At 54.5% G+C, this 114,829-nt stretch overlaps 28 protein-coding genes across 28 annotated transcripts; 11 read left to right on the top strand and 17 right to left on the bottom strand.

Moving 5' to 3' along the window:
* Positions 1-3,293: 3,293 nt before the first annotated feature.
* On the top strand, positions 3,294-4,862 carry GCG54_00005953 (Sphingosine N-acyltransferase-like protein FUM17; the record flags this gene model as incomplete). Its single annotated transcript, XM_045405968.1, has 3 exons — positions 3,294-3,488; positions 3,678-4,331; positions 4,419-4,862. 3 exons carry the CDS (start codon positions 3,294-3,296, stop codon positions 4,860-4,862), a joined length of 1,293 nt encoding a protein of 430 aa, XP_045265351.1.
* A 2,265-nt stretch (positions 4,863-7,127) lies between these two features.
* GCG54_00005952 (ABC transporter aclQ) lies at positions 7,128-10,378 on the bottom strand (the record flags this gene model as incomplete). The annotated part of the gene is made up of 3 exons (XM_045405967.1): positions 7,128-7,617; positions 7,683-9,838; positions 9,893-10,378. Coding segments are annotated over 3 exons (3,132 nt in total), but the record flags the coding sequence as incomplete, so codon positions are not given.
* A 14,090-nt stretch (positions 10,379-24,468) lies between these two features.
* On the top strand, positions 24,469-25,063 carry GCG54_00005951 (uncharacterized protein; the record flags this gene model as incomplete). Its single annotated transcript, XM_045405966.1, has 2 exons — positions 24,469-24,596; positions 24,661-25,063. The coding sequence occupies 2 exons, from the start codon at positions 24,469-24,471 to the stop codon at positions 25,061-25,063; spliced, it is 531 nt and encodes a 176-aa protein (XP_045265349.1).
* A 689-nt stretch (positions 25,064-25,752) lies between these two features.
* GCG54_00005950 (Cell division control protein 48) lies at positions 25,753-28,525 on the bottom strand (the record flags this gene model as incomplete). The annotated part of the gene is made up of 5 exons (XM_045405965.1): positions 25,753-26,333; positions 26,391-27,882; positions 27,939-28,188; positions 28,244-28,399; positions 28,476-28,525. The coding sequence occupies 5 exons, from the start codon at positions 28,523-28,525 to the stop codon at positions 25,753-25,755; spliced, it is 2,529 nt and encodes an 842-aa protein (XP_045265348.1).
* Positions 28,526-29,744: 1,219 nt separating this feature from the next.
* On the bottom strand, positions 29,745-30,217 carry GCG54_00005949 (uncharacterized protein; the record flags this gene model as incomplete). The annotated part of the gene is made up of 2 exons (XM_045405964.1): positions 29,745-30,084; positions 30,162-30,217. The coding sequence occupies 2 exons, from the start codon at positions 30,215-30,217 to the stop codon at positions 29,745-29,747; spliced, it is 396 nt and encodes a 131-aa protein (XP_045265347.1).
* Positions 30,218-32,854: 2,637 nt separating this feature from the next.
* GCG54_00005948 (NAD(P)H-hydrate epimerase) lies at positions 32,855-35,166 on the bottom strand (the record flags this gene model as incomplete). The annotated part of the gene is made up of 3 exons (XM_045405963.1): positions 32,855-33,799; positions 33,878-34,989; positions 35,067-35,166. Coding segments are annotated over 3 exons (2,157 nt in total), but the record flags the coding sequence as incomplete, so codon positions are not given.
* A 993-nt stretch (positions 35,167-36,159) lies between these two features.
* On the bottom strand, positions 36,160-38,920 carry GCG54_00005947 (ATP-dependent DNA helicase PIF1; the record flags this gene model as incomplete). Its single annotated transcript, XM_045405962.1, has 2 exons — positions 36,160-37,166; positions 37,213-38,920. Coding segments are annotated over 2 exons (2,715 nt in total), but the record flags the coding sequence as incomplete, so codon positions are not given.
* Positions 38,921-40,012: 1,092 nt separating this feature from the next.
* On the top strand, positions 40,013-40,255 carry GCG54_00005946 (uncharacterized protein; the record flags this gene model as incomplete). Its single annotated transcript, XM_045405961.1, has 1 exon — positions 40,013-40,255. The coding sequence occupies one exon, from the start codon at positions 40,013-40,015 to the stop codon at positions 40,253-40,255; it is 243 nt and encodes an 80-aa protein (XP_045265344.1).
* Positions 40,256-40,293: 38 nt separating this feature from the next.
* Positions 40,294-41,809, bottom strand: GCG54_00005945 (uncharacterized protein; the record flags this gene model as incomplete). Its single annotated transcript, XM_045405960.1, has 2 exons — positions 40,294-40,544; positions 40,606-41,809. 2 exons carry the CDS (start codon positions 41,807-41,809, stop codon positions 40,294-40,296), a joined length of 1,455 nt encoding a protein of 484 aa, XP_045265343.1.
* A 4,837-nt stretch (positions 41,810-46,646) lies between these two features.
* On the bottom strand, positions 46,647-48,899 carry GCG54_00005944 (uncharacterized protein; the record flags this gene model as incomplete). Its single annotated transcript, XM_045405959.1, has 4 exons — positions 46,647-47,727; positions 47,787-47,863; positions 47,924-48,422; positions 48,478-48,899. 4 exons carry the CDS (start codon positions 48,897-48,899, stop codon positions 46,647-46,649), a joined length of 2,079 nt encoding a protein of 692 aa, XP_045265342.1.
* Positions 48,900-49,450: 551 nt separating this feature from the next.
* Positions 49,451-51,539, bottom strand: GCG54_00005943 (Bile salt-activated lipase; the record flags this gene model as incomplete). Its single annotated transcript, XM_045405958.1, has 2 exons — positions 49,451-51,363; positions 51,428-51,539. The coding sequence occupies 2 exons, from the start codon at positions 51,537-51,539 to the stop codon at positions 49,451-49,453; spliced, it is 2,025 nt and encodes a 674-aa protein (XP_045265341.1).
* Positions 51,540-53,011: 1,472 nt separating this feature from the next.
* Positions 53,012-53,938, bottom strand: GCG54_00005942 (uncharacterized protein; the record flags this gene model as incomplete). The annotated part of the gene is made up of 2 exons (XM_045405957.1): positions 53,012-53,338; positions 53,537-53,938. 2 exons carry the CDS (start codon positions 53,936-53,938, stop codon positions 53,012-53,014), a joined length of 729 nt encoding a protein of 242 aa, XP_045265340.1.
* A 679-nt stretch (positions 53,939-54,617) lies between these two features.
* GCG54_00005941 (uncharacterized protein) lies at positions 54,618-55,286 on the bottom strand (the record flags this gene model as incomplete). Its single annotated transcript, XM_045405956.1, has 1 exon — positions 54,618-55,286. One exon carries the CDS (start codon positions 55,284-55,286, stop codon positions 54,618-54,620), a length of 669 nt encoding a protein of 222 aa, XP_045265339.1.
* Positions 55,287-56,126: 840 nt separating this feature from the next.
* GCG54_00005940 (uncharacterized protein) lies at positions 56,127-58,136 on the bottom strand (the record flags this gene model as incomplete). The annotated part of the gene is made up of 2 exons (XM_045405955.1): positions 56,127-57,915; positions 57,970-58,136. The coding sequence occupies 2 exons, from the start codon at positions 58,134-58,136 to the stop codon at positions 56,127-56,129; spliced, it is 1,956 nt and encodes a 651-aa protein (XP_045265338.1).
* Positions 58,137-58,931: 795 nt separating this feature from the next.
* On the top strand, positions 58,932-59,621 carry GCG54_00005939 (NADH-ubiquinone oxidoreductase assembly factor N7BML; the record flags this gene model as incomplete). The annotated part of the gene is made up of 2 exons (XM_045405954.1): positions 58,932-59,019; positions 59,107-59,621. 2 exons carry the CDS (start codon positions 58,932-58,934, stop codon positions 59,619-59,621), a joined length of 603 nt encoding a protein of 200 aa, XP_045265337.1.
* A 268-nt stretch (positions 59,622-59,889) lies between these two features.
* On the bottom strand, positions 59,890-60,470 carry GCG54_00005938 (Pre-mRNA-splicing factor CWC21; the record flags this gene model as incomplete). The annotated part of the gene is made up of 2 exons (XM_045405953.1): positions 59,890-60,172; positions 60,238-60,470. The coding sequence occupies 2 exons, from the start codon at positions 60,468-60,470 to the stop codon at positions 59,890-59,892; spliced, it is 516 nt and encodes a 171-aa protein (XP_045265336.1).
* Positions 60,471-60,989: 519 nt separating this feature from the next.
* On the top strand, positions 60,990-62,297 carry GCG54_00005937 (Cell division cycle protein; the record flags this gene model as incomplete). The annotated part of the gene is made up of 1 exon (XM_045405952.1): positions 60,990-62,297. The coding sequence occupies one exon, from the start codon at positions 60,990-60,992 to the stop codon at positions 62,295-62,297; it is 1,308 nt and encodes a 435-aa protein (XP_045265335.1).
* A 1,526-nt stretch (positions 62,298-63,823) lies between these two features.
* GCG54_00005936 (Smr domain-containing protein C11H11.03c) lies at positions 63,824-64,790 on the bottom strand (the record flags this gene model as incomplete). Its single annotated transcript, XM_045405951.1, has 3 exons — positions 63,824-64,417; positions 64,492-64,684; positions 64,738-64,790. 3 exons carry the CDS (start codon positions 64,788-64,790, stop codon positions 63,824-63,826), a joined length of 840 nt encoding a protein of 279 aa, XP_045265334.1.
* An 8,100-nt stretch (positions 64,791-72,890) lies between these two features.
* Positions 72,891-74,177, top strand: GCG54_00005935 (Guanine nucleotide-binding protein subunit alpha; the record flags this gene model as incomplete). The annotated part of the gene is made up of 4 exons (XM_045405950.1): positions 72,891-73,008; positions 73,108-73,450; positions 73,501-74,057; positions 74,134-74,177. 4 exons carry the CDS (start codon positions 72,891-72,893, stop codon positions 74,175-74,177), a joined length of 1,062 nt encoding a protein of 353 aa, XP_045265333.1.
* Positions 74,178-78,247: 4,070 nt separating this feature from the next.
* On the bottom strand, positions 78,248-79,474 carry GCG54_00005934 (uncharacterized protein; the record flags this gene model as incomplete). The annotated part of the gene is made up of 2 exons (XM_045405949.1): positions 78,248-78,630; positions 78,706-79,474. 2 exons carry the CDS (start codon positions 79,472-79,474, stop codon positions 78,248-78,250), a joined length of 1,152 nt encoding a protein of 383 aa, XP_045265332.1.
* An 822-nt stretch (positions 79,475-80,296) lies between these two features.
* Positions 80,297-80,755, top strand: GCG54_00005933 (uncharacterized protein; the record flags this gene model as incomplete). Its single annotated transcript, XM_045405948.1, has 3 exons — positions 80,297-80,304; positions 80,388-80,457; positions 80,564-80,755. The coding sequence occupies 3 exons, from the start codon at positions 80,297-80,299 to the stop codon at positions 80,753-80,755; spliced, it is 270 nt and encodes an 89-aa protein (XP_045265331.1).
* Positions 80,756-81,361: 606 nt separating this feature from the next.
* GCG54_00005932 (Nucleoporin) lies at positions 81,362-86,979 on the bottom strand (the record flags this gene model as incomplete). The annotated part of the gene is made up of 3 exons (XM_045405947.1): positions 81,362-82,720; positions 82,767-86,850; positions 86,909-86,979. 3 exons carry the CDS (start codon positions 86,977-86,979, stop codon positions 81,362-81,364), a joined length of 5,514 nt encoding a protein of 1,837 aa, XP_045265330.1.
* A 771-nt stretch (positions 86,980-87,750) lies between these two features.
* On the top strand, positions 87,751-90,039 carry GCG54_00005931 (Multifunctional tryptophan biosynthesis protein; the record flags this gene model as incomplete). The annotated part of the gene is made up of 1 exon (XM_045405946.1): positions 87,751-90,039. One exon carries the CDS (start codon positions 87,751-87,753, stop codon positions 90,037-90,039), a length of 2,289 nt encoding a protein of 762 aa, XP_045265329.1.
* Positions 90,040-90,402: 363 nt separating this feature from the next.
* Positions 90,403-91,980, top strand: GCG54_00005930 (uncharacterized protein; the record flags this gene model as incomplete). Its single annotated transcript, XM_045405945.1, has 5 exons — positions 90,403-90,586; positions 90,716-90,940; positions 91,005-91,111; positions 91,179-91,418; positions 91,501-91,980. The coding sequence occupies 5 exons, from the start codon at positions 90,403-90,405 to the stop codon at positions 91,978-91,980; spliced, it is 1,236 nt and encodes a 411-aa protein (XP_045265328.1).
* Positions 91,981-92,324: 344 nt separating this feature from the next.
* GCG54_00005929 (uncharacterized protein) lies at positions 92,325-93,463 on the bottom strand (the record flags this gene model as incomplete). Its single annotated transcript, XM_045405944.1, has 2 exons — positions 92,325-93,215; positions 93,299-93,463. 2 exons carry the CDS (start codon positions 93,461-93,463, stop codon positions 92,325-92,327), a joined length of 1,056 nt encoding a protein of 351 aa, XP_045265327.1.
* Positions 93,464-101,589: 8,126 nt separating this feature from the next.
* Positions 101,590-104,435, top strand: GCG54_00005928 (Rho-GTPase-activating protein 5; the record flags this gene model as incomplete). Its single annotated transcript, XM_045405943.1, has 2 exons — positions 101,590-102,235; positions 102,289-104,435. The coding sequence occupies 2 exons, from the start codon at positions 101,590-101,592 to the stop codon at positions 104,433-104,435; spliced, it is 2,793 nt and encodes a 930-aa protein (XP_045265326.1).
* Positions 104,436-105,170: 735 nt separating this feature from the next.
* Positions 105,171-107,275, bottom strand: GCG54_00005927 (GPI mannosyltransferase 3; the record flags this gene model as incomplete). Its single annotated transcript, XM_045405942.1, has 3 exons — positions 105,171-106,595; positions 106,668-106,892; positions 107,063-107,275. The coding sequence occupies 3 exons, from the start codon at positions 107,273-107,275 to the stop codon at positions 105,171-105,173; spliced, it is 1,863 nt and encodes a 620-aa protein (XP_045265325.1).
* A 2,278-nt stretch (positions 107,276-109,553) lies between these two features.
* Positions 109,554-111,025, top strand: GCG54_00005926 (Ornithine aminotransferase; the record flags this gene model as incomplete). Its single annotated transcript, XM_045405941.1, has 3 exons — positions 109,554-110,048; positions 110,119-110,820; positions 110,888-111,025. The coding sequence occupies 3 exons, from the start codon at positions 109,554-109,556 to the stop codon at positions 111,023-111,025; spliced, it is 1,335 nt and encodes a 444-aa protein (XP_045265324.1).
* Positions 111,026-114,829: the final 3,804 nt, after the last annotated feature.

Here is a 114,829-nt window from a genome sequence, read left to right as displayed (position 1 = left end):
ACTGACCACAACGCTCAAAGTGCTAGCTGGCTGGCTTGCGAGAATATCACCGGCTTGGCAAGCACCGCAGCCAAGATGCGCGGCCGTTTTAAACATTGAAGAAAAGAATGAGACTTGGATCACCTTTATTTTTGCTACATAGCTTGAAGGGGGGGAAACGCTTGGCGCCGAGGAGGGGTTTGTGTGTCTTTGTGGAGCATCGGGTCGTTTTGACGGCTGGATCTCTCACACACACTTTAGGAGACAAAGTTGCCAAGTTCACGGGTGGCAGTCCCGAAAGTGACACTTTCCCGGGGATGCATCTTTCTGATGGGCTGGGTGGCTGCGGTAAATAGGCGAGAGAAAAGGGCAGTATGTCCTATCCGGCGACGACGACGAGGGTCGCAGTGATGATGATCACAGGAGGCTGAGGCGAATTGGGTATTTCGCATGCCTGGCTTGGCTCTTGGCAACCGCTTCATTGCGCCTCGTCGCGGCTGACCTGAAGTTTGTTCAGTTAGATGAGCGTGTTGGGCCCCCTTTTCCCCTTTTGCGAAGTCATTCGCCTTTCTGGTGGTGGCTCATGATCTTCAACACGTAAGCTTGCGGCGCCACTCCTGTTAGCCCGGGAGATACGGAGGTGGCCGCGGGAGTCAGTAATCAACAGACGGCGCCGGGGGCAGAACGCGCAATGAAGCCCCCGTTGCATCCGGGAGGCCAACTTCACCGACTATTTGCACAATTTTTGCGACAAGCGAGATGGTTCTGCGGGATGACTATTGACAATGGTAGTGGCGGTGTGTCAGCGACTGGCGAGGGCAAACCCGAACTCGTGTGCGATATTGAAACAGACTGGTGGGATGACCAGCTTGCTTACTGTGCGGGCGAAATTTCCAAGAAAAAGTGCGATGCTTGCATCTCTCCATATGACACTGAATTCGATTCGTTGCATTATCACGAGCTGAAGTTCTTGGCCTTCATTGGGCGTGATTCTTCGTAAGGGTTGGAAGGAGAGCGCGCAGTTATGCTGACTTGACGCTGGCGCTGGAAAGCGGACCCTGATCTTCAGTGACGACACTTTTTTGGGGAGGGGTACCGGGGCGTCGGGTCTTTACAGCGATAACGGTATCCGTATGGGCTGGGGCGGCTCGGGTGGCGGGCGTGAAAACGGCTCGTGGTGGGCGGGGAATTGTGTTAGCCGTGTTGGTTCGGTAGTGGGGGTGATAACTGACATCCGGGGACTGGATATGGAGGATGCAAGGTACCTTGCAGTGCTTACTTTGTCTGCATCTCATTTTCCCACCAGCAGGAGGCGAGTATTCCCAGGACAGGCGCTGGATTCTCGACTCCATATAAACATTGAACAGAGGATTCACCGCGGTGGAAATCGCGCATCTAGTAAGTCGAGAACAGATGACGGTGGGGTGGCGGAAGCGTTGCCAAAGTGGTAACGCGAGTTGGGTGTGTTGATGCAACCTGGTTCATGCAGGTCGGTCAAAAGAACGACTCCCGCTGATGGAAAGAAATACTTTTCAGATGGTGCAGTCATGGATAATCGGCGCTTGCAAGAGTAGTATGTCGTAGCAGGGCGGGAAAGGTGAGGCGCCGGAGCTGACCCCGAATTCCAATCGGCATCATCGGCCAATGGAACAAAGTGGCTGCTAGATTTCTCGAGCGAGTCTAGCGATTTAGAAACCTTTGATCGGTCCATCGCCTCACATTATATAGACATATGAGGCTGCAATCACGAGGGCGCCCTCTTCCGCTCATGTTCAAATTATCTAGACAGCCTCGTTATGGCCATCTGGTAGGAAAGGTGGCCGTAGTGTGCAGTCTTCAGGAGTCTTCTCAAGCAACAGCGAGATGGGGATTCTGATTTCGATCTCGATCTCGATCCCGAGCGCACAGCGGGCTTGACTCGCCCGCCGAGCCTGCCAGCTCAGCTTCAGGTGGACACTGTCGCACCTTTCTCGTAGTTGACTGGGGACATGTCTTTTTGCATGTCGTCAGGCTTCAATGTGGACGAGGGATGCAGTGCCATGCTGGCGTTGCAAGAGGGATGGTCCCGGTAGAGTGGTTGACGTTGTGCCCGCGTGCCAATGCACATGCAAGTTGAAGGTGGAGTTGAAGAATGCGGGACGCATCTCAATAGTGTTGGCGTCGATATTGACTACAACGCTTGTTCACATGGCACGGCTTCCAATGTTCCAGAACCATGCCGTCGTCGAAAAAAGCCTGTGTCCCGTCAGAAGTAGTGGCCCGGGTCTTTCTTTGCCTGACGTGCCTTACTCAGAAAGCCCCCTTTGCGTTTTCTTGGAGTTGCTCCCCGAGGGTCGGTACTGCGTAGTGTCACCAGCACAGCACGCAGGTACGGTGCATCGCTCTCGTGCAGGTGGGGACCATGGAGGTTTGCCATGCAAGATGAGGTAAGTCGGCCAGGGTGCGCGGGTGTGGAGCGTTGATGGGGGCGCCCCGACGAGGTCCCGGCAGATGGAACCCCGGCTTCGTGCAATTTGGTTGGCCAATAGCTCTCGACAGCTCCCCTTCTTGGCATATTTTTTTCTTTCTTCCTTCCTTCTTCTCCGTTGCGCGATCTTTGATTCCTAATACTCCTTATGTTTGCTTAATTTCACGTTGTCACTGTCTGTCTGTTTTCTCCTTTTCAACCATCTCGACGCCCTGCCTGCCTTGCACCTCCTGATTGCCCGTTCTCCCGGGCTTTCTTCCCGCTCTGACCCCGTTGGCAGGGCCTGGAAAGAGAAGCAAAAACAGACGACTGACTGGTCGCCGGTCAGACGAATTCGACGACGAAACAAAGCAGGGCCAGGGAACACCCTTGAGACGGTCTTGGACCTCGTTGTACGGCTCCCGAGTAAGGCACCACCTCACTTTGACTGTCGCAGCTGTTGCCTCTGCCTCTGCCTCTGCCTCACACTGCTCCTGCTTTGCTCCACAGACCCGCCAAACGGTGCAGCGTTCGCCTTACCTTTTTTTTACCCGCACTTCCATGATCGACAACGTGCCCCCCTGACCATCTCGACGTCTAATAACCAACAACCTCCTTTTCACCCACCTCTTGCCCTGTCCGGCTGTCCTCCTCCGCACCCGCAAGAAAGTGCTCTAGAACTCAAACCCTGACATCCTTTCCTCCCTTCCTATCTTTGCCGAATCGTCCTGCCTCGTCTATCCATCCCTCCCTTCCACGTCTCTCCCTCGAGATCCCAAATCAGTCAGCTTTCCGCCGTCCCCGTCCCGCGCCTCCAACTGCTTTAAACGAACCGAGACACCGTCCCAAGAGGACCTCTTTTGCGACAATGGCCGACTCCGAACCTTTTCCTCTACTCAACACCTCCGTCGACCAATTGCACTCCGTCATTGACCACCATTCCTCAAATTCCTCCCGCACCACACGACGTCGGAAGTCTAGTGCCCTCGGCCAGGACATTCGAGCTGGCGACACAGGCCCTGCACTCGCAAGCTACACTGCTGGAGACAGCCCCATCCCGCCAGTAAGTGCTCCTCCTCCCCTGCTATCCTCATCTTGAAGAAGCTTGTAGCTGGATATTCCAGTTCATCATCCCTCCTTTCTCCATGTTGACTCAACTGACAATCGGGCTTTCTCACCTCAGTCAAGTCCTACAACCAAAAGAGTTTCAAAACGCCGGCGTGCACGCGGCGTCCTCTCTCGTTTTCGTCAGGCCATGATCAGATACACCTACCTCGTTCCCGCCGTCGTCATCGCCATCTTCGGCGGCGCATACGCCGTAGACCCCTCCGACTCGAACCCCGCCTCTCGCTTCATCTTCCTCTCGTACCGTCTGCCTCCGGACCCGGCCAAGCCCGATGCACCAATTCAATATGGCAAAGGGCTATGGGACATAGCCTTCGTGGGTTTCTGGACAATCGTCCTCACTTTTACCCGCGAGTTCATCATGCAAGAATTCTTGCGTCCGCTAGCTCGTGCCGCTGGTCTTCGGTCTCGCGGAAAGCAGGCTCGGTTCATGGAGCAGATGTATACAGCTATATACTTTGCTTGTCTGGGTCCTGCCGGCTTGTACGTCATGAGCAAGACGCCTGTCTGGTACTTTAGTACACGAGGCATGTACGAGGACTTCCCGCATGTGTCCCACGAGGCCGGGTTCAAGTTCTATTACCTATTCCAGGCCGCCTACTGGGCACAGCAAGCTCTCGTCCTGTTACTTGGCCTTGAGAAGCCTCGCAAGGACTTCAAGGAGTTGGTCGGGCACCACATTGTTAGCCTTGCTCTGATCGCCCTGAGTTACCGTTTCCACTTCACCTACATGGGCCTAGCTGTTTATACCACACACGACATTAGCGACTTCTTCCTCGCAGTAAGTCTCCGAAACTCGCATTAACACACCTTGTAAAACCCGGATGGACAAGCGGCAAAGGAAACCACTTACTAATGTGTGCCATAGACCTCGAAGGTGCTCAACTACATCGACTCGCCGATTGTTGCACCATACTTCTTCTTCTTCGTCAGCGTTTGGATTTACCTGCGTCATTACATCAACCTCAAGATCATCTTGTCACTTTTCACCGAGTATACCACTGTCGGCCCTTTCGAGCTGAACTGGGCCACCCAGCAGTACAAGTGCACCCTGTCTCAGTACATCACCCTCGGCCTCCTGGGTTCTCTCCAAGCCCTGAACCTCTTCTGGCTTTTCCACATCTTCCGCATTGCCTATCGCTTTCTTGCCTATGACATAGCCGAGGATGACCGGAGCGAGGCGGAGGGCACGGATGCCGAGGACGAAACCCAGCAGAAAGCTTTGCCTGCAGAGACGTCCAACGGCCACACGACGGGCGCGAGTACCAGTGCGGCGGCAAAGGCCAGGGCTGTCAACGGCCGCACGAGATAAACAATTCTGCCAAGGAATTGAAACGATGCATGATATTTGGTGTTTTTAATTGATGAAGTCATTCGCTTGCATAACAGAATTGTCGCGCATTGCAGCTGGTTACGGGTCAGCCTAAGAAGAAAGAAGTGGAAGATGTAGCACATAAAAACCCATCAGGCGACCGTTGGACTCCACAAACATCGCCGGCTCAACGCCGCCAACGATGGAAAGGTTCATCAGATCACGATACGCAACACGAGGTGGGATGGCGCCGTTGTTAGCCGCAATCCGCTGATGAACTCGGAAAGGCCTGCGGACTCATTCGGTGCCGTAGGTGTTCATCGTACATCGTAAGCCCACCGTCGGCGAGGGGCATGATGAGAGCTTTGGTCTCCCGAAACGAACGGAAAATTCGAGGTCGGCCAGCAGACGACTGAACAGAACATGGCGGCTATCTGCGGCGAAGAGTAGCCGGGATTAGCTGGCTGAACGAGAAGCATGACTGTGGCTGAGGAGGAGGGTGCCAAGACATACAAGGTGTCGTCGGTTCGTGTTGGGTGGGTTGTGCGGAGGTGGATGAAGTGAGACAGGTGTGCGTCTGTGGACGATGACGGCGCACCCTCCTCGCGCGCGATTCGACCACCCCCTTCACCGCTTGCGCCCACGCATGTGCACCAATCGATGCACCCACTCGCTTCTCATGCTCATAGCATCTGAATCTGAATCTCACACAATACAACCTCATGACAGCGCGCGCGACTTTGGGTACCGGAACGGGACTTGCGAGCAAAAGGCGGTGGACGTGTGCGTGGTGACCTTGGAGTGAGACAACAATCGACCCCGTTCCTCGGAAATGTTGCCTTGAGGAATGCAACAGAGAAACCCAGGATGATTCATTCGGCATAGACAGCACCTGATGCTGGTTGCGGGACGGACGGAGAGGGAGACGAAAAACAGAATCCATGGCAAAAAAAAACCCCGGAGGACCGAAACTTAGAGACGCTTTGCTTTTCCTACGATACCAAGTAGTCCGTAACGACGAGAGTTTAACGTTTGACCTCAATATATCTACACTCAAGGAGATGCGTGTTCGCTGTCGACCATCCTAGCGCGGTCGCCTATAGGATTGTATCATGACTTGGACACGACATCATGTTACGGAGCTGCACCTTGAACAAACCTGCCTATTTTCGGCAGCAAGCAATTCTCGTCTTTGGCGTTTCTCTGCCTGACGACATGTCTATGGACCGTAGCTGTGAAGCTGGCATTTGTAGCCACCCACCCCAAAAAACAACAAGAAAACATGAAAAAAAAGTAGTCGAGAAATCCCGTCCTCCGTCTTTGTTTCTCGTGGTCCATCCATCCCTAATCGGGAGCCAAAAATGCAAGCAAAAGTAAGCTGAACGACAGCTGGTCCTCCTCGGAAAACGAGGTGGTCCTGCAGTCATTCGCCCACACCCTCCGCAAGTCGTGCGAGAAGGGATTTCAAAATGCCAATGCCAAAACCTTCCGTTCCTGCACTACCCTCCCCCGAAAGGCTCACCCAAGCCTTTTGCCGAAATCCAACCCCCCGACTGCCGGATCGTAAGAAAGGACCAAATCCTGGTATGTAAGACTGTGGTATCTGCGTCGCGATGTCGAACAGCCTGCCCATGGTAGCAGGTGATGCCCCTGTAATAATCGGAGAAAGCAATTCTTGATGTAGAGGTCCCATGATTAAAGGAAGAACGTTCCCCTCCCTGTGTGATGATGATGATGATGCCGAACCACTAATGCACTATCCGGTCGAAAGACGATTTGCACTGATCGGTCGTGAAAAGACATATTATGAATCGAAGGCTGAGTGTGGTGCAGCTGAGAGAGAAAGTCGTGTGTTTTGAGTATTGATTTGAGAAAGATGCCCCCTGCCAACCAACCAACCGAGTCGGGCTGAGATTCCGTTCTCGAAGCCGCGTTTTTGTACCACTCGTGAAAGTCCATTTATGTTTTCGGGGTCCCAATGATGAGAGAGAGATGAAAGAGAACGATGTATATGAACTCCAAACTCCGAGTCGCCGGTTTGATGCAATCTTAAAGCCGTTAATCCGTAGTAACTGATTCGTAAAAAGGCGCGTGCCTCATTGTATTCATGAAAGTATTGTGTGGTACCAGGTGAGCGGCAATCACAAATTAGGGGTGAGGATGAGTAATGGTGTTGGGTGGTGTCGTCGAGGGCATCTTCAAGTTTGTTGGCCCTCGTGAGTTATGCCGTGTTGCATGTGTGACGCTAGATTTTCGATGTTGGGTCTAGCGATGCCGTGGACGATCAGAATGATCAGAATGATCAGAGTGTTCTGAATGATCGGAGTGATCAGAGTGCTCCGAATGATCGGAATGCTCCGAATGATCCGAGTCATGGTGGTGGTCACTATGAATGGATTCCGTATCAGAGCTGTTGCTAGAAGCGCTGGATGAATCCTCGCCGGTCGTATTGGCCTTGGAGTTGATTCCTGAGCTTCCGGGCAGGATTGTCGACGAGTCAAGGCTAGTGTATCCGTCCGAGTGCCCATCCGATTGCTTCTTAGGACCGAAGTTGGCCTTCTTGAGGAGTTTCTGTGCCTTCCTATTGGCAGCGCGAGCCTTCTCTGCAGCGCGTTCGGCCTGCACTTGCTTCTCCCACATTGACGCGTACCGACCATTGGCGTTAACAAGCTCCTCGTGAGTACCCTTCTCAGCGATGGTACCGTTGTTAAGGACAATGATTTGATCGGCGTGCGTGATTGTGGATAAGCGGTGCCTTTGTCACATGTTAGCACATTCGCCTATATAAAAAGCCAGCAATCACACAAAGGGAAAACTCACGCAATGACTAGCAATGTGCGACCCTGGCCCAAGTGCCCCAGCTTGTCCTGGATCAGCTGCTCGGTGTGGGCATCAAGAGCTGAGGTGGCCTCATCCAGCATAATGATCTTGGGGTTCTTGATGATTGTTCGGGCAATCGCAACCCGCTGGCGTTCACCACCACTCAACTTCAATCCTCGCTCGCCGACCTTAGTGTTGTACTGGTCTGGGAATGACATGATGCGGTCATGAATGCTGGCTGCGCGGCAAGCTTCAAAGACCTCTTCATCTGTGACACCCTCCCTGGCATACTTGAGGTTGTACATGAGTGTCTCGTTGAAGAGTGTGGTGTCCTGGGGGACAACTCCAATGAATCTTCTGACCGAATCAATAGTAAGGTCCTTGACATCCCTGCCGTCAATCTCGATGCTTCCTGATGTTGTGTTGTAGTAGCGGAACATAAGGCGGAAGACTGTCGATTTACCACCTCCAGACTCGCCGACAAATGCGGTTGTGGTTCCAGGCTTGCATTCGAAGTTGAGATCCTTAAGCGCCTTGTTCTTCGAGTCGTAATTGAATGCCACATTGTTCCAGCGGATGTTGCCGTTGCACTCTGTCAAAGGCACGGCACCTGGCGCATCAACAACTGTAGCCTTGACCTTGAACAGCTCCAGAAGGCGCTCGCCTGCGATGAGAGACTGTTGAATGGTGCGGTAGAAAGACGCGAAGATATTGAGTGGCGACTGCAGCTGGTTGAGATACGTCAGAAGAGTGACGAATCTGCCCACATCTGTGGTACCACTGGTAACCTGGTATGCTCCAAAGACTAATACGACACTGAATCCGAGGATAAATATGCAGGCCTGGATGACGTTCATCCGGTTGACACCCCACGCAACCTTCTTTTCGGCGTCTTGGTAGGCGGCAATAGCGTCTCTGTAGCGACCGAATTCCTTCTGTTCAGCGTTGAAGTATTTGACCGTCTCGTAGCTCATAATTGAGTCGTTCTTCACAGCTTCTTCCTCTCTGTCGGCGTTTGACATGATTCTCCTCTGGTCGGCCCGAGTCTGCGCCATTCTTATTGTGAGAAACAGGTACCAGAATGTCAAGCAGCTGACGATTGCGGCGTAGGTCGGGTCGAAAACGTAGGCGAAGACGGAGATTGCGAATATCAAATCGATAGTCATGGGGAGGACGGAGAATGTCGCCTGCTCGAGGAAGGTGTTGATCGAAGCGCCTTTGTTGAGAGCAGACAGAACCTCGCCAGTTCGTTTTCCCAGATGGAAATCCAGGCTAAGAGAGTGTACGTGCTCAAAGGCCGCCGTCGTCAAGGCCCTGTAGGAGTTCTGCGAAATCGGCACCCACATTATGGCGCGGAACGCATCCAGAAGCATTCCCTGGCCTTGCATGAGCCGCAGGACGACGAAAAGAGCCAAAACACCCCACGGGGATTCGCCTTTGCTAAGCTTCGTTGTGAGCAAACCCACAATCAATGGAACGAAGACATTGATAGCTCTCTGCGCGGCGAGATTAACGCAGCAAAGACAGTAGTACAGCTTCAGGCGAGGGTTGTCTCGAGGCCACTGGTACTGAATAAAAATCTTGTAGCTGCGTACGTATTCCCACCAAGTCTTGTGGGGGGCCTTGTCGGGTCGATAAAAGCCGGGCTCTCGAACGTCCTTGACGGCGGCGGCCTCTGCAGCACCGTTAGTGTTGCCAACAAGGCTTCCGTTCCGAGAGCTGCGCAGCGATCGACCATTAGCATCACGGCCAGTTTGACTGCTGTACGATGTTCTGGAACCGTTCATGAGAGGCGTGGTCTCGTCAGCCCGCGCAGAAGAGCTCAACTCCTCGACCTTGTCGTCGGCCTGCTGTCGGGGCTTCTTGATCCAGGCAGCAGTGTAAATGCCGACGAGAGTCATCATGAGAACCAGGCGAACGACATAAATGATGAGGTCAACCAAGTCCCACTTGGAAGCCGGAATCTCTTCGACACCATGGGACGTCTTCAGGTATTGAGGCTCCATGATCCAAAGAAATGTGCATACGCAGATCGTGAATTCGCCGATTAAACCAAGTGCCCAGGTAATGAAGTGTGATATCGTCGGGCTCGTGCGCCATTCGAGAAGGGTGATGAATACGTAGAGGTACAGGTTCGGCGAGCCTATGAGATAGACCTATGTCCAATTAGCTGTGTGCCATGAGGGTGGAAAGCGCGGGAATTGGCATACGGCCATGCTCTGCGATTCCTCCCACCTCTTCACTCCGTGCTTGGGCAGTCCGGCCTGTTCCAATTCCTCAACAACATGGCTGATGTGCGCTATGCCATTGGCGATGAAGGAGAAGAATACGGCAAGAGTGATCCATTTCAGCCAGGCTTTTGAAGTCGGGGACGGGTCGGGACCGATTCGTACGCGTTGGTTTTCGTCGTCGTCGCGTCGCTTCTTCTTCTTGGTCACAGGCAGCCTCTTACCGCCAGGACCCAAGATGTCCGTCTCCACCTTGGACTCCTCCTCGTCTTTTTTTGCCGTGAGAACTGTGTAGGTCGCGGCTGATCCGATAAAGATGATCAACAAGACCATAGGATATAGAATAAGGATACTCTGAAGTATGCATGCGGGCCAGGAGCCATCGCGGCAGGCATTTGCCAACTCGTCGTGGCTGTCGCTGTTGTGCCGAAACAGCAGCGGCGGCTTCTCGACACCATCCATGGTGTGGACTATTTGGGGGCGATGAGGTCAGATGTCAGAAATAACAATACAAGGGAAGAGCTTCCCCCCTGTGCGGGATAGAGGGAAGGAAGGAAGGAGAGAGGAAAAGGAAAGGAAAGGAAAGGAAGGAGTAGCCAGACAAAACGAAAGCAAAAGAAAAAGGCGAGGTAAAGTTGCGGTGCGTGTCCGTACGTAGGTACGTGGGTAGTCGAGTACTCACCAATTCGTGATCCGGGGATGTATGTAAGTGGTTGACCTCACACCATTGCCTCTTGAGGTATCCAGTGAGGTATCCAGAGCTGCAGGACACTGCACCGGCGTGGTCCCCGTGGCAAGTTGCAGCCGGAGCGTCGTAAGGGAAGTGGGAGCCCACAGAGACAAGAACCAGACACGAGATCTCGTTTCGGGACCAAGATGTTGGAGCAGAAGGCCAGTGACTGGAGACCCGACTGGCCTGGCGGGCGATTACCCGCCAGTCTAAAAGGTTCTGGGTCCTAAATGGTACCGGGGTGCAGGTAGGGGTCGATGGGCGCTGAGAGCAGGGGGGTGTCGTGCAAGCGTGTGTTCCCAAAGGCTCGTGGTGCCGGGGGTGCAGGTCGAACCCACAGGACCACAGGGCAGTACAGAAGGGCCCTGTTCAGTTGGAGTAGTGGTGGGGTCTGCTGACTTGCTCAGTGGCGAAAAGCCACCCGAAGTCCCTGGCAGTCGAGTCAAGACTTGTCAGATACTCGGCGGCCGAGGACTGTAGTGGGGCCTTGTTTCTTGGTGGGCTTTTAAATGCAAAGCAGAAGCGGCTGTGCTTCGATCTGAGGCAAGAGACGGGACAGGCGGCGCAGGAGAGGCAATGGCGAACTGGACAAGTCCTGCTGAAAACTTGAAGCTTCGTTGTAGGCCTCCCAAGGCAGGACCAACTTTGGTAACCAGAGTGACAACGGGAGGGAACCCGGGCGGCGCAAGGAAACACGCCTGAAAGCTTGTGACTGGGGCGGTTTTGGCTGAGGTGCGAGTGTGAGGTTGGAGAAGGACCTCGGGTTCGGAGATGGATGGAGCGCGCCAGCGGTGGAAAAGCAGGCTCAGCTACCGAAAGCCGGGGTTGGTACCGGGTTAGTCGTATGTGTGGTTGGAGAGATGGGAGATTTTCAAGGTTGAGGTCGGGTAAAGTAGCTGATATTTCTTCCGCTGAGGTGGGTAAGTAGCTGTCGCTGTTTGCGCTGGAGTTTGAAACGAGCGAAGGTCAGCGCTTCAGCACATGCGACGATGAAAAGACGCCCGTCGACGGACGGCTCGGTGTCGGGAAAGGCAGGAAATGTGAGAATCGTAGAAGTGGGAAAGGGCTGAAGGAAGGAAAAAAAAAATCAAGTTGAACCAAACGGCCCAGAGGCGGTTTGGCAGGATGGTGGTGACGATGATGATTATTGGAGGGGAGGGCGAGTGGGTGGGATGGAGGAAGGATAGGTCAAGTACAAAAGCAGGTACCGAATAGAGTACGGATACAGCACACTGTGAGGCACACCTGGGGCTGCCACACTTCGAAGGGGAGGCACGGATCGACAAAAAGAGTAAGAGCTGCCCAGGCCTGCTGCCATATAGAGCTGTAGCGCGTGCAGGAACGTAAAGGCGAGGTCGGTTCGTGGGCGGGTGTAAGAGGTAGGGCAGCGGATGGAAGGAAGAAGGTTGGGTGGTAGCGGCTAACGCAGACAGGAGGAAGGCGTGAACGGCTTGGAGCGATTGCCTTTTGCAGCGCTGACCGGGTCAGGTAGGTACCTACCTAAGGCTAGGTAGATAGGGAGGTAACGCAGGCAGGAGTGAGTGGCAGGAAGGCACTGGAGGTGCGGATATGAGGTGTAAAGGTGGAAGGAAGGTGCTGGCTGGTTTTGTTTGGTTTGGTAAGGCATGTAGGTGCATGCTTCTCCCTCCTCACCTCACCTCACCTTACACGCAGGAAGGAAGGAGCGGTCCAACTTACAAGTTTGCTTTGGAATCGAAAAAATAAAATAAACCAGATGCCCGTTAGGACGGGTGAAGCCTGTGATGGCAGAAGCCACTGAGACGGGCACACAGAGGATCGGGCAAGTAGCGCAGTTGTAGCGGGCAGTAGTGAGCTACGCCTTGCCGATGTGGTGTCGTTTAGTGAAAAGCAGCAGCAAGTTGTTCACCCCGGTCTAAGTTCGTCGTTGCGCGAGGGGAGGTATGGTTCAGGTGAGGAGCAACGAACGACGGCCTGGCTGGCGAGGATTCAAGCCCACCTTCAAACCTCAACACCTTAGTGGACGTGGACCGCCGTCGACTCGCTCACTCACACAACCCAAGGCAGGCAGGCCCAAGGCAAGCAACAAGCTACACAACACCTCGAACCCCACAGAGTCCCGGTTGATTTGCGTGAGTGGGGAGTGGCCTGGCCGCTGGACACCTGCACACTCCAGTCGTTGCTAATCGTTGCTTCCTCCGGGTGTTGTAGAATTTGGCCAAGGTCCCTTTGAGTTGGCAGACACCGGGGATCTCAGTCGTTTTAGTCCAAGGGTCCGGGTCCGTAAACTGCAACGCCAGCCGTCCTCGAATGCTGCTGTATCTGGGATGTAGGGTCCAGGCCGGCAGTACCTCAAACTACGGGCCGTGGTTCTGACTTCGGTACGGATACCTGACCTTGGGGACGCCCTGGATACTCGGCAAGGTATTGGCCGAAGCTCCTCTCCTGGGACGTCAAAGCAGCAGTGGTGGCAGAAGCAGGAGCAGGAGCAGGAGCAGGAGCACACGCCAGACAGACGAGGACAGTGGCGGAGACGGAGACAGGAGGGTCTGGACTCGGTTGTTGGAGGACAGCTCTCGAGCCAGGGTCCTGATGTGCGCCCTTGTTAGTGCCGGAGCCACTCGTGCTTATGATATTGTTCGTAGGCAGGTAGGATATGGAGATGGGCATGGAGATGGAGACGATTGGAGACTGATGGGGATGGAGACGACGAATTGGGCCCCCAAGTGCCAGCCGAAGCCGACGCAGGAAAACAATAAACGGAAACACGTACACGGAGACACGCAAGGAGAGGAGAGAAGGTTAATTGTGGAGGGTGGACAGCGGACATGAGCCGTATGAGCCGTGGCCTGTTCAGAGCAGCCAGAGTTACATAGACCATAAAAAATAGGTGGGCAAGAGGCAGTACCACCTCGAGCTGGCCTGACAGGCTAAAAAAAACAACAACACAGCCCAGGGGCCCGGTGACGATGCCAATAACTGAGCCGCGAGAAAAGAGGGGAGGGAAAACGACAACGACGATGCTTGTGAAGTCGTCAAGAATCCACACACAGTGACAGTTTAGGTAAAAAGTTCTAGGCCTCGGGAGTAACATGAGATGGAGATGACGATCGATGGGGTCCTTGTTTGATGGACATGCCTGTGTCTGGTGGTGTCTGGTGTCTGTTGTCTGGTGTCTGTTGTCTGGTGTCTGCCCGTGAGTGGTATCTAAAAACCTCGCCGTTGTTGCAGCTACCGTCTGTTTTGGCGTGCAAGTGACAGCCACAAGCAGTCTCCATCAGGTGCTGCGAAACCGTGAATTAGGTATCCGTAGCGGCGCAGACGGCCATGTCACTGACAGCCGTGGTGCTAAGATGACCAGAATAGCGCATCTCATCTCCTCTCCATGCCGCTACCATTCTGTCACAGGCCAAGCGGGGCGGGGCGGGACAGCGTGTTGGGACGAGGGATCTGTGTGAGTCCCGAGATCACACCCTCACAAACACGCGAACGAACGCACACACACACCCACACCAATCTTTAGTCTCACAGTCTTTTAGACGTAGTCCCTAAAAAAACGGAACGAACACCCGGCCACCACCACCACCACCGCCATCACCTCGGGTGTTGGTTAAACTGGCCCTTGGTGTCGCAGCTGACGGGGGAACGAGTGTGAGCTAGTACGATCTTCCGAGGTCATCCCAAGAACGTGGACACGGTGGGAGCAGAGCTGGCATGGTTCACCGTTGACGGGCATATGGGGCCGGGGAGGGAAGGACGGGAATGGCAGCCCCCAACGGAAATTTGAATTTGGAGAAGAAAAAAAGAGCAACGATTTGTCGGAGTCGGTAATAACGCAGATGAGGCATATTGAGAAACAGGTGTGAAGCTTAAAGAGGGGACGACGTACCAATGCAATAAAACCGGGAGGAGTAGAACAAAAATCGAGGTGCAAAAACGCAATATCCCGTCGACCCTTGTTGCTTGCAAGTCTGAATAGAGGCAAGTGTCGTTGCGGATGCGGATGAGGATGCAGACGCAAAACAAAAGGCAAGGTCCAGGACCCCAAGCCTTTGTAAAAATGCAAGTACCCTTTTTTTCCCCCTACATAATACAACGGCAACTTAAAGGGACTTGCCTTAATACAATTCCTTGACATGTCGGAGCAGGAACAGGAGCAGGAGCAGGAGCTTCAGGTACGACCGTTACGATCAGGTCGGATCAGTAAGAGGTAGGGTCAAGGTTTGGAGCCAAGGTGTCCGTGGCCTGGCCGGGCAGGGAGACAAGGTGCGGAATGGATTGCTGCTTTCTGTTTTCTGTCTCCTGCGTCAGGTCAGGTCAGGTTGGGTTCCTGCCAGTCGTTTTCGGAGTGCTTCCGATGCGTTCGTTCGTGAGGCAGGAGGGACGTAGTGCTGATTGCTGCAGCGCCTTCCTGCTGCGTGAGATGTGTGGCCGTTACCGTGCAGCAGTAGCAGCAGCATCAGCAGCAGGTGCCGGTGCTGGTGCTGGTGCTGCTTACCTCCCGGTCTCATTCCCATTTTCAATCATATGAAGCTCCCATCGTCGTCCCCTTGGCCGGAGGAGGTACCTTGGCAGAAGTGGGAAGGGGATGCTGGAAACGGGGTAATAGCAATCCCGACTCTTCTCTTCTTGCCGGCTTTACTTTCTTTCTCGGTATGATTCAATCCCCTGACCTCTTCTTGCCGACCTGACGTACCTTCCAACGGAGCAGGGCTCTGCTCAACGAAACGAACGCGGGCGTCGTCTTCCCCGTCCTTACCAGCAGATGCTAACAGAGCCCAGCAAAGACTTTCTGTACGGACCACTTGGACCCGTCCGTGATGGTCGAGCTGCCTCCGGCGAAGAAGGGCTTGGAGCCAACCAGCAGACGGACTGCCGCCTCGCCTCGACTAACTTTCTCGCTAGCCCAAGAGTCGTTCGCTTGGCTGACTGGCTGTCTGGCCGACCTCCGCGTTCCTTTGTACAGGAATGCTTGCTATCACTTGGAGCCTCTTGTTGCTGTCGACGCGGTTGATCCACCAAGGACGTCCTTGAATAGGCTCTTGGATTGTCCAATCCAAATGCTAGCAACAAGGGACCATTCAAACGTTTCAAAGACGTCGCTCTACGATTGTATATCAGCCGCCCAAACGGTGGTGTTGAATACAACAACAACGGGCGGAGGGCCAAAAGCGCCCTTCGTTCAGCCGGGATACGCACCAACAACTCGACCGAAACCGCCCGCTTATCAGCCACTGTGGCCAGCGATATCACTGCAGCTTCATGAACCAGGCGGCATGCAGCCTCCGATCCACCGCCGGCTTTTCTGCGCTGCTACGTGTGCAACCACTTGCCTTTACATTTCTTTTGGCATGCCGGCCGGCTCGCGGCTTCAGGTCCGTACCCGACGTCAGCGAAACTCGAAGGACATGCAAACAAGATCGAATAATCGCCGGGCCCGTTGCCATTCGGATTCCAAGACCACTTACCGTGTGTACAATGCCTGCTGTCACCAACTACAGAGTCAATGTGGTTGATATCAGCGAGCGCTTGTTGGTGTGTGGTCAGCACTTCAGCCAAACGGCTCGCACCCAGCCCCTTCCACACCGCTCGACGTCGAGCTCCAGCTGAGTCTAGAAAACGAGGGCAAAGTGACGGCAGCCGCAGCTTGCATGCATGGCCTGCATACACCACGACAGCAAGCGGCAGCACTGTGTCTAGGATCTCGTTCAGGAGCACAGATTTCAAGCAACCAGAAGCTCTCAGACAGGCCGGTATACCCCTGCAGGTCCTCGGCTTGGATCGTTCTGGACGCCTGCTCTTTGGCTGAAGTTTGGGAATACTTTACGGTAATAGATAGACGTGCGGCACACCCACCCTTGAGGGATTGGCCGATGCTCTGCAGCAACGACTGGCTGGGAGAAAGCCCGCGGGTGGATGTGGTGTGGGATGTGACAGGAATGTACTGCTCGCCGCCCACCAACGACGAGTTGAGAGCCAATTCGAGCTGTCCTATTAGCGGCGAGAGACACAAAGTGGCCCAGCTGTTGCGGAGAAGTCGTCAAGGGCTTTCGACTTTCCAAGAGTCTCTTTGGTCTCTTTGGTCCGAGGGATCCAGCTGCCTTGCACGTCAAGACTCTAGAGTCAAGACGTCCTAGGCGCGGTCTGCGGGTTTGGGTTTGACGATCAACAAATGTTCGCGGATGGCGCTGCTCGTAGCTCGATGCTCGTGCCACATAGGTACGCTGATTGTAGCACCTGGCCCCTCCATCGCCTTTCCCGCCGCGCTAGCGGCTTCCGATGGCAGGGCCGCTGAGTATTGGCGATCTTGGTCCTCTCTTTGGGCCCTTGAACATGAAAATCACTATGGCAAAAATGCGAGTTATCACAAGTCGTCTACCGAGAAACGCGACAAATACCCGTGAGGTACGATACGGGGCAAACAGCCAAGCCACGGGAGCAGCAATGGCATACGTTCCTGATCCTAGCTCAATACACACAGGACGGCCAACTCCCAACTACCTAGGTGTGCTAAGTATCCAGCACTCAGAGAGAAGGCGTTGATAACATGTCGAGGTATCGGTGAGTTTGGTCGCCTAGACCGTCTTAGTTTACCATCGAGTGAGAGGTTGGTGACGGATCTGCAACACCAGCATCGAGTCACGCCCGTCGCTGTGGATGGACAATTGTCGCAGACCAGCCGGTTGGTCGACGGCCGACGCTTTTAATAGCCGTTTCACCTCCACCATCCGACGTCCGCAGCAGTCCGATCTTGTCTAGGACGCGCAACATAATGTCTAGCAACACCTGCTGCGCCATTGCTCGCTCAATACATTCGTGAGCCACGCTCTCACTTCGTCCACCACCGCAACTGCGTCTGCTTTCCTCATCGAGATTCCCAATGGGGGGCCCCCAAAGCGCCAAAATGCGCCCCGCGCATGTCGGTGAGAACGGTGCAGTTTGCCGAGCTGCGGCCGGATGCCGTCGACAACCAGTATTCGTCTGTACGATTTCAACTGTCTACATCTGTCTCATCTTTTCTTTCCCGCTTCATGCGTGCGGGTGCTCCGTGGACGAACGATGGCACGAATTGGGCTTTGGCCTCTTCATCAGATGCAACACACGAAATTCGGCACGATGCCACCCTGACATTTCTCGCTTGTTCCTGGCACCGCACATTCCCATTCTTTGGTCGCTTGTCATCATCGCCCATTGATCTCTCACATCGTGTCCTACGTGGACCGAGTGGCCTTGTGTACGGCGTTGCAAGCCGTCACGTTTGTTCGAATCCGAACTGCTGCATTGCGCCCGTTCGGCCAATTTGCGCTGCGAAGCGGCGGAGGTCAGCATTCCGACGTCCGCCTGCGCGCATTCAACGGGCCAAGGAGGGCCGAGTTGGGTACGGATGCAGCCAGCCCTCTCGCCGTGCGGCCTGCTTTGACTACCGCTTTACCGCGAAACGGGAACCCCGTCCGAATCACCACCGGCGTTGTGTGCAGGTGTCTAGACCATCTATTGTCGACTCCGACGACAAGGGTCTCTTCTCTATTCCGCCAATGACGGCAAGCCCCAGCCCATCATCAATGTCTTGCTTGGCCGTGATGCTTCTCCGGCCCACTGTCTTCCTCCACGTTGCTAATTCAGCCGGCTTGTCACCCGCTGGCGAGGCCTAGATCTTTCTCTTGGTGTCGTACTGCAACAGAATGCGTGTGTCACACTGCAAGCTCATGACGTTGAATTGAAGCATGGCCCCCCAATAAAGACGTGGTGTCACAAGGCTGAGACGTCATTTCAACGAACAACATATGCACCATGTATGCAAAGCCGCCCTGTTTGAGGGGTTGGTCTGGGGAAGCATGGCTCGTGGGGGACCGCAACCTGAAGTGGGACTTTTCCAGCACACCCAGAAGCGCCGTTGATCCCCCACATCGTGACATGCCTCTTTCTTGAGCCTCAAATGTGACACGGCGCTCTGCACTCTTCCAAGGGCCGTTCGTCCAACCCCGGGCATCCCATGTCATACGATATTTCAATGACTTGTAGACTCGAGTTTCCGTGCCCCGTTCCCAGTTTCAGGATGACAGATATCCTGTCATGTCCCCCGAGCAAGCGAATAACAAAAATATAATTAATAATCGCGAAGATTTGACCAACCATCCCATCTCGGCGTTCACATGAAATCGTATCGGGCGACCTGCGTCGCGGGGAAACCGGCTGATGCAGCCGCCAGCCATCTGAGGTGAGATCGACGCGACGCTGTCATAAGCTCGACGGTCCAGACCTTTTGGAAAAAAAGACCTGAACTCAATGGGCGCAGCTCTGCTGATTACACCGCCCAATGTTGTGGTGGTGGTAATGGAGAGCCCCTGGACTGGCACGGCGCGACCCCTTGTGGTTGGTGGTTTCGTCATCGAAAGCTCGCCCGTCTGACAAGGACAATGGCAAGGAAAGGCGAGTAAGGTTTATCTCGCAGCAGCAGAAAAACATGAGCGGGCGAGGCTGGAGGCATAATGACTTCCTGTTTCAGCGGTCGAGCTTCCGTTTGCTGATTTACAGTTTCTTTGGCGTATCGAAACGCGTGGCCCTGCCCGTTCGTTTCTCTTGTCGATACGAGGTCAAATCCATGGAGCCCTTGATTTTCTTTGGATTTGGATTTCAATTTTTTTCAATGTTTCCATTTTCTCGGGTACTACGAATCGGAAGGACGGGAACCCTTATGTGTCGCACTGCAGCCGTTCCCGACCTTGTAGAGGGGACATTCGGCCCTTCGAGATGGTTTTGACCTGTCCACCTCAACCTCGTACCTCATGTTAATGGACAGGGGGTTCGGTCGGGTCGGGTGTGTCTAACATCAAAAATAAAAAAATAAAAAAAATAAACGGGTACACGGCATGAGACGAACCGAGTTCGTGGCGTTTCCCAGCGCGAGAAAGGCGGAGGTGGCTTGCAAGCCAAGTCACGGCGTGTCGTTACATGTCTGGCGATGGGCGCGGCGCCCGAGTCATACGTATTGTCAAATGCTTGACCATATTACAACTTTAAACGTTGGGCGGTGGCTTGATGACTCTTGCGTGCGCCGCTGGCGAGAACTGGCCCAATTGAATGTACGACATCACTCGTGGACGAGGATAGATCATGATACAAAGTGTTACATGGCAAAATAGTCCTGGGGCACGGTCCGGAGCGCCGAAGCTCAGCGCGAACTGTTGGTGTATCGTAGATGTATGTGTATGTTTGTCAATGACATCCACATCCGCCACCAGCTGAGCACACGAAATCAAACATTGTCTCACGGGGAATCTGGAGGGGGTTCGCGTTCATTCTCATTTTTTGGAAAAAAATATCTTGTTCTGCGTCCCTAATGCAGAACATCAGGGTTGGCGCATGAAACCGTACGCCTAGATGTCTTAGATTTCATGTCATATCGCCGAGCTTTGCCGGCGGTCGTGTAAGCCCAGGCGTGGCATGTAGAGAGTTCTGATAATACGGAGCCGTCCGTGTAAATGCGAAGAGTTGCAGCAAGAAGATCACCCACCGCCTGGCAATAGTATACTGCGTTCGTAGCATGCGCCGCGAAATGGTATTACAATGTCTTTGAGCACAACCGCTTCTCCCTTCCCTCTTTCATCGCTACGATGTTCAGAAAGACAGAAAGAAAGGTACGAGGTCGTCATTACTCGGGGGTTGTATCACAACCCTCAGCTTTCGTCGACAAAACACCCCTGTCACAAATGTCACAGCAAAGAAACCAGCAGCAACTCACCCGCACCCCTCCACCGCTTAGAGGCGGCCGCGGCCGAGTATGCCGTGCGACTCGGGCGGCTGATGCCAAGTAACGTGTCAGTAGACGAGGCTCGCCCCGAAGTGGTAACTGGGCATTGGCTGGAAATGCTGTGCTTCTCTTCCTTTCTGGTAGTGGTGGTGGTGGTGGTAGACGGGGAGGTCAGACGACAGATACTGAGTACCCAACGACCAACTCGAGATGGAGCAGTTACTCCAACTGTTGACCTCCATCGGAGATGCTAGCATCATCTTACTGCTTCCAGACTTTGCTTCCGGTGACAGTCATGCGGAGAAGCGGAGAGGTGCCATATCTCTGATCACATCGCTATTGTTTCTTCTTCTTCTTTGCCGTGTTGGAACGGTTGGTCGATTGCCTTAGCCCGGGGGGTTAGGAGTGCCAAATGTCGGTATAACATGCCGCCTTAAACCTTGATAGGGACCAACCACCCCCGAACCAGCCATTCCGACCGGACTGCCAAGAATGGGCTTCTTGTCGAGAATTGAGATATGTGACGGCGGAGAAATGGGGTTCAGGGGGAATCGACAAATGACATGTAAGGAAGCGGTACCCGGAACAAATGACGGCAGAGGCCCGGTTGGAAGGATTCGAGAAAGGTACGGTTGCAACGGAGGCGCCTGTTACATCGTGAGATTTTCGAACCGAGTCTGTGTTTGGCGTGCTGTGCTACTACCCGCGGGGGGCATTCCGACGGGAAACTCAGTTCTGACGAAGCGATATTACGGTGCTTACAAGCTGACCTTTCTTCTGCTCCTCCCCCCAGTCACAGGATCGCCCTTTCGCAGGGCGGGAGGAGGGGAGGAGATGATCTTCGAACGTCGTCGCACACGCACACGCATCGTGTACCGGCAAAAGTTAGCTTACACGCACGCGCAGAGCGGACCGCGCTTGCGATTGCTCTAGTTTTGCCTGATTCATGGGCTTTTCTGGCGGTAGATGGATCTCAAATCTCGGTCCCTCTCGCGCTCTTTCTTTTCCCCCAGGGTACCACAAGCCTCGCACTCGAGCAAAACTGATGCGGCCAAGATAGACGTTGAACAAGCAGGGATTCTTGGAGGCACACACTCTCGGGGAGCACGACAGTCCAGTCACGAAATCCCACGAGACCCTGCAGGAGATGGCTTGGACGCAGTGCTTATCCTTCCTATCCCTTCCCGCGCCTCGCGGTAAGCACGCCCGTTTAGCAGGTTGAGATGGATGGGACGGGACGGGATGGAAGTCATGGTGCAAGAAAGCCGTGCAAGCAAATCATGCCAGATGTTGTACGTACATACATACCCAAGAGACGCGACAGGAGGAAAAAAGAAACGACGGATATAACAAAAAGCCACCGCGTGGAACCCCCGATGTATCTCCCGCCCGCATCGAGCTAGAGCTGCCCAAGAAAAGGTCCCGCGGTACGGTGTACCGGGAGGCTGCCGGGGGTTGCGTTCGTCGGGTGGCATTCCATCAACCTGCATACATGCAGCATGTATACATGGCTGCCGGGGATAGTAGCGGTGAAGGGGTCGGTGTATTACAGGTTTAAAATTTTCGGGCTGGGGTGCGAGAAAATGGATCCCCCGCCTTCTTATCGCAGACCGTGAACTTACACGGTCAGCGAGCGCGAAATTCAGTTGGACTCCTGGTATTGAGGCCTTCTTCTCCCGCCCTTGAGGCAATGATGGGACGTTCATTGGAAGTAGTGTGTGCTGGATGTGACTGACACTGCAAAGTAGGACATGGGCCTCGGAACCGATCCAAAGAAGCATTGGCTCGGTGTCTTGTGACCCCGTCCGTTTGCCATGGATTTTTGGTACCTGAAAGGAGGTGAAGCTGAGATCCGGCCGAATGGGAATACACCACATGTACGCCACTTGGGAATCCTCATCCGCCTCGATGCATCTGGGATAGTCAGATAGCTGAGAGACATGATGTTTTGCTTCCTTTTTTTTTTTTTTTGTGACGCCCAGCCTGCGCGTGCCGCCCGAAGCAATGCAATAGAAGGAAGTTTAATTCTTGATTTTCTTTCCTTCTTCCGTCGGGCATGTACAATCGCATCGGTGAGCTGGGCAGGGCTGTCGGCGACCTGACCGACAAGTGGACTTCCACATGAGGTGTTTCCGACACAGCGAAAAGGACGCAGCCCAAGCAACGCACTCGCGCCTTGCTCCGCGTTCTTGCATTACCCCCAAGTTTTCCTCACCTCTCAAATCCCGGATGAGGAGAATACGTGAGCGTTCCCGACACGTTCCCAGCAGGCGGGATTCCAGACCCCCGGTCCCCGGCATGTCGGTGGGTGGGGCACGAGCATGGCCATGCTGCTTGAGTATAGGCAATGTGACCGGTTGATCTGCCCGCTTGGTAGGGTGTTACAACATCGGGCTCGGTTACGGGAGGCTGGGTTGGTTGGTCAAGATTCGTGCCGTCCTCGCTGCCATCCAATCCGCGATGAGCGTCTGAACCGTTGTTGCATGCGAGGGGCCCGGGACTGACAGCGGCAGCTCGAGATGAAGCGAACGACATGCTCGTCTACTTCGGCGAGGCACATGTTCAGACCGGAATCTTCCTTCTCGGAAGGGATTGACGCTGCGGGAGGGCCCGTTTCTCATGAGTCGTTGATGAGTGCTGCCCCGTGAGTATATTTTGATTAGCTCCATGCGCGGTGCGGTCATGCCCCTCCGGGAACGGGCCGGAGGATGTCGGCGCGGCGAGTTGGACTCTTTTTGATGGGGACGTCGTGTTTCCGAGAGTAGCATCGCCGCCTGTCGCAACCACGGCGAGGGGCGGGGCCACGCTGCAGTGACATGCGCAGCGAACGACGAGTGTTGGTCTGGAACCCATGCTTCACCCGTGCATGGCAAAGTCTGGGAGCTGCATGGGAAGCGTGTGAACAGTACTTTCGATGAAATTGCGGTGGACGCTGCTGAGGGTTAGATTCTCCTGGCGGGGGGGGAAAAAAAAAAAAAAGGACCGCAGGCGGTCGGATCGATGAAGAGCTTTTTCAAAATCGATGACGGAGAGGACGCAGAAGCCAGTCTCCTCTTTCCACCCTCCTGTTCCACTTTGGTGGGATCCAAGGCGACATGTGAGCTGTCACCTGTCGATGAGAGACAGCTCCGATGACAGGCCCATGGCTCGCTCGGTGGTCGCAGTAGGCTTGAGCTGACGCAAAGATGGCAGAAGCTGAGAGAAGCCGCGAGCGGGAACGGGGCAAATCTTTGTCATCTGCATTGCGTGTTCCGTGAATCGCCGCGAGTTGTGAGAGTTAAGATGGAAAGCAGAGTCTCGACTGCGTCGATCTCTGCTGAGGCGAAGTTGAAGCTGAAGTCGAAGTATGTATGCGGACGACGCAGTCTAGCCCGATGATCCATCCCCAACTGCCGGAAGAAGTTGTAGCAAAGCTCGATAGTTCGGACGAGATGGAGTTGGCAGGTCTTGACACCAATGAGGTTCAATTGAGGCTCGGTGGGTGGTTGCATTACTTTGGGTCCAGCGGAGGGAAGACCGGCCGTGGCCGACTTTGAGGAACACTGAAACCACCTTTTTGTTCGTGCGAGTAAGCCAAGAGTGGGGTCGAGGTGCCTGCCGATGGCGTGGTGATGGTCGTCGCAAGTTCTAACCCCACGTGCCCACCGCCTGCCTAAACAAGACACCCCTGCATAACTCAGCCTTGCGCGAACTTGCGAGAGCTGCTAAGCTTCCATGCCCCGAAAAGTCAGCCTTGCCACTAGAATCACCATCTAGCCTGCTGAAGGAGACCCAATTCGTGCAGACACTCAGTTGAGGAGAAGGCAAAGTAATTCTCAAGGTACGAACTCCATTCAGGGCGAGCTCTGTCCAAAGCGAAGACTGTTCTACCACCTACTAACAACGGCGCCTTCAGAGTCGCAAAGAGCATTCTAACTTCGTCTGTCGCCGTTGTCTTGTGGACCGACGGCGCCTCCCCAACGATTCGTGTGTCCTTGCGATAGGACAATTTGAGGTCAAAGGTCTCGCGAAGCATCAACTGCTTCGACGACATCAGTGAAGCCTTTCAGGCGCGTCCCTCGAGACCACTTTACACACACCAATTCTCAGACCATCGCCATGTCGGGCGCATCCTCAACCCCGGTCAAGGTCCCCCCTTCGGCCGCAAACCACTCAGCAGCAACTCTCGACCCCGAGCTCCGATCGCAAATCAACACATTATTACTCAAGGAGGGTCATGTCACGAAGTAAGCCTCTGCCTGTCCGACGTGTTCTCTTGCACAGCACTAACGCTTATGTCTCTCCCCTCAGAATCCAAGAGCACCTACTCCACAGCCTCAACGCGAACCAAGCAAACTGGCCAACCCTCATCCAAAACCATGCGCTCAACCTCCTGCGCAACGGCGAGGTCACGACCTTCCCAGCCCTCCTCCGCCGCGTCCTCGACGACGTCCGACAGGACACCCTCAACCCCCCGGGCCCGTCGACCGCGTCTCCGTCAACATCCAAGACTAACGGCACAACGGACAAGGACAAGAAGACTAACGGCGCGTCCTCCACTCCGACACCCGCCGCTGGCACGGCAGCGTCCGCTTCGGACCCCAACAACCCGCCCAGCCTTGCCATCCCGGCCGCTGTCGTCGAGGAAGCTATCAAGGTGACACGCGATAGTCTAGAGGCAGTATGCGAGATCGATAACGCGGGCGGGAGCTAGAGGACGCGAAGCGATGAAGAGCAAGCGGCGATACGGGCGGCGCGCGAAAAGAGTAGCGGGAGTGAAGCTTCCAAGAAATAATGAAATGAACGACCTACCATGGTGTTATGGGCGGCCGTGCTACAGGAGACGAGACCAGGCCGACTTTGAGCGAAAGACTCGGTTATTTAACGAAAAGCCTTTCATATCAACTTCAAGTCGATGCTGGGGGGCGGCATCGCATACGTGTATAAAATTGGATTCGGATAGTTCATTGGGGTTCGACTTCTACCTTACGAGGAGGTAGGAGCGCATACGATATCAAGTTTTTAGACAGCCAGCCAAGCAATGATCAACCGTAGGCTGAAATAGCTTTTATTCAGACTATACCTTGCGAATTCGTCGTCTGAGCTTTTTACCGCCATGTGGTTTCCCAATTGCATGGCTTGTTCCAACTGGACTGTATCACGCTTTACTACACTACACACATCGGTAACGCGAGAGTCTGTGGTCCACGCGTAATTTATCAACTTTGTATGAGACTACCTGTCTACCAACTCCATCCGCCTCCAGATCTCCACCTTCGTTGGATTTCTGTGACCCGGTTCATCATCTGGTCATTCGATGATGTAGATGTATCGGAGAGCGCAATAAAAAACTAAAATACAAGGCCGGCCAGCATTAAGTGGCAATCTATCCTAGCCCACCCTTTAGTCATAGAGGTCATCATCGTTACCAGCATCGCCGAAGTTGTTGGCAGCCTGGTTGGCAGCCGCATCACCCTCGGGGAACTTGAAGTACGCGCCAGGGCCAGCGTTCTTCATCTGCTGGGCGAAAGCCTCGTACCGGCGGATCTCAACGTCGCTGACAGAGCGACGAGCCATCTGCATAGCCTCCTCGAAGTGACGCTTGGTAAGCTCGGGAACGGGGTCCTCCTCGTCCTCATCCATGGCCTCCTCGCCAGCAGCCTCGCGGGCCTTGGTCTTCTGGATGTCGGCGGTGATAGCCTCCTTGATGGCAAGCTTGACAGCACGCTGGGTGATGAAGCCCAAATCAGCACCGGAGAAGCCGTGGGTCTTGGAGGCGATGAAGTCGAGGTCGACATCGCCGGCGACAGGGGTCTTGCGAAGCTGGGCCTTCAGGATACCGGCACGGGCGGGCTGGTCGGGCAGAGGGACGTAAATAAGGGAGTCCAAACGGCCGGGACGGCATAGAGCAGGGTCAAGCTGCTCAGGTCTGTTGGTAGCACCAATGACGAAGACGTTCTTCTTCGAGGTCATACCATCCATCTCTGTGAGGAAGTTAGCAAACAATTCAGTCACACTAAATATTTGTTTTCAGCACTTACCAGTCAGAAGCTGGTTGACGACACGGTCGGAAGCACCGCCAGCGTCACCAACGGATCCGCCACGAGCCTTGGCAATGGAATCCAACTCATCGAGGAAGACGATGCAGGGCGCAGCGGCACGGGCCTTGTCGAAGATGTCGCGGATGTTGCTCTCAGACTCACCGAACCACATGCTGAGAAGCTCGGGTCCCTTGACGGAGATGAAGTTGGCAGCGCACTCGTTGGCGACGGCCTTGGCCAACATCGTCTTACCAGTACCGGGGGGTCCGTAGAACAGGACACCACGAGACGGGGAGAGACCGAACTTGAGGAACTTCTCGGGGTGGTCGACAGGGTACTGAACGCTCTCCTGCAACTCGGCCTTGACGGTCTCGAGACCACCAATGTCCTCCCAGCGAACGTTGGGAACCTCGACAACAGCGACCTCGCGCAGGGCAGAGGGGTTGGAGACGCCGAGGGCGAAGCGGAAGTTCTCCATGGTAACACCGAGAGAGTCAAGGACCTCGGCGTCGATGGTGTCCTCGTCGAGATCGATGAGGTCCATCTTCTCACGAATCTGCTGCATGGCGGCCTCAGAGCAGAGGGCAGCAACATCAGAACCGACGTAACCGTGGGTCTCGGCGGCAATCTGCTCCAGGTCGACATCGTCGCCGAGCTTCATATTCTTGGTGTGAATCTGAAGAATCTCGAGACGGCCAGTAGGGTCGGGGATGCCAATGTCGACCTCACGGTCGAAACGGCCGAAACGACGCAGAGCGGGATCGATAGAGTTGGGACGGTTGGTGGCAGCCATAACGACAACGTTGGAGCGAGCCTTCATGCCGTCCATGAGGGTGAGCAGCTGAGAAACGACACGACGCTCGACCTCACCGTTGGTCTTCTCGCGCTTGGGCGCGATGGAGTCGATTTCGTCGATGAAGATGATAGCGGGAGAATTCTTCTCGGCCTCCTCGAACGCCTTGCGAAGGTTGGACTCGGACTCACCGGCCATCTTGGACATGATCTCGGGACCGTTGATCAGGAAGAAGAAAGCACCAGTCTCGTTGGCAACAGCTCTCGCCATCAGAGTCTTACCGGTACCAGGGGGTCCGTAGAGAAGCACACCGCGGGGAGGCTTAATACCGATAGACTTGAAGAGCTGAGGATGGCGCAGGGGAAGTTCGACCATCTCACGGATCTGGGCCATCTGCTTTCTGCAACCACCAATGTCGTCGTAGCCGACCTCGTTCAGGTTGTTCTCCTCCTCATCGCGCTGGATGGGCTCGCCCTCGCAGTGAATAACCGTATCCTGGGCCACAATGCCGTATTCGGGGGGGTCGACCTCGACGACCTTGAACTCTACTTGCCTCATACCACCACGGACGATGAAGAGATCGCCCTGGCGGACTGGTCTGTAGGCCTCGCGGAAGTAGGGGGCGAGGAAAACGTCGAAGAGGGATCCGGTAATACCCTCGACAGTGTCAGCGATGGGCAGGACGGCAATGCGCTTGGCCTGTGAAAGAGTCAGTATTTCGCTCCAATGCGACGGTGTGTACAAGTAGGACGTACATATTTGATGTCAGGGCAAGGGTGGATCGTAATCATGTCACCGTGCTTCACGCGCAGGTTGTGGCGAACGACACGGTTGATGCGGGCACTGCCGTCATCGAGCTCATCGTCAGCGAGGACGATGAGAACGGTGTCCTTCCTCTTCTTGCCGCGCACAAGCACGGTGTCACCACGGAAGAGCTGGAGAGCCTCCATGGTGTTCTCGGACAGAGCGATGATGGAGTTGTCATCGTTCACAGCATCGGTAACCCTGCTCCACAGTCAGTGCTCTGAACGTTACCCCACGCCACCAAGAGCTCACGTACATCAACTGGTTGGGCTTCTTCTTCTTCTTCAGAATAGCGGTCGCGGTATCATCTTGCTGTTTTTGGTAGTCAGTATCGCCGCAGCTTGCGGAATGGATCGTAGGTAGCTGGGAGGCGGGGAGACAAACATCCTTGACCTCGGCACCGGAGGCATCCCTGGTGATCATAGTCAGCATCGTTCCTTCCGAGTTCGAGTATGCCACCGAGGCAGAGAAAACCAGATTCTACTCACATAAGGTTGACCTTCTTGTGCTCGGCGGGCTGTTCCGACGGAGGAGCCATCGTGACGGTTTGTGTGTTTGACGGATTCGGATCGTATGCGGCTGTTGAGGTGAAGGTGGGAAGGTGGGATCGTCAGCGGTGTGGGGGAGGAGCTGTCAATACGTGTGTTGTCCGCAAATGGGTTCAACACAGGAAGGAAGGGACTGATGGGAATGGTTTATATCCCCTTGCGTGTGTGGTAATGGAGAAAGGGTAGTCGTGGATCACGGAGATAAAGGTGGGAGGTAGATGGAAGCTTTGGTTTCGGAGAACCAGGTGCACGTAAAGGCCAGCAGCAGAGGTGACGGGAGGCGGCAATCGCTAGGAAGTGGTCCCTGGCGACCAATGAAATCATAGAGTGGGGCGGATTAAGTGGTCTCCGGTGGCTTCGGCGGCTTAGATAATGGAGGTATCCAGGTTCTGTATCTGGCCCAAGCTCTATGATTCAGGTGTCGTCAGGGCAGTGGAAAGTGTTGGAAGCTTCCACTCTTGCTTGGTTGCTGACCTTGAGGGACCCGTAGGCAGACAGGCACTCACGCACTCAGGTGTCCAAGCACAGCAGACACCACGGCCACGACGCCAGCCTGCAGCCTAGGCAGGTAGATACATGCCAATCATGCCTACCCATCCGGCATGGATGCCCCACATCGACTCTCTGCTTTCCCGTACCTTGCGCTTATCGTCTTTTTGCATTAGTGAGCTTTATCGATATGGCAATTTGCACACCTTTGCCTCACCGAGATCACATCAGCTTCGAAGGGTCCCTCCAACATAGTAACCCTCTGGGCGTCATGCCTAAGTCGCCTCTGCTCCAAAACCTCAGACTTTTCGTTCCTTACCTTGATACTACGGCATAGTTTTAGCGCGGCGACGAAGAAAGAGAGCAGAATGCGGACAGAAGTAGCGAGCGACTTCTTTGTTTATTCTGCGACAAATCGACCAAAGGAGCGGCGGATCCGACAAGACGCCGCAGTCTCATCCCAGCTCAGACGAAGAAAAAAATTTCAAGCCATACACCTTCACCAGCAACTTAATGGAGGCGACTGTTGGTTGATGCGTGCGGCGGCAAACGAGCGACAACCGGCTTATTGCCTGCTGCAAACAAAACGGACCATTACACCCACCATACCTGTTCCAGCCCCAGAACGAACGGGTCCCCCCTGGAGGCGAGTCATCGCCGGTTGCTCACTCCCCGAAATTCCTGAGCAACCACACCCATCGCCGCCGTCGCTGCCCCAATTTAAACAGACAACTTACGATCGTTTATTCTCTTCGGTGGGCTAGCTGCAGGCCACGTCGCCACTTTTTGCCGCCAGCCTAGGTATCTCGGGGCTGTTGGCGCAGAAGCGTGGTCGAATGCCGGAAGAGCGTCGCATGCCGAGTGCATGGTCGGCGTACGGTTGATGTGGGTATCCAGCAGTCCGATCCCGAAAATGCCCACTCCGGGGCGGGGGCCGCCGGCGGCAATCCGCTCCGCGTTATTGACGGTCTGCAGGAACGATTCCTGCAGCCAGGTGTTGGTCGGGCAATTGTTGCTGCGGCGGGCTAGGCTGTGGTCGTGGCTGGACGTATCCGTCTGTCTATTTGTCATTGTCAGCACCGTATGTTTGTGGCATACTCCTGTGGTGGGAGCTCTTGGATAAGAAGTCGTACTTACCCGTGAGACTGCGCGGCATCGGAGCCCACCTCGACCACGTCAGACCTGAAGCTCATCTGAAGTTGGCTGGCCGCCGGTCTCGTGACTTGGCGGGCCGGTCCGAGATGCTTTTCGACAACCGTGGCGGCTACGGTCGTTCGTCTGTTCGTTGTTCTAGAAGAATGCGACTACTAATGGCTGCAGGTGATGTGTGCGTGGAAGCGTTTGGGAAAGACTGGTAAAGAGCTATGCTCGCGCTTGAGCCTACAAGAAAGAATGCCATGCCGGTGCTGCATCCCGCCTCGGACATGCGACGGCCACGATCTCTTATACGCCTCTCATAATACGACATGGGAATCGATTCTCTGCAGCGGTCCGGAGCCCTGCCCGTTGGCCTCCCGCCAATGCCTCTCTTCCGGTGTCCAAACCGCCGGTACGGACTAGCTAAGACACGGCTGGGGAGAGAAGCACGCTGCCTGCAAGATCGCTCGCGTGTGGTTCACCAGCCCACTGCATGTTTGGGGGCCATGTATTGGCTGTGCATGCTGTAGCACTGCAATGTGACACACCCCCCACACACCATCTCGTCTCAGCAGCCCAGCCTTATGATGATGAGAAAGAAGCTTGTCTACCCGCTGAGCCAGTCATTGAATCGAGTACTGCTTTTGCTTCTTTCTGATGACGTTCTCTCGCTCGTCGCCTGTTTCCTCGAGACGAGCTTGACACTGCTTTACACTCCTGTGTAAGTGGCTTAAGAGACCCCAGACTGAACAGACTCAAACACACGATCAAAGTCTCAGGCTTCCAATTGACACAGCAAACCATGCCAGAAATTCGTTTCGAAACTTGGGCCTGAATCTGGTAAGCTAGCAGGGGCACTCGCACCATAGTGATGATATGGCACATATCTCCCCAGCAGGCTGGCGCACCCACAGCCTCCACCAGCATCGTCCGACTTACACCACGAACCTCCCACCTCCAGCGCTTAACGCTGCTATCTTGACCAGAGATGAGCTTCTGCCCTTTTACTCAGCCACTTCCTTCCCATCTTCCAGACGTTCTAGCGAGCGGCCCCCCGTCATCGCACCTGCTGCCCACACCTCTCCGCCTCCAGGCCGCAGCGGTTTCGCCGAGATCTTGAAGCCTCTGCCGACTGCCGAGCACACATATCCCATGCCAGACAAGAAGGAAAAAAAAAGATACAGAAAACAGATAGACTCGACCTCCAGACCTTTCCAGAAAAGTTTACTTTAAAAGTGGGCCTTGTACATGTACAAGTTGAAGGTGAGAATATTTTGGCCAAACATCGCTGGTCATACTAGATTACATAGGCAAAAATGAAAAGAACAATGAGCAGCTCGAGGAATTATGTAGCATCACCAATTGAAATCCGACCGAACCCAGGCCACCCACCCCTAGACGATCTTCACAGCAAGCTTGCTCATTGTTGGGGATATTCCAGACACAAACGGGGGTATAAACCTTTCCCGCCAGGAGATCTGAGGATTTGGGCCGCGCCTTTGATTTCATCGCCATGGGACGCTCCCCACCCTCCCACCAAGCCTCAAGTGTGAACACTCGCGTCTTGAATTGATGCAGCCTTACCTTGGCAACCTCCCATACGAACGCCGTCACAACTCCGCCAACCCGGAAACGGCACCGGACCGTGAGACGCCCATCATGACAGCATACCGCCAAACCCATGTTCCTCTGTCATCGCCAGCCTGATCACATTACCCTCGGTAAAAAAAAAATTTAAAAAAAATAGGCCGCCCCAGAAAATAATCATGATCCATCCCCCCTTCTCCTCCCGCACAGCAACACAGCCTGATATCACCCAGGGATTGTCCAGATAAGCCCCACGTTCTCTCACGCCTCCGGCCGGCCCCCCACCCCGCCAATGTCCAAAGCAAGCAAGCAGAGCTCGCTCAGCTCTGTGAGCCGTCAGCACTAACCCACCCACTATCGATGCTATGCCCTGCAACCCTTTTCGGCCCCCAAAATAGCTGCCCTGCACTAATGTCGCCTTACGCTTATTACCTCGACAACATAGGAAACATCTATCTGGAGGGAGGGAGGGTAACGTGACGATGGGAGAATCCATGTCCCAGGCTAGGAAAGCTGGCTGCTCTCAGCCCCCAGGTTACCTCTGCTTGAATCCCAATGGGCATGCAGTATTCAACGTTGCGTCTGAATTGCGGGCCCTGCCTGGAAGTTTGACCACTTGTCGTCCGGGATCACCAAGGCTGCCATTCTTGGATATGGCGGAGACCAAGGTGCGTCCAGAAAGAGACGCCCAGCACTAAGATGTGCAGGTTAAATAGTGATGCGCCATAAGCCAGTTCACAGAATCACTTAGCATCACATACATTGCAAAGCAGGCTGATGCATGTTGTCAGGGCACCAACAAGAGATGAGATGTAGAGATGTAGTAATAGTGTGATGGTGTGATTGAAAGAAACCGGTTAATGTCGGTATCACGCGCTGCTAAGATATCATGCAAGGTCATTGTCGCCTTCAGGGATGCATGATTGATGAGCCCCAACTCCTTTTCCTTCATGTATGATGTCCTCCAAACCAAGGGCGGACGAAAACGCCCTAATAATGCAGTAACTTGAATAAGGAGGTGTCGCTTTTGTAATTCCGTTCCTGAGGTAAACCGGCTTAACCTCTGCTCCTTTTTGTTCCCATGTTCGTCGAAGAGACCTGGTCGCTCACTCCTGCGCCAAAATTGGCTGGTACCGCATTTGGAGCACCCATTTGTTGTCAAAGTCGATGCCTCTACGGATCTTAGTCCCAGCTTTCTTCCAGACGGCAGCACCAAGACCCATGTCAGCAATGAACAGCTTCCAGTCGTTGTCCTCTGCCACGGCCCCTCCTACTTGGGTACTGATGGGATCCGATTCAACCGGGGCCATCGCCTCGAGCAACCCCTTCTTCGGTGCGCCCATAGCGACAACATATCGGGGTTTGACATATAGACGGCCACCATCGATAATGCTGACCTTTCCAGTCGACGGGTCGATACCAGTTGGCACATCCACCGCAAGAACAAACGCCTCGTTGCGGTTGGCCCATTCAATCAGCTCGTAGACGGTGGCTTGGTCGCCAGTTCGCAATTCCTCAAACGAGATCGCCAAACCCAAGAGGGCATCGATGATGAGGGTTACTGAGGCTGCCGGGTTCGAAGATGTCTTTCGGAGCTGCTCAAACAACTCCAGCTTGGTGTGCACGCGACCTCCAAAGTTCTTGAAGATTCGGATTTGCTGCCGCATATCTTCCAGCAAGTCCCGCTCGCGCTCGATGCCAACAACACAAACGAGGATATTAAGCCCCTTGTTTCTAAGATGCCGAGCCGCGGCAATCGCCCGGATACCCGATTTGTTGTTACCGGCGAGCATAACAACAGTGGCAGTTGCCACTGGATTCTCGGTCGGTGCATTAGCACCGCCTGTGCCGAGTCGTACCTGGATGGCTGGGTCTTCGAGCGCAGTCAAGGTGACTTCTGCTATGCCTCGCCCCGCATTCTCGGTCATCATGTCTTCTGTCAGCCCAATCTCATTTGCGGCTATGTTCTCAAGATTGAGCATCTGTAGAGCGGAAACGGTTTCCAGACGTCGGTTTGATGGCAAGAGGTAGAAGCCGGGCTGGGTCCCATGCTGCAGAGTGTTAGTACTAAGAATGCTTTGTGAACTATTCTGACGAAGCAACGCTTGGGGTTGTCTGTTCAGACGTACGCTGGAGTTCACGCGATTCAAGGGCTGGCTGGTAAGCTGCGCGCTCGCCTTGCGAGATTGCGACCTCCTTGCAGCCCCTGGCTTGCTCTCTGCCCTCCGACTACCCTGAGCGCTTCGGACCTCGCGCCCGCTCAACCGGTCGCCTCCGTTGACGGCATCGTCAGCCTCGCTGTTCCAGAAATCCTGGTTCGCTTTTGAGCTTGAGGAAGGCATGTCGAGCACGTTTTCTGTGTAGTGGAGATTCTTGCCGCCTGCAGTTCCGGGCTTAGGTTTGCGATTGTGCGAAACCAGTCTGTCGGCCTCGTCCACTTGATCCTCCTTTCGCATCTGATCGAAAATGGTGCGTTTGTCGAACTTGGCCAGACTGCCCTCGAAGTCGAATTCCGCCATTTCCTCGGTGACGTCTTCAGATGCCCAGCCATTTTCGGGGAGGTCCTTCTTGCCTTTGATTCCGCGCTTGAGTGAATTGAAGGGTTGGAATGAGGGCGAGCTCTGCAGGATGGGCGTCTGTCTCCAGCCCTTGCCACGATTGGCGGGATTGCCACGGGATGGCGTGCTTTCATGCGCATTCTCCTCGGCAGTGCCGTTCCTTGGGGCCTTTGCCTTCTCACGGCGCCTATTCTTCTTCTTTGGTTGCGACGGACCCGATGCCTCATGCGCATCCTGCGCGACAGAAGCTCCAGCGGCGTAATGTCTTGCAGCAGTGGGTGTCGGCTCATCTACGTCCAACTCCTGCAGAGACTCGCTGAGGCCGATATTCACCTCATCTTTTCTCGATGCCATCGCCAGATGGACGGGAGGCAGAACCCCAGGTTGTCCTGGCTGAGGGTCCCTTGCAATGCCCACGTTTGGTTGGGGTATCACCTCAGGAAGGACTTGACTATCGCTGCCGCTTATAACACCAGAGCCGGGCCGCTTCCCCATACTAAGGATCGCGGGATCAGCGAAGGCCGGTTGCGCAGGCTGGGTGACGACAGGGGCGGGAACAGGACTTATGCCCGGCGCGGTGAAGGTGTTGGGCGCAATTTCTTCCTTGTACTCGGACAGCTCGAGAATGTTGGCCGCATCGATCATAACTCTGGGGATCCAATGGTTTGTGCCCATGGTGAAGACTGCGAAGGCGGGTGTTAGCATGATGGCTCTTCGGGAGTGAAGAGGGTTGACAGCTTGCCGTTAGCCAGAGTCAGACTGGCGCCAGGTTCAATCTCGCTGACTGTGCCCTTAAGCATGGTGCCTCCGGGCTGGCGAAGAGTCACCAGCATCTGTAGGCCTATGAACTCCATCGTGACAACTGCGTCACAGCGCCCAAATGCTCCGAGTCGTGGGTTGTAACAGAGTGCACCGCACTGGGTCCGCCTCGGGCTCTGTGGCAGACGATATTGGCGGGGATTAGAACGGTATGATGGCTTTGCGTAGTTCGCGCGTCGTATGGGGAGGCGGTTGGGTGGTTTTGGTCGCAAGATTCTGTCGGCGGGTTGTTGAGATTGGGAGACAATTGTGCGTCGTGATGAGGGACCAGATAGCTCTTTTCCCCAAATTCCCCCTCGGACACATTCACTGACTGGGTTTAGGTTACCTTCACTTTTTCCCTAGCCCAATTCTTATCGATAAAAGGCAGGTAGGCGACCGGGGCAGGTGCAGGTGCAAGTTCCAGGCCACACTGCAAAGTCACGGGGGGTAGGTAGGTCCAGCTGTGATTGATCGATTGGCGGTGGCGGGTAGCTACTGCCGCCGTAAGAACAGACGGGACGAACGTCATGGGCGCAAGCTTCCCGTGGCAAGGTACTTTTTTAGTGTATTGGGGTCAGTGCTCATCAGGTACCTCAGTGGAGCAAGATCCCTTGGCAGAGCCGAGCATCTGCTGTACTACCACGTCCCTTGAATTCGTCAACCTGGACAGCCAGCAAGATCCCAATACCTGTCAATCTTCAGCCACAAACACGGGCACTCCCTTTTCTGCACTTTGACCCTGGCGATCGGCGTGCTCCTCCTTGCCTTAGTTCACCACCTTGGAAGTTTCCGAGTCAACCAATGATCGCGTCCCTCAAGTTGCACAAAAGATCATCATGTCCTAGAATCGCCTTCAAAATAGGAGCAGAGTATTTCCCTGCCTCCAAAGACTACCAACACCGAGGCGTCTCCAAGTTTTACTCTAGGTATCTATGTCCAGACCATCATCCCGACCTACCATTCCACAACGGGACTATTCGGGACATGCGCAGCCTGCAAGACCCTGCCTGAACGCCGACCAATGCTTTAAAAATATGCTCCCAATCCGCGGCCTAGTATCCGTAGCTCGCCATTGCCTCCTCTTCATCATCAAGATCGATCACCTCAACGCCTTTTCTCACGAATGACTGAGATCTCGAGTTAGGTCCTTGGCTCTTGTTCTTCTCTTTTGCGTCATCTTCTTTGTGTAAAAAGTCGGCCATACTCGGTGGTTTCTTGGCAACGGCCACCTCGGCGCTGTACAGCTTGTTGTAGAATTGTATGACCCTAGGGTGAGCCATAACCTTGTCCTTCTGGAAACGCAGCACCTGTAGACCGTCTTGGCAGGTTGCTCGACTGAGCGCAACGTACGCCTGGCCCTTCTCGAAGACCTTGCCGAGGTCGACTTTGACGCGTTCCAAGGTTTGGCCTTGCGCTTTGTGAATCGAAAGTGCCCAAGCAAGGATCAGAGGTAGCTGACTACGGCTGGCTTGCACCTCTCCCGTTGGTGTTTCAACCTTCCAGTCTTCGGGGACACAAAGAATAGTGCGCGTTGTTCCGTCAACCGCAGCAAACTCAACGACTGGGAATTCGGTCGTGCCGCTGGTCGCTTCCTCAACCTCCCTACTGAAGGCTTTGATCTTCTTCTTTGCCTTGTCTTCCGAGTCCACGTCAACATCGGATCCATACTCCGGCATGGTCCAGGACTCGAAACTACCCTCGCTCATGAACTTAACGACCTTTCCCAGCGACCCGTTGACAAGCGTGTCGTCCATGTTCTTGATCAACATGACCTGAGCCCCTACTTTGAGTTCGATCGTCTTGGGCGCCATCATGTTCTGGAGCAGCTTGTCGCGCACATTTGCGTCTCCGCCATCGCTGGCATCATATCTGTAGGGTTTGCCAGGGAGGTTGCGCAGGCGAGCTTGGTTGGAGTTCTCGACCTCCCATCGGGTAGGGAATAGTTCCGTCACCTCGAGTCCATCGTCAGATACGATTGGCCGAGTCAACTTCCTGAAAGCCTGGACGGTTTGTTCACTGATCCGACCAAGGCGCATTTCATTAAGCATATTGGCAAAAACTACGACTCATTAGTGTTGCCCAAAAGATGATTCGGCATGACTTACCTGGGTCTCTTTGTCGGAAGACTTGCGTCAAACCAATGGTATGGTCAATAGCCGTGTTCCACGTCGCTGCTTCGAAGGCAAACTTGGCATCCCTTGACTTGTCGCCGTCGGGAACAGGAGGCAGTTGAAAGAAGTCGCCTGTGACTACAAGCTGGATGCCACCCCAGGGTTTGCCATTGTTTCTGATAGTCCTCCCGATCTGGGAAAGCTTGTCGAATAGCTCGCCGTCGACCATGGACACTTCGTCCATGATTAGTGTCTTTGTCCTGAGCCAGCGGTTCTTGGCCTTGGGGTTGCGTCGAATCTTTTTGACCAAAGTCTGAACATCTTCCTTTCCGAGTCCGATTCCAGAAAAGCTGTGTAACGTCTGGCCTCCAATATTGCATGCTGCAAGACCGGTAGACGCCGTGACAGCCAGCCTTTCCGGGTCTCTCGCCCACTTCTTCTTCAGCTCCGTGATGATGGATCTCATCAGAACAGACTTGCCGGTTCCTGCGGGACCTGTGAAGAAAACGCTTTGGCCCTTGTTCACGACAAGATTCTGAACGTGTTTCTGCTCTTTGGTCAATGCGATCGCAGTCGCCTTTACCTTGGGCATATTGCTCTGCATGACCTCTTTCCGGATCTCGTCCATGCTCCATTCGTCTTCGGCGGATTTCTTGGCTTGAATCTTGAGTTGCTTCTTCTGTTCCTTGAGGGCACTCGCAGTCATGTTCCAAGTCTCCTTCTTCTTCTTGGGAGCGGGTGTGACGCCACCCGGTGCCCACATGGAGACTTCAGGCTCATCCTCTTCATCCAGTTTTATGACGTCCTCCTCCTCTTCGACCTTCCAACTCTTCGGAAGCCGACGCTTCTTTGGCTGCGGGGGCAAGAGGGAATCCAATTGGTCCGGTGATTCGCGCTTCAGAGAGGTTTCGGTAGACGCCGTTCGATTTGAGTTCTCGCGGCTGAGCTTAGGGTGAACGAAGTGAGAAGCAGGTGATGACGACCAGGGCACGTGTTGGGTCGAGGGAATTCCGGATTCGGGCTCGGTGACTTGCGGCCGGGGAGCTTTCGTCTCCTCCTTGGCCTGGGGCTTGGGAAGCGGAGGCAGAGCGGCGGGTGCCTCAAAGTCAAGGTCGAGGAGGTCGTCATCGCTGAAATCGTCCTCGGCGAAGTAGACTGCGGGTTTGGCTTTGTTTTGCGCGTCGTTCCCAACAGCTGTGTCTGGCTCGTCTCGAAAAGAGTCTGATCTGGAATATAACGAAGCGAAAGATTTGCCATTTGGTTGTGGTATAGAATCCAAAGCAGATCGGCTGCTCGCAAAGTGTGTAACACTGGCCGTACGGCCAGGCGGTGGCCTCGGTTGGTTCGTGGTCGTCGATGGGTTCCCCGCGGTCCTCGCCGATACGGCGGCAGAGGCGGCCTGCTGGCTTGTCCTCTGGAACTGGCTCATGATGTTGCCATTCTGTGTGGCACTCGGACTGCTCGAAGGGAAGAGCTGCTTGGCCAGGTCGTTCTTGGTAGGTGGAGGCGCGTTGGCCTCGTAGGCCTTCTTGGCTCTCGACAACATTGAATCTGGATCTAGGTCCGGGTAGAGGCCCGGGGTGTGGACATGGGCAACTTGAACGGCTCTTTGAAGGGTTCGGCGGAGTATCGGCGAGGATCGAAGATGGAAGAGGCTGGTTATTCCAGCCGGCATCCAAGGGGATTGAGTGTAAACATTTGTCTGCAGTTATCGTGGCGGACGCAGGTGGAGGGCGTTTGTTCCCTTGTCGCAGGCAGCCAGGAGGGAAAGTTTCGACGCTGATTGACCAGTCGCAGCAGGTGTGACTGCTGGGGAGGCGCGTGTCCAGCGCGTCGAGGGTGTAAATTTCGCGCTAGATGAGGAAGGAGGGGCCATATTGATTGCTGAGTCATCTGCATCTAGACAGAGCAGGGGTGCAGCGACTCAGTGCGAACCCCCACTAAACAAACAACCTCGTCCCTGTCCGTCCTTGCCAGGGGTCTTTAATTGAAGCCGTGATCAGTTCCATCTGTCCGTACCCTACATTCAAACACATCCACACATCGGTAACACGTCTTACACGCTGTCGCCTGCACAACTATCGAATCCCTAAGGCAGATTTCCCATAAGGGGCCAATGACCGGTTGTTCGGTTGCCTTCATTGGCTGGTGTTCGCCCACGTCCATGGAGACCCCTCCCCCGCACATTTTGCATCTGCAAAGCCGTCGAGTCGGGTCACCCGCAGGAGCTGCTCGCCTCACGTCGGGCACTCAAGAACTCGCTTTGTCGACTCGACTGCTTCTTTAGGCACGAATCTTGGCGAAACCTGGCCGTCGCCGATACTTATTTGCCCTCTTGCCCTCTTGTGGGACGCTGTTGCTCTGACAACTCTGCTTCACTCTGACTGATGGCCTTTAGCTTGGACAAGGATGTCATTCTGAATGCAATCTTTCTATTATCGACGATTTACACTGGTTTCTGTCAAACTGATTGGGAATACGATGTGCCGCCAGTCTCAGTCTCGAACATTCGACCACAAAAGAAAGGAACGTATTACGGCCGATAGCCAAAGGAGTTTCGCCTCGTCCCTCGCCCAAGGGGATCAAACGGATTGTCAAAATGGGTGCGTGCCGGACGCTCCCGTTCCCTCATATAGTCCCGAGCCGCCTCCTCCTCGTATGTCTCGGGCGGAATCGGTCGGAAAAGCCTACCTCTGTCGAGTGATGGCCGACGAAATCGTCCTTCCATGGACCGGCGGTGCCGCCTTGCAATTTCTTGCCTTTCAGCCTCAAACTCTTCCTCCATTCGTCGATCATGTTCAAACTGGGCTTCGTCTTCAAGTTTCAGGCGTATGACGTTTTCCAAGTCGTCGTCGTGTCTCCTGCGGGCAACCTCCTGGGCCTCTATCCTGCGGATAGGGAGATCTCTGAGTTCTCGTTGTATCACTCTAGCGGGTGGTGCAGCCCGACGACGGTTGAACATGTCTTCCAGTTGGTCTTCGAGATCACCAACACCATATGGCTCTTGCCTGGCGGCAATACGTCTGGCCAAGAGTGATTCTTCAATGTAGTTCGGTCCATCAAGCATTGGCAGAGCTATTGGTGATGTTGGAGCGGCGAGCAAACGCCCACGCAGCGGCTCTGAATCGAGGATGTAGTGCGGATCTTGTCCGTCAGATCTTGTATGACGACGGAGGTCTTTGAGCCCGTATTCCTCTGGACGACCGCGACGACGACTTCGGCTGCGGCTGCGGCTATGGCGACGTCCCCGACGGCGACGACCATGTTTGGACTTTGACGACTCCGATGAGTCCGGTGATTCTTCCGTGTCGGTGTCGTACAATTCACTGGAGAAATTGGAGCTGCTTGACGTCCGGGAGCCAGAGGAAGGAACGATGTAAGTCTTACATTTCCCTCCTTTCCCGTGGTCCTTTTCCACAACCTTGACTATGGGAGTCGCTGTGCCTTTTGTAGGTGGCGGTAGTTTGTGTATTGGAGGCAGCGGCGGCAGTTGCTGAGGCGGTGGTCGCAGTCTGTCTTGGTGAGCCTGATGTTGCTGGTGCATGATAAATTCAGCATGATGGCGATCCTGCTGCATTTGTCGTTGAAAGTGGAGGTTTCGTGCCTCGGAATCTCTTTGCTGAATCAAGATCTCTTCCTCCTTCTTGCTGCGATACATTGCCAAGGCATCTTCCTCGAAGCGAGGTTCCTTTCTGAAATATACCGTCACCGCGATCGTCTCAAACAAGTTCTTCTTTGACTTGGACAACGCTGACTTCCCTCTTGCAACAACAACTCTCTTCGCTTCTCTGTCCGCCATATACTGTTGATATTGGTAAGAGTCCTTGTGGAGCTTCTTCATTTTGGAGCTAATCTGTTGCAGGGTGTAGCGATAGCGCTTGTCGGTGTTGCGTTTCTCCAGCGCGTTCTGTGCCTTTTCGATCTGCAGCTGCTGGTTTGGCGTGAGGTCCATCTTCTTCTGCAGGGCAGTTTGGCCTTCCTCGTTGAGTTCCCTGATGTTCCTGATGATGTCTTTCCGGGACAGGTCACGAACCTCAACCCGTCTGACGTTTTCCCAAGTTGGCTTCGTTGGGAACCCTTCAATGTCGGTCTCCATGGGATCCAGGACCTTTTCGAAGCGGTAAACGACGTATTCAGATAGGAATTCGCGTGCGCTAGCGTCCGTCATCCGTTCGCTTCGAAGGTCCGAATATTCCACGAGTCTTCTCTCTCGCAGCTCAGGAGGAATTCGATCCCGTGGGGGTTGTATCGGCATCTGTTGAAGTGCCATTGGTTGAAGCGACACCGGCGGCGGCATGTGGTGGATGATTGGTCCTGGTTGCGCTGGGTGATGTGCCATGGGAGGGCGGGCGACAGCAGCGGGAGGCATTTGACCTCCAACAGGCCTGACGGGAGGCGGCGGAGGTCCGGGTTGTCTGACAGCGAATGGTCCCGGTACCTGTGCCCGACCCGGCGGAGGAGGTGGAGGAGGAGGCGGGCCATGATGATGCAGCACCTTGGCTCCAGCCGGGTGCGGTGGCGGAGGAGGCGGCGGTGGAGGTTGACCACCTCCCCCTGGCGCGAACTTGATTACTCCAGGTGGGAGTGCCATGTTGGTGTTTAGCAGCAATAGGGGGTTGTGAAGACGGCGATGCAGCTCGGTGAGTCAGGGGAGAGAGGTAAGAGTTGGTTATATGGACTCTTTAAGGCCGTGGCCAACGTGAAGCAAAAGTGCAGTAGTAAGAAGGGACTAACGTGCAAAACCAGTTGCCTCGTTCAGAGAAAGAGCACAAAAACGGTCCCGAGTCTTGAGACGTCGACAGTGAAAGTGAGGCGAACCACTTTTCTATGGGAGGGTGTATGAGACAAGAGTCGAGGAACCAAGAGGGTGTGGAGGTGCGCTGTCTCGTTGTCTTTAACCTTGCCAGAGACGACAGACACACAGCTCAGGACTCTGCTCAACGGCGACGGCGACGTGACACTGACAGCCACAGTGACACTGATCTAGGCAGCGCAAGGTTGCTCAGGTCTAGTGTCGGACCTGGGAAACGGGAGGCGAATTCACTATTCGGAGGCAGACGAGGATACGGACGGAGAGATGAAGAAACGACCGTCAGGGGCTCCGTTCAGTCTATCAAGCAGAGCGATGACTCTCACCGCCTGGAGGACAACTTTCTCCTGCCATTATTCAGCCTATCACTGGCTATGCCACGCCACCTCTTCCATCAGCCATACTCTTCCTGGCGAGGCAACCATTATTATCCTTGTCGGTGAGATGGTGGGCATTGCCGCTCACCTTGTCTCGGCAGCCTGGTCTCCGCGAGCGGCACTTCCCACACCTGGGATTCTCCAAGTGAGATAATCCTCCGGAATTCAAAGGATGCAAGGTGCTTCCCAAAGTGTTTGAGCCTTCAGCCGGCCAGAAGTTGGACCAAGCGCGTACGCACTCAAGGTCTGGAATCGATCACGACTAGTCTTGGAATCGGTACAGACCTTTGGTTTCGCTGAACACTGGTTGGGTCCCTCGAGCAAAGTGCAGTTATCAGACTCAAGGCACTTCTGAAGAAAAACCATTTGAGTATATGTTTGAGCATCGTTGCAGACTGCGACTACATACCCCGCAACCAACGGGGTCGCTTTCTCCCGCGACGAGGAAAGCGAGGTGCGGGAGGGCGCGTCGCGGCATGATCACCTGGGTTGCAATGGTTCGCAAACGAGGCAACCGGCCAGCTAGACCATCATCGATTTCAGACTCTCACCGAAGCTGGCTGTGCCTCTTTTAGGGATTGCAGGGGCTGCGTATGGCTTCGTGCACTTGCGCGGGGTGATGGCGAATGAGCGCAGCCCCAGCCTGGCACCGCCCCAATCGGGGCTAGAATTCTTACACTTTTTGGTACTTATATCAACCACCCCTCGACACCCACTAGGATTCCGTCTTGAGGCCTCCAATTGGCAGAAGAGGAGCATCAACTGACCAGATAAAGAAGCGAGCATTAACGTGCATGAGCAGTTACACGATAGTGGCTTTCCCCGCCAATCAAGCGTGCACGAAACAATATTCTGGTCTATTTTATACCTTTGCTCGGTCATAGGAGCAGGAGTCATTCACCCGGCGATCGCGGTCGGTCAAGAAGCCAGTGATGCACGTCTTGCTGCATTGCAACGCAGAACGCCCGTCATCACCGGGACAGGAGGAAGCTCGTTGACGCGATTAAACACGGATACTGAAGTTCGGTACCGCCCTCGGCGCTGTGAGACGGCATCAAGAAGGTAGTCGCCGTGGCGCCAGGTTGCACTTTGCAAAAAGCAGTTCGAGTCGCAGGACTCCTCCGTATTGATTCCAGGGACAGCTGGCCATGAGACAGACCTAGAGAAGCGAGAATAAGGAACTCACAACCTTGTTTTCGAGACTCAGTCTGACAGCTAGCCTATTTCGTCATTTTCGATGATCCGGCTCACAGCCCCAAGGCTTCAAGTCCGCCCATCCATCAAATCGTCGATTAATACCAAGCTCCGTCAGGGACTGGCGAAGGGAGGATGAGACAAGATGGCCCTCCGTCTCAGTAGCTATCGCAGAGCCGCAGCTTGATAGTTGCCTAACGGGAAATTATTCGCGACGGTCGGCTTGGCTCCCGGCACCATCCATGTTGACGTACAACATTGGATGAAGTTATGGTTGTCGACCCGTTCTTCTCGAAGATCATCACGGCAAGACAAGGAAGCCCCTGTTTTGAAATACGACGTCTACTGAGGCAGACCACCTCCGGATGCCGGTTCAACTACTTTGCTTCGAGACCGCAGGCCATGAGCTGTTTTACCGTGCCACGTTCATCGATCGTGATGGTAAGGAATGGTGTCTGTCGTTAGTTCAACGACTTGTCCTGCAAAAGGCACAGATAGCTTCATGCCTAGGGCTATCTTGAGGCTCGCCATATCCCACACGACCGATTTCACATCGCACAGAGACAGCCACAGTGTTTCCGCAGGGCTTTTCAACGCCATACTCACAAAAATGGCCTTTTGCAGTAGGGTAGCCGAAGATGCAACAGACCGAAAACAGAGGTATCACAGGCCAGGCATACCAAGCCTGCGGGCTGTTGCTGTACAGTACTTACACAGCAGGCGTCTCTCACCTGCCGTTCGACATCATCTCAACCCAACCATCACACATGTACGATGCGAAGGCCCAACAAATTACTCAGGCTGGGCGCTCAAGTAAGAATGTCCTGTTCCACCAAGGTAAACTTTGTTCACGTACCACGCGCAGACGGTTGTGGACGGCTTCATGACAGGCGGGAGGGAGCATCATCGCCGTCATACAGGGTCAACGGTTCTCAGAAGACAGTTGGAAACTCTAAAACGGTTTCTGCTCATCACTAGTTCTGTCCTCCGTGCCTCTTCGTCATCATCGTTCCACCTGTCAAAGATGAGGAGACCCATCCGAAGAACCCGACTCTAGGCCGGCTCTAAAAGATCGTTTCTTGGTCGAATCGACGAAGCGATTTTCATTCCGCAACACAGGTCATGCGCTGACGCTGAACCCTTCCTGCAGCGAAAAAGTACTTGGCTTCCAATAACTACGACATGCGTACACCCACCCTATCAGGCTACGCCCGGTCTAAGTGCCAGCGTCGTAGATGGCGCAAAATCTTTTCCAAAATGCATTTTCCTTCTGAGGTGTCGTTCAGTTTACCGTTGCGTTGTCTCAAGGGGCTAGCGGTTCGCATGTTGCCTTGCGGTTGCCTCGTTCCTTGGCTTACACGACTATTGGGATTCGTCAGATTCTAGGTTTCGATTCTTTACGTTGTTTTTTTGCACGATGTGCCTTTTGTTCTCTTCCTCGTCGTATTTATGTTTCTTAGCCGAGCGCGCAGCGGCGCGGTATGTATGACGCCCAATGGAATACCCGCAACGAGTCATCTGGTGCCTGGACAGCGTGTCTGTTGCACTGCATTCGGTGATGACCGGTTCTGCATCCGAGGCAAATGTGCTCTTACAGAGGAAGAGGAAGTGAAGCCCTTCAACAAGGTATATTGGAAAACAGTGGTTTGCAAAAGCTACTCTGCAAAACAGCACATTCAGCCTTGATTTCGGCGGCCCTGGGCCCATCCCATCAACCCATGTCTTCACGGCTGTTCCCGGCGACGCCATCAACGCCATGTCTTATTTCTTGCCCCGCAACTGGAGGAGCTCTCCCGAGGAACTTTGCGAGCTCGTCACGTATAAATTATTGTAAACATAGTATTCTCAATGAAGACAGTGCGATTGGTTTAGTGGTATAACGACCCCTTCGCATGGGGTAGGTCCTAGGTTCGATTCCTAGATTGTCCATTCTTTTGCCTATAGCGATGAGTTTGATGTTTTGCGCCACTGAGAGCATTCGGAGACGCTTCTGCTGACCTTATGGCCCCCTGTTTGGCTTTTGTTGACGGCACTATTCACTTACATTTGTGCTGGCAAACGCAGTCGCTCGTACAAGAAAAACAACCCGGTACCTTCCCAGTTCCCCAGAACTGTTTCTTTCCTTTCTGAGTGCGGCCCGAGGCCCAGCCGTCATCCGCATGGTGCTTGATCCGACGACAGACCCAGAACCATGCACTCCGGAATCATGACGCCTTTCGACGTCCGTTTTCCAGTAAACGACAGTAGATCATGCTCTCTCATGCTGTCAATTCTTCTTTCGACTAGATCCGTGACCCGCATACACCGCTTTTTGACACGGAGATACGGATCCAGGGGGGTTGAATCACGACATTAGCGTCGGACGATTCCTATGACCAGTCATACCGACCTCTACGATCCGGTCAAATGGGGGCTTCATAGAATGAGTGTGCGGTTGTACGTGGCCTCGAATGTTGCTCCCAAGTGGCCTTGGCTTGGGTCTGGATCGAAAGATGCTACCACCGGGTCCAAGGCGGTGTCTCCGGCATCGAATGACTGGTGGGCGGGCTTGGACGAAGGTCTGGAACTTATCGGCATATCTTTGGGGTTGCACATCCACGACGCGGAAGGACGAAACTGAGGGTTCATGGGGGTCCTTCAACCACGAAACTTGATTTAGCGTATGGGGGAATATGAATGAAGAGTTGTGTAATTTGGGGTTTGAGTCAGGCATTCAACATAGACTGGGCTATCTTGAGACCACCGAGCACTATCATTTGGTCATCTCGATATCTTACAGGTAGTAGGAAGGTGCAATCTGAAGTAGGCAGCGAATACTCGTAGGCATTCTGGTAGAGTATCTTTGACTTATGGCTTCTTTTCTAACGGAAGGCGGAGAAGATAGACCTATCTCGCATTACAGAACATGGAAAGCAATGACGACAGGAAACCAGTTTGGATATCGGCAGACCTGCGTTGCACACCTCCTTTTCGTAGACAGATTGAACCGAAGTCGTGATGTCCAATGTTCACTCAAAAATCAATATAACACGTTTATTGTCCTCATTCTACCACTGTGAATCTTCCCAGGCCCCAGGGATCTTAAGCCGTTTTTGTTTCTTGACATATCCTGACTTGCAAAGTTTCTTCAACAATCTCTTTTCGAACCTTTTTTGAAACAGCTCCTTTGCGTAGTGGAATGACCAAATGGCATTCGAGGAATAAGTGGGTATATCATCAAAGAAATCCCATTTCCTCAAGTCATCGTAACTGCGGTCCCTGGGCGTCGATAGAACAAATGGCCAGTTCGCGTCGGCTCCATACCGAGTTGTCTCCGTTTTCCACAAGATGTGCTGGCGACTAGTATTCTTCAAGTGCTCGTCGTCCCAATAATTGTATGTTCGAATTGGCGGGTAGTCTCCAAAAGCGCCGAAGTTCTTGAACTCTTGCAAGACTTCGCTGGCCAGACTGTCAGCATCTACTTGTCGGCGCCACATTGGGACGTCGAACCCGCATATGGTCTTTCTTCCCAGCACTTTCGACCAACTACCCCCTTGGTAGCGATGATAATATCCTAAGTTCTTCCAGTGCTTCTCACAGTGAGTCGTTTCCCATTCCAGATATTTCGCCACGTCTATTCCAGAAAGCTGCAAGATTCTTATCCATCGCGAAAGTGCGGCATCGACAGACCAGTGGCAATCGCTATAGCGGAGTATCCTTCCATATGCACTCAGGGATGCGGGGTAATCTTTGATGTTGGGAATTCCTCCATCCTGACACTCCATATGAACGTCGATACCCTCATTGATGAGTGTGCCAAAGATATCAGCCCATGTCGTGAAGGATATGTCATTTGAAAGCCAGCAAGTCAACTTCTCGGTGTTCCTACAGAAGCAGGCCACAGCTGCACTCCATGACCAGTTGCGGAATGCTTCTCTGTCATAATCATCCACCATTGAAGATCGAATCCGATAGTAACACGGGAAAAATTCATCCGAGTATATGAGGAAATTGTTCAGCCACCGCATCCTTGTAATTGGGGAAAGACCCATGGCCATGAACATATCGTCCAGCTTGAATAGACGTGACTGTTTTTCAGCGGCAGTGCCGCTCATGCTGGAACCGTAACTTATCACCTCCCCCCAAGGCCTGCAGAGACTTGTCGCTGGGTCAATTTCGGGTCAGTTACAATGAGAGGCGCCACTTACTCTTCACCGAGACACTGCCGAAAATTTTGTCGGGCCAAGAAATGGCAAATCGTCGGCTGGTAATGAGCCGCTGCGTACTTCAGTTCTCGTCAGAGGTCTACGTACCTCTGGTGCGCGGGTGTGCTGAAAATACATACCTCAAAAAGTGTCATGGAAGCAACAAAGGACGTGGGGATTATCTCACGGTTCGAGAACATAGTTTGAAGGCCTCGTAAGTCCCCCCTTCCTATGGTATTAGTGACTTTCATCAGAAGCTGGGGGTTGATTTCTCGCGCGATGGAGTGCTGGAGGCTCAGAGAATAGGAGATAGGAGTCATTGTGTCCAAAGCCCACCTGAGCTCGATCCTCGTGGAAATTCCGCGAATGCCAAACGAATAGGTTTTGGACTCTTGAACGTTGGCAAGATCATGTAAGTCGCGTAGTCGAGATTTCCGCGTGACCTTGGTAGTTTTCAACTCCCCAAAGAACCCAATCCGTCTTGTAGTCTCTGTCTGGTCCTTCTCTGTCGCTTCACTTATCCCAGGCATTGACAGTGCTGTGGATGTCACATTGACTCCTGGTACACGTTGCTTCTGTGGCTTTGGAGAATGAGCCTGATGCGGCAACAGAAGCTGCTCCACAACACCGAAGCGTGAGCTATTTCAGGTGTCAGCGAGAGTTCTCCGCAATCAAGACAGAATCGGTGAAATACAGAAGTTCTGCGGTCATCATATGTTGCAGATCATTCAAGTCTTCGTCTAAACAGGCGCTCAATCTCGCCATCTCATCCTTTTTTTCCAAAAAGAAGAACCCGACTGTATGCAGAGCTCGGGGTTTTGATGCCCTTCGCTCTAGTTTCGCTACTATTGCATGTAGTTCCTCTAGGGTCGACTTAATGCTCTGCAGAACGCAAATTCCCCAAGTCTCAATGAGATCAGAGCAGTGAAGATTTGAGTCATCCTTCTCGAAGTTTCTCTTGATGGCGCCACAAATCGCCTCGACACGCTCGACTTTGAGTGCCAGGCGGTTGATCTCGGACGAAGCAGACCGATAGGTTCCGATGACTCGCTTGACCTTCACTGCCGAGTCTATTAGTTGTAAAGAGAGTCCGATGATACCGATTGCTGCCTCCATCGTGGACCACGACTCGTTTTCGAGACAGAGTATCCTCGTTCACAGAATCGGAGACGAAGCAGTTCATATGCCGAGTATCCAGCGTCTCTCAGTCACGACGACGGTGCTGAGGGGATTGCCTGATGAAACATATGCGTGCCGCCTAACGGCTGCAGATGGCCAATTCGGAGGGTGGGCGCTGCATGAGGTCCTCCAACGAGATGCCAACAGAAGCACAGGGATGAGAGGGTGCCTGCCTTTTGGCTCAATGGGCACATTTATTGCTGGCACTGCCACGCTCGCAGCCTCCTGCCGCCTCCATAGGTAGAAGTGGCAGCATATCTGACCAGCTCGTGGCCCCTAACCCAGAAATGCGCTGAGTGGTCCAGAAAGCAAAGAGGAACGAGGGAGGCCTCAAAGCAGGGTAGTATATGTATCTAGCCAGATTTATGCAATTATTACGCTTGTAGCTAACCAATATACCCCTAAAGTGTGTACTAAGAACGTCTAATTATGTATATCCAACTACTTTATGTGCATCCTCTATCCTCTCACCTTCCTCAATTATGTACTCAAACGTAGAAATCCAACGGCAAGTTCAGAAACTTGCACTGCTCCAAATCCTTGAACCCTCTCATCATTTGCTTCTCTACTGGCCAGTCAATAGATCTCATACTCATGTTGCCTTTCATCGATGGCTCCCAAGGCCCGGACTTCTCAAAGGCCTCCAGTGTGGAGTTGAATGCTCTAGCTCGGAGGAAGTCCTTGTCGGGATTCGGGTCGTACGTCCTGGCAAACGACGTAAACGTATCAACGAGATACTGCTCCCAAGGCAAGTCGTACTCATCTCGGAACGGCAGGCGCTGTCGCGCGAGGTTGCCGAACAACGACACCAGCTCTCCGGAGTGGCATCGCAAGTTGTCGGTGGACGACTCCGGGTTCCCGTTCGGATGCTCCTTAGACTTTGGTGCCTCACAGAGATCGAGCCGCGGCCATTCTGGCGTCTGATACGTCCGCTCAAACTCGTAGTAGTACACCTTCGACCCCAGCACGCCGCTTTCGAGACCCGCGTATACAGTCGCCTGGTCTATGCAGCGAAACATGGCATCTGTGGCGAGTCGAGCGCCAACACCAAACGCTTGCCTCGTCTTGTTCGTTGTCGTATTCAGCGGAGGGAATAGGTTTCGTGGCGGGTCTGGAAGGCCTTGGGAAGTAAGCCATAGGGTGGTGTTCGGGACGATGCCATTCTCAGGAAAGATGAGAAACGCAAGACCATCCTCGGCGGTCGTTCCCATCATTAAGTGGACGTCCATCTTATCACCACTGAGCTGCAGCTCATTCGACGTCAGGTATTTGCCATCCACGACCATATAGCGAGCTCCACGGTTGAGCTTCTCGACTGGTACTCGGCGGAGACAATCGACACGCGACCGGTTGTTGGTGCAATTTGTGGCGTTGAGAATCGTGTTTCCGACAACTTCCATCGCTTGGTCGATTGTGAAGTACTTGGCGTACGAAGCCCCATACGTCAGTCCGCCTAGGCTGCTCATGGGAATCGCTGCTGCGAACTTGCCCTTTGCCTTGGGTGACGCCATCAGAGCGCGAACAGAAGCGCCGCCAGCAGACTGGCCAAAGATTGTGATTCTGGCAGGGTCTCCGCCGAAGTCCCGAATATGCTCAAGGACCCAGTCTAGTGCTACTATCTGGTCGGCGAGGCCAAAATTGCCATTCGTCACGTTGTCGTCCAGCGCAAGGAACCCGAGCGTGCCCAGTCGGTAGTTGATCGTGACAACTACAACATCACCCCGCGAAGCAACATTTCCCCCGTCGAATAGGGGGTCGCTGCCAAAACCGCTGGTGAGAGCACCTCCATGAATCCAAAACATGACTGGCCGAAGCCTCTTATCCGTTTGTCTAGATCGTGGCAGGTACGGCGTATAAATATTCAGGAAATGGCAGTCCTCGCTGCCGCCGAACCCCTGATAACACGGAGAGCCGAATTCGAGGGCAGACACGTTCTTCCCACCAGATCCCTTATACAACTTAGGATAGTCAAACCGCCTGGTCTGAGATGCGAATCGCAGGCCGTGAAAGCGGAAGCTATTTCTGTCGCGAAAGCCGAGGGTGTCGTCGTTGTTCGAGTTCACCATCACCTGCCACCGCTCGCTTGTATCTTGGGCAACGCCATTGGAGAACGGTGCTGAATGAGTACACAAAGCTGGGAGCTTATCAGAGGCGCTGGGAGAGGACAAGTCGCCCTTGGAGCTGATTGCCCTAGGGTTATTGTCATTCTTTGCGGTTGCGATCCAGATCGCAGACACGTTCTTTTCCTGGTAATCGAGGATTGCTAGGAGTCTCGCGGTGCTATTTGTATCCGGAGGCCAGAGAAGCTCTCCGAGCTCTCTGCAAGTAGCATTGGCCTCATCGAAAGAGAGACCCTCGCCCAAAAAGAGTGCGCTGAAGTTGGCCGAAGGGCTCTGCGTATCTGGGCAACACTCTCGTCAACATTCTGGATGTGTCTGGGGAAAGATGTGCCTTTTGCGACTCACCTTGAAGATCATTATCTCGAAGGATTGTAATGTCTGTCTTCAAGCCTTGTGGCGACGGTGCGCACGAAGCAGCTGCAGCTAGCAAGGCGATCAGAGCGGCTCCCGTCCACATGACGTCTTACACCGAAACCGAGATAACAACTCGCCAAACACGCGCGACTTCTGTGTACAATCATGGAGAAAAACACACGACAGTTGAAACCAGGGGACCAAAGGAGCGGAAAAGTGTAGTTGTTGTCTTTAAGAATAAGCTGAACAGACTCGAGTCGTGCGCGCCATCTCTTCCCAACGAACAGCACTATCCGCTCAACTTAACCAAACCGGACTGCCCATTGCGCCGAGCTGCGTGAGGATCAGAATCAGGCCAAGGAACCAGGAAGCAAAGGCGAGGCAAAGGAAAAGTCGGCACGGTCCGGCTAGGCGTCCATGTCAACCAATTTGGGTAGGGCAATTGTGGCCTCTGCCGGGGGAGCTATCCTATGCTGCTTGGGAACACGCGAAGAAAGCTTCCCTGCAGCTGCCCTCGACATCACCTTCCATTCAAGGAACAACGCAGAGAAGTAGGCAAAGATGGTGTGAACGGTCAACAGGGAAGTATGATGGACGTGGGCACTCTTGGAGTTTTAGGCTGTCTGCATGAGATCGCCCGGAGGCCGATGCTTGGTCCGAGCCAGGGGACTGCGGAAAACACTCAGGTTTCAAAACTTTGGACTTCTCCAGCGCGCCCGCGACATGCTGCGCTCCCAGTGTCTGGTAAGTGGGCTGGTTAGCTTGAACGACTTTGTTTCTGCGTTTATTCTACCTCGGTGGTGTGCTAGTTCGCCTCGGTGTTGCGCAACCTCGGAAGAGTTGCTGTCTCGCTGGCAGCCCACCACCACCATCAACACTATCCGCCCCATTTTCCTGCCGATTATATATGTGACGTCCAAGACAACACACTTCGGGTGACAGGTGAGTGCCGGTTGTCCGCTTCGATCAGGGAAAGCTGGCGAACTCGGAGCGGCCGGCGGATGGACTCTGCAAGACTTGCCGTATTCCGCCGCCCACTCGGATCGGTGCGGTAAAATGCTGTAACACGCAGCTAACGTCGAAAACTGAGCGTAGTGGGAACGGCAGGGAATTCGGCCGGAGCGAGGTGAGTGCGCGGTGAGATGAACGACACTGCAACATGGTTTAATCGACAGCGATCTCGTTCAACCACAGTTTGATCGTTCCATATTTTACAGTTTCCGCAGCATTGGCCAAGGCCTAGAGCACCTTCACGAAACGGATTGTTGGGTCCCTCCCCTTCGATCTGATGCTCGCTTACCATTGTAGTCTTTGGAGCTTGTCCATGCGGATGAAACTCTCCATCCAGCAGGAACGGCTTACATCATTCAAAATAAGCTTGCTTCATCCTCTCTTCCTGACTCACGGAAGGTGGGTGGGCGGGAGACGGAGGGCTCAGCATTGATGGGACAGCTTTCAGTGTATCACATCGACGACACGTCAGGTCAAGACAGGTTGTGTGTCGGATGAACTACGTTGTCAAATTCCTTTCCGTAACTGCCAATAGCTAAGCAGAAGTCTGCGACTGTTGACGGCTCATTTCTGTAACTCCTCCGTATGGCGGTGATGCTTGACAAATGCCAGAAGCCAGGTTCCCTTCTCAGCTTCCAAGGTGCAAGTGCCCAAGACACTGTCCAACGCTTCATATCCCAGGTTGCTATTTGTTCTTTTCCTCACGCGTTGGGGGGGCCGCTCGCCCTTGCAGCACTCGAACTTGTCCTTGCTGCCGATCCAGAAGAAAAGGTTCCAGTCATCGCAGTCGAGCATGCCCTGAACCTCCATCTTGTCATTGGTGCCGCACTCGTTGAAGCCCTGGGCAAGGGTGGCCCAGATGTCAGAGTTGCCCACGACCGTATCGTTCGCCTGGGCCGAGAGGTGGGGGTGGCCGACGGCGTAGAGGCAGCTGCCGCTCTGGGCGAGCTCCAGGTAGTGGCGGCCCTCGAGGTCTCTCTTTTGAATGGTCCACTTTCCATGGTTGTTGTACCAGAATCGGATGAGGTCCTCACAGTCGCCGGACTTGGCACCCTTGTCGCGGCTGGGGTCCATGCAGGTCGGGCCGACGTACTCGCAGACGCGCTGAGGCTTCGGTGCGAGATCGAACTGGAGGCGCTTGGCGAGGGAGTTCTCAGAAGTGCCGGCGTCCTCGCGGTCGTTGATGATAGGGAGGTTGCCGGCGAAGGGAGCGGGGTTGTGGTGGTGGCCGCTAGGAACCGGGTGGTTGACATCCTTCAAGCCGTCGCCGCGGGTAGAGAGCATGGCGGTGTTGACCCAGACAGGCTGGCAGGTTCCGTCCTCGCGCTTGGTCTCATAGCAGACTGCTCCATCGTAGGGCCGCTCGAGGTTGCTGCAGATGACGCCGCAGTTGGGGTCGAAAGGCTTGCCGGTGAAGGGAATGGCAGTGCTGGAGATGACAGTGAAGGCCATCACAGTGACGGCACCCAGGAGGCGGGACATGGCTGCCATCTTTCAGGTATTGATGGGGGAAGAGATTGGTAGTGAGGACGGATTTCCAGCTTCTTGTGTTTTCTCTGATGGAAGAAGGAGGAAAGCCTTTTGTGAAGTTTGGCCTGTTGTGTGGGAAGAGAGGCAGGGAAAAGGAAGGCTCCCTTTGGGAAAAGAGGGCTTCTGGTGAAGGTGAAGTTTTGTTCCTCGCTTATCTGGTCTGAAGAAGACCGCTAAGCAACGTAGCTCTGGGAAGGAGCAAATTTTCGTCAAAGAGAAGTCGCCCCTGCCTCTCTTGTGTGACCCCGGATGAAGATGAGGGGAGGGCACGCATTTGAAAAGCCAGGCAAAAAGAAAAAGTAACTGCTGGTGGCTGTAAATTTCAGAAGCAGAAATGATCATGGTTTGAGCGGGTAAAGCAAAGCAATAAGCGAGGTGAAGCTCGTGTATTTTCGTCGCGACGTTGATCTACCAGCTCTGGTGTTGCCAAAGACGTGTGATTGATGTGCCAGTCTATCTATGGCCAAACTCCAGAACGATTTCCGTCCTTCATGTCAAAACCATGCCCTTCTCAAAAACCAAGTCCTGTGATAAAACGAAGTCCTCCCTGGAAGCCAAGCGCAGTCCCAAGCCATGAAAGTCGTATCCTTTGTAAAGCCATCTATCCATACGGCCATTGCCAATCCAAAATGAACGTCCACTAGAACCTCTCAGGTGGGGAAAGATACCAAATGATGTAGTCCTTCTTGTCATGCTCGTCGTTGGTGACGTCGCACTGAGCATCATCGATGGCCTCGACATGTCCAGCCTCGTACTCGTACCTGATGGCAAGGTTGATGGCCTTGGCCAGATCGGCACTGCCAACAGACATGTCGCTGTTGTTGTAGGTCTTTGGGTAGAGACCAATAGCGCAAGTGCCAGACTTGGCGAGGAAGACGTTGTGGCTGGCGTCAAGGACAGACTTGGGGATGGCGAAGTAGCCAGGCTTGGAGCCAGCCCAGTCGTGAATGACCATGCAATCGTTGGCGTCTGCAAGCTTTGGGAGGTCCCAGGGGTTACCAGCCAGGGGCTTCCGGGCCTCGTCAATCAAACAGTGGGTGGTGCTGTTCTCCTGATTGACGTAGATGGTATGCTTGGCAGTGTCTGAGGTGATAGGAGGCTTGGAGCCAAGAGCGTCGTTGATGATGATGGGGACAGCGGTGCCGTTGGCTGAGAGGAAGGGCTCGCAGCGGGTGTGGTTGGCAAGATTGATGTCGTTGCAGACAGCACCGTCCTGAGCCGACAGCTTGTAGGGGGCGGCGTGAACACCATCAGTGCCGGTGAAGGCCAGGATGGTGGCTGCGAGGACAGAGTTCATCTTAATCTGCATTGTTGTGTTGTGAGTGAAAATGATTGAATGTGAAGATATTGATGTTTGGGAGTGAAGGTAATGAGGAATCTTGTGTGAATGGATAAGCTGTTTGTGAAAGATAGAGTTGTTTGTGGTGAAAAGGGTTTGAGGGGTGAGCAGGAGGTGAGAGGCGCTATTGTCTTCTGAGGGATGAGGTCTAGCAGTCCGGGCTAAGCGAGGAGCTAATGAGTGCGGGCAGTAGAAGATGAAATCTTTCAAGAGAAGGAGCGAATGATGGTGATGAGTGAAGGTGCTCCTGCCCCTGAAAGCTGGTGAGTTGAGGGAAGGTGTGTGGTCTCCTTCTGGAGGAGTTAGCATTTGAGCCCCACCCAAACAGACTACACTACCTTAGTGTACCGTTTCTGATAAGAAAGTGGTTTACTGTAAGGCTTTGATGAGAGTCCAGTTAGATGAAGTCAGGAGCTGATGTGAAAGAGTTCACTCTCTTCTGTACTGTTAGCATGAGCATCGTTAAAGCCAGCACCCTCCTCAGAGCCATTGCAGAAAGGTTTGGTATACGAACAAGATGCACATAATACCTAAGATATCCTGATAACTCATAATAGTTTCCAACTTGATGTGCCTTGAAACAGATTAAGATATGCTGAAGCTGTAGGAGGATGACGGAATATCACAAGGCAATAGATATATCTCAGGAATCGGTCTGATTTTCGCTCATTAATAAGTGATATCTACCTATTTCAAAGTGCTCAGTCATCTACAATCTAGACGGAGCAGACGACACGGGGGATCTTCGCAAACTAAGCCTGCCCATTGCGCTCTAAACAAACAAGGTCAATCTTTAGGTCTACTGTAGGACTATCGCGGCACGTTAGGCAGCGGCCTAGGTCCAGCAATCTGTCTCGGTCCGACGATCTGTCTTCTTCCAGCTCCAATTCCCTGGCTGCCCTTGTTCTGGTTGTCACCGCCGGTGTATCCAGCCCACTGGCTCACGTCCCAGCGGCCACCGATGCCACCACCGATGCCATCAACGCCGTTGCCGGTCGGCACAGCCTTAGCAGTCTCCTGCTGTGCCTCCTCCCACTCACGCTGACGCTGGCGCTCCATCTCCATCTCGCGCTCAAGTAGTGACTTGGATGCCCAGCCACCAGCCTTAGTGTTAGTCTGGCTCTGCGCGCGTCGGCGGTCCTCGGCATCCTGCTCGGCGGTAGCGCTCAACTCGCGGGAGTAGGTCTGTCTCGCAGGGGGCTGAACGGGTGCCGCGTTGTTGGCGAGGAACCTGTCAGTTCGGCTTGGCGGAGGTTGCTGCGCGGCCTTATAGGCGGCGGGGTCCGGAAGGGGCCGGCCACCGGTGGTGTGGGCCACGACCTTCTGCGGCGGCGGGGATGCCACAGCTCTGGGGTCAGGCAGGGGTCTGGGCGATCTTGGAGGTGGGGCAGGAGGCTCGTCATCCTGTAGGGATTCCTGATGCTGCGTCCATGATGTCTGAAGAACCTCACGCTCGTTCTTAGACCAGGAATCTTGTCGGCTAGGCGTTCCGTCGGATGGCCGGCTCCTAGACCTCAGCCGCGCCTTAGGATCGTTGGTGACAGCCAACGTCCTGCCTGTTCGCCCCTGACGCTCAAGCTCGTACTGCCTCTCACGTTCTCTGGCCTTCTCCAGCTCAGCCTCCAGCTCGGCGATTCTATCTGCGCCAGTCTTTTGCGGCTGAACCTTCTGCTCGGCCTGGTACTGGCTCAGGAATTGCCCCCGGAGTCTAGCGTCACTGCGGCTTCTAGTGCGGGTGCGCTCTTCAACCAGGCGTTGCTCGGCCTCCTCCTCTTCCTTGCGTCGCTTTTCTTCCGTGAGCTTCCACATGCGCTCTTCCTCCTCCCACTGTCTTCTCTCCTCGTCCGCTCGTCGTTGCTTTTCTTCCACGAGACGTTGGATCTCTCTCTCCTCTTGCTCACGTGCCTGTCGTTCCTCGTCGTCCAGCTTCTGGCGCCTGAGATCTTCCATCTGCTGGCGTTGGCGTTCCTCCTCGGCCTCCTTCTGCTTGCGCTTCTTCTCCCTCTCTGCCAAGCTGGGTACGGTGGGACCAGCACTAGTGATCTGTCTCCGGCTTCCAAACGAGATTCCGAGGTTGCCCTGACTAGCGCCTCCCATGTAGCCGTACTGAGCAATATTCCAGGCCGGAGATGTGGCGCCCTCATGCTCCTTCTTGCTCCAGCTGGTAGTCGGAGATGTCGGCTTTGTCGGGCTCCATCGACCGGATCCCGAGTCACCGGTCTTGGAGCTTGTCAGATTGGGTCGAGGGGAGCCGAATCCGGAGGCATTGGACAGTCCGCGAGATCGGGTCGGCGAAGGCGTTCCTCGTCCAGTGCCCTGAGGGCTCATCACACCTCGGGTCTTGCCGCCAATCGGTGTCGGAAATCTGGCCGGGTTCGCGGTGTGGGCAGCTCGGCTGAACGCTCCGAGGCATTGCAGCACTTGGGCCGGGTCTTTCTGTTCGAACAAGTCGACTGTAAGGAATACATCGTGCTCTTGGAGGTTCAGAGGCGGTTGCTTGCAAGCGCGGAGGAAGTGTGAGATATTCTCCATCTGGACGAAGGGCATCGCGGACTTCTTGAATTTGACCCCGGGTGGAGGCACCGCGAGGTTGATGAGTCTGAGAGTCACATGTCAGTTGGTGCACCGCTGGAAAAAGCATATTTTGACCTACTTGCACAACGCCACGCCATCCTTGAGGCTCTCGAGCAGGTCACCGCTGGGTAGTCTCTCGCCGAGAACGCTCTCAATCCAAGAGCTGACCTCCTTCGCCGCGGCGGGCGTGTACCTCTCTAGGCGCAACTTGCGCAAATCCTTGTCTAATGACGTTACTGAAGCCATACTGTTTCGTTATATTCGCAAGTCGTGAGGACGGAATGCTGGTAAACAGGATCGATTCGTTGTTTAATGCTTTAAGCGCTTCGCACTCGGGTTCGTAGGTGCGTTTCAGTGACGCGGCGGTTAGGCGCTGACGTCGGCGAGGCCCCGGGGATGACGGAGCTGGTACAAGATGCTGGAATCCTCTGCTCCGCGCGCGGGCGCGAGTTTGTCTCAGGGTGTTTTATAGACGCAGGTCGATGCAGTGTTCGGGATTAAAGGGAATGGGGAGAGGAAGAGGAGGGCCGACGAAAGGGCGATCGAAATGACTTGCGGGGAGAGGTGAACAATCAATATGTCGGGTGGCAGGGGAAGAATGATTGGGAAACACTGAAAGGCCCGACGAAGACCGCACTTGTGCCTTGTTGGTGGGGAAGATTTAATTGTTTATGCATCTCTACAGCCAGGCGGGAACCTGGATAAAGGTGACAGCGCCTGGGGTCCGACGTGCCCGCCGCGGCCTTGCGGAGTGACGTGTGCGGTGGTGGCTGGTGGGGTCAATGTAACTCTGAAGCGCATTGGGCAACTGCTGTTGGCTCGTTGCAGAAACATAAAAATATGTGGCTGAGGATATGGCGGCCCAATCATGGTTCAGCCAATAGAGCCTCGGCCGCTTTTCCCTGTGGCGGTGCAAATTATCTGAGCTTGACCTCATTACTTTTCCCAAACACCCAGCAACTTCGAGATATTGAAGCCATGGGATCCTGAGCGACGAACTTTCTGTTTCCGTCTTCCCCAACCTCGCAGAATAACGCCCAAATGTCTTCAACACGGATCTCGCCAATACTGGAGGCCTGGTATAAGTGGAAGTCGCTCAGACTACCATGGCGCAAGCGCTTCCTCATCGGTCCGTCCCCCCTCACCTCAACCATGGTTCTTCTATAAGAGGCACCGCTTCCTTGGAAACCTTCCATACTAACCCGCTCGGTTCCAGGCCGTGACCTGCAGGGCTACACGTACTGGGAGTTCCGCGAACAACGAGGCGACGGACCCGGCCGCTTCCGCCGCATCGTCCACTACCCCCGATCGACATACCTGTCCGATGTGAAGGTGTCCCCGTTATGGCACCAATGGCTACGACACACACGTGAGCACCCGCCTTCGCTCGAAGAACAGTCGAGAGAGATCGTTAGGCAGGAGAGGATGAAGCTGCTGGCGGCGCAGGCGGACGCGCGGTGGGAGGCAAAGCCTAGAGTAATGGACGCCCCAGGACAGGCAACAGGTCAACCGTTACCTGCCTTGAATACAGCACAACATCAACCTATTGCACCGGAGCTGGAGTCGGCAAATGCGACAACGACCGAAACGACCGAGTCGATCCCGACACAATCAACGCCAAAGACCAGCGCAGCGAAGAAGAAATACGGACACGATCCATGGGAGCAAGCCAAGGGTCCCGGGGAGGCGTGGCAGCCACAGGCGTGGGTGCCGCCGGCGGGGAAGAAATAGAATGGCATAAACGACGGCAATTCATCTGTATTACTAAAAGACGGGCCCATCTCCGCACATGTATCAATACTTCGATATGCAACCGTCCCACAGCCAAATTTCTCTGTCGAGACGCTTCCAAGCCAAACGAGGTTAAGGTGATCTCGGTTTCCAAGTCTCATCTCCGCTGATATTCCAAACGCCAAAAACGCCATCCCAGGTTGCCCCACGACCCGAACCCAAGCGCCACGCCGGACTTGACAGACCTACTAAGAGGGAACGCCGACAATTAATCAGTCTCTTCCTTCTTGGTGTCCCTGTCGACGGCGTTCCTCAGCCTCTCCTCCTGCCTCCTCCAATGGCTGCCCTCCTCGTAGTCCTTGCTTATCCTCAGCGCGCTCCTAAGCCTCTCGCTCTCCTTGATTTTAGCATCCGCCATCTCGTGTACCTGATGACTCTTGAAGTGCTTCCGCACCGGACCGCCGCCGCGTGAGTTCTTCTGCTTCTCGAGATCGGCAAGGAGCTTCTGGCGCAGCTCGTCGCATCGGGTCTCAATTTCTTCTTCCTCAAGACTGGAGTCGCAAAGAGTGGTTAGCTACATCTGCGCAAGATAAAGAGAGGGGAGAGATAAGCTCACCCTTCGTCCTCGAGGGTATCCCGGAGGTCTAGGACCTTGACCTCAACCTCGCGCTTGCGATCGTGCTCGAGAATCTCCTTATCGGGCTGTCGTTGCTTGTGACGGAGCGAATCGGCGTCTTTCGGAGGGTACGGCGCGCCATAGTCGCGCGGGCGCATGTGCGCGAGGTTGCGCTGGACGTAGCCAGAAGTGCCGCTGCCGCGAGGCGTTGAGAGGCCGACGTTGTCAGACATGGCGTGTAGATATGGTGTAACGAAATTCTGGGCTGCGAGGCTCAGTTTGTGGTGGTTCGGGTATCGTGATAATAACTGCACGTTTCGCTAGATGTGTGTGTCGATCGGTGGTATCGGAGAAAATCAAGGTTGGGCGTCTTTCTGTACGGAGTACGCGCTGTCGGAGCTGGGGGCTGAGAGGAGAGACGTCACTACAACCTCTGGACCCTTGGCGGTACGAAAGTTCAGTTGGGAGCTGCCGTTCCCGAAGGCGGTGAATAGGGACGATAGAGGCGGCGGGGCCGTGGTGGCAGAAAAAAAGATGTGACGGTGGGATGGTGGGGTACTTTCTGCTTTGGGCGATGGGAAGACTCACTAAACGATTAAGACTCATCGATGTAAGTGAAAATCCGAGCACCTTCAATGCTGTTTTCTGACTAGAGGTAGATCTGACTGGGATTTTTCACATAAAACAGTCCCAAAATCTCCGGAAACTTCATAAACGAATACCAATCTTTGCAGCCGACAAAGTTATCGAGAATGCCGTCCCTCGAAGGTCTTACAGAGGGGCAACCGACCCTGGACGCGATTACCAACGCAAGCCAGGAGGCCGAAGAACTCATCTTTCCCCCAGTCACCAAGGAACACATCCTCAACTGTGCCTACGACGCCTGGTTTCCCAAATACCGCACTGTCTCAATTCGCTCCCGTATCATCAAGCTCTCCCCAGACTTCGTCCAGTACATCCGTGACGACGGCATCATTCTCGCTGACGATGATGATGCCGCCCAGCCAGACTCAAATGAGGAAGAGGAAGAATGGGCGCCTTCATCAAACACATCCGGCGCCCCTCGGAGAAACCAGCATCTCGACGAGGACTCCGACTCCGACTCGGAGCCAGAGGCAGACTCGCGCCCGCCAAACGAGCGCTTTCCGGAGATTCACCAGGAGATCAAGGACCGCATCAAGGAGCTCGGCGGCTCCGTGGCTCCCAAGCTGAACTGGTCCGCCCCCAAGGATGCGGCCTGGATCTCGCCGCACCAGAACACGCTCAAGTGCACCACGCCCAACGATATCTACCTCCTTCTCAAGAGCTCGAGCTTTGTGAGCCACGACCTGGAGCACGCCTTCGACGACACCGTCGCTTCCTCCGCGAACCGCCCCTTCCAGCCCGTTCTCGTCCTCCGCCCCTTCTTCGCGCCGAACCCGGCCCTGGAGTTCCGCTGCTTCGTCAAGCACCGCGCACTCATCGGACTTTGCCAGCGCGACTGGAACCACTACCCCTTCCTCGACGGCCTGCGCTCTGCCCTGGTGTCCAAAATCGAGGACTTCTTCGAGGACCGGCTGCGTTTCACTTTCCCGGACGGCTCCTTTGTGTTTGACGTGTACGTGCCGGGTGACAGCGATTCGTACGATGAGCTGGGCAAGGTGCGGCTGATCGACATCAACCCGTGGGCGCCGCGGACGGACAGCCTGCTTTTCACGTGGGGTGAGCTGCTCGAGTTCAAGGTGCCGAAGCCGATATTGGGCTCCGTGGTGACTGAGGAAGCTTTCGAGGTGAGGATTCCCATGTCCGGGAATAGGGGCGACTGGAGCGAGGGTAGCGCAGCGGAGGAGACGACGGACGACGAGGACGCGGATGAGGTCGTTCCCGAGCTGAGGATTGTGGAGAAGGATAACCCCGCGGCCTTCAACTTCAGTACGCCACAGTACTCGGCGCATAAGCTTCCCAAGGAGGTTGTTGACGCCAGTATGGCGGGAGAGGGCGGTTTGAGGGAGTTCGCGCAGAGGTGGAAGGAGATGACCGAGGCAGAGGGTGGCGGGGATGTATGGGAGAATGCTCCATAAGTTGGGTCAATGAGAACATAGGATAGCGACGTACCTGGGATTCGTTAAACAAGACTGATGATCCAAGACCACCCGACAATCCATTCTTAACCAATGTTTCGGCACGCGTAGGGCAGGCAAATCTGAGGCAAGTTTGGATCACAAGTCCAAGACCCTCAAGAACATGAGCAGCTTGATTCAAACAGGGTTCAAGTCAGGCTTTCCGAGCTGTTGATTTCCGCGCCAGAACGCCTGCCTGTCCTCCACGGGAGCCCTCGAAGCGGTATGCGCGGCCTATGTAAGGAGAAGTTCTAGAGGCAGCTGTCGGAGGCAGACGTGTTCCTATCGACCACAATGACCTAGCGAGTCACCCTTTGGCCACTTATATCATCTGTAAAGACTCTTCGTAGGGTTCGAATACGTCGGACCCGAGCTTTTGCCAGATTTTTCTTTTGTGTTTCCCTTTTCTCTTCTGTCGCCCGTCTTCTTCTGCCTCGAGATGGTGTGACGTCCTCTATGGCCAGCACCTTTCTTCCTGTGTAAAAAAAAACTGTCAAGTGTTTTCTGATCGATTTGAAAGTGAGATGGAGCATGTGCGCGGTCTTGTTCTTCTGCATTTCAGAAGAACGATATGTATGCAGGCCTTACAGTCTATAACGTCACAGCCCGACTCTCGCTCACTTCATTCAGGACAAGGCAAAGGCTGTTCGTCATAAGGCGTTAGAACAACTAATTGCCTCCACTAACTCCCTCTGAGGCGTGCGGAAGTTAGCGCTGCTGAGGACATGCAAGAAGTTGAGTCGACTGCTTAATACGCACGCACATATGAAAACGTGACTGGCTGGGTTTGCGCGACACAAACTAAAGCTCGCCCTCAGCCATCTCACACTCCATAAAAGAAAAAGGGAAAAAACAGCTGAGGAAAGGAAAAGGTTTTTATTTCTATTGTCATATAGCGGAACAGAATTATAAGAACGGGAGAAAAAAAAACATAGATAAAAAAGCTCAGACTCGTGAGAGTCCTACGAAAAACCGATGGTTTTTACGACACGGCCAATATGGCCAACTCGAACTCGTGGAGTTCTTTTTTTTTCATGTTCAAGATGAACCGCTTGACCATGAAGGTCGGAGTGCGCGCACACTCTGAGGCAAGATGCCCCGACAACTCGTCGCAGAAGCGGCCTTCTTAAAGGTGAGAGCCCGCCTTCCTGCCTACCCAGCAGAAGTACCTATCAACATGCGTTCACCCACTTACCACCAAATACAGCACGGGCAGAGAGGAGGCACGAAAAAAACAATCATATTTGTATATACGCAAGATGAAGGACATATACAAAGGCGCAAAGGGGCACACTCGCTGGCCCAAATCCGAGGCCCCTTTCGACGTGGTCCAGTGACATTCTCGTTAGGGTATCATATCATCAGATACAAAACATTACCATTTACACATCCAACACATGGGTCCGTCATCCAAGTAGCAGCAGCAGCAGTCGCTGAGGCCAAAGCAGACAAGAATACGCAGCACCATCCGAGACAGAGTAAGCACTCTACATGACCACACAGCAAGCCTTCTCCAGCTTCTTGAGGATCTTGACGACGATGTCGTCGTCCTGGTCCTGTTGCTGTTGGCCGCCGTGATGCTGTTGCTGGCCGCCGTGGGGCTTGCCTCCATGGGGTTTGCCTCCGTGTTGCTGTTGGCCACCACCATGGTGCTGCTGACCACCACCAACCTGCGGAGGCGGCGGCATAGTAGCGTCATTGCCCTGGAGGTTGATGTAGATTCTACCCGCATTCTCCTCCGTCGAGTACTTCAGCCCGAGCTCCCGGCACAGCGCCTCGATGCGCGGCTTGAGCTTCTGCACATGTCCCGTCGAGTGGTTGCCCTTGCCGACGATGGCGTGCAGGTGTTCCTGCCCCCGGTCGCGGTCGGCGCGGATGCGCTGTTCAAGCATACGCTCCGCCTCCTCGACGAACTGGCCGTGCAAGTCGATGCAGCTGCCCGTCACGCGGCCGGCGGCGTTGTTCTCGCGGAAGATATACTCGGACGCCTGGCGGTTGTAGTCCTCCATCTTCTGGGCGTGGCGCTTGCCCTCGTTCGAGAGCTCTTTGGCGGCGGCGCCATCGCCAGACTGGTAGGCCTGCTGAGACTGTGTGTTGCAAAAAGAGTCAGACAAGACGTTGGGGTGATCGTCGAGGGGCGTGGGGGTTAACGTACGCGCTCAAAACACTGGTTACGCTTGTTGGCTTCCTCACGGGCGAGGTCGCGGAGGCGGTCGTACTCCCGCTCCACATCGTCGTCGTCGTTGTCGGCGTGGTGAAACGCTGTTGGAAGATCGGCCTTGTCAGCACGGAGGAACCACTCGTACGATACGCAGGAAGCATCGGCGGGTGGTTGTTTCCCGCGTTCCCTGTGGCGGTCGCGGTTCAAGCCATAGCTTCAGGGGTAGGAGAAACGCGAAACGGGCGGGGATGCTTACCGCGACCGCCCAAGCGGTTCATGGGAATGGAAGACATATTGGCGTGGTTTGCTCAATTGAATTGAGTGTGCCCGGATGAAGCAAAACCTGACGTCAAACGACAGAAAGATGATGCAGTCGGGAGAGGGCAGTGCCAAGTCTGGTCGAGACGCGGACGCAGAGGCGGTCAAGACGGCGCTAAACAAGCTTGTTTTTCGCGGGCCTCGGCCGCACAATTATGGAGACAACATCCGGCATTGGTCCTAATGCTGACCCGGCCGGATGCCGCCCCGGACCCGCAACACTGATAATTGTTCAGCTATTGCCGTGGAAGGTCATGTCCTTGTCTCCGTCTCCGTTGTCCTTGCGGACAGAGCCTTTCCGGCGTGGATCCGGGGCAGAATTCCCACCATGCTGACAGTGCGATCTTCAGGGGCAGCAGCCGTGCGTTGCAATGGTTCAAAGACTCAAAGGCTCTCAGTGGCTGATTGAGGCGGCAAGCTAGTGTTTGTAAGATACATCAGCGGCCGCTTGGTTCAGTGCGTTTTTCCAGCCATAAATGCTTGTACATGGCAAACCTGCGCAGAGAAGATTGCCCTGAAACAAGCCAGACCCAGCGACTGGTCTGGATGGCGGTCGTGGCTGAGGTCGGCACGTCGTTTCACAGCTCCCCGGGTCCATGATGTTCTAGCCGTCCGAAACAAAACTCGAACATCCACGGCGGGCATGAATACCCGCAAAAGTGAGGGCAAATGGGTGGCGTATCATGGGTTTTCCCATCACTAAAGACATATCGTGTGTGTGATGTGCCAAACCGTCGTTACACAAGAGACAGGCTCAGGGGTAGAATGCTTCTGTGGGTCTTCCAGAACATCTCCTCTTTGGACTTCTCCGACCTCCAGCGCTTCCAATTGCAGGACCAAGGCACCCATCATCCGAACTGGCCGATCAATTTGGATTTCCAGATGGAATGGCAATTTGAGAGACGCAATATGAGATCTTGGGAACAACAGCAGATGATCGTAAGAGTTCTCAAACCTAGTTGAGATACGGTGCAACGTACCTGCAGCGCAGCATCTGCTAGAGCCGGATCCTAAATCCTGCGCTGTTCTGTAAAAGGTATCTTAGTTCTCCCTTGTGCCTGCGCAATATGCAAGAGAGAGCGCGCAGACTTCTCCATCTGCCAGGTCCGCATCTGAATACCGCCTCTGCCATTCGTCCGCTCGCAGAGTGCGAACCGGGGGGCAGGCAAAGAAGACGACGACATCGGATGGGGTTCGGCCTCGGGAAACGAAAGAAGCCTCCACAATTCCGGGCCCTCTTCAATTAAAGGAGCCTTCTCGTGATCCCGCGTGGAACGATTTTGCAACTCCACAGTTTTGCCTCTTCAGGCATTCGTTGCCAATGAGGCCCTGACCACTGCCAATTCTCGGCCTGGGTCCGCGTCGCATCGCGAAAAGGAGCTCGCTATGCCATGTGGCCTCCCTGTACCGACGCGGGAATAGTTGCTGGTAGTAGTCTCCGTCCGCCTGCCCGCAAAGATCTAGTGACAACGCGAAATTACCTTATTTCGGATCTGAAATGTGTCCGTTGCTGGCCAACTTCTTCTTTCGACGCTGTTGAGACCACCCTTTTGGGAGGCGCTCTTAATTGTAGCCTTGGTGTAACGGCTGCCAATCTTGGTTGAAAGAGATATTTTGCGTCGCCTTGCCCTCTAATAAGTAAGGATACATGGCCTTGAAAGACCAGACCTGGTATCCCAGTGTGATTCGCAGCTCTGAGACAGCGGACGGGACAGGCAGGGGATCCGGATTGCGACAAGTGATGGATTGAAACAAGGGCAACCCATCGCATTGAATTTCGAACCCACACGTCTTTTTGCCGGGGACGACGAGAAGAAGCAAGTTGCAACAGTCCCATCGGTGTAGGATCTTAGGGGCGCATTCTCGATGACGCCTCGTTGTTAACCCCCAGGATTTCGTCCAAAATTTGGTGTTGATCGACGACATCAAACAGGTTGGGAAAACACAGACTAGGAACCGAATGCGGCACCCCGAGATCATTGTCCGATCAGCACTCCAAAGGGGCGTTGTGCCCCTTTCTTTGGCAGAACATCAGACTGTGTCCGTGGTGCAGATGAGATTCGCAACGGCTTCTGGGCTGTGTGAACTGCAGTTGCAGACAGGGGATCGTGCTAGTGATTCTTGCCCTTGCATGGTTAACTTGCACCAGCTAACGCTCTATGGCTTGGTGTTGCAAGGCAGCTAGAATGGTGGGGTCTGACCGCCCCAAAATCCCATCTCGAGATTCTGATTGACTGGCGGCGGATTAAGAAATCTTTCTTCAAGATGTCAACGCGCCTCGTTGACGTGCAAGACATATGTCGCAGTGGCGATATATGTGCACCGTGTCTTCTCAGATGGTCCGCGACCGTGACAACTGAAATCACCAGAGGTAGCCAGGAACCACTGCCCGGAGAAGCCGCAGACTGTCGGCCGTTTCTGGAAGTTTGTATGCATGTTTGTTGCAAGATGACCGGTCGTGCATTCGGACACTTGAGACCGGTGCGTCCCAGAGCATCGGAGCGCCCAGCTTGTACATTTTCCATCTTGAACCGATTTGGTCGTCGTCTGTACAAAGACGTCCTAGCATGCGGCTAAGGCGGTGGTTAGCTAGTCTTGTGGCGTAATTATTGGCTGGCTGCGATGATTGCCCAGCTGCTGCCATTCCTACGATCCAGGCTAAAGAGGCGTCCTGGCGACCAATCAATCATCCCTCTTCGAGTCAGGATGATCGATGTCTCTCTTTGAGAGCATCGACTTGGTCTGTTGCCGAGGGGCTCAGGTCTGTGGCTTTTTTTTTTTTTTTTTTTTGGTGCGAGAGCCTTCCCTCTGGTTCATATCGAAGTGATACAAAGGGCGGTTGCATGTTTGAGCGAGCTCAAGCTCTTGTAAGCCATACTTATTCCAGGACGATGAAATCGACACCATGTCCAAGTCGCGAGCAACTCAAATGCCACTGTTATCTTGTTGTCAAAGGCTGAATCCTGATTTAGGCACCCGCATGACAGCAACGAACTTGATGCACTGGTGGCATCGTTGTTCACACGAGTCTGGAGGGGACTTGGACAGTGCGATCCAGCTATCACCCGAGTTAATACCTGCAGCAGCAAGACTCGAAGGACAAAGCCCAAAGGGATGATGGATCATCTCGGCGGCAGGATGCAGTAGCCGCTGGCGGTTGAGGATAGAAGCAAACAGACGACGAACTTCATCAAAGCAAACATTTTGGCGTGGCTCGAAGATTGGGCAGGCTCCTCTCGAGAGAACGGGATTGTGGAATGTGACGGTTGGCCGCATACCAAAGCTTGGGAGAAAACGTTCAGCTTCCAGATGGTTTCCCTAAAGGAAAAAGCAAAGCTGCAGAGTGCAAACCGCTCGTCAGCCTGCGGCATGAACTCTCTGAACAGAAGATAGCTTCATGTTTTAGCCAGGCCGGCCAGCACAACCCCAGAGATTTAGTTGGAGCCAAAGCTGAGCCAGTGAGGCGCCACTACTCCCAATTGGACGCGCTTGTGGTTAGACGCAAACTTGTCATCGATGCAATCTGCTTTGCTTTTTGGGAATGCAGATCGTGCGCCGCAAGATGGCTAACACGGAAAAATCTAAGACGATGAGAACCCAAGACTATTGGGTGGGAGGCTGAGGCTTTGGACGCGGAAGGAGTCACAGAGTGTCGTAACAAGCTCGACCTCAGTGATGGAGGAGTCCGACGCCTAGACGCAGTAATTGTACGGAAAAGGGAAGATCAGCAGGTAGGAGATGGAAGTCGGCATAATATCCAAGATTCCATGTGCCGTGCCATCGTCAATCTCATCTCGGGATCTGGGCTGGTGTTTATTAAAAAGCGAGAAGGCAAGTGATGTCGTCGTACCTTGTACTCAGAGACGACGGCGCGTCAAGGCGGTAGGCTGGTCAGTTGTACCGTGTACGAAGCACGGCGGCCGTCCGTTGGGAACCGGGCAGCCCAGCATCGTAAGTGGATGCAGGGAGATGCTTAGGCGGAGAGGACCAGGTAGAAGCGTGGGCTCACTGACATTTGGCCATATGGCGGTGGAGTCGGATATGGCGATGGGAATGACGATGGGGGGGTTTCTGGCCCTGAACTGGCCTCGCAGCAACGGCAGAAGAGTACGGATCTTGAAGGTACCGCGCAGTAGTCGACAGTAGCAGAGACATGCGGCTTGATCAGGAATGGTGATGGGTTCGCCGTGTCCGTGGTATTTTGGCCCTAAAAAGAAGGATGGGCGATGGGCCGGACGACGGCTGGCTGGCCGGCTTGTCTGTAGTTGGTTCGCGCCTTGAAAGAAGAAAGGAAATGCAAGGCGACAGGTGCCAAGCTCAGACGTACATGATCCCGATCGACCCCTATTGGAGATGCAACTTGCAAGAGCTTGGTTAGGATGCTGTTCCTTTGTGTCTCCGTCCGCCAGTGCCCAGTGGTTGCTCTGAGTACCGTACAGTGAGGTAGGCAAGTGGGACCTGGCTGTGCTCGATTTCCTAGCTTGGAGACGTACAGACCATTGGCGAATCAAGTTGTGGCCGAGAGCTTTGGGGCTGCGTTGAATAAGTTGTTTGCTTCCATTGTTTGCTTGACGGCGGCTAGACCGATGCGTTTTCCTAAGTAGATACACGATATTGATGAGATTGGCGACGTCTTGATGCGCGGCAGCTTGCTGTATTGTTGGATGGTTGTTTGTGCTCTGTGCAAGTCCGTTGATAAGCCTTGAGCAGGGCATACTGCGCACCGTCGCGATATTGGAACCATTGCCGTCAAGGGCACAGCAAGGAGGCTGCGGATGAAGGTGTTTCAAGAATCGCAATAGAAGCCCTGATGGAAGGAGGTTATGTTCCAATTGCAGTTTTCCAATGTTCCATCTGCCATCGATCTCCCTGGCGTTCCCTGCAGGTGGATCTCTGCTTCGTCTGGTCTGGCACTGGCAGAAGCAGAGGTGCTGCAGGTAGTCACAGAAGAAGGAAGGAGGATGATCCTCCATGCCTTCAGTTAGATGGCTGGTGGAAGGGCTGGAAGGATGCGTGTGGTGGTGTGCCGTTCCAGCTGCTCCGATTGACTGCTTGCTTGACTCTTGGTGGGAAGCACCCAAGGCACCTACCTTTCTTCAATTGAGGCAAGGGGCCAGGTGTTGGTCTTGGAGCAGGTTGCCCATGATGCGATGTCTCGCGCAAGTACAACCATCCAAGGCAAAGAGGCGACAGCATGTCTCTTGGAATTGCGTTCCGAGGTGGTCCAGAAGCAATGAAGAGGTGGATTGATACATATTGACTGGTTCGTATTGGCAGCGGCTCGTGCTTCTCGCGCGTTCGGAAGGCAAGGGAATGAGCATATCCCGCCAGGAAGATTAATAGAGAGCGACAAAGCAGAGGCAATAGTGACGGATTACCACCCGGCTAAGGCAAGAGATGCACAGGGCCCGCCCTGTTCGCCTCGCCCGCCAAACAAAATCCCATCTCCGAGCCTGGTCCCAATGGTCTGTGGTCGCCCGTAGCGCGAGGAGTTTTTCTTACATTAGTCAGGGCGGCGAGCAAGGAGGCTTCGTGCCAGTTAAGCCAACCAGACGCGGCTGCAGACATAGGAGTCCCTGTTTCCTCGGTGTCGGGTGGTATTTTCCATCTCTCCTCAGGGACTTCAGGGACTGCATAGTACATAGTAGAGTTGTGCGCATGTGGTTGGCGTTGCTGCGAGTTCCAACCTGCGGGCAATAGGACAAGGCATGGCGCGGCGCGACTCCCCACAGGCTGTGGCTATTGGCTTGCCGCTCGCTGCGGTGATTTCAACGTTGCAAAGGGCGGGCTGGTGGACCCGCCGGTGGTCTGTCTCTGAGGGAATGGATGGAACCTTTTGGTCGTCGGGTATGGGGGTTCGGAGCTCGTAGTTTTCTTTCTCTGCAAGACCATACTTGGTTTCTGACAACGGCGGGAGTGAGCCTTCAAAGACCTTCGTCCTATCAATCTGTCAGTTGAACTCTGAAGAGCATTTTATGTGTACATATTGTACATGCTTGCCTCGGCTTATCATTGTCGCCGCGATGATGAACAAGGTGACACTGTAATAAGTGGTCTGGCAAATGTTTGGCCACCAACTTCTGCGAAAGAGAAAAAAGAGACACACACGGCCGACAGGGGGGTCCAGGTCAGGAACCGGGCTAAATGCACTTGGAGGCAGGTACCGGTGGATACGTACCGCAGCTCTCGACCTTGGCTTCTGGAATGCCCCCTGCTGGCCCCTGCACGACGCATCTCAATGGAGTACGTACCTGGCAGCTGTGGATAATTCGCAGCAAGCCTCCACACCGTGCACTCGACTAATTCTTACCCCCTTTTCCTTTCAACCTGCCTGTCACCTCAGACGGACGGCGGCGACCTCACACCTCAGACCTCATCTCAGGCCCCTCTGCCGGGCTCCCTCTGAGCCCGTTCCTCACTCCCACCTCCATCATTCCTGACACCGACTGAGAGCCCGTGGTGCGGCGCACTGGTCACTAGGAGACGCCGGCGACAGTGGATGACACCGCCCCCACCGAACCTCTGAAGCGTCGAGGATGCCCGGCGATGGCCCCCAAAAGCCCCTAGCCTTCCTGGTGCTGCCAGCTGCTTTCACCAGGGCACTTCACTTCCTCCTGGAAGAAGTGCTGGCACCACTTTCCAGTTACCTTATCCCAAGGATTGGCCCCTTCGCCAAATCACCGGCCAACCATTTTGCCTCTCCAACCTTACAGTGGACGACACATTACGAATACCTACTGCGTATCCGTACGTACATGCACCCACTCTGGATTTCTCTGCCCACTGTCTGGCTGCCCGCGGCCCTGCCCGCCGCCCATCATCGCCTGTCATTCGTCGCCTCCGTGCCTCTCGCTTGATGCGCACACTGTATACGTGCTCTTTGTACCTCGTCTCGAACCGCATTGTCCGCCCCGGAGACGACTGCCCACCCACTCGTCGTCCCAGTGTTCCTCGCCGACTTCTAGCTGCTGCTGCTGCTACTGCTGTTACCTACCTACATAAGCTAAGGAGGTAAAGTAGGAGGTTGCTGCTGGCGAATTGATGCTTCTTGCTGCGGGCTGCTACCTTAGTCACTTCACTCGCAGTACATGCTGCCGGGGTACTTTGCAGCTGCCAGTCGGGCATTCAGTCCACCTACCTAAGTCGCGTTGCTTGCGCGCCTGCTTTCCCACTTGCAACTCGCACCTGCGCTCCCCTTCCCTACCTTGCCTACCTACCTGCCCACCCGCACCCGCTCCTGCACCATCGCTGCCACCCCTGCCCATATTCTACCCACCCTTACCCTTTCCCATCTCTCCTCTCCACATTAGAGGCACCTCCCAACCCATTCCTCTCTTTTCTCTCTCCCGTCTCTCCTGCTCCTGGTCTTTCAATCCTGTCGCGACCATCCCATCCTCCCACCGTCCGCCCAACGGCTAGTGTTTTTCTTTTCCTGTTTGCTGCGTTTCTCGAGCCGTCGTCAATTGATTGATTCTATACTCAATCATCAAATCGAGAGGTGAGTTCACACTGCTTTCCTACTACATCTCTTGCCCTCCAAGGAGCGAAAAGCAAAAGCGAGGGCCCCAGGGCACGAGAGAGAGAGAGAGAGACAGAGGAGAGAAAGACCGACGCACACCCAAAACACCCTCGAACTGCAATTGCTGCCGCTCGCCGCCAAACACAGCACAAAACCATTGGATTAGGAAGGCGACACGGCAGAGACATCAATGAGAGACAGAACGAGACGAGAGAAAGCCGTCACCCTCGCCTCGCCCGCCCCTGCGACACCGCTGCAATACATTGCCAGCACCTCCCTCGATATCTCGACCCGACACACCGCACAGCATCGCACGCCGACTGGCCCGTTTCGCATTCCAGCCCCGTCCGTCCCAAACAATCCGCCCGCCTCTCACTCTCTTTCTCTCCATCGCCCACTGCCGGCACCACGCCTACCCGCGACATGGTTGGCTAATCCACTGTTATCTCCTTCAGGCTCAACGACGCACCATCACGATTCGACCCAGGATCCTCAGTCACTTTAATCCCATCAATTCTTTTCTATCCGCCGTCGGCAACGACACCAGACCGCCAAGATGGGTTGTGGAATGAGCACGGAGGACAAGGAGGGCAAGGCCCGCAACGAGGAGATCGAGAACCAACTGAAGCGGGATAAGATGATGCAGCGCAACGAGATCAAGATGCTTCTTCTGGGTACGTCAAACCTCCTTCTCACCCGTTGAATGCCGCATCGTCGTCCGATGCGATGGCATTCAATCGCACTCCGATCGGCCCACTCTAACAACCCAATAGGTGCTGGTGAATCCGGAAAGTCGACGATCCTCAAGCAGATGAAGCTCATCCACGAGGGCGGCTACTCGCGTGACGAGCGGGAATCCTTCAAGGAAATCATCTTCAGCAACACGGTGCAATCGATGCGCGTCATTCTTGAGGCCATGGAATCGCTTGAGCTGCCCCTCGAGGACCAACGCATGGAGTACCATGTTCAGACCATCTTCATGCAACCCGCTCAGATCGAAGGCGACGTCCTGCCCCCTGAAGTTGGAAGTGCCATCGAGGCTCTGTGGAAGGATCGCGGTGTTCAGGAGTGTTTCAAGCGCTCTCGCGAATACCAGCTTAACGATTCTGCGAGATAGTGAGTTTTCCCAGCCCTCGGCGCTGAGCATCGCTTGCTGACAAACCCAGCTACTTTGACAACATCGCTCGTATCGCCGCCCCTGACTACATGCCCAACGACCAGGACGTTCTGCGATCGCGTGTCAAGACGACGGGTATCACAGAAACCACATTTATCATCGGCGACCTGACGTACCGAATGTTCGATGTCGGTGGACAGCGATCAGAGCGCAAGAAGTGGATCCACTGCTTCGAGAACGTCACCACAATCCTCTTCCTCGTCGCTATTTCCGAGTACGACCAGCTTCTTTTCGAAGACGAGACTGTCAACCGTATGCAGGAAGCCTTAACGCTTTTCGACTCCATCTGCAACTCAAGATGGTTCATCAAGACATCCATCATTCTGTTCCTCAACAAGATTGACCGTTTCAAGGAGAAGTTGCCCGTCAGCCCGATGAAGAATTATTTCCCCGACTATGAGGGTGGTGATGACTACGCCGCGGCATGCGACTACATTCTCAACCGATTCGTCAGCCTGAACCAGCATGAGACCAAGCAAATCTACACGCACTTCACCTGCGCGACAGACACAACCCAGATCCGCTTTGTCATGGCGGCAGTGAATGGTGAGTTTAGCCCCGACTGGGACCACAGAGCTGGTACAAAGTCCACAAAGAAATGAGACTAACACGCGACAAACAGACATCATTATCCAGGAGAACCTGCGGTTGTGCGGTCTGATTTAAACACTCAAAAACGTTTGCTTTTTTTCAACAATACCCTTTACTTCTAATTGCATGACCAAAGCCAGTAAGCGTCGTGGAGGCTGGCTCATGAAATTTACTCTCCTCCCGACGACGACGAAACGGCGACCCTGCTATGGTTTCCCCAGATTCCCTTGCTTACGCGACTGTATTTTTTCTTCCTACACCTCGGCCATCCCCCCGGTATATTGCCTCACAGACTAGGCGGTACACTTTTTTGGTTCTGCCTCGTTGGTCCGCGTTTAGGAATAGGGGGAAACTTGGGGAGGTAGCTCTGTATCAAACATGATGTTCGGACAGCAGTAGACGGAACCGCGGCGGGACGAGGAAACCCGACCATTGACGGATGGTGGCGAGTGAGAGACGGAGGACGAGATGTGGAAGCCCGGACGGATGGATAGCAAGAGGAAAAGAAGCAATGAACTTGAATGCATTTGAGAGAGAGTCCGATGGACGGAAGGCGGTTAAATATTCTGTTTAATTACGAAAGTCTCCTTATTCCTCACGTTGCGCGCAGGTTGAGAGACTCCTTGAACCTATGTTTTTGCCGCCCAGCGACCTGTATTTTCACCGCCTTTCCAGTCTGTAATCTCATTACAGCCAGCATCTGTGCAGGCAGCGGCACCGAATATTGTAGCATCACCAACTTTACAGTAGGCACCACGCGAGGGTTCCGTCTCGGTGCGTCCCTGATCCGCAGATTTACCTATGATCGCCCTCAATCTACCTACTGGGGTTTGAAGGTAGTCGACGAATTTTAGTCACTGTAGTCCAGTCCAGACCCGACGCCATACTAGACCTCCGGCGCGGGCGGCCGTCTCCGTTTTCTGTCCCTAGTTTCGCCGTTCGCGGCATCGAGACCGCAATCGCCGCTTCCGTCTCTTGGGGTGGACGACGTAGACCTACGTAGGGCTAGTCCCGAGAGCAGACCACCTACCTTCCTTAGCGTAACGTATGGCAAAGGGATTTAGGCTTTCGAGTCGTCGATACTGACTCCTCTGCCTTCTCTCCCCTTCTCCAAGGGTCCTGCTCGGTCCTCTGGGTCCTGCTTCGTAACTCCCTCCCGAGAGATCCCCTCCCCCCCGCCACACACACACACACACACACACACACACACACACACACACACACACACACACACACACACACACACACACACACACACACACACACACACACACACACACACACACAAGTCCGCGCCCGCGGTTTTTTGGTCTGAAGTTAGGATTTAAACTTGATAAGGGGAGTGAGGGTGAGGTAATGATGGTGTGCGTGCATATGTGTGTGTGTGTGTGTGTGTGTGTGTGTGTGTGTGTGTGTGGCCGAGGACGGAGCTCCACATCCAATGATCTAGCTTCCTACAGTTCAACACGGACGTCTTCTCACATTATCATTTTGACGTTGGACATGCAGTTGGGTGAAGAGCGAAAACTCTCTTCTACACGTCGCCAAGAAGCGGCGGCGGCGGCAGCTTGGAACAGCTGCATCGGCTGACGATCGGCGGGCACATATCTTGCTGTACGCTTTACGGAGTGGCGCAGCAAGTTTTGAGACTTGCGACAATTTCTGTGAGTTCGTCCTCCTGATGTGGTTGAAGACACACACACGATCGTCGACATGGGGCCTCTCTCAACTTAACGGTGTCATGTAAGAGAGGCTCACTCCTGCAGCTCTTCTGAATCTCTAGTACGCGGAGCAGCTGCAGCAGTTGTTGCTACAACACGTCTGTTATTGGTAGGGGTCCGTTTTTCGCCCGACCATACATATAATGCTGTCCCGTCTGATATTGAGTCTTTTACCTTAATTGAATGTTGGATAATGGTGTGCGGACCAGGGGCTGGCTTTGATCCCTTCTCATTCTGTCCCTCTCTCCCTCCGTTTGTTGGACGAAATTTTTCTCAAACATGTCGCAGGATTTGTTGTTCGCCGCTAGGTTACAAGTCCAAGTATCTTCAGTGATATTTGGATGTTGGATATTGATTGATGTCCTTTTTCCGGGGAGGATTTTCTGTGGTTGCGTTGCATGTTTCGTGACCCTTTTCATTTCGTTCCCTTGCGTGGGACCTTGGTTTTTTTCGTGGCTCTCTTGCTTGCTGCGACCTTGTTTGCAACCCAACCACCCCCTGGAACCAGCAAGTCGGAGATTTTTGGAACGCGCAACGACGGTGAGAGATCTGGACCCCGTTCATTCCGCCCCTGGGCTGAAGAGTCTGTGAGGGCCCCCTTCCGGAGAAGGCAGCCGAACAGAGAGCAGCAGTGAGGTGAGATAGAGTTGTAAGGGGAGAGGGGCGGACTGTGGGGTTACACTCTTCTGTTTCATAGTGATTACTATACTACGGTGAGGTGAGAGGGCAGGGCAGAGAGAGGCAGGTGAATTTTGCCCGGTATTATCTCATCATCGCCGACAGCTTTCCTTCGGCATTAAGGTGTCGACGAGAAGCTGGGGTTGGGGACACAACCATCGGGGACCTGCCGCGTGTTGGCGGAGGCGAAGATCCAGAGTTTATTTGGGCTGATGTGTGTGGTTTTCTGCTCTCAGATCCCCTTTGCACCACGCCCCCCTCCTCACGTCGAAATGTCACATGGGACGAATGATATAGACTTTTGTTGGTTGCCCTTGGTGGTGATATCGCCTTGTGCCACAGTAGTTTGGTTTTTTCTGCTCGCCATCATACCCGTGGCAAGCCCGTACTGGGCGAGCAGTTGTGGGTGTGAAGCAAAGCAAAAGGGTTTTCTACGTGTTCTTCGCTAGGATCGAGCCGAATCCGAAGACACGGACTTCTTACTACTATCACCGATTTACTTTCATGTTATCGCCGAGTTACCTGGACAGAACGGATGCTGGTTGGATTGGCTGAGTGTGACGTTGACTCTCACATGGGATCTGGCCGTTGATACGCACGTGCTTGGGCTCTTCCAAGGGAGGGAGAATGTGCCCCTGTGGCTCGCCACCGTGAGGCGCGTTATATCGAGTGACGCAGGCCGCTGGTGGCCTTTTCCCCTTCCTACGACGTCGGACGTCGGACGATTCTGGGGCGGGTTAGGTGAGCGATGGTTCAAAATCGCCCGCTGGGTATACGTTGTATGGAATATTACATGCAACGAAAAAAGCCTTGACCTTTCCCGTGCCGGGTCTGTTCTGCCGTGTTAGTGCCCGTCTGGGACCCAGCTGAGGCGTGCTGCGAGGCGGAGCATGGAGTAAAAACACGGCCAGGGAGTCCTGAACCCTGGTTGTGATGCGTGATCACTATAGCCTAGTTTGAGGAACGAAGACCCGCTGAGAGAGATGCAGTAAGCCAAGAGGTTTTGGTCACGGAGAAAAGCTGCCAGCTGACCGGCCCCAGTACGGGGTGTCCTGGTTCGCGGCATGCTGCGCTGCAATGGTACACGACGAATGCATGCTTGATGTATGAAAGAACCGTGGTATCAATCTATATGTGTGTGTTCAGTATGCACGCCCATTAGCCTCGCCCAAAGTAGCTGTCAACTCAGCTCCCTTTCACGCGTAAAAAGTGTATGTGTGCGTGATGATTGTACGAGGTGAACCAATCCCAAAAAACAAAAACCGATGCTTCCCATTGCCTTATGCTTTGCTGTTATTCTCTGATGACCGTATGCCTGCCTGGTGCGCAGGGAAATCCCAAGCTCCCCATGTCTGTATGTGTGTGTGTCCCTCTGTCGTCATTGGGTCGTTTTCGCATTGGTCTGTTGGTTTCCGTTCTCCATGTGTTCGCATAGACGGTGCCGCCCTATCACCACGCAGGTGCCAAGTGTATATTGGGAGGGAGAGCGAGTAAGTCGAGCGCCCATGCCCGCGTGTTCTCAAATGCAAAGTGGTACGATGATGATCGAGAAGCTTTGTCATCCACGCCATCGTGACAGGGAAAGAACAACATTTTCCCCGACTACATCGGAGGACTGATGCGGGCTGGTAATCCGTCACCGTGATGTTGCTCAGGTCGTGGAGATAATCATCGTTGGCCGCTTTCTGGGCCAGTCCGTCGAAGACGCGAAGAAGGGTCGATTAAGAGTGAATCGTCAGCCGACTCTTACGGTCCGTCGTTTCCGTCTCCCATCGCCGCCTCCGGCACGGAGCCCTCGCCGTCTTGAGGGTGCTGACTCGGGTCGTGGCCCGCCTGCTGAGCCAGAAAATCGGCGTACTCGGCGCTAGCCAGCGCTAGCTCCCGCGCCGCCGTTTCGATGCGGAACTGGAACCGAATGTTTGGATCGTCACTTCGGACCTCCGCCATCGCTCTGTTGAGTGCATCTCTTGTGAATTGAGCTACTGTGTGGTTGCCGCCTGGCTGCCCGAAGCCGCTAGGGCCTGCGGGGACCATGCCGGGAGCCATCGGCGCTGCGCCGGCGAAGCTTGTGTTTGCAGACACCTGAGGTGGCATCTGGACCGCTGGCATGTGCTGAGGGAGGTTGTTTTCTGTGTTGATGTCGGTTAGCTCCCTGCCTCTTTACCAGCTGGTTCGTTGTCGTGAAGCGATGCATGTATACTTACCATGGAAGGAACACCTCGACCCGCTCGCGTTGAACCAACAGTTGGCACAGCTGCCGCACATCTGGCCATTCACCACAACGCAGCCGTTCCACGGGCCGTAGCCTTTGTGGCAACTCTTACAGGGGCTGGCGGTCTCCTGGCCAGACACGTGAGCTAGCAGAGCCTCGACGTTGCTACGCCTCTTTAGGTTGAGGTTTTGGTCTCCACGTCTTTGTACTGCAAGGCGGTGTCCCTCGTTGTTGGCTAGACGTTTTGCTAGAGCACTGTCGATGACCAGCTGATGGTAGCCGCTCTGCTTTGCCAGGTCTTCAGCGGTCAGGGGAATATCTCCCGGGCCACCATGACCGCCTTGGGTGCCCATATGAGCTTCCATGGCGAACTGTGCCGGTAGGCCGTGAAGATCGGGATGTATGTCCGAGTCGGGAGGGGGAGGGCCGTTGGCCAGGATACCCGCAGCTGCGAGGTCGAAGGCGTTCGGGTGGTGCTGCTGATGATGCTGCTGCTGCTGATGTTGGTGATGTTGTTGGGACGTCGTGGGAGGATGGGGAGCGGTTATCTCGTCGTCATCTTCGTGCTCAGCTTCGGCCTCTGCATCGTGGGCAAGCTGTTCGAGCTGGTGGTCGACGGCGGACGGGGGTTGTCGGCTGGCTGCTGCGGTGGCGCGGGCAAGGGCTTGGGGGTCCCGCTTGATGCCGGCAACGGCGGCGGCCTTGGTCACCTTGTTTGGGCGGCCACGAGGAGGTGGACGGCTTCCGCCTCGGGCACTCATGGAGGGTTGGTCGGAAGGAAAGGGCACGGCTGAGAGCTGCCTTTCTGCGATGTGGACTAATAGCTAGCTGATGGGAGCTGCCTGTGGCCGGGCTGTCGGTGATGAGTGGCGTTGCAAGCGGACAGCTGGTGACGGCTGGAGATGATGGTCGTGGTCGTGGTGGTGAGGAGTTGGGGTCGTTTGGGAAAGCTCTGTTGGTTGAGGGCGGGAAGGAAGCTCACACTGCACCGGTTGCTGTTGGCCGCGCTGGCAGGTCCCACTCTCTGCAACCGCTTTGGTGTGGCAGCACGGTCCAGACGTTCACTCTCTCAAGTAGATGTTTGCTTTCGCTGTAATCCTAGCCAAGCTGCTTACCCAGACCAAGATTCTTTTGAGATCTTGTGTCTTCAATGACGCGAGAGCTTTTGGCGACAAAATTGATTGGATATTAAACCTAGGCTGTGCAAGCGAGTAGTCTGCGCCATGGGGCTTTTCGAGCCTAAGCCTGAATACCTTGATACTTCTTTGCCCAATGCATCTAACCGAGCTTACAATCCAAACGTCCCTCTCGATCCTTCGGTAGATGCTTATCGCTATCAGAGCTCCATCAACCACTCAAATCTGTGAGGTGATTGGCTCGAATCGACCAGGGAAAGCAAGCTTTCGAGCCGTCGCGCATCTTGGGACAGCAGCAAAGTGCAGTCCCAGTCCCGAAAGTCGATCCCTCCCAAAGAAATTTCATCGTCATCGTCAAGCAGCAACAACCTCCACCGTCACGATAGCTCGCGGCCAACCTCGCTCTTCCACACAAGCCACCCATTTCAAAACACCCCTACAACCACAATGGACGCGTACGTATACCCCGCACGCAATTGCTGGAACAGCTGCAAAATCTGAGCAAGAGAATGTCGGACTAAAGCGCATTTTTCTACAGTCTTACCAAGGCCGAGGAGACCCAGCTGCAGCAGAGGCTGCAAAAGCGCCAGGTCAAGGAGTTCATGAACGTATGTTGCACATCTTCACAAAACAGTCCCCTGGGCTGCAGTTGCGCTCTTATGTCGCAAATCTCTCAGCTTGGAAAACAACGGCGCTGACGTCTACCCCTCATAGCTGTTCGGTAACCTCGTCGACCACTGCTTCACCTCCTGCATCGACGACTTCACCTCTAAGTCCCTCTCCTCCCGCGAGACCGGCTGCATCTCCCGCTGCGTCCAGAAGCAAATGTTCTCCCAGCAGCGCCTGAGCGAGCGCTTCCAGGAGCACAACGCCCAGATGACAGCCCAGATGCAGCAGAACCAGTAAACGCTCTGCCACCAGAAAAAGGCAATGGCCGTAAAAGACCAATGAAGCACATTATCAATGCGAGAACAAACGAAAAAAATCCGAAATGAAAATGCTAGCGGCAGGCCAAAGGTCGGCTTGCACGCTTGTGTAATATTATCCAGCACCACGACCAAGCTGGACGCTGTGGGATACGAATAACCACTGGAGTGGTTCGTAGACATGGCAAGAGAAATCGACGAGTGGCGTTTCTATCATTTGATGTCGACACCCCGTGAGGGAGGTTTCCTGTACAATACTTTCTCAAAAGATTGGATAGACGTGGTGGCATGGCATTTGCGGGTGTGAAAGACACCAAATTTATGGCAATCAAAGAAATCCTACTCCATTCACTTCACTGAGACATGCTCCGATATTCACAACCATACTGCTCAAGACATGCACCAAAAGGGTGTTGTTCCCAGCTTGGGTATCCGCTGATTTAATTCTACACCAAATGAGATCCAGTGGTTGCCGGAAAATGTACACTTTCATCCTATACACATCAACGCCTGAGCCATGTTTTAATCTTGAATCCCCCCTTTCGTTCCCTGGGCTACGAGGCCGCTCATATCGTGACTGCTACTATTAATCCTCCTCTAGGTCTTCGCTTAACACATCTCTCACAGCCTCCAGTTGCGACAGCACCTTGCTCTCGAGCAGGTTCTCTGGCTGTCCATTGTCGCCGGATGCGCCCGTCTTGGTGCTCTTCCACTCGACTTCGCGCTGGCCCAAGGGCAGGAGTCTGTCGCGGAGCAGCTTGCGGCTGGAAAGCCAGAACTCGATGTTCTCCAGTAATGAAGCGGCATCCCATTGAACCTCCGGGATGTCTCTGTTGTTCGCGGTCCGCAAAGCGGCAATGACACGAGTCAACAGCGCAAGGGAATGAACTTCAGATACGGATAGCAGGGTAACGTAGTGAGGTGCTTCTCTAGACGCGGTCCGGCTGGCCCCGGGTGCCTCAAAACGGTCGACGCTAGACTTAAGGAGGAGAGGGAACTGATTCAGGACGTAGGCGAGTTCAGGGGCAACGGTTCCGCCCAGAGCTGTAAGCAGGTTCAGCAGCAAAGGAAGTACGCCCTTTACCCAGATGCTATAGCATCGCTGTGGTCCAATGGCTTCTGAGAAGGGGGAGATGTTTCCACGGCGCATGAAGTTTGTGATGCCAGCCGACGTCAAGTGGCTCAGCAAGCCGTCGCAAGCCATCTGTTCTGCCACCGCCGGGAGTGTCGAGAGCTCCAAGAGGAACAGCAAGCTAAGCTCGCCGTAGATGGGGTCGTTGTTGACGGCAAGCTTGTCGGCCCACGAGAAGAGCGATGTTGCAGCATGCATGGCGTCATATGATGCCATGATGTTCAGAATCTGTGTCTGGCATTGGTCGATTGTCGGCATGTTGAGACAAGCTTGCAGGATGGCGGTAAGGAGAGCCAAATCCTCGGGCGCTACGGCGGCCTCGGTATCGTGAACAAGAGCGACAAGAGTCCTGAATCCCTTGGCGACCACTCTATCCAGAAGATTCAGAATGGTTTGGGTGAGTGTGACGGAGAATCCCTCGCCGCCGTTCTTGGACGCTCCCAGTCCCTTCTTCTCAGCTGCACTGTAAGCCCGCAGAGTGACGTAGATGGTCTTGAGCATGGTTCGGTAGTACGAGATAGATCCCGGGTTAAACGGCTCCTCGACTCCGCTGACGATAGTGAAGAGCGTTCCAAGGACCTGGTTGACGTCGTGGGATGAAATGGGACGGCCGACAAGACGCTGAACAAGCAGAAGACTGAGGTCGGCACGCTCCTCGACAATGCGCATGAAGATGTTCTCGGGTCCTTGGTTCGATCGGTTCGCCTCAAGGCACTGTTGAGAAACCTGAAGCATCTGCTTGGCAATGGTCTCGTTCTCCGGAAGACTGCTGCTAAGTTCAAGTAACAAGAATTCCCAAGCGTGGAACAACGACTGCGGAGTTAGTACAAACCTTTCATAGCAAAGAAGAGAAACTTACAATTTGTGCGTCAACGAGGGACAGGTTTGCATTAGCAATGCCCATTTCGTTGCAGAAACCGCTGTTGCGACGACCATGCCAGCTAGGGTCGAAGCTGAGCATTTCAGTAGCACTTTCTAGGTCGTAAAAGTAGCTTCTGCCAAGCTCACCAGGCCTCAGAGCCGTTCGCTTAAATGCTTCCAGAGAGACTCCTGGATATTTGCTGGTGAAGTTCTTCGCAAAGTTGGTGTGAAGGGAGTTGTTGTAGCTAGAGACTTCGACACCATCGCGGAGATAGTAGTCGAGGTCTGACACCAGGCTCTTCGCGAATACATCAGCGCCACCCATCTGACGCAAATGGTAGAGCTGCATGGCGAAGATCTCAGCAATGTAAGCAGCCATCTTTGCATCGATCGCAGCCTTGACGGCGTCCGTTTTGCTGGTGACTGTGAAGCTGTTGAGGTCCTTAACGTAAAGACGCAGAGAATCTAAGAAGGCTGAGTCCTTCTGCATGGTAAAGATAGTCCAGGGCCAGTGATTCTGGGATGATGCTACAAAGTCCAGGATACGAAGTGCCTCCACAATCTCCAATTCCTTGATCTTTCTCAGCTTCGTGAACGCAGTGGCAAGGACGGAATTGGGGGCGGATGAAGCGTCCTTCTTGCCGCCCTTCAGAGCATCCCTGGGCGTCTTGCCAGTCAGCAGGCAGTTCGACAACCATGTTTGACGGTTTTGAACAATTGTCGAGAAGAACTTCCATGTGGTTTGCACGTCCCTGCTAACAAGGAAGGGTTTATCGAGCCTTGAGAGCACCTGGATGAAAGACCGAGATAACAGAGGACCAAGATATCCTAAAAGTGATGGAGGGTCGTCATTGGCTTTGGCTGCGCTCAGAACCAGGGCCTCGAGGAGCAAAAGAGCCGGTCGCCGGAATTGCTCACACATGGCGCAGAGCCTCGCGAGAATTGACGATGTTTTGAAAAGATGATCCTCAAACCTTGCTGATGGTCGTTCGAGGTAGTTGGCCACACGCAGCAGCGTTGTCGTGAATTTGAGGGTCGAGATTAGTTGCTTTTGTGCGGAGGCTAGCCTGTCCTGATAGAGTGTTGAATCCGGGATGTGCAAACCGTTGACAAGTGTAGCCAGGAGTGGCTGGAACCGAAGAGAGCCAGTAGACGGCGAGAGGAAAGAATCAATGATGTAGGAGGCGGCGGGCTCCAAGCAAACCGTCAGGGTCTCTGAGTTATCTTTGTTACCCATACCGTAAGTATGAGAAATGATGCGGTCCATCACCGGAACCACATGGCGGATGAGCAGCGTTCGGTGTAGTTCTGAAGCAAACCGCCATGTTGACGAAGTCTCGAACACGTCCACAGCGGCTTGCGCGATGGCCAGGCTGACTTTACCGAGCACCTTGTCTGCCACGCCAAGCCAGACATTATTTGATACTTTCTGGCGACCAACAAGCTTGTTGCCCGACTTGCGCTGGACAGCACTGCTCTTGACGCTGTCAATGAGACTGTCGAACAGGCGAACAGAAGAGAGGAGCAAGTCAAAGCGATCACCAACGAGATCCAGGTTACCTGTGATCTTTGCCAGTTTACCAGCTTGAGCATCGGAGTTCAAAAGTCCGCAGCGGGCCAGGTAAGACCACACCCTAGTAGGGCACAAGGGCAGAATCGCATGCAAAAACTGGACGCAGGAGTTGAGCACTGTGATGCCCTGGCCATCAGTAGCCTTGTCGTCTTGCATGTAGACGTCCATGGTCTCGCACACAACAGCAACCAGATCCTTGTTGCCAGAAATGTGCTTGCCAATTTCTTCCAACAACTCCAACCCAGACTTAAGCGAATCGTCACCGCTGAGTCCCTGTTGCTCAGACTTGAGTACTTCAGCGCGAAGAAGAGTAGACAACAGAACGATAGTCTCCGCAGTTTCCTCTGGCTGGAAGCCATCTAGCTCGCTGCGGTAAATCTCGGGCGAGAGCTGTACCTCCAGTCTCTTGCCCAGTAGAGCGAGCGCTGAGTGCTCATATTCCATTAGAACAACTCGCCCCGTATCCGTGATGAAGCGTCCGTAGGTTTCCGCAGGTATCCTGAATGAGTCATCGAGTCGAGTCCTCCTGTTCCATGCGGTCGCGGGTGTGAAGAGGGGGATATCCTCCAGGAGGCAGAAAGTGTTGGTGTTGTCTTCCTCTTGGGCCAACTCATATTCCTGGTAATCGTCAGGTAGAATAAAGGTGAGAGTAGGGGTTTTGCGCAAAAGGTTGACCACAATGTCTGAACGACCATCGGAAACAGTGCAGTTTGCCAAAGCACGACAAATGTTGAGGAAGGGTAACAGCTCGAAAGGGTAGCGGCTAAGTGCTTGGTGGAAGTAATACTCCAGAGTGGTGGCATCTTGAAGTACTTCACCCAGAACATCGTCCGCGGGTGCAAGGACAGGCTTTGCCAAGTCCCAGTATTGTTGACCAGCCGACAGAACTGACAGAAGCGAGGTAACCGAGTCAGACTGGTATCCCACAAATGGGTAGGTAGCCTTCAGGAAATCAACAAAGGCAAGGCGTACCCTCGAGCTGATGAGCGGCGTGAAAGCGCCATCACTCAAGCCACCGATAGCAAGCGCCATCTCGGAAACAACCTCATACGCCCGTCCATTGGACGTCACGGCTACTGCGAGCTGCTCCACGACCTGCATGTCCTTGTCGAGGCCAGCGCCTGTCAGGAAGATGTCGAACGACTTGCCATCGAGAGAGACGATACTACCGGCCGAAAGTCGACGACTAGTCGTAGGACGGATCAGCACACCAGCTTCGAATGTCTCTTGGGAGCGCTGGTTCTGCAGAGCGTCTCGCTTTTCGATTCTTTCGTGATGCGAGACAAACATGCGGTGAACGATAACAGTCCAGGCAAAGATGACGGGGCTTTGACTTTCGCAATCGGCGTTTGCAGCCGCCAGGATTGCGTTGTGTACAGTCTCGAGGACAGATGGTGCAGTAATGTAAGGATCCTCGTCTCCGCGATACTCGGGTGTCTCCTCCGAGAGAGACTCTATGGATCTCGACGGGTTGAGCATTTTGAGCGAAATCGCAGTTATGAGCGATCTGAGGGGCATGATGAGTGAGCCAATGCTCTCGTTTGGCTGCTTGCTGTTAGCTTCGCTCCTGCAAGATATTATCAGTAAACTTGCCGCAGTGATCCCGCTGAAGAAACCGTAGCCCTCCATAAGAGCGAACCATTGTCCAACGATCGCGCAGGGCACGAAGGCATCGCCGTTTCCATCCACGGCCTGGAAAACCACCGACAGAGCATGGACAGTTTCGGTCAGGACCGTCCGCACCCACTCCAACTCGAGTTCCTCAACCAGTAAATTTTTGTCTTCCAGTACCGAGCCCAAGCCCTCCGCCAGTCTTCCAGCGGAATCCGTCACGAATTGGAGGTAGGTTGTGAGTAGGTCGGCCAGGTATTTGGGGCGATCGGTCGCGGCAAGCAGTCTCGGAGGTGTTGATGGCGCATCGCCAGTTGTTATCTGGGTCGAAGGTTGCGTATAGAGGAGGTTTTCGTGAACCAAATCTGCTGTCATCAGGAAATTGCGGCGCTCAGTGAGGTACGTCTGGAAGATGCGCTGTCGCCTCGTATCGTCCTTCTCGAATTCAGCCCAGATAGCTTCGGCATCCAGCGCCGCCCCAGAAAGCGGGACCAGGGATGAAGATTGAACATTAGCAATGCCAGCGGCTTCCTGCAAGTTGACCGCGTCTTGCGTGGAGAGAGGGCCTGTGAGGTGGCTCGCTGGACGGGACTGGAACTCGACAACGGTCGCTCGAAGCGCGGCGACGAGGTTTACTTTGGCATTCTTGCTCAACCATTGCGCATCCTCCTTAATGACCTTGATATCAAATTTGTCATTCGGCGTGGGGGTAACGTGGATGGCGGCGGTCTTGGTCTCGAATTCGGTCTTTGTAGAATCGCTTGACGGCGCAAAGGCGGTGGCCGGGTCTTTGATGAGGGATCGCACGTATTCGTCCTGCAAGAACTGTATCACAGCTTTGGTATTTCGTCGAGTGTCATCCTTGTCGGCTAGAGCAGCAGCGACGAGCTTCCAGGAGCTGATGCGAGGTCAGTTGCTGGGCATCGATAAAGTCAACAAATAGCACGGCTACCCACATGATGATGTTGTCTCCATTCAGACATTCCTCCAAAGGAGGAAAATACAGACGGTCCGCCACATTCGCCATTGCCGCAGAGGTCGATTGGGCGAAGCGATCAGGATCCAGTCTGCATCAGGCGAGGCTGCGATGAGCTATGTTGCCTGGGATGCGAGAGAAAGCAAGTCGACGCGCTTGTACACTTGGACCCGCGAATGCTTTTGCAGCCTTTCTGATGGTGGTTGGCTGGAGCTCAACTTTTTTGGGAGCTCCAATTCCTGGGTTTTTCCGGCAGATGAGCCTAGCTTCTTCCGTGCTAGCGCTCCCCAGTACAGGCGGTACGTACCGACAGCTCAATGAAAGAGCTGTTTAGTTTGGTCAACTTTCTCATGTTCACAGCATCAGTAGTACAATTCTACAGAATGATTCAAAACAACTGTCTGTTCATCCTCGCAATGTCTCATCAATATGTAATGAAATATAAGCACTTAGGAGTGGCTGAAAGCACAAGTGCAGAGTCTGGGGATTGCCTGTGTGACCAAATAGGTAGCCCCGGGGGACCGGGATGCGATAGCGGCGGGGCAATCTATCAGCACTTGCCTCCGGCACCAATGCGCACTGTCTTCTACCGCCAGTTTGGCAGTAGGCGCGCACAGTAAGGTTTGAGCTCCGACATACGGTATCGTCTTCCTTCCTCAACCGCCTTTTCGTTTGTACTGCAGACCGTCCCGTTGACTCACTTCAGTCAATCTACACTCACAACTACCGGTATCTTCAACTACTGGTACAACAATTCTCGAGGGAGAACGAACAAGAGCTCCCAATTGACCCATTTTTCCGAGGCTTGAGTGCGTTTCCAAGATGCCGTCTCTCGATATTATCGATCACTCACCCCACCACCCGGACCCGTCGCCACCGATTCCGACGGCATCCAACTTGATTCTCATCGACAATTACGACTCTTTCACCTGGAACGTCTACCAGTACCTGGTTCTCGAAGGCGCAAACGTCACCGTCTTCAGAAATGACAAGATTACGCTCCCTGAGTTGATTGACAAGAAGCCAACTCAATTGATCATCAGCCCTGGACCTGGACATCCCGAGACCGACTCTGGCGTTAGTCGAGACGCCATTAAGCACTTTGCCGGCAAGATCCCCATTTTTGGAGTTTGCATGGGTCAGCAGTGTATCTTCGATGTCTACGGAGGAGAGGTTGGGTCCGCAGGAGAATGGCTTCACGGCAAGACGTCTCCTCTGACACATGATGCCAAGGGTGTGTACGCTGGTCTACGCCAAGGTCTCCCGGTCACCAGGTACCACTCGCTCGCCGGCACCCGTGTTACTCTGCCTAGTTGCCTCGAAGTTACTTCCTGGGTTGCCACGGCAGACGGTTCACCGGGCATTATTCAAGGTGTTCGACACAAGGAGTACACGATCGAGGGCGTTCAGTTCCATCCCGAAAGTATTCTTACCGCTGATGGTCGCACCATGCTTCGAAACTTCCTGCAACTTCAGGGTGGCACTTGGGAGGAGAACGACAAGCTTAAGAAGGGCTCCGCCGCGAGTGGCGAGTCCAAGGTGGTGGCCTCCGCGCCAGCAAAGAAAAACAACATCTTGCAGCAGATCTACGCCCACAGGAAAGCATCCGTTGCCGCTCAAAAGTTGATTCCCTCGCAAAGACCCGCTGATCTCCAAGCTGCCTACGACTTGAACGCCGCCCCGCCTCAGGTCTCTTTCGTCGACCGCTTGCGTCAGACCCCGTTCGATGTTTCCCTCATGGCAGAGATCAAGAGAGCCTCGCCTTCTAAGGGTATCTTTGACATCAATATCAATGCTCCCACGCAGGCAAAGAAGTACGCCCTTGCCGGCGCCAGCGTCATCTCCGTCCTTACCGAGCCAGAGTGGTTCAAGGGAAGCATCGAGGATCTTCGTGCCGTCAGACAAGTATTGAATGGCATGCCCAACAGACCAGCTATCCTTCGAAAAGAGTTCATCTTTGAGGAATACCAGATTCTTGAGGCAAGACTGGCCGGTGCCGACACCGTGCTTCTGATTGTCAAGATGCTGGAGACGGAGCTGCTGGAGAGGTTATACAAGTACTCTTTGTCATTGGGTATGGAGCCCCTTGTGGAGGTGCAAAACGCCGAGGAGATGACTACTGCACTGGAGCTGGGCGCCAAGGCCATTGGTGTCAACAATCGCAACTTGGAGAGCTTCGAGGTCGACATGAACACAACGAGCAGACTGAGAAGTATGGTGTCCGAGAACACCATAATCTGTGCCCTCAGCGGTATCAACAGCCACAAGGACGTTCAAATGTGCAAGAATGACGGCATCAACGCCATTCTCGTTGGCGAGGCTATTGTCAGAGCCCCTGACACCACCAAGTTCATCAGAGAGCTGTGCTCCGGCTCAGACGCCGAGCCCGAGCCGGTCAAGACTCAACCTCTGTTCGTCAAGATCTGCGGCACGAGGACACCAGAGGCTGCTCTGGAGGCTGTGAAGTCTGGTGCCGACTTTGTTGGAATCTGCCTGGTTCCTGGTGCCAAGCGCTGCATATCTGACGAGACGGCCGCGGCGATTTCAGAGGCGGTCCACTCATATACGCCCGCAGCGACCCGGCAAGAGTCAAGGATACCCACAAAGTCTGCAACAGACTACTACACGGCGTCGGTCTCCAGATTATCAAGCTCTCGCCCGCTGCTCGCGGGTATCTTCCAAAACCAACCACTGGACGAGGTCTTGGAGAAGCAGAAGCGCTTCAACTTGGACATTGTCCAGCTCCACGGAAATGAGCCTATCGAGTGGGCAAACCTCATTCCCGTCCCGGTAATCCGCGCATTCAAGCCCAACTCGATTGGCCTTGGCCTCCGCGGCTATCACACCATCCCATTGCTCGACTCCGGTGCGGGCTCTGGTAAGCTTCTCGACGTCTCTAGCGTCAAGGAAATTTTGGCGAAGGACCCTGAGCTGCAGGTCATCCTGGCGGGTGGTCTGAACCCAGACAATGTGATCGAGGCGGTCAAGGCAGTTGGAGAGTTTGGTGATCGCATCGTCGGCGTTGACGTGAGCAGCGGTGTTGAGGAGGACGGCAAGCAGAGCCTGGACAAGATCAGAACATTTGTCAAGAATGCGAAGGGCTTCAGGTAGAAGGTGGATTGGTCGTGAGAAAGAAAAGTGATGAAAAATAGACAGCTACGTCTCGCAAGAAAACATCATACCCCATCACCGTCTCCTCGTCTTCAAACTGGAAGTCATACTCAAGAACCTCCTTCCAAGTGCTGGTTCGTGCCTTCTTATTTCTCTTCCTCGTGGCGCCCACTCAGCCTTCTTTTTGAGATAAATAGCCCACCTGTCCACCTTGAACAGTGATTTTCTTTCTTCCCTTCCCTTCCATCGCGAGAAGATCACATCTGCACAGCGAGGGCACAGAGTGAGATCAGCGATATTCTAACAGGATCAGAACGAACCGTCCCAAGAAAAACAACCATATACCTACTCTGGCGGATAAACATGGTGGCAGGTATCTTCAAGAACAGGGTTCTCGCGGCCGCTGGCAAAAACGACCACGAAGTCGAGAAACTCCAGACATGGACCCAGATGCGGAAAGGACGATTCTCACTCGACATGGACGACTCGGTGACGCACCTTCTTTGTACCGAGGAACAATTCAAACACAAGAACAAGAACAAGAGGAGTACGTCTCAGGTCTTCATTTCACTTTCCATATCCTCATGGCCTGGGCCATTCCTGTTGAGGGCGACAAACTGTCCTTCTCATCTTCCTAACGTTTGGGCAAAGTACTAACAACGTATTGCGATTGCAGTCCAAGAAGCCATGCAGAGAAACAAGGACAAAGAAAAGAAGATCAAGATCAAGATCGTCCATGTTGATTGGTTCACCTTCTCCTGTACTCGCAACAAGAAGCTGCGCGAATGCGACTATGACTTCAAAGCCATCAAACGCCGAGAACTTATCAAGTCGAGGAAGCAGAAAGAAGAGGAGGCCAGGATTCGGAATTCTCTGCTTGGCCAGGATTGGATCAACCCTGGTAAGTATATCACTGACGAGTTTACCATCCCCCCGCCCTGAGGTCTCAACATTAATATCATTAGACCTCTACCACGTCTTTACGGACAAATACCACTTCCGATACGAGATCCAGCTCTTTCGCAACACCGAGGACGAGTACGGCGCCGTGAATGAGAAGTACGAGCTCTATGTAAGTCTTAGCAAGCCATTAACCCGCCACTGCGCAAAAGCATGCTAACTCTTGCTTCTTCCTTCAGCTCTTTGAGTCCCATGCAAAGCCCCATCTCTACTGGTTCGGGGCTAAGCTGTGCCAGAAGAAGGACGACGGCGTCTGGCGCTTCCGCGCCATCGAACGCACCAGCACCACCTGCGGAGTCTTCAAGCCCGAGTTCGAGCACTTCAAAAACTTCTTCCTATTCAAGACCAAACATCGCTGGTGCGATCGAGTGCTGAAGGCCGGTACTGGAGAGAAGACGGACTTCAGCTACACGCCCCCGGTAAGGATGGCTCTTCCTTTTTTACTAATATCATCGAGCCAAACATCCTGTGCTGCATGGTTTGCTAACATGGGAATCTCAGACTCGAGGCAAGCCTGTCGGAGGCAGGCTGACCCCAGGCCTCAGCTACGACGAGTGCGTCAAGCGCAACATTGAGACCCGCCTTCTCTTTGCCGAACTGTTCGGCGACGAGCTCCCCGCCAACATACAGATCGATGTCGCTATGACAGAGCTCCTGGACGAGGTCATCGACAAGGCTTGCGCCGCTCACTGCGAGGGTCTCCGCGATGCCTTTCACGAGATGTGGGCGACTGAGATGCCAGCCCCTGCTCTGAGAGAGACACCCATTGAAAACGCCGACGCCGAAGACGAGGCATCAGGCAACACCATCAGCGCTCCCTCGGATAGCATGCCGCAGCTGAGTATTGAGGACGTTGACGAACGCCTTGGTAGCATGCAGGACTGCGAGATGGAGGATGCGACGGCTCCCTCCTTGGACAATGACGAGTGGTGGCCAACCACTGCTGCCGTCTCTGAGGACCTCACCATGCAGGATTGGTGAAAGTGACACATGGAAGGAGTGATCTACACGCACTACCCAAAAGATGATTTTCAGGGACATTTGAATGGCGACCAGGTTGGATGCATGCTGAACGATTTTGGAGGGGGAAACACAGCGAGACATCAGGAGCGAGAAATCTGCTTTTTTGCGTTTGGGAAACACCAAACTCAAGACTTTCATAGACCTAGAAGGCACAGCACCCTTCGACTTCATTTTCTTCAATAGACCAATCTCGCATTCTTTTAATAACGCTTATGCAACCCTTTCCAGCCAGTTCCCCCAAACGCCTCCGAAAACCCAGCAAAACGTTCACACAAGCTCCCCTTCTCCTTCAGTGGCAAGTATCAAAACCTCAACTTGGGCATGACAAAGACCAACAGCACCAGGGCGACCATGAGGCCGTACACCCACGCGTACAGCATCATCCTCCCCCACCAGCCCTTCCCCTCCGTCATCCGGCGCAGCGTGCCCATGCGCCGGCTCGCCGCGTCCATCCCGCGCTCTGTCTTGTCCATGCCCTCGCCCGCGCGCGAGAGCACGTTCTTGTCCTGCTCCAGCGTGCTCGAGAAGCGCTGCGACGACGCCTTGAGCGCGCCGGCCATCTTGAGGATCGACTCGGACAGGGCGTCCTGCTCCTGGCGCTGCCGGTCCAGCAGCGCCTCCGCGGTCGCTGTTGACGCTGCGCCGGTCGAGGCGGTGGATTTCAGGGTGTTGCTGCGCCGCTGGGCGAAGAGGGCTGCGCGCGCTGTGGATGTTGCTGTTGCCGTGCCTGTGGATGTTGCTGTTTCCGATTCTGCGGCGGCGGTGGTGTTGGCGGCGCCCCGGGGGCGTAGGATCTGTGAGGTTGTCGTTGGTGTTGATGTTGAATCCGGCGCCGGTGCGTGTGCTGGTGCCGCCGCCGCTGCTCCCAACGGCGGCGCGAGGTCCGGGATATCCTCCGCGTCGTCGGCCTCGTCGTCGTCGCCCGTGTCTTCGGTGGGTATGTCCGTGGACCGCGAGTTCGTGCTCTCGCTCGGCGTGGGGATGATCTCGCCGAGGATGTCCTCGCCGTCGGAGCTGTACTCATCGTCGTCCTCGTGCAGCTGTTCCAGGTCGTGCATGCGGTCAACCAGCCTCTCGAGCAGCTCGCGCTTGCGGTTAAGGTCGGCCTGCATGTCCTGCCTGCGCGCGAGGAGCTTGACGTGGAGGGCCTCCTGCTCGACGCGGGTCAAGAGGCTGCGTGCGTATTCCAGATTCTGTACGGGTTTCCACAGGTCAGTCGCTTGTGTGCGAGGATCACCTCTCGAGTAGAGAAGTGGGCCAAACGAGAGACACTCACCGAGTTCAGCCTCGCCCTCTCGAATTCGCTCGCGCGCAACCTCCTTTCGCGATCGTGGTCCGCGTGCAGGATCGTCTGGTCGAGGCGGCGGAGCAGCTGGCTCAGTTCCGCGACGCCGCGCTCCTGGGGCGCGGGCGCCGACGTCGACGATGACAGCCGCGCCATGGTTCACTTTCGGATGTTGCACTTCCTGTTTCTCGTCACTCGTACTCGTATCTTTCTTTTAATCGTATCCTGCGGGAATGGCGGCTGTAAGGGCGGACGAAGATGTGTTTGACAGGGTGTCTGAAGCTGATGATGTCGTTGGAGGGGGGGTCCAGCCACGGTGGCTGAAGCTCTATCGCATTGCGATTGCGCACGGGCCAGGCTTAAAGTAAAGTGTAGCAAGAATCCCATTTCTGAGGATTCATATGCATGGGTCTTCAGCCCACGCAACTCAGCGACGAACCTACTCGTCCGTTCCAGCCATACGCTCCCTCGGGACCGGGCAATCTAACCTAACAATTTGGATTCCTCGTCGGCGGGCATTAGGTCTCATGAAATCGACTACGCCTCAAGCAACGCGTCGTCGACTCGTAAGAACAGACACGTAAAACGCTGTCAGCTGATCACCTTTTCTCGTGTAAGCTCTGTCCCCATCCCCGTCCCCGTCTTACACGAGTTCAGCCGATGTGAATGATACTCCTGCTGCTGCCTCCTTCGTGTATCATACTCCAGAGCACCATACGCAATGTCATTTGTCTAAGACGATGTGCGTGAGATCATCCGAAGCTTTAGTTTTGTTTTGTGATGCCCTGCATGCCGCATCATTATAGGACGTCAGTGCCGCTGGAGGAGACCTGTTCGTCCAAGAAATGGGCAAGTTCGAGCTTAGCCACTATATTCGCCTGATGCGAATACAGTAGCAGATGGCGGCGTATGGATAGGCAGAAAGGAGCATGAGTGATCACCCTCGTCTGGACTATCTGTTGCTGGAAGAGGCGCTTCACTTCTTCTGCGCCTGCGGAAGGTTTATGAGACTCAGATGGCTGCAACACCAAAACAGATCAAGGTGGCCACTAGTCAAGGAGACTATGGTGTGCAGCAGGTCATGTGAATTGCAGGCGTTTCAACATCAACAGCTCATATTTTCTACTAATGTTGCTGTGCCACTCCCACGAAGGCGAACACCACAATGTTGCCGTCGGGGCCAATACTTCACCCATATCTCATCAGCCGTCAATTTCAAGGCGCAGTCAGTGTCTTCTACATCCTCAATGCTAAGGAAAGAGAAGATCTTGCAGGGATGGTGTTTCCATTTCACCTTCAGCTGGCATAGCCTTCAGGTACCATTGCCACTCACCACAGGTTTGACAACCAAACCCACGGAGCCAGGTCCGAAGGAGCTCAAGATGCCTGAACTTTAGTTAAGTTACGGTGGCCTTTGAGAAAGAATTCCACCACGCAAGTAATTTCAGCCGCAGCTTCATGAGTTGCGGTAATTCCAGATCCGCTTAGTCAAGACCTCTCATGTAGATGATTTGCTGAGTCAACTCGCGCAATGGACGTTCCGAAGAAGTGCAGAGGACTACCTTTGGGCCCTGACTTACAGCCAAGGTAGCCAAGGCAGCTGGGGTGCCTTGGGTCTACAATCCTCCTGGGCATGTCTTGCAAGATTTCAACTTCCCTTTGCCAACGCTGGCGTTTTGTCTAGAAAGACCATACTGTCAAGCCGCCCACTGTCACATGAGAGACCGTTGACAAGTCGTCTTGAGAAACAGGCTTCAACCTTTCTTGAAAGCGCCGATCCTTCGTACAGGCCCACGTCAAGCCGCCATCGCCCCAACAGTGGTTCAAAAAATCATGGCAACAAGAACACAATCGTTTGCAGTGTCGGCGATGCTGGGGTACATTGTCACCGCCTTGCGCATGGCATGTGGCCAAGTCACAGAGTCCCGACTACTCCGAACCTCCACACCTGCGCAAGTCGCGCATCGCAAGATGTCAGCATCGTGGCAGGTCGTGCACGCATGATGTGAACGGTGGTGGCTATGCCCTCCTTCTTCTTCCTTCTACCCCGCGTTTGTTTTGAGGTATAACCGGTTCCTGGGTGGGTTTGCAGTTGCCTATCATGGAGGGGAAGTTGTCATTGTGCGTTGGCGTTCGTGTGAGTGCATGGCTGCCATTCCATTCAGCCCTGCAGACACGGGAGAAATCCTCCGTTTCAGCAGTTAGCCTGTTTCATTTCCTGCAGCTGTATTGCAGATTCGTGTAGATCGATTGCTCTCTCAACCGTGGTCTTGCTGGCAGCGTCCCGGAATTGTGACGACAAGAAAGAGTGCTTGCTATTGGGTGCGATGGGGCGAATTGGCGACCAGATGACGAGGCTCTACCGCTCTGCGCCACATCTTGTTCGGCTGACCGGCCGAACTGTGCGCCCCGGGAGAACGTCATGGCGAAGTGATGCTGGAGGCAACTTTTCCCTCCGCAAATCCAAGTTGGAGGGACTTACACGAGACTCGCATGCCTAGGTACGTGGTGAACAACAGACAACCCAACGAGGAAAAGTTGCTGTGCGTCCCTGCATGATGAAAAAAGTTGGTGCTAATTATGGAAACGGGATGAACCCGGTATTGGCTGGAGCAGCTCGTTGACGGCATGAGGAAGGGTCTTCGCAATGGTACGTATCTTGTGGCGTGGTATCAACTAATAAAGTGGTGGCCGTGGGCGGCAGACGCCGATATTGGACGGGAGGGCGGGAGGTGACAGCAGCCAGGAAGAGCATCGGGGCAAAGCTCAAAAGAGCCCTTGAGGCCGTTGACATAAACTTGGCGGGGACGGTGGCATCGTCGTCGAAGCCGGAGGTGCACGACGTCATTGGGTAGCTGTGGGGGGGAGCCTTCAAGTGAGTGGAACATCTGGCAAGGAAGATACCCGTGGGATACCGCGCGGGTGGCTGGGAGATTCTTCTAGCGGTAAGTAGCAGCAGGGTATCGGGAGCCACCATGACACTGGACCCGCCAGTCCCTGAAGACGGAGCTGTAGGCTAGCTGACTGGTTGGACCGATGGATGTTCGGCAAGATCCAGCATCTAGGCTCTGTGGAGGTTGGAAAGGTTGGACTGGGATGATTTTGGGTTGCGGTACCTCACTGCGTCCTCGAGGTCAATTAGCGAGCGGTGACTCACACCTGTTCGAGTTGTCCGAGGGTTCAATATTCGTTCCTTCTCTACCTTCGATGGTTTCCGGACGTAGGAGCAAATCCCCAAACACTGCCAAAGCTGTCAGATCGGCCTTTAGTTGAAAAGTGCCTTGGCCGATTGGTCAAACTGCTCGATACTGCAGGCTAGGAGAGGCGCGTCCAGGGCCGAAAGGCTAGACTCTTCCCGCCGCAGGTGAGCGCTACAGGCGAATGCTTGGAAGTGGCATGGTATCTGGCCACGGCAAACCTGCGTAGAGCGATCGGCCGAGGTACGAATACTGCCTGGCTTTCAGAACCGAATTCCCGTGCTCCAAAAACTCGATGGAAATCTCTGAACGAGACAATACCACGTCGGGCAGGGCCGAAGGGAAGGGCGTCGGAAGTAAAGAGTTTGGTCCCTGAGGTTGCATTGCACCGTACAGATGTAGACGCGGGCGTCAGGTAGAGCACAGAAAACCTGAAGAACCTGCGATTGCGACTTCAGGTCGGTACCTCTGCCCTACGGAGGGCGCCATGCTGCACTAGACGGCTTGTATTGGGTTGCCGGCGGGCCTGACGGTGTCGACTTTGTGCGAGGCCCTGGTGGTCCAGCAAGACCAACGACGTCGGTCGAGGTGATGGCTGCAAGGTGTGGCGGCGGAATCGATACAGCTCCATCCGGCAGGAGGCTTAGCTCGGCGCTGGAGGAAAGATCGACGGCGGCTTTTGCCAATTCAGAAGTCGGGGCTCGGGCTAGGCCAGGGAACAGACTACAACCTGAGGTCAAATCAGGACTTGACGCTTCTGATCAGGAGTAGGAGGAGGCCGAAGACAGAAATAAATGATGTAGTGATGTGATGATTGTAGCACCGGACGAGCAGAGCTGGGCAAAGCAAAGCAAGTCTGAGCCTGGATGTTGTTGGAGGCAGACGGGCGTCGCGAGGTCCACCGGCCGAAAGCGGGCAGTCTCCAGGCTGTGGAATGGGATGCCGGGCTCCAGTCCGAGATATGGGAGGTCAAACAAAGAAATCTGATCACATCAGGCCGTCGGTGGGAGCCCGGTGGGTGAGACGGCTGTGTGAGACAACTGAGGGCTGCCGGTTGGTGGTGAATCAAGGCAATGGCGTGGGAGGAGGAATTCGATGTCGTTGGATGGGGAATGAGAATGCCCCGCGGAGTCAACATTCGACGCTGCTGCTGTGCCGTCGGGGCAAGGTTTTTTTTTTTTTTTTTTTTTTTTTTAAGATTGGAANTTTTTTTTTTTTTTTTTTTTTTTTTAACGTTGGAGAGTTTAATATCACGGTTGTCGGCTGACGTGATAGTGCGGACGTCGCGTGCCACGGTTCATCAGCGGGCTTCCTTTTTTCTGTTCAATTGGCAATGTGAATAGCACGCATTATTGATTACAGGAAATGGTCGAGAAGGAATGAGAGCCCGGGGTGCGTCTGTCAGTTGCCGTTGGATTGGACGAGACGGGCCGGAGGAGCAGGTGCCAATGCAGGTACCTCGGCGGCGCACTTACATTTCGAGGTAAGTAAGGTAGGTACCTACTTCTTACCTTCCTTCCATTCCGTAGGTATGTAGGTACCTAACCTTACAGAGGCAGACACAGTGCCTGCCTGGCGCATGCTGCCGGGTGGTAGGTACCTTAGGTAAGGTAGTCTTCACCTCAGGTTTCCCGCCTGATGAAGGCTCGCCAGCCAGCACTTTTCGTTTCGCGGGATGTGGATGTCGGGTGGTTGTAGCCTCCCGGGCGGGAAATTGGGGGAGGAAATGAGCGAGCATGGCGATGTCGAGTGCGTGTTTGTTTTGCTTTTTGCAAAATTGTTTATTGTTATTATTGACCACTGACCACCAGTGTTTTGATCCTTCGGGTTTGTTGCTGCAGACGGCAGTGTCTCTTTTGAGCGCCCAAGCTCCATTTCGAGGTCTAACCTGTTCACCCGCGAACCACTGGGACCAACGAGCAATAACCATGGATGAACCATCGCCAGCCACTGCATGGAGGCTGCGGCTAGGAGGGGCAGTCCAGGCTTGACTCGCGAGACTTTCAACGACAGCGGGAGACCTGTCGGAGAAGGCTGAAGAGGGGAAGAGGGGCCTTGCCAGCGTCTGCTTCTGCTGCTCCAAGGCGTCGATATAATTAGGATTGCAGGAAGCATTGCACTCGCTCAACGAGTGCTCAGTGTCGTTGGCATCTGCAGTGTATCCGTACCTTACCTTCCATGGATACCTTGAGGTACCTAGATAAGTAGCTGTCAGCAGGCCACCCACCACCACCACAGCCGCAGTACCCGTGGGAGCCCCCGGGTGCCGTGTGTTTGGCCACACCTTATTCTGCTTCCTTGCCGTGCCGCGTGTGAAATCTCTGCCCCTTCATGAGGTCTGCCAGGAGGTATCCGTAATGCTGCAGTGTTAGGAGGATCAATGGTTTCGATTCAAGTGAAAACCCTCAGCGGGGAGGGAAGAGACAGGCTCCACTGCTCTTGTGGTCACCCAGTGAAGAGGCCAAGGTACCTACACTAGGTAGGCAGTCTCATTTTGCCGCAAAGTACCGTACCTTCCCTCTTCTTCCCAAGTTCCCTCGCTCCCCCAGCATTCACTTGATCCTTCCTGGCGGCGCCCCACTGAGCCAAAATAACCCAAGCACACTCCACCAGTGACACTGGACCGACCTGGGACCATACTCATCAGGCCCGGCAGCGGTGCAGCAGCATTTCAACGTCCCACGTCCCACGTAACTGCGCATCAGTAGCGGACAGTAGCACCTTCTGTCCGCTGCACGCCTCGGGTCTCGACTCGTCGCTCTCTCCACCCGCCAGAGGGCCTGGGCTCTTGGAGACGACGATTCCTGCGGTAAAAGGGAAGGGCAAGACGGAAACCTGCCCTGCCCTCTCTCTCTCTCTCTCTCTCTCTCTCCCCTCCAGGAGTCCAGGGCTCTCTCTGCCCGCCAGTCCCGTTTCCACTCCCGCTCCCACTCTCCGTCTGTTTGTTGCTGTTTGCTCCCATTGGGAATCTGGGATTGAAAAGCTCCACGACGAACGCTGTTTTTCCAGAGCCAAGAATTGGGATTGGCTCGGTACTGCGCCCACCCCTCGTGCTCATCCTCATCCTCGTCTTCGGCCCTCGTCGGGGTGGACGCTGGGACTGCCCTACCAGACCACCTGACTGACGATAACCCTGTCGACGGGCGGCAACCCTGTATCTTCAAGGGCCTTGGGGTCATTCATCCCGTATTATCGCCTGCGTCTGTTTCTCGCTTCTGTGGCTGCTCCGTACTGCTGCTGCTGCTGATGACTTGCTGTCCAGACATGGGTCCGTGTTTCTGCTGTGCTCTGGATATCTATCGTTTTGTGGCTGTGGTTATTGGTGGTGCTTGGGGTCTCGAGCAGCTCATCCCGCATCATGGACAACACGACGACGTACATGTTGCCTCGCATGGCATAGCATCATGGAGCGAACAACAGACGAGGACTGGCAATCCAGAGTATTCATTCGTAGGTACGTAGGTATGTAATCAGGTACCTATGGTATGGAGAACTGGATCCGGCATTGCACAACTCTCCCGCCTTACTCACCTGCTGCTCTCCATCCCACCTTGCCGACTTGGGCCGTCTGCCTTGGAGTGCCTGTAACCTTGCGCAGTAGTAGACGTGCTAGTAGGCAAAAAGCTACCTGACCGGCGGGCTTTAATCAAAATAAAAAATAAAGAAAGAGTCTGGATTCATCACCACTGACGACAGCCGTCAATGGCATGGCACACTCATACATCGATGGATAAGGTACTTCGTACGGACCACCCACCCTCAGTGACTGAGACTGACTGACGGACTGCACACCACCACCACCCCATTGACATTCATTTCCATTTGCCTTGCCGTGCATTGCCTCAACGCGTCTTTCCCAGAACCCCATGGAAGTCAGCATCCAGCAGCACAAGAGCATATTATCCTCCGACCTCAAGGCACCTTACGCACACACGCACCTGCGCCCGGGCTGCCTGAACCTGGGACCTTGACTTGAACTTGGCGGGGACCTGGACCTGGACCTGGACTTGGACCTGGACCATCTGCCCTGCACTTGCACCTGCGCCTGCACCTGTTCCTCACTGGCTGGCTTGGGCACTCACTCACTTGTACCAGCAACCTACCACCACCACTGTTCCCACCAGCGGCAACAGGCACCTACCTGCATACCCCCCTCCGTCTCCCACTCCCCATACCTTACCACCTGGACCTCTCGTCTGCTTCGACCTCCTCTTACCTTTTACCTCACCTTACTCACCTTCCCACTCGCTTACCTTACCGTACCGGACCTGTACCTGAACTCCTGCCTTTTACCCCTTCTTCTCGACCTCGTCCCAAACTCTCTCCCAAAACCCACAGCGTCTTTCTTGTTTTGCCATTCTTGCCGACGATTCTATTCCACAGGGATACCAACCTGTGCTTCGCGCGCGTTGATCGGAAACGTCACTCGCTTTCATCATTGTCTGTCGTTGAAATCCCACTAACGTACAGCTCTTGTCTTACCGACACCCGCCGATACAACACCTTACCCCCCCAAGAACAGCTCCGCATCATCGTCGCCTACCACTTACTGTCTTTGGCCAGCCCTGCCCAAAAACACCTGGGACTGTTACCTACTTTACCTCTTCGCGGACGCTCCTTCGTCATTCGCTCCTACCTCACCCTCTGCCCCAGTTCATGGCCAGCATTTCCTCCATGACACCGACAACACAGTAGACCAGGAAAATAGAAAACCACGCCGAAATACATACATTCGCTGGAGCGCTTCATTCGACAAAGGAAACCACTCGCGCGCCAAAAGAACAACCCCACGCCCAATTACCGCCTGCGCGTCGCATCCAATCCTAGCGCATGCTCACACCCAATACCTTCCCAGCAACCTAACCCAGTGCAAAACACCACCAAGCGACCAGGCGAGCCGACCGACCGACCATATCCCCAGACGACACTGGCTGCATCGACTTTGCCCCCGATCGCTCTCGCTCAATTTCCCCTTCGTTTTCCGTCGCCAGACGCCCCGCCCATCTCTATTTCCCGCGAACTGCAATCCCGACGCTGGCTACTACACGATAATCGAGCTCCCACCATCTGCGTCCCGTCATTGCGATGACGTCCGCCGCTCCCCCCCCAAACCAGGCCTTCCAGCCCTCGACCGGCACCTCGACCGCGACCGTCGGACCTGCGACCCCAAACAAGAGAGACTTGAAGTCGTGGTGGAAGGGCTTCAAGCTGCCTTCAAAACACCAGGAACATCATGGTAGACACCCTTCTACTTTCGCATCGAAACACTCGCCCCCAGCACACACCCTCTTCAGTGAAGATGTCGACGACCAAATGGATACGTCGCCTGTCCCGCTCGATTTTGTCCTGCTGTTACAAGACAGACACGTTATTGAGCCGGTCGACCCTCTTCCGCCTAGAATCGTCGCTTCAAGTGATGCGACAGCTCCCACTACCACCACCACCACCACTAGCCGGGCGGATGTGCTGAACAGGATGTCCCTGTCCGTCACTCAGCCTGTGCGCCAGTGTGCCAAGCGGATCCGCGCAGTTATGACTACCTCCTTTACTTCAAGAGCTAAACGAAATATAGCAGAAACTCGACCTCACGGCATCTTTGGTGTCCCTCTCCGCCAGAGCATCACATATGCCAACGTCGCAATCTCACTCGTCGATGAGAACGGAAAGAGCTACATTTATGGCTACGTACCGATTGTCGTCGCCAAGTGTGGCGTATTCTTGAAGGAAAAGGGTGAGTTCGCGCAACTCGAGTCGGGCCAGTCTCCATACTCACCTTCATTGCAGCTACGACTGTGGAGGGCATTTTCCGTCTCAGTGGCTCTGAGAAGCGCATCAAGGAGCTGAAACAAATCTTTGATTCACCCGATCGTTACGGCAAGGGCTTGGTTTGGGATAACTACACCGTCCATGATGCTGCCAACGTTCTTCGACGATACCTCAACGACCTCCCAGAGCCAGTCGTGCCGCTGGATTTGTACGAGAAGTTCAGAGAGCCTTTGCGAGGTTCTACCAGGCAAGCGGCCGGCGATGCTGACGGCCCGCAATTCGTGGAGAACTTTGACGAGCAAGCCGCGATTGCCAAGTACCAGAAACTCATCACGGAACTGCCACCACTGAACCGCCAGCTATTGCTTTACATTTTGGATCTGTTGGCTGTGTTTGCCGCTAAGTCGGAGGAGAACAGGATGAACTCTCAGAACCTCGCCGCCATCTTCCAGCCCGGCATGTTGTCGCATCCGCAGCACGCAATGGCACCCGAGGAATATCGTTTGAACCAGCATGTCCTCATCTTCTTGATTGAGAACCAGGATCACTTCTTGATCGGCATGCAGGGCACGGCCACCGACGAGAAGACAAAGCAGTTGATTGAAAAGGGTACACCCCCACCTGCGGCTGGACCAGTCACCCCCAACCCGAACAGAAAGGCCTCGGGCTTGGGAAGGTCTGCTTCTAACGCGAGCGCAGGTGCTGAGAGCGTGAGGAGAGATGGGATGCTTCGTAGGAACCGATCGACGTCCTCGCGACACTCGCACCACGACGGCTCGACGACGCCGAACAGCCCTGCGCTCGCGCCGACTCCGAACAGCGGTCTCGGTAGAAGCAACACCGTCCCGTCCAAGAAGTCTCCCGCTCTTCAGGGAGGAAGGTTCAGGCGCGATGCATCGCCGATCCCTGGATCATCCCCTAGGATTCCGTCAACGACCGAGGAGCTTGCTGAGGTACCCGACCAGTCCCCTTCGGCCTCCACTATTTCGCCTGCGCCCGCCGCAATCGGAACTTCCACATTGGCTCCCAACGCTGCCGGGAATGCAGGAAGGAGCCAGGAAAGGCTGCTTGACCCACACGAGGCTACGACTCCCGTCAAGGAGAGAACGCTGCCCAGCATTTTCCAAAGATCCCCCACCGGGGAGGGCGAGAAACGGCAACCGAACAAGCTAAAGAAGAAGCGGATACCCGGAAGTTTGAACCCTAGCGCGCAAAGTTCCGCCGCGTCTTTAGGTACGCATTCTGCTGCTGTTTCGCCAAGCGTTGAGGCCCCGAACCCCTTGGAGCAGGTGGGAGGACCGATCCCTGAGCATGATGCCCTTCCCATCAGACAGCAACCCAGTGCAGGTGACACACCCTCGGAACCTACTCCGCGCGCCTCCCAAGTCCCCTCAACAAACACACTGCATGTTGAGCAAACCCTGAAGGCCAAGAAGTCGCCACCAACCTCGCTTCATTCATCTTTTAACGAAGGTTCTGACATTGATCAGACTGAGGAGTCCATCATGACGACGTCGGCAGAGGCGATAGAGCAGGAAAAGGAGAAGAAGAGAAGATGGAGGCTTTCTCGCCAAAGAAAGGACGACGGTCACCCCGGCATCACGTCGCCCCGTCTGGCATTTGGTTCTAACGATAACGCCGATGTCAGTGTTACTTCCATCGGTAGTGGAGGCTACAAGCCCCGCAAGAGTTTTACTGGTGAGAGCTCTGAGCAAGGCATGCACAACTCTGAGAGCAACGAATCTGGCAGGGATAGGGATGGCAAGGACGAATCTAAGGGCCCGATCGGTTGGATTAGGAACAAATACCGTGAGGCCAAGGAGAGCGCCGCTGAGAAGCGAAACAAGTCACCCCCAGCAGATCGGCAGTCGTCTTTAGGCGGCTCTAGCATCATGTCTGGTCGAGGCAAGAGCTTGGATATCCGAAGAGAGCCGGAGGAGAAGGTTCAGCATCCTGCTCTGCCTTCTTCGCCGCCTCAAGGGCCCACAGCTCACCCGCAGGCAGCACCGGCCCAGGCCCCTCAGCCTCAGTCAGCCCAGTCTCCCGTCCAGCAAGCAGCACAACCAGCGGCTGCCCCAACCCAGGCCGAGGCCCCGGCCCCTCCCTCTCAGCCCGCTCCGGCACAGGCCACACAAGCAACAGAACCGCCGGCCAAGGCCGAATAACCGCGGTAGTTATGACGACATTCGAATATCAAACATGATGCGCATGGGGGTGTTTTGGCAAAGTCTGGGGATTACTTGGTATCTTTGGACATGATGAGGCACGTTCAGGGTTTGAAAGAGCAAACAAACAGCGGTGTAGACGGAAAACTCTCTCTTCCAGAGGCTCACCTTGATATCATATGGTGGCACGTTTGTGAATCATAGTGTATGGAGTTGTATTCTGTGGCTTGGTGTCAGCGAAGCATTGCCCACGGGCTCGCTCGCCTCATGAAGGGATCATTGTCAAGTAGGCGTTGTCGAGTGAAGGCGGGTCCCCTAACGTTCATGGGATTACGTACGTATTCATGGTCTAGGAAAAGAAAAGACTTTTGCATTTCAAATATGTTCTGACGATGTGGCGTGTGATGAGTTGGACTCTTGACTTCGGCAGGGGCGTATTGATCTTGTGGGCGCGTTTGCACGACTGAAGAGACAGACACCACAGCCGGCATTTCTTTGGACGAGAAGGTTCATAAGCTGACCTGTGCGTAGTAATATCCACATACAGTTCGTGAGGCTGAGAAGCTATGTAATTACAGATAAATTTACAGGCTCCGATCTAGCGATCTAGGAAGCTTCTTTGCGTCCCAAGCAGGGAACACGAAGTCTACATGTTTGTATCCATGCCGTGCGTTGTGTTGGTACAAGAGTTTTTGGGAAATCAACGCTTTTCTTCTTCTCTTGTTGCTGTTGTTCTCATGACTTGCTGGTGTACAGCCCCGTGTCCCAGACGACGAGCTTCCCGCGCCTCCGGGAATCCTCGTTGAAGAAGCCGTTCCAGCCCTGCCAGACGCGCTTCGGGGCGACGCCGAGGTGCTTGCCGGCGCCGCGGAGGAAGAAGTCGGCGAGCCAGGGCTCGATGCCCTCGAAGCCGACGATGTAGCGGGGGATCTGCTCCGCCGCCGAGGGGAAGGAGGAGGAGGATGATGATGTTGATGTTGGCCAGAGCTCGGTGGACATGAAGAGCTGGGGGTCGTCGTAGAAGCGATCTGCCTCGTCGCGGTAGTTGAGGCGTTCCGGGGTGTTGGGTGCGGTGTGGAGGGGCGGTTCGCAGGTGAGGGCGCGGGCGTGGAGGGAGGGGTGGTGGAGGTGGGAGCGCCAGGGGGTGGTGTGGCAGGGGGTTAGGAAGAAGGCGAAGAGGTCGTCCGGGGTCGTGGTGTTGTGGACGAGGGATGTGGCTGCAGTGGGTGAGGATGCCGGGTTTTGACGGGCGTAGGTCTTGCGGAGGTAGGCGAGGACGGTCAGGGGCGCGGGCTGGTGGAGGAGGGTCAGGAAGAAGGCGAGGAGGGCGTGGAGGGCGAGGGCGAGGGCGAGGAGCCTCTTGCGGCGGAGACGCGGTTTGGGGAGGGGCGTTTTTGCGGTTGGTGGTGGTGGCGGGATGGTGAAGAAGGAGGCCAGGGGCGCGGCGGCGAGGACGTGGAGGATGGGGAGGAGGGGGTAGATGAAGCGGACCTCCTTGTGGGAGATGAGGGAGAGGGCGGCTAACATGACGTAGACGGTCCAGGAGAGGGTTTTGAGGGTCTGGTTGCGGAGCTTGGAGGGCGTGGAGGGGGGTTTGTAGAGGGAGAGGATGACGAAGGGGAGGTAGGCGATGGAAAGGAGGGGGAGGCCCTGGGAGAGGTAGTAGTGCCAGTCGTTGCGGCCGTAGAAGACGGCGAGGGACTGGGAGATGTTGAAGTAGAGGAATTTGTACGGCGGGAAGGTCCACTCGCCAAAGTAGAGACGGTCGGAGGCAAGGGACAGGGTGAGGGTGAGGGCGCCGCAGAGGAGGGCCTCGCGGAGGAGGATGAGGACAGTCGAGGGGGTGAGGACGGAGCGGGCGAAGAGTGGCCGGGTGAGTGTCGCGAGGACGACGGTGGCCCAGATGAGGACGTTGGTGGGGCGGAGCAAGACGGCGACGGCGGCGAGCAGGATCGAGAGTCGGAGGTTCGTGAGCGTCCCTGGGGTGTTGAGGATAGAGGAGCCGGACGGCTTTGGGTTCTCCTTTGTGAGTTTGGGCTCGCCGAGGAGTTCCCAGGGGAAGTAGTTCAGGGCGGCGATGGTCAGAGTGGTCTCGAGGGAGTTTGAGAACGTCCTGGTAGAGCAGTACCACTGGAACGGGCTGAACATGCTCATGAAGAGCTGCGAGATGTGTGAGCATGAGGTCTCTCGGGTGTTGTGGTGTGAGGCAGTGTTAGTGAGAGTGGGACTTACAGCGAACCATGAGATGGAACTGTCTGCGCCGTAGATCTTGACGGCGAGTTGCCAGGTGTACCAGTCACCGGCGGCAGCGAAGACAGCCTGGGTCGCCTTTGGGGCGGCGAGGAGCAGCCATGATCGTGCGGCGACTGGGAGAGGTCTACCTACGAGGTCTGCGATGGTGTAGACTCCGGCGAAGAGGGCGGGATGGAGGGAGGAGCGGAGCTGGTACTTCCATTCCTGAGTGCAGTGTCAGTACCCGCTCGTCGGCAAAGAAAGATACAAGCAAAGATGGGGGTTGCTTTCAATGATGATAGTTGAATATGACGATTACAAATTGTAATTGCAACTCAACAACCCACGCTTCTTGAGAGAAACAGAGAGACGAGGGGAAAAAATGAAAAACTCACCCATGTAATCCATGCACCGCTCCCCTCACCAAAGGCCATGCGCCATGCGGGCTCGAGGGCCTGGAAGTACTCGTCGGGCTGGAAGAAGGTGAGGACCCACCAGGCGTTGAGCAGACGGATGATGAGGAGGTGCCGGAACACGGAGGGCTTGTTGTGCTCGTTACGAACTGCCATTAGGAGTTCGGGGCGGGGCGAGGAGCCGACGGAAGCCATTGTGGATACGCGCTTGGCACGGTGCTGGAGCGGTGTTTGCTGAGCGGTGGCCGGCGGCGGCAGCGGCGGACGGGGGTGTTTGGAGGTCGGAAGGCCGCTATTGCGTAATCATCGGTCGGACGGCAAAAATGGGAATAGGGGGGACGGGGCGCTGTGTGCTGTGTGCTGTGTGCTGTGTGCTGTGTGCTGTGTGCTGTGTGCTGTGTGCTGTGTGCTGTGTGCTGTGTGCTGTGTGCTGTGTGCTGCGTGGGACGGGAATCGAGTCAGGAGGCACACACACAAACAGATGCACACACGCACACACGTCTGAGGATGTGAAGAGGCGTGTATGCGTAGAAGGACGAGGCAAACGGTGTGCGGTACGTGCGTTGCCGACGGTTAGGGTCGTGATGAATCCTGACTTGCAGGTTTGATCACTTTGCCCCCTTTTCTGCCCTTCTCGTCTCGGTCTCGGGAGAGGAAGGACTTGCTGCTGGGCTTGATGCCGACCTAGAGGAGTAGGAGGAGGAGCGGCGGGCTGCTTGATCGCTAATGGAATGTCGAGACGAGGTTGGGAAAGACGGATTACTGGCGCAAAAACAGCGAATGGGACGATGGTCAGGCCCCCCAAGTTTCACTGACAGGGCGCCGTTCACGTTCTCAGGTCGCCAGGCATTCTTGTTGGCCGCTAAAACCGAGTCGTCGAGGCCTGGAGGAGGGAACGGGGAAGGGAACCAGGTGCCACCACCTAACCCAAAACCTCGATTATCAGGCACGAGGTCCGATGGGTACCCACCTTTCTTTGGCCACCGCAGGCTCTCCTATTGGCTCCCCAAAGGGCACCCGTCGTGGAGACGCCTCCCATTGGCTCCGAACGGCGGGAGTTGAAATGGGTGCGCCATCATTGGGCGAGACCGCTCTCTTTCCGTGGAGCGTCACCACTGTCTTCGGACTCGGCAGCTAAGGTACGGTCACAGCATTCAATCAATCCCCACGGGCACTACGGCGTGTCACTTACCGTCTGCCTCTTATCTGGCCGTCGACCCAATGGCGCAGCTCTGAATTACATCAGTCGAACGAACCCTGACAGTACACAGCAGCAAAGCAACGTCAAAGATTACAGATGATACGATAGCGTAGATAGGGACTCCTCGTTGGTCCAAAAGCACCGGCGCAGCTTCACGGACTGGGTCCCGTTATCGGCGCCGCCTTCTTTCCTCTGCTTTCCCCTCTTTCCTTCCTTCATTCCCGGCCCCGCCAATCAACCACACTCAGCCAGCAGCCCGTCCGTCGGCAGTAAGGCAGAGAAGGAGCAGCGGCTCGAAGGAAGGGGGGTTCGGTTCTTGTTGGTTGTCTCCCACGTTTTTGATTCATCTGTTCCGTCACTCCAACATTCCAACACCACCGAGCTACCCCAGTACATACATACCTTCGCGGCGACACCGAGCAACGAAAGCCATTACAAACAGAAACACTGGCGCCGCTTTCCCTCGGCCGCTTTCGAACTTGGATTTTATTTTCGTTGGCACCACACGCGCACACGCACACCCCATACGGCCCATGTGACCGCAATTGGGAACATGGGATACACCGGGATGCTTTCCCTTAACCTGGCCCCCTTCGGGCGTCATCCTGCCCACTCACCCACTTGAGCCGCTTATACCTGCGCTTAGGGGAACATACCTGCACTTAGAGGCATAGCGGCACGCCTCTGACTCCGACACCAAGAGTTTGGTTCCAGGTCATGGCCCGCGTCTTACGCTTCAGCTTTTGACATGCCATGTCATGTTTTTCCATCTTGGTGGCCCATTTGCTCATTTTTTCACGACCTGATACCCGCCTCCGGCCGCTTTGTTGAGCCTGCTGGCCGTTGCCGCCGCCGCCGCCGCCCGCTTGCCCGCTCGCCTCCCTCTTCCTGGCCTGCTTGCTTGTCACGGTCCATGGTCGCTTTCTGCTTGACCCTATCCCATGTCATGTTCCTTCTGTCTGCCTGGCCTTGTTCTTTTAGTCAAGGACGCCCCCAAAGTCTGGGACCCATGTGCCGTCAGGGTATATTAAGCAAAGACCCCGCGATTTGCCCCTCGTCCCGGTCTTCCCTTCTCTTTGACTGTTTTCCTCTACCGAAAACCTTACTCCAACAGCCACCTGTCCCAAAGACACACTCTCTTTCTGACAACACGAATTGATGACCCCCAAACCCAATTGATACTCTCAACTTGTCTTTCCCCTGCCACTTCGTACTCTACGATACCCAAACAAACCACCCAACTCTGAACCACCCAACCAACCAACTTACACCATGGCTCCCCACGCAAACGGCGGCGCCCCTCAGTCCAACGGCACCGCCTCCAGGTACCATGCCTCCTCCACCGACGGCGCGATCAAGACCGAGAACGAGTATGCCGCCCACAACTACCACCCTCTGCCCGTCGTCTTCTCCCGCGCGAGCGGCGTCCACGTCTGGGACCCCGAGGGCCGCCAGTACCTCGACTTCCTCTCCGCCTACAGCGCCGTCAACCAGGGCCACTGCCACCCGGAGCTCGTCAAGGCCCTTACCGAGCAGGCGGGCCGTCTGACCCTGAGCTCGCGCGCCTTCTACAACGATGTCTTCCCCAAGTGGGCCGAGAAGATCCGCGACGTGTTCGGCTACGACATGGTCCTGCCCATGAACACGGGCGCCGAGGCCGTAGAGACCGCCATCAAGATTGCGCGCAAGTGGGCATACAAGGTGAAGGGCGTCGAGCAGGGCAAGGCGCTGGTATTTTCTGTCAACGACAACTTCCACGGCCGCACGGTTAGTATACTATTGCAGTACGATGTGTGCGTGTTGCGCGGGACCTCGAAGCTAACCATTGGAAAACCAGATGACCGCCATCTCGCTGTCAGTCGACCCCGAGTCGAGAGACAACTACGGCCCCTATGTTCCTGGCATTGGCGCCGTGAACCCCTCCACCGGCAAGCCGATCCGCTACAACAACGTCGCCGACATTGAGGAGGTCTTTGAGGCGCACGGCAAGGACACCGCCGCCATCATCATCGAGCCAATTCAGGGCGAGGCCGGCGTCGTCGTGCCGGACGATGACTACCTCGTCAAGGTCTCGGAGCTGTGCAAGAAGCACAACGTGCTCTTCATCTGCGACGAGATCCAGACGGGCATTGGCCGCACGGGTCGCATGCTATGCTCGCAGTGGGCGAACATCAAGCCGGACATGGTGACGCTCGGCAAGGCCATCTCGGGCGGTCTCTACCCCGTCAGTTGCGTGCTGTCCAGCAAGGAGGTCATGCTCGTCGTGGAGCCCGGCACGCACGGCTCGACCTACGGCGGCAACCCGCTCGGCTGCGCTGTGTCGATACGCGCTCTCGAGATCATGGAAGAGGAGGACCTCACCGCCAAGGCCGAGAAGCTCGGTAACATCTTCAGAGACAGCATCAGGGCCTTCAACTCGCCCATCATCCAGACTGTACGTGGCAAGGGCTTGCTCAACGCCGTCGTGATTGACGAGTCTGCTGCGAACGGAAGGACGGCGTGGGATCTGTGCTTGCTGCTGAAGGCGAAGGGTGTTTTGGTATGTCACTTTCCCCCCTCCCCCTCCCCCACTTTCCGGTCATGAGTGCTGATACTTGAATGAATAGGCCAAGCCCACACACGGAAACATCATTCGCTTTGCGCCGCCTCTCGTCATCTCCGAGACGGACCTTCGCAAGGCGCTTAACGTCATCGGCGAAGCGCTCAAGGAGCTTCCCACCGTCGAGAAGGCCGCCCACCACTGAGTTGACCAGGGAAAGGCCCTCCTGTGCGAGGGGTGTCGATGAGGCGAGGTGAGACTTCTCACATCATAAGCGACCGAGTGAGTCGTCGCCCCCCGATCGCAAACGCGGGGAAGATGGTGTCTTGTCACACGACCAGAGCGCTGTGTGTGTGTGTGTGTGTGTGACCCGTCAGATCTGAGGGGACTGCGGGGGAGTGGTTGTTTCGTTTGATATGTCCTGATTTAGGCATCCAACCCTGTCACGGGAAGGGAAAAAAGGCGTTGGGAGCTATCTCTTCTCTTTCTTTGCATTCCGACGCCTGCCCCGGAGCGGGGAGCACGCGTGAAGGGATTGCAGATTTCACGGTGCGCGCGCGTTCGCGCCAGGCAGCATTTCTTGGGCAATCATGGTCATTGGAAGCGGTTGCATATGATACGGTCCGGAGCATTGAGGCCCCCTTTTTGAAGGCTGCCAAGGTTGAGAGAATATGCATGTGCCGCTCGACCAAAGCGAAAGGTGGAATAAATTTGAGTAGTAGATACAGAGCGAGAATCTCAGAGTGAGAGTATACACACACATAAAAAGACATGATTACACCAAGGCCCTTGGGTAGCTACGATGGAGTTGCACCTGTGAACTATCTCGAAAGATGCGGACGGATTCGGGAGGCTGCATGTGCATGTGTCGGTAGGTGGGAACACGTCGATGTGCATGTCATCCTTGCCCATTCCTACCCTCCCGACCGACCACCACCACCACCGCCGTACGTTTGTCCTAATATGTTTTCCTGGTCTTTTCCGTGCTAATTCCCATGATCGTGTAGCCTGTTTATCGCGAGCTTCTCAAAGCACGCACACACACTTGCTCTCCCCGAGCTATCCAGTTCAGGCCTACGCGGCCGTAGAGGTTGCGGTGTGGGGTCGGGGGTGGGATGATTGTCACCCTCCCGCTCTTCGAGGCCGTTGAGTGAGGCCAAATACGTGTGTGTACTTTCATGGCATGTATCTTACCGGAATGCTGGCCGGGGTCTTCGTTGGTTGTGGGAGTCAGTCGGCGAAGGGAAGGGGATTGGTTTGCTTGGCGTGAGCTGGTCTAGGCAAGTGGATTGAGCTTGGGGTTGCGATGGTCTAGATGCTACCATGATTGAGGTGCATTGTTGGTCTAGAGTCGGTCCCCGTCAGCGAGCGGCCGATGGATGAGAGGTCTGGGTCGTCGTGTCGTGGAACCTCAGGGTCTGGGTTTCTGGTGCGACCTTCAGACGGCGATGCTGCGGAGCTGGAGTTGTGGTGTTGGACGATCTGGTGTGTTGGGCGCTCTGGGGTCTTCAAGATTGTGTGCTCTGTGCTAGCGGTGGTCTAGACGTGACGGCTATGGCACGTATTCTGATGATATCGTCGGTCACGTCAAGTTTATGTATCCCTCGTGTAACTCGTCTTGGATAAGGCATAGTAACCAAAGCGATGATCACCTTCAAGCGGCGAAGTCTATGAGGCTTCTCGAGTCTTACGAACTCGACCGGCTCAATGCTTTGTTGATCGTAACGTCATGTCCACTGGAGATCGCACGTTCACGAGTAGGACCGGCGGAGGTGTATCGGCGGGAAGTTGCGGCTCTTGGGGACACCTTGACGGGCCAGCCCGTCTCTTGTGGCCAGGTGTGCGGAGAGAGTCGGTGTAGGGGTTGAGATCTCCCACCTAGTCGACCGGCGCCCTTGGGCTAGGGTCTTCCCTTGCTCGATGTCGCGAGGTAAGTGCCTGGACTGGGACTGTCGATGCCTAGGCGATTATCTAGTCGAGTCGAGTTCGGTCGACTTACCAAGGTACACCCGTTTGTCTACCTACTGCCGGGGGAAAAGTGCAAGTTGTGATGCACAGAACTTCCATCAGCCAAAAGTACAAACGGCCTCTTCACTCGTCGCACAGCATCTTGATGGCCTCTTCAAGACGTGAGCGTAGGCAGAAGCAACGAGATGACGTAGATCGCGGGAGGCTGATCAGACGGGCGCTTGCAGTCTCGACCACCGAGACGCCGTCTAAGCCAGCAGATGCCCGGAACCCCAGACGATGCTATCGCGTAAGTGGAGCTGATGACTCTACGAACCCCTGGCGAAAGGGGGAAAAAGGAAGCATGCTCGATAGAGCACTGTCGTGTGCTCGTGGCCAGCTGTGCCCGCATCGACGCCAGGTTTCCCCTTTAATCGCAGCCAACCTCGGACTGCAGACGGACGGGACGAAAGTGGCGATTCAAGGCAGCTGACCGTTCCCCAGGCTTCATCGTGGAGCCGCATCTCATCCTTGGTTCCGTGAATGCTTGGTTGCCCCGTCATCTCACCTCCGGGTTTGAAGCTGCTCCGAACAGGCAGGTGTCCCACAGTCATTGGGGTGGGTGATTGGCTGTGACGATAAGCTGGGGGATTCGTCGATCGCTGCCGGCGAGGCTGTCATTTTGGCGCTAGGACCTCGGGTGATGCGGGCATCCACCTCTCTATCTTTCCAAGGGGGTGGGCAGCTCTTGGAGCACGCGGGGATGGGTCCCCGTCTTGCGTGTTTAGGGAGGATTAGAGAGGGAAGATCGCCACGGGGGCGCAGGAAAACAGTCCTAGTTCTATCGAGTGACCAGTCGGAACGTTTGCTCCTGGCCTTCGCAGGAGGTCCTATTCTCACTTGAGAGTTGAGCTTGGACTGGTGAGTGATAGATTGCAACTAAAGACTGTGTGGACAATGGAATTGTAAGGGCTGCAGTCCAGGACGGAGGCGAGCTGGCGATGGAACGGAGAATGGATGACGGCTCCGAGGACGCGGCACCCTGTTCGGATTGCCGTTTTGGGGCAGCGAATGGCACTTGCATGGGGGGCTGGACGCTGGAGCGGGCGAGACATAAGTGTCTTGGAAGTGGGTTGCGCCATCGATGTCAGTTCGCCAGGCACAGCAGACGCGAGTTCGGCAAGACTCTCTCTCTCTCTCTCTCTCTCTCTACCCGGGGGCGTTAGTCAGCCACGTTAAGCGCAAAACTCCCCCTACTTACGTAGGGGGTGAAAAAACGGGGTTTCTACGCAAAAAAGGGGGTTTCTAGCTAGTCGTATAAAAGTTATATTTTTCTTATTTTACTACTAAAAAACATCTTTTTTAAGACTATACTATAACCTAAAACTATACTTTTTTTAATTACTTCTTTTAATCTTAGTTACTAAGATACCTTATTAGAGTAATACTAACTTAATACCTATTAAATAGACTATATAAGTATTATATACTATATAATATTAGGTTTTTTACTTTAGCTACTCTAGTAAATTTCTATCTATAGTATTATTAATCTAAGTTATTACTAAAGGTTATAGAGTATCCTATATAGTAGTGAGGAAATATCTAAAAGTTCTCTAGGTTAGTTATAATATCTTTATACTATTTAAAGAGGGTAGCTAGTTAAAGTTATTAATAGAAGCTAAAGATTTAGCTTTAATAGTATTTATTATATAACTTAATATTATTAGTTTTTTAGTTACTTTATTTATTATTAAAGAGATAGCTAATACTTTCTAAATTAATTAAGGTTTAAGCTTTATTTTAGAGTACTTTATAAGGTTCTAAAAAACTAATTACTTAGAGTTCTAGAAGGGATTAAGGATTAAACTTATTAAGGTTTATTAGAAGGATATTAAGTTTAACTTAGTATTAATATAGGATTTCTTTAATTAGTATAAAGTTATAATTTAAAATTATAAATTTAAGTTTTCTAAGATCTAGAATATTAATAAATTTAGTTATTATATTAGTTACTTTAGTAGCTATATATATATTATTTTACTCTAAGGATAGTAAAAGT

The sequence above is a fragment of the Colletotrichum gloeosporioides genome (assembly GCF_011800055.1).
Source record: "Colletotrichum gloeosporioides strain Lc1 chromosome Unknown consensus_36, whole genome shotgun sequence".
Lineage (NCBI taxonomy): Eukaryota > Fungi > Ascomycota > Sordariomycetes > Glomerellales > Glomerellaceae > Colletotrichum > Colletotrichum gloeosporioides.
This window is presented reverse-complemented; position numbering and strand designations above follow the sequence as displayed.